The 121,896-nt window shown below is 45.3% G+C and overlaps 1 protein-coding gene and 1 pseudogene across 12 annotated transcripts; both read left to right on the forward strand.

Annotated features, from left to right (window-relative positions):
- The first annotated feature begins 4,413 nt into the window (after positions 1 to 4,413).
- LOC105490114 (small ribosomal subunit protein eS6-like) lies at positions 4,414 to 5,163 on the forward strand (annotated as a pseudogene).
- Positions 5,164 to 37,278: 32,115 nt separating this feature from the next.
- On the forward strand, positions 37,279 to 121,363 carry LOC105490113 (regulatory factor X8). 12 transcript variants are annotated; one of them, XM_071077250.1, is made up of 15 exons: positions 44,304 to 44,465; positions 51,206 to 51,329; positions 64,794 to 64,855; positions 66,559 to 66,645; positions 88,616 to 88,679; positions 95,619 to 95,733; positions 96,318 to 96,373; positions 99,083 to 99,196; positions 100,368 to 100,518; positions 103,213 to 103,271; positions 105,045 to 105,201; positions 107,700 to 107,794; positions 112,604 to 112,718; positions 115,938 to 116,254; positions 121,010 to 121,363. In XM_071077250.1, the coding sequence occupies exons 1-15, from the start codon at positions 44,392 to 44,394 to the stop codon at positions 121,184 to 121,186; spliced, it is 1,767 nt and encodes a 588-aa protein (XP_070933351.1). In that variant the 5' UTR covers positions 44,304 to 44,391; the 3' UTR covers positions 121,187 to 121,363. The 12 variants fall into 12 exon arrangements, with proteins under 12 accessions (XP_070933344.1, XP_070933349.1, XP_070933340.1 ...); XM_071077243.1 differs by lacking the exons at positions 44,304 to 44,465; positions 95,619 to 95,733; positions 96,318 to 96,373; positions 99,083 to 99,196 and adding an exon at positions 37,279 to 37,531; XM_071077239.1 differs by lacking the exons at positions 44,304 to 44,465; positions 95,619 to 95,733; positions 96,318 to 96,373; positions 99,083 to 99,196 and adding an exon at positions 43,613 to 44,046.
- Positions 121,364 to 121,896: the final 533 nt, after the last annotated feature.

Consider the following 121,896-nt stretch of genomic DNA (forward strand, 5'->3'; position numbering starts at 1 on the left):
TGAGACTTATTCACTACCATGAGAACAGTATGGGAGAAACCACCCCCATGATTCAATTATCTCCACCTGGTCCCTCACACAATACATGGGAGTTATGGGAGTACAATTCAAGATGAGATCTGGGTAGGGACACAGAGCCAAACCATATCAGAAATGCAATGACTAATAATAATGGCCAGACTAATGCAGTCAAAGTTCCCTTTCATTGAACTTTGTGTATATAATCATGAGAGTAAAACTTAAAATATAAAATAAATACCCACTACAACAAAGGAAAGATGCAATGGATTCATGCTTTTTAATTCCATTAATTTTTTAAATATAATGAGGAAAACTATGTACCTAAAAACTGGTCTTTCAGCCAGATATGGTGGCTCATGCCTGTAATCCCAGTACTTTGGGAAGCCAAGGCGGGTGGATCACCTGAGGTCAGGAGTTCTAGACCAGTCTGGCCAACCCAGTGAAAGTTCCATCTCTATTAAAAATACGAAAATTAGCTGGGTGTGGTAGTGCATGCCTGTAATCCCAGCTACTCAGGAGGCTGAGACAGGAAAATTGCTTGAACCAGGAGGCAGAGGTTGCAGTGAGCCGAGATCCCGCCATTGTACTCCAGCCTGGGAAAAAAGAGTAAAACTCTGTCTCAAACAAAACAAAACAAAAACAAAAACAAAAACAAAAACAAAAAACAAAACTGGTCTTTCATGGCCGTGAACAATATTAGAGTTGAACAGCAATAGAACAAAAAGCAAGATGAATAGAAAAAATGTACGTCAATTTTAAATATTCACATTTTCAAATATTTTTCAAATGTAATAATGTATTTCACATATGAAGAATTCACACATAACAGAGATAGTGTACTTTCAGGTTGCTTTTCTGTTTCACAGAAAGTACACTATCTCTATTACGTGCAAAGTTTAAATTTTAAATGTAAGTCAAAACTCCAAGTGATTCCACAGAAAGGCACAATTGCAGTAACTCAAATTCTGTTTCTTTATCTTTACAGTCACTCTATCATCAGTGTTCATTTCAAACCTACTACTTAAATGCAGGAATATGTAGTTCCACAGAAAACGAGACACGAACTCAAAGTGAACTTTCTCAAAAGGAACGCAAAGCAAACTTACTCTCCTAAGAAACAGATGTAGCGAGTCCATGCTAATCCAGGGCCAACTGTATAATTGCAAGTTGTCTAAATTAACTTACATGTAGTGTACAACATCGAAGAATTGCGGCAGGCAGAATTCTAAGATGGTCCCCAAGATTTCCAGCTCCTGGTCTACAAGCATCTTCTCCATCATCGAATCAAACATTAATATGGGGACTGCTCTGAAGGACTTTGCAAAGATAATTAAAGTCCGAAATCAGTTGACGTTTTAGGAAGATTATCCAGGTGGGCTTGGCCAAATCCCACAAGCCTTCCCGATCTGGTGCAGATATCAGATACGTGGGAAATCAGAGATCTGAAACATGAGAACTATTTGACACATGTGACTGGCTCGAGGATGGAGGGGTCATGAGGCAAGGAATGTGGGTGGTCTTAGGAGCCAACTGCAGCCCCAGCCAGGAGCCAGCTAGGAAGGAAAACTTCAGAACTAAGACGACAGCAAGGATCTGAATTCTGCTAGTAATGAGGATGAGCTGGGAAGTTAATTTTCCCCCACAACCTCAAGGTGAGGACTCAGCCTGGCAGACAACATAACCTCAGCACTGTGTCCCACAGCAGAAAGCCCACTGTGCCACACTGCACTAGACTTCTGACCCATAGACCTGTAAGCAACAGGTGGGTTTGTTTTAAGCCACTAAGTTTGTGGCAGTGTGTTATGCAGACACGGAAAACGAATACAATGGAGAAGTAATATGAATATGTTAAGGTTAATGCAAATAGATTAAAAATCTACATGAACTATAGCCATTGTATAGAACTTAAACCAAAAAAGATGTTTTCATAGGGAGGAAAATTGTATCACTGGCTTTGTTTAGAATTGCCAAAGCACAGTGATAATTAAAAGTGGACTTTTAGTCAGTTTTATTATTACTCTAAAATTCTTTATGGACAGTGGCCCCAACTCCCTACAGCTGAGGGCTGCTCCCTTTGCTCTGCCCTTGGTCAGCCCCTGGAACCCAAAGAGAGGAAGAACCTTCCAGCTCAGGCAGCTATTTAGTAGCAGAGCAGAAACCTAATCTGAGGCCTCTTGACTCCCAGCCCTTCCTTTATTAGGTGGACCTTCATTAAATTGAGGCTGCATGTGTGTGGGGCAGAGTTGTGCCAAGTCTTGTATAGGTTTTCTGATAAAATTCTTAGTAAGACAACCAGCTAGAATCCACTAGGAATCACTAGCAAGAGGCTGCAAAGTTTTGTCCAAAATGAACACCTAATTGATTGAATACTACCTCAACCAAAATGGGGCCAAGGAGATTGTCATCTGTCTTAGTCTGCTCAGGATGCTATAACAAATACTATATACTGTGTGGCTTAAACAATATAAATTTATTTCTCACAGTTCTGGAGGCTGGAAGTCCAAGATTAAAGTGGTGGCTGATTGGGTTGCTGGTGAAGCCTGTCCTCCTGGCTTGCAGATGGCTGCCTTCTCCCTATGTCCTACATGGCAGAGAAAGAGTGCACTCTGGTCTCTTCCTCTTCTTATAAGGACACCAGCCTCAAGATTATGAATTTGGAAGAGGCACAGGCATCCAGTCCATAGCACCAACATCTGCCTCTGGACTGGCATATGATTTCAGACCTTTTCAAGGAGGTGATATTTTTATTTTATTTTTTAGAGAAGCTTTTTAAAAAAAAATATTTCAACTTTTATTTTAGATGAAGGGGGTAGACATGCAGGATTGTTACATGGGTATATTGCATGATGCTGAGGTTTGAGGCATGATTGATCCCATCACCCAGGTGGTGAGCATAGTCCCCAGTAGCTAATTTTTCAGCCTTCACTCCTCTCCATCCCTCCTCCCTCTGTAGTCCCCAGTGACTTATAAATGAGAACATGTGCTATTTGGTTTTCTGTTCCTGTATTAGTTCACTTGGGGTAACAGCCTCCAGCTGCATCCATGTTGCTGTAAAGAACATGATTTCATTCTTTTTTTATGGCTGAGTAGTATTCCATGGTGTATACAACACATTTTCTTTATCCAATGCAGATGTACTAGTCTAGACTTGCATAGCTGGAAAGGACCTTGGAGATCTCACAGGTCTCCAAGACAGCTGGGTTCTCAGAGCTGCTTCTGTACTCCACCAGTGGCAATATCACACATCGGGTTTCCCATTCTGAGCACATCCTTCCTTGCTGTGTGATATGGTTAGGCTTTGTGTCCCCACCCAAATCTCACCTTGAATTGTAATCCCCAGGTGTTGAGGGAGAGACCTGGTGGGAGGTGATTGGATCATGGGGGCAGTTTCCCCCAGGTTGTTCTTGTGATAGTGAGGGAGTTCTCATGACATCTGATGGTTGTATAAATGGGGGTTTTTCCTGGGCTTTTCACTCTCTCTTTCTCCTGACAAAATGTGAAGACGGTCCTTGCTTTCCCTTCTGCCATGATTGTAAGTTTCCTGAGGCCTCCCCAGCCGTGTGGAACTGTGAGTCAATTAAACCTCTTTCGTTTGTAAATTACCCAGTCTCAGGAATTTCTTTATAGCAGTGTGAGGACGGACTAATACACTGTGTTTCTTCTAACTAATTAATCACACTGGACATGCAAGGGTCATTTTCTCACTTGCTTCAGGGACCACGGAGCAAGCTCCAGAGTGTCAGAGGGCCTGGGGCAAGCTGGCCACCCCTTACACAGCACAGGGCCACAGCACATTTGTATTCAGAGATACAGTGACCACATTTATGGGTATTTCTGTCACAATTCAGCTTCGAGGCAGAGTTGTGGTTTGTCAGTTATAGTTTGAAGGCATTTTCCATTTAGTTTATAGATGTGTCTCAAATCTGTGAAACTGGTGACCCCTGAAATATCCCTGGACTCCTAGTTTAAGAAACCCTTTGTTAAAAGTTAAGTGCTGTATCTCCCAGTGACAACTGTACCAACGTGTTCTCCAGTAACATACAAAGATGCAAACTGTCGATGGAATATTTGGGCAATGCTTGGTTTTCCAAATAATCTTGACTATGTTGCGTATTCAGTCTTTTTCTGATTACTGTCCATCTAATAATAATAATAATAATAATAATAATAATGGATAACATTTGTGCCTGTTTTTCCCCTTTTGGGTTCTTATGGCTGATCCCAAAGAATGAGCCCACATGGCCCAGCTTTTATGTGAATCCCTCAAAAAGCACAAAAAAAGGGGTCCAATTTTATAACCTACACCAGAAATTCTCAAACGTTTTGGTCTCACTCTTTAAAATTATTGAGGGCTCTTTTTCCAGGCACCTCAGAGGCAATCAGCACTTCAAGATGAGGCTGAATGTCTCCTTTCTAGCTGTCGGCTGCCAGAAGCTCCTTCAAGTGGACAAGGAATGCAAACTTTGTATTTTTTATGAGAAGCATACAGCCACAGAAGTTGCTGCTGATGCTCTGGGTGAAGAATGGAAAGGCTCTGTGATGGGAATCAGTGACAGGAATGACAAACAAGCTTTACCATGAAGCAGGGTGTCTTGACTCATGGCTGGGTCTGTGTGCTACTGAGCAAGGGGTATTCCTGTTACAGACCAAGGAGAAGTGGGGCAAGAAGCACGAAGTTGTTTGTGGCTGCACTGTGGATGCCAATCTGAGCTTTCTAAACTTTGTTATTGGGAAAAAAAAAAAAAAAAAGGACAGAAGGATATTCCTGGACTGACTGATACTGTTGAGCATCATCGCTTGGGACCCAAAAGAGTTAGCAGAATCCACAAACTTTTCAGTCTCTCTAAAGAAGATGATGTCCATCAATCCATTGTTAAGAAAGCCCTTAAAGAAGGCAAAAAATCTGGGACCAAAGCACCCAAGATTCAGCTGCTTGTTACTCTATATGTCTTGCAACACAAATGCTGGCATATTGCTCTGAAGAAACAGTGTACTAAGAAAAATGAGGAAGAGGCTGCAAAATACGCTGAACTTTTGGCCAAGAGAATGAAGGAGGCCAAAGAGAAACTCCAGGAACAGATTGTCAAGAGATGAACACTGTCTGCTCTGTGAGCTTCAACTTCTGAGTCCAGCCAAAAATAGGATTCTTTTGAGTAACCAATAAATAAGACCAGACTCCCAAAAATCAAATCAAATACAATTGAGGAACTCGAGAGTTTTTGTGTATGTGCCTTCCATCTAATGCTATTTACTTTATAATATGGTTTGGCTGTGTCCCCACCCAAATCTCATCTTGAATTGTAGCTCCCATAATTCCCGTGTTTTGGAATTATGGGAGGGATCTGCTGGGAGAGAATTGAATCATGGGGGCAGTTTCCCTCATACTGTTCTTGTGGTAGTGATAGGTCTCATGAGAGCTGATGGTTTTATAAGGGCTTTCCCCTTTCACTTGGCTCTCGTTCTCTCTTACCTGCTGCCGTGTGAGACATGCCTTCCTTCTGCCACGATTATGAGACCTCCTCCGCCACGTGGAACTGGGAGCCCATTAAACCTCCTTTTCTTTATAAATTACCTAGTCTCGGGTATGTCTTTATCAGCAGTGTGAAAACAGACTAACACACTCTGTTAGAAATTAGAGCTGAGAATTTAAAAATTATCTTCATTAATTCACTTTAAAAACAATAAATCCATTGGTTAAGTAACACATTTTTATTTTAAAAAGGTTGTATTTTTAAAAACTTTTAACAGGAAGAGTAGAATTGTTTTACATTTTTGCAAATCTTTTTAATGTCTGGCTTAATAGAAGACAGCTGGGTTCTCAGAGCTGCTTCTGTACTCCGCCAGTGGCAACATCACACATCGGATGGCTTCCAGTACACTCCACTGTATGGTCGTGAGGGAGGGAGTAGAAAAGGCAGATAATAGCTTCCTGTCATGGTGAAAATACCTGCAGGCATGCAGGTGCCCTGAAGGGTCCCAGGAACACAAAATCTTCAACACATCTTGAAAACCACTGACCCAGCCTCTCTTCAAATGCCTTTTCCTTTTCTTTCTGATTCTCTCTCCTCTGAAACTACTCTGGGGTTCTCACTGTGAAGCCATGCTTCCACCAATCCAACAGCCAGTGGGGCAATATTTTCCCGTGTCTCTACATCTCCCACACCCTCTGCACTGAGTAGCTCTACTTAGCCTTTTTCTGGTTTTTTTTTTTTTTTTTTTTTTTTTTTTGGTGCTTCTTCTGTCACTCAGATGGTCACCCAGTCCTTCATTTCCATTCACCTCTCCTGTCCTCTCATCTTTATCTTTCCTCCCATTCTGTGTCACGAAAAGTCCCCAAACTGGGTGGAAAAGGCAGTTCTTTATTTAAAGTAGAGGAGAGGTCAGACATGGTGGCTCAAATCCATAATCCCAACACTTTGAGAGCCTGTGATCAACTTGGGCAACATAGTGAGACCCTGTTTCTGCGAAAAATAGAAAAAAAAAATTAGCTGGGTGTGGTGGTGCATGTCTGTAGTTCCAGCTACTTGGGAGGCTGAGGTGGGAGGACTGATTGAGCCCAGGAGTTAGAGGCTGCAGTGAGCTGTGATCGCGCCACTGCATTCCAGCCTCGGTGACAGAGCGAGGCCCTGCATCTAATAAATAAGTAAAGGAGAGGAGAGCAGAGTAGAAGCTGAGCAGGCAAAGATTGAACTCCCTTAGGGCAGAAAAAGGGAGGTAACAATTTAATCAGTTTCCTTTCTGTCAAAAGGCTAAGCCCTAAGTGGTTTGAATCCTAATAAAACACTGGGTTGGGCATGGTGGCTCATGCCTATAATCCCAGCACTTTGGGAGGCTCACACCGGCGGATCACCTGAGGTCAGGAATTTGAGACCAGCCTGGTCAACATGGCAAAACCTTGTCTCTACTCAAAATACAAAAATTAGCCAGATGTGGTGGTGCACACCTGTAATCCCAGCTACTAGGGAGGCTGAGGCAGGAGAATTGCTTGAGCCCGGGAAGAGGAGGTTGCAATGAGTCAAGATGATGCCACTGGACTCCAGCCTGGGCGACAGAGCAAAACTCCATCTAAAAAAAAAAAAAAAAAAACTAATAAAATATTGCTCTATCAAATCCCCCCTCCCTAGCCCCTGGGGTACCCCGTGTGTACCCCTATCATGTTCCCCGCCTGTCACATCCCGTTGTTCTTGCCTATTGGTCTCCCCCACCCTGGCTGGACTGTCACACAGTGCCTGGGGCCATAAGTATTGAATAATGCATGGATGCACCCAAGAGCAAATATGAGACGGATGGGGGTTTCCCCTTTGTGGTTATTTCACTGCGTCTTCACCTATCTGGGCCCCTACTTCAGCCCCCGGAGTCTAGGACCCAAGTCTAATTTACCACTGCACCTCTGTGCACAGCGCCTGGCACATGGCAAGTGTTTAGTCAGTGTCCACCGAATGACGAGGAACACACCTGTTTGAAGGCTTCAGCCTTGGTGTCAGAATCACCTGAACAGAATATCAGTGGCTGCCTCATTTTCCCCTTGGTTGCCCACCACAAACTTAAAACTCATAACTTCCGTGCCCCAAATTGTGAATGTGCCATTGGTTTTGCTGCAAATGAAGCAAATGAAGAATTCTGCCTTGGCCCCATCTTCTTTGAGGCCAAAGTCATTAAAAGCATCTGTTCCTACACACGGAGGTTCCAGTCAAGATTTGAGCAGGGCCGGGCGCGGTGGCTCAAGCCTGTAATCCCAGCACTTTGGGAGGCCGAGATGGGCGGATCACGAGGTCAGGAGATCGAGACTATCCTGACTAACACGGTGAAACCCCGTCTCCACTAAAAAATACAAAAAACTAGCCGGGTGAGGTGGCGGGCGCCTGTAGTCCCAGCTACTCGGGAGGCTGAGGCAGGAGAATGGCGTGAACCCGGGAGGCGGAGCTTGCAGTGAGCTGAGATCCGGCCACTGCACTCCAGCCCGGGCGACAGAGCGAGACTCCGTCTCAAAAAAAAAAAAAAAAAAAAAAAAGATTTGAGCAGATAATCATGCAGAAAACATCTGTATCATAAGAATTTGAGAAAGATGAGGGGAAAGAGGTTGAATTTATAGCGCCTTAAATAAAAGACTATTTCCCCATCCCACTTCTTCCCCTCCTTGTTTATGATAAAAACCAGATGACTGAACCGAATGCCATTGAAAGCTGGGACCTCAGTCCGAGGGAACTGACACTTAGATGGGGAAATGGTGGCTCAGGTAGCCATCGGAGGGCCTGGGGGCCCCGTGCAGGTGTTGGGGGGCTGTCTGTGCTTTTGCACACATCTGCCTCCCTCAGGAGGAGGGAGGCTCCCACTTCTGTCTCTCTCCCCTGGCAGGGGCAGAGTGAAGCCGAGTGGGTGCTGGGAACGAAGCCCAGCTGAGCCCCAGGCCTTCCTCCCGCATCCTCCTCTTTCACCCTCCCAGTGATAAAAGACACCCCCAAATCAGATTAAAATGACATGTTTTGGTGGTTCCTGTAACTTGAAGGACGCTGCTCTATCTTCCTTCCTGAAAGTTGTCATCTCTGTGAAGCCCCAGATGAACTTGGACATTATGTCTGTCTTCGCTCTCCGAGGCGGGGCCCACTGTATTCTGGGGTGAGTTCCATTATCCCACCTTTGCCAAAGTACACAGCAAGGGTCAAACAGAGGCATCTGGCCTTAAGTAGCAGCTTCTGAGTCCCCTTTCCTGCAGGTCTAAATGGCCAAAAAGAACCTTGGTACTTATGTATTCAGCTCTCTATTGCTGGCTTTCATTGGGTTGCTGTTGAGAGAGCTTTGTCAAATGAGTTCAGAGGTAGGTTTATTTGCAAACTTATTTATTTATGCTTATTTTAACTTATATATTACCTACTTTAAACTCCCCCCACCATCTCTGTGCCTTTTTAAATTGCATTTTAAAAATGCTAGGCTGGGCCGGGCGCGGTGGCTCAAGCCTGTAATCCCAGCACTTTGGGAGGCCGAGACGGGCGGATCACGAGGTCAGGAGTTCAAGACCATCAGGGCTAACACGGTGAAACCCCATCTCTACTAGAAATACAAAAAATTAGCCGGGCGTGGTGGCGGGCACCTGTAGTCCCAGCTACTCGGGAGGCTGAGGCAGGAGAATGGCGTAAACCCGGGAGGCGGAGCTTGCAGTGAGCTGAGATCCGGCCACTGTACTCCAGCCTGGGTGACAGAGCGAGACTCCGTCTCAAAAAAAAAAAAAAAATGCTAGGCTGGGTGCGGTGGCTCATGCCCATAATTCCAGAACTTTGGGAGGTCAAGATGGGAGGATCACTTGAACCCAGGAGTCTAAGACCAGTCTGGGGAATATAGCAAGACCCCATCTCTAGAAAAATTAAACAATAATTAGCCGGGCATGGTGGCACACACCTGTGGTCCCAGCTACTCAGGAGGCTGAGGTGGAAGGATCGCTTGAGCCCACTGCGGGGAGAGGTGATTGCATGACTGCACTCCAGCCTGCGAGAGGGAGACTCTGTCTCAAAAATAAATAAATAAATAAATAAACAAATAAAGGATGCTAGATGAGACACTCATTAGTAAAAGGTCTGGAGATGAGGCGCGGTGGGTGTGCGACCCCCCAGGGCCAGTGTTATTATTATTTTTTTGGAGGAGGAAGTGTCGTACTCTAGGCTGTTCATCATTATCTCGAGGAGGATGGACCACAAATCTTTCTGCTTCCCTTCAGGCCACCAGTTTCGTGGTCTGAGGATAATGCAGAAGTAAGGAAATAAAGGGAAATGAGAAAAGGGAACAGGAACCCATTCCCTCGGATTAAAAGGAGGTGGGGAGGTGGGAGGAGAAACTGGGAGAAAACCAGAGCGCCACTGGCCACGCGGGAGAGGGGGAGAGGCTCTGCTGCCTGCTACTCAGGGGAGTGCCTGATGCTGGCAGTGGGCTGAGCAGGGCTCACTCCATGCGGGGAGTCAGTCGGTCCAGCAGGGCCTCCCCCAGGTGTACACAGCTACCTCAGACCCTGGAACATGGCTTCCAGCTCCAACCCCAGCTCACACCAGGAATTCTCCCACCCAGGACTTCTCCAGCCTCAGCATACATCAAAATCACTGCGAGGGTTTGTTGAAACACAGTGGGCTGGGCCCCACACCCCAGAATTTTTATTTTTTTATTTTGAGACGGAGTTTCACTCTTGATGCCAAGGCTGGAGTGCAATGGCGCTATCTTGGTTCACTGCAACCTCCACCTCCTGGAATCAAGTGATTCTCCTGCCTCAGTGTCCCAAGCAGCTGGGATTACAGGTGTGCACCACTATGCCCAGCTAATTTTTTTTGTATTTCCAGTAGAGATAGGGTTTCGCCATGTTGGCCAGGCTGGTTTTGAACTCCTGACCTCAGGTGATCTGCCCGCCACGGCCTCCCAAAGTTATGGGATTATAGGCATGAGCCACCACACCCAGACAACCCTCAGAATTTTGAACTCAGGAGTAGCTGTATCCCAGTCAAGCTGGAGTAGATAGAGCCTGAGAATGTGCATGTCTTTCTTTCTTTCTTTTTTATTTGAGACGGAGTTTTGTTCTCGTTGCCCAGGCTGGAGTGCAATGGCATGATCTCGGCTCACCCCAACTCTGCCTCCTGGGTTCAAGCGATTCTCCTGCCTCAGCCTCCCGAGTAGCTGGGATTACAGGCAGGCACCACCACACCCGGCTAATTCATTTTTTGTATTTTTAGTAGAGATGGGGTTTCTCCATGTTGGTCAGGCTGGTCTCAAACTCTCAGCCTTAGGTGATCCGCCTGCCTCAGCCTCCCAAAGTGCTGGGATTATAGGCAGGAGCCACCGCTCTGACCGAGAATGTGCATTTCAAAGGACTAAGAATGTGTATTTTTAAGTCCCTGGTAATATTCACGCTGCTGGTATGAAAAGCACACTTTGAAAACCATGTTGCCGCTTCCCAACCTCACAGTTGCCTGTGTACCTGTTTCGACCACCAGATTTTGCCTGGTCCCCATGGGATCACCTATGTGAACCTCCCCTCACATCTCCATGCGTCTTCTCCTGGGCATCTCGAGGAGTGTTGAGGACAGAACCCTCTTTCTCCACCTGCTCTTGGAGTGGAGCTGAAGCAGTTTGAGAACTTCCCCCTGGGCAACAAGTATTAGTTCAGCACTTATTTTATTTTATTTTTTTGGAGAAGGAAGCTGTTTCTGTTTATTCAAAATAAAACGTTTGCAGTTGCCCATCAAAGCTTTATATGGTTTGCATTAAATGCTGAAGATTCAATCCATATATACAAGCTTTGAGCACTTGTGTTATAGTAAAATAATAAAATGTGCCATTTTAACCACTTAAAATGTACACTTAAAATCATACACCTTAAAAGTGTACAATTCTTCTGGGCACAGTGGCTCACACCTGTAATCCCAGCACTTTGGGACGCTGAGGTGGGTGAATTACCTGAGGTCAGGAGTTCAAGACCAGCCTGGCGAAAATGGTGAAACCTTGTCTCTAGTAAAAATACAAAAATTAGCCAGGCCTGGTGGCACGTACCTGCAGTCCCAGCTACTCAGGAGACTAAGGCAGGAGAATCACTTGAACCCTGGAGGTGGAAGCTGCAGTGAGCCAGGATTGCACCACTGCACTCCGGCCTGGGCAACAGAGTGAGACTCCATCTCAAAAAAAAAAAAAAAGTGTACAATTTGGTGATATTCATTCAGTACATTCACAATTTTATGATATTCAGTACATTCACAGTGTTACACAACCACCATCTCTATCTAGTTCCAAAACATTTTCTAAAGTAAGACTTACTTAGCTTCTTCCCATTCCCCCTTTCCCCAGCCTCTGACAACCATTCGCCTACTTTCTGTCTCTATGGATTTCTCTCTTCTGAATATATCACATAAAGGAAGCATACAATATGTGGCTTTTTGTGTCTGGCTTATTTCATTTGGTTTAATGTTTCCAAGGTTAATCCGAGCATCAGCGTTCCACTTTGTATGGCTGAGTAGTATTCTATCACCTGGATAGACCCATTGCTTGTTATTTTGAAGCCTGCACTTGACCGTGCCTGCCTACTTGCTGGCCTTCCTGTCTCTCTTCTCTTCGGGGCAGAAACTCCCTGTGCTATTCCCAGCATCTAAAAGAATACTTAAGATCTAGCAGGTGCTCTTAAATATTTGCAACCTGGCCAGCCAGCTGACTTCCTTTCCCTCCTTCACTCTTCTGCTTCCATCCAATATTTCTTCAGCAGAAAGTAACTGATCACCTGAGGGTGGAGACCTGGGCTGGCTCCATTCAGGCCCTTCTTCCAGTGAGCTGACAGTACAGGGTGGCAGGAGGTGGGGGACTTTCATTTTCAAAGCCCCAGCTTCTTTCCCCTGTGCTTACAGGTATTTGGCGGCCTGTCTGGAGGGTTGGGGATAAGAGGGATGTACACATGGGGCAAGATGGTCCGGTACGCAGCTATGACTGAAGGTGTGCCGGGTAGCCTGTGGCCGCATGGCTGGCAGGCTGGGCTGGAGGGGTACTGGAAATACAGGTTGCAGTGAGCAGAGTCCTCCCTGGCTGCTCCTGGGTGTGGGCAGCATCTCAGTCCTTCAGCAGAGCCTCCCAACATCCTTTCTCCCGGCTGCCAGACCCCTGACCTCTCAACGCCTCTCGGAGCTGGAGCTTCTCGTAGCCTTGGGGCAATAAAAGCCTATTCTGCTTCTGGCTGTTTTACTCAAGTATTTTGTCTGTGCCCAAAACCAGGACACTCCTTTGTCTCCCGTTGCCTAATCAAGTCCATCCCCAGGGAAACAAACACAGAACAGCCTCTGTTTGAAAGGGGGTTTTTTGCATAATGTTCTAAAACATTAAACTGCTCCAAGGGCCCTTCGTGGGTAATATTCTGGAATAATATGGTGGCTAGGGTCAAGTCCCTGTCCCTCAGAAGCTGTGTGAACTGGACTGTGGATCTGTCATGACCACCTGTCTATTCATTTTTTCCGTAACCATGACTGTAAGATCAGCTTACCATCCACCTGACCACAAGCCTGACTATTTGGCTGTGATCACTGAGTTAGACACGTTTTCTTGAGAGCTAACGAACAGCTATAGCCTCCTAGCCCAAGCAGATTATTTTCAAACTTATCTCAAGTGACATGATTTCAGTCTGTGCAGCACAGAAGCATTTGAAATGCACTTTGTGAAATAATGTGAAAGCTACTTCTGCAAATAGACTAAGAAGAAGAAATCTCTCTTTAAAAAAGCAATATACGTTTTCGTTTTGCCACTTACGGATGCATGAGTGGCTTTCGGAAATATTTTTTCCAAAGGGTACAATATGCCTTGCATCCAAGGTGGCTCTTTGATTTTGGTAATAAACAGTGATTACAGTGGCGTATTAATTTACAGAGACTAATTCAAGTCTAGAATTCTGTAGGCAGTTACCAACAGCTGCAAAAAACCCCGTGAATCCTGGTCCCGAGTACAGTCATCATAAAAAATTATAGCAATGGAATCTGCAAGGATTAAGGAGTAGCGATGATAAAACAGCAGCCAGACTAATTTTGGCTACAGAAATGCATCATGTGAGTGACTGGCCTTCCTGGATTTAACTTCAACCCAAGAAATCATTGCGAGCACCCATTATGTGCCAGGCATGTACATGGACTGAGAAATACAAAACGGTCATGATAAGCTCAGTCACGCCCATTTAAAGCACCTCCCTTTTAGAAGCTCTGTTGAAGAAATGACTTTTACCAGGGGTTGAGAAAGTTCCTTGGAAGAAATGACGTAAGGCAAGGAGAAAAGGAGGGAGGAATCCCAGATATGGAGGCTTTCTAGCTTGGATATCGGGACAGGTGAAGCTGGAACAAAATAAGACCTTGGGGGAGGTTTGGGAGGGAGGCAGAGGCTGTGTTTGAACACCTGACATTTGAGATGCCTGCAGAATTTGCACTTGGCTTTGGAGAACATGACAACAACAGTGACAACGTATTTTATGTTTTCAGTTCTGCTGATTTTTTTTTTTTTTTAAGACTTCAAACTCATACTGCATGCCACACTCTTTCAAAGGCGGATTGCTAACCTTTTGTAGCAACTTGAGCTCCTCTTAAATTATCCTTGGCTATAGACTCGGATTTGTATCAACTCAGGATTGTCTTTGTCTTCTCATCCCGTGCTGGGAGAGCTCAGATCATTTCTGGTCACAGGGGCAGATCTGTGGTTGTAAGTGATCGCTTGGAAAATAGCCGTAAAGTTGCTGAAATTATCCTTTTAAATTTTTTATTTCATTTCGGACATAAAATACTTTAGCTTTGTTCTTGTGGCTAGGTCTCAAGTCCTGGCATTTCCCCAACCATTCTGTACTATCAAAGAGCTTCATGAATTTTTAAACAGAATGAGTCTACTTTCCAGAGCCTTTCTTTTTCCAGGGACTTCAACTGTTTAAACATCAGTTACACTCGCAGAAAAATCCAGAATGAATGAAAACTGTTGCTTCCACCATCCACTGTAGCACATAGATTTTTTTAACTTCTCTTCTAAATACTTTCTTGTTTTTTTTTTTTTTTTTTTTTTGAGACGGAGTCTCGCTGTGTCTCCCAGGCTGGAGTGCAGTGGCGTGATCTCAGCTCACTGCAAGCTCCGCCTCCCGGGTTCACGCCATTCTCCCGCATCAGCCTCCCAAGTAGCTGACACTACAGGCGCCCGCCACCACGCCCGGCTAGTTTTTTTTTTTTTTTTTTTTTTTGTATTTTTAGTAGAGACGGGGTTTCACCATGTTAGCCAGGATAGTCTCGATCTCCTGACCTCGTGATCCACCCGCCTCAGCCTCCCAAAGTGCTGGGATTACAGGCTTGAGCCACCGCGCCCGGCTCTGGTAGGATCACTCCTTTCTCTTAGCTCACCATTGTTTATTACAATGTAATTGATTTTTCTTTGCAAATCTAAATTTGTTGCTGTTTAATAATTATCCAACTTCCAGAATGTAGATAAGGATGTACTATCAGTCCCTATCTTTTAAGAAATTATTTTTAAAATATGTAATTATTTTAGCCTGTATTAGGATCATAAATTATATTTTAAAAGATTACTACATATAACATATAAGGCTTGTATATGGCAAAAATTCATCCAAATAATGAATGAATGAATAAATAAATAAATAAAACAGTCAATTGATCAAAGGAAAAGCAGGGGAAAATATTTGCAAAATATCCAGTTGAAATGGATCCAAATTACAATCCTTACTACAGAAAGAGCTGTTGCGGGCCGGGTGTGATGGCTCATGCTTGTAATCCCAGCACTTTGGGAGGCCAAGACCAGTGGATTGCTTGATCCTGGGTTCAAGACCAGCCTTGGCAACATGGAGAAACCATCTCTAAATTTTAAAAAAGAATGGGCTCTTGTGAATCAATAAGAAAAGACAGGTAAATAATACTATTAATGAATTCACGAAAGAAATTTAAAAGCTTATAAAACATACGGAAAAGATAAACAACTTTACTAATAATCAAAGAAATAGAAACAAAAATTCACTCATTAGATTAGCAACAATTTTTTAAAAATTGCTTTAAGAAACAAAGCACAAAACAACTATTGTTGCCTGGGATATGGGAAAACAAGCAGGCATTGGAAAACACTGTGTGTGACAGGAAAAACAGAAACAGCCTTTCTGTAGTGCAACCTGACAGTATCTATTAAAAATTTAAACACGCATGCTGCTTTACCCAATGATTTCATTTCTAGAAAAATTTGCTAAGAAGGCTGGGCGCAGTGGCTCATGCCTGTAATCCCAGCACTGTGGGAGGCCGAGGCAGGTGGATCACTTGAGGCCAGGAGTTCGAGACCAGCCTGGCCAACATGGTGAAACCCTGTCTCTACTAAAAATACAAAAATTAGCCGGGCATGGTGGCGCATGCCTGCACTCCCAGCTACTGGGAGGCTGAGGCAGGAGAATCGCTTGAACCCAGGAGGCGGATGTTGCAGTGAGCTGAGATCACACCATTGCACTCTAGCTTGGGTGACAGAGTGAGACCCTGTCTCAAAAAAAAAGAAAAGAAAAGAAAAGAAAAAATTGTTAAGAAAATCACCATCTACTTGTGCAGAGAACTGTGTAGAATTTTATTCATAGCTCTCTTGTTTACAGTGGGGAAAGGGATAAGATTTCCTGTTTGTTTAATAACAAAATATATTATCTTTATAATAATAATAAGAAAGCTATTATGATTAAGGGGAAACACGAAGGATATGATTGAAGTTTTCCAAAGATGGGTGATAGAATGTTTCCCCTATGTATACCACAGAGAAAAGCACTAGTACCTTATGAATCTGACATAATTTGGGGAATCTGGAAATGACTTTTAGCACTGGAGTGTGTCCAGCCAACATCAAGGTCAGACAAAGATCGCTTTCAGTCAGCACAGTGTTAATAGCTAAGAAAGCTGAGGCTCAGTTAGATCTGTTGTCATAAAAGACAGAATCTTTTTTTCTTTTTTTTGAATTGCAGTCTTGCGCCCTGTCACCCTGGCTGGAGGGCAGTGGTGTGATCTTGGCTCACTGCAACCTTTGCCTCCCGGGTTCAAGAGAGTCTCATGCCTCAGCCTCCTGAGTAGCTGGGATTACAGGTGCCCGCCACCATGCCTGGCTAATTATTTTATTTTTAGTAGAGACAGAGTTTCACCATATTAGTCAGGCTGGTCTGAAACTACCGACCTCAAGTGATTCACCTGCCTTGGCCTCCCAAAGTGCTGGGATTACAGGCGAGAGTCACCATGCCTGGCCTAGACTCTTAATTTTACATTTTTGGAGTGCTGTTGTGCGACTCAGCTCACTGCAAGAGTAGATTAGAAAACAATTTTTCTCTGGTAAGGAAAGTTACCCCAAAGTTTACAGTTTTCTTGCCCTGTTTAGGACATTAACCAATTTTGGACAGTAACTATCTCCTGCTAAAAACAATTCATATGTTGAAGTGCTAACCCTTACTTCCTCAGAATGCATTTGGAAATAGGGTCTTTGAAGAGGTGATTAAGTTAAAATGGGGTCATTAGGGTGGGCCCTAATCCAATATGACTGCTGTCCTCGTAAGAAGAGATCAGGACACAGACAGACACAGAGGGAAGACCAAAGGGAGACAAAAAGGGAGGCCAGGTGCTGTGGCTCATGCCTGTAATCCCAGCACTTTGGGAGGATTGCTTGAGCCCAGGAGTTCAAGACCAGTTGAGGCAGCATATTGAGACCCTGTCTTTACAAAAAAATTAAAATAAAAAATTACCCAGGCATGGTGGTATACACCTGTAGTCCCAGCTACCCCAGAGACTGAGGTGGCAGGATTGCTTGAGCCTGGGAGGTGGAGGCTGCAGTGAGCTATGACTGCACCACTGCGCTCCAGCCTGGGTGACAGGGCAAGACCCTGTCTCAAAATAAAAACAGAAACAATAAAAAAGGGAAAAGGTGGACATCAGTAAGCCAAGGAAAGAAATATCAGAAAGAACCAACTCTGCCAACACCATGATCTCAGACTCTCAGCCTGTAGAACTATGAGAAAATAAATGTATCTTGTTTAAATCACTCACTACAGTACTTTGTTATGGCAACCCAAGTAACTGATACTCTTAGCTAAGTCATTTCAGCATGCCTTTCCTGACTAAATACATTCTTGAATTCTACTTTGAAACAGCTTTAATGTCCTGTTGAATCTCTCAACTAGTGTTCATATGTAAGTCATGTTTTTAGCCTTTTGAACATTGAAATTTGACATGACAAAAATTTTAAGGCCAGGCATGGTGGCTCACGCCCGTAATCCCAGCACTTTGGGAGGTCAAGGTGTGAGTGGATCACTTGAGGCCCAGTAGGTTGAGACCAGCCTGGCCAACAAGGTGAAACCTCATCTCTACTAAAAATACAAAAATTAGCCAGGCATGCTAGCACATGCCTGTAGTCCCAGTTACTCAGAAGACTGAGGAAGGAGAATCACTTGAACCTGGAGGTGGAGGTTGCAGTGAGCCGAGATCGTGCCACCGCACGCTAGCCAGGGCAAGAGAGCGAGACTCCGTCTCAAAAAAAAAAAAAAAAAAAAAAAAATCTTGTTTTCCTCCTATTGGACTTTATTAAATATGAGTACACATTTCCAAATGTTCTTTTGTTAATTCTTTTGCTATCTGGGATATCAATCAATATGTTGTGAGCCAATATGCTCATCAGCTTTAATTGGATCTTCTTTTGTTTTTAGCATCCCACAGGAACTTCAGTTAGAGTACTCTACAGCTAGTTACCTTCTAACTTATTCAGATAATTCTCCTTCCTTCTTGATGTTATCTTGGTCAAAGGGAGCTCTCAGAGTTTCATCAGTGAAGGACCCAAGCCTCAAAAAGATTTCTGGATGAAAGGGGGCAGGCAGGCAGAAGAAAGGGAGGGGTTTCCGGGCTTAAGAGAAGTGCCTGGAGAGAAACTGCTTGGGTCTTTGCACGGTGAAGGGGTTTGTGGCATTACGTATCCTGTAGCAGCATCATTCCGTGATGTTAGCAGACATAAAATCTAAAATAACCCTTTTGCAATTCATCTGGGACCATATCTTTAATCTCACCAGTCAGAGTCTGACACTTTTCTCACAGCAAGGCCACCCCTATTTATACAACTAAAACAGCTATTCCCCATCACCAGAGTGGATTACATTTCTTTCATTTACCAAAGATAGAGAACAGGCCCCTTCTTTGCAATGAGATGGGAGGTAGTTGTTTTTATTAAGAAAAACGTGGCCCTGTTGGGCGCGATTTTTTACAGGCTCATCCCTGTAATCCCAGCACTTTGGGAGGCTGATGCGGGCAGATCATGAGGTCAAGAGATCGAGACCATCCTGGCCAACATGGTGAAACCTCATCACTACTAAAAATACAAAAATTAGCTGGGCGTGGTGGTGCCCACTTGTAGTCCCAGCTACTCTGGAGGCTGAGGCAGGAGAATTGCTTGAACCCGGGAGGCGGAGGTTGCAGTAAGCAGAGATCGCTCCACTGCACTCCAGCCTGGCAACAGAGGGAGACTCTGTCTCAAAAAAAGAAAAGAAAAGAAAAGAAAAACAGGGCGGAGCACAGTGACTCATGCCTGTAATCTTAGCACTTTGGGAGGCCAAGGCAGCCGGATCACAAGATCAAGAGATCAAGACCATCTTGGCCAACATGGTGAAACCCCATCGCTACTAAAAATACAAAAATTAGCTGGGTGTGGTGGCACACACCTGTAGTCCCAGCTACTCGGGAGGCTGAGGCAGGACAATCACTTGAACCCAAGAGGTGGAGGTTGCAGTGAGCTGAGATCGCGCCACTGGACACCAGCCTGGTGACAGATTGAAGACTCCGTCTCAGAAAAGAAAAAGAAAAAGAAAAAGAAAAACGTTAGGTGATTTTCTGTAAGACAAATTGTATTAGTTTATTAAAGGCATCAGGCACCAGTAAGGAAACACTTAGCCCAATGAGGAAAATAACATCAGGAGGTTTGGAATAATTAATTAATCAATAGTGAATGAAATAAATAACTTAAAATTTAATAAGTAATTAAGATAATGAATGAATAATGAGTGGGTACTCACGGAGAGGCAGAGTACAGGCTGGCAGGGAGGGAGTGCGTGAGGAAAGTGGGAGTCAGTTTGAAGACTACGGCCCTGGCCCCAAGTGCATAGGCCCTGGGAACGGAAGCAGAGAAATTATCACCTTTATTTTCTTTAATCCCCAAGAAGAAATAAATATTCAATAAATATGTTATTTTGTATTTTCATCCTTGCCAGCAGAAGGTCAATCAATAAATATGTTACATACCTTTGTCTGGAAGGCGTTGTGCTGTCTACTATCCAAGAATGTTGGCAGCCGGCTCAGCTCATTGCTGTGCTCATGGCTCGGGATCATGAGAATGGACACGGTGTATGTGCACTGAGCACCCGCTCATGCCAGGCACTGACTGGCAGTATCTCATCTTGTGCAACCTTCACCAACATCTCTGAAGAGAAGCTATGTCATCTCCCTTTGGAGGGGAGAAATGAAGCTCAGAGAGTTAAACACTCTGCTCACAATTATTTAGAGGCCAAGTCAGGGGCAAAATTTCAAGTTGACTCCCAAAGTTCATGCCATATAGGCACTAGTAAATCTAATATGCATCCTCAGACGAATGATGTGTGTCCTGGAAACAACAAGTGTTTTTCTTAACTGTCTAATTTATCTCATAGGTAACAATATTGTAACAATGATTACATAGCATTTTTAAAAATCATAAGCAACAAAAACCTGTCATTGAAATTTGAAGGTCAACCAATGTTATCCCTGCCTTACTATCTTACAGCCTATGCCTTCTTCCTATCTGTTTGCTTTCATTGGCAAACATTTCATTTCATTTGTTGTTTTCCTTTTTCCTATATGGGTATTTCTTGCAGTTATTTTGCTTCTTGACCCTGGCCATGCCCCTGAAACTCTACGTTTGCTGCACTAAACAAACTTGATTTTGACATTGTGTAATGTTGAGTGTTCTTCTATTACCTTTCCCCAGATCAGGAATGACTTCCTACTAAGAACGCATTCATCAACTAATATTTAGTGAGTTCCTAAAAAGCACATCAGGCACTAACAATAAGGCCTCAGTTCTAAGAATATAAAAAGGAATATAGGCTAAGCTCAGTGGCTCACCCCTGTAATCCTAACACTTTGGGAGGCTGAGGTGGGAGGACCACTTGAGCCCAGGAGTTTGAGACCAACTTGGGCAACATGATGAGATACCCATCTCTACAAAAAATACAAAAATAGCCAGGTATGGTGGTGCGCACCTGTAGTCCCAGCTACTTGGGAGACTGAGGTGGGAGGATCACTTGAGCACAGAAGGTTGAGGCTGCAGTGAGCCATGATCATGCCACTGCACTCCAGCCTGGGCAACAGAGTGAGACCTTGTCTAAAAAAAAAAAAAAAAAAATCCCACAGTCCTTGACCTTAATAAGCTTCAGATCTGGTAAGGAAAGAGAAGTAAACAAATTGAAATGCAGCTGATAGCAACTAGGTAATTCAGACCAACCTGACTGATGAAAACAACTTAAAAAGATGCATAAAATATTTTGTTTTGTTTTTTTATAGAAAACTTACGAACATCCAGGAGTTAACATCACACTGAGATGTTACCAGGCCAAGATCCAGAGAACTGAGTATCTTAGACGATTTTGTGGTGCTATAACAAAATACCCAAGACCGTGCAATTTATTTAAAAAAATAGACATTTATTTCTCACAGTGCTGGAGGCTGAGAAGCCCAAGATGAAGGTGCTGGCAGATTTCGTGGTCTGGTGAAGGCTGCTCTCTGCTTCCAAGATGGCACCTTGGTGTTGCCTCCTCATGAGGGCAGGAGCTCTGTGTCTTCACAGAGTGTAGGCTGACAGGCAAGCAGCTGAATGCTGTGCGAAGCCTCTTTATAAGAGCACTAATCTCATCAGCAAGATCACTCATGGTCTGTCACCTCTTAAAGGCCCCACCTCTTAATACTGTAGCATTGGCAACTCCTGAATTTTGGAGGGAACACATTCAAACCATGGTGTTCCACCCTTGGCCCCCCAAAATGTGTGTCCTTCTCACATACAAAACGCAACCACATGTCATGTAATGATGGGGATATGTTCTGAGAAACACACCGTTAGGCCATTTTCTCATTGAGCGGACGTCATAGAGTGTGCTTACGCAAACCTAGACAGTACAGCCTACTATACACCTAGGCAATGTGGTATGGCCGACTGCTCCTAGGCTATAAGCCTGCACAGCGTGCTACTGTACTGAGTACTGTAGGCGACTGTAATACCATGGCAAATATCTGTGTATCTAAACAACTAAACATAGAAAAGTTACGGTAAAAGTATGAGATAAAAGATGAAAACATAGTACATTGCATAGTGCACTTACCATGAATGGAGCTTGCAGGACTGGAAGTTAGTCTGGGTGAGTCAGTGAGTGAGTGGTGAGTGAATGTGAAGGCCTAGGACATTGCTATTTACTACTGTAGACTTTACAAACGCTGTGCACTTAGGCTACACTAAATGTATTCTAAAAGTTTTTCTCTTCAATAGTAAATTAACCTTAGCTTACTGTAACTGTTTACCTTATAAATTTTTGAATTTTTTACAAAAAAATTTTGACTTGGCTGGGTGTGGTGGTTCACACCTGTAATTCCAGCACTCTGGGAGGCTGAGGCGGGCGGATCACCCAAGGTCAGGAGTTCAAGACCAACTTGGCCAACATGGTGAAACCCCGTCTCTACTAAAAATACAAAAATTAGCCAGGCGTGGTAGTACACACCCATAGAACCAGTTACTTGGGAGGCTGAGACAGGAGAATCGCTTGAACCTGGGAGGCAGATGTTGCAGTGAGCCGAGATCACACCACTGCACTCCAGCCTTGGCGACAGAGTAAGACTCTGTGTCAAATAAAAAATAAATAAATAAAAGTTGAATCTTACAGTAACACTTAGCTTAAAACACAAATACATCGTACAGCTGTATAAAAATATCTTTATTTTTTATACAGGGCGGAGCACAGTGTAAATATAAAAAATATATATATAAAAAATATAGATATTTTTATATCTATATTCCTATTCTATAAACTTCTTTCTGTTTTCAATTTTTAAATTTTCTCTAACTTTTTAAACTGTTTTATAAAAAACTAAGACCCAATCGTACACATTAGCCCATGCCTACACAAAGTCAGGATCCTCAGTATCACTCACTGTCTTCCACCCCTTCATCGTGTCCCACTGGAAGGTCTTCAGGGGCAGTAACATGCATGGAGCTGTCATCTCTTGTGATCACAAAGCCTTCTTCTGGATACCTCCTGAAGGACTTGCCTAAGGTTGCTTTAAAATTAAGTTTTTAAAAAAATAAGTAGGAGTAGTACACTCTAAAATAATGATAAAAATTATAGTATAATAAAAAACATAAACCAGTAACATAGTCATTTATTATCATAAAGTATTATGTGCTATACATAATTGTATGTGCTAGACAGTAGGTTTGCTGACACCAGCATCACCTGGGACAGGTAAGTGATGTGTTGTGCTGTGATGTTACTAGGCAATAGGAATTTTTCCTAGTAAAATCCTAGTAAAATCCTACAGGGTTACCGTCATATAGGTAGTCCATCATTGCCTAAAGCATCATTATGTGTCGCATCATTGTACATTCATTCTCTCCCAAGAGCCTCAAGCACCTTAACTTGTCCCACGATTAACTCAAAAGTCTAAAGCCCAGAGTCTCATCTAAGTTAAATATGGGTGAGACTCAAGGCAGGATTCATCCTGAGGCAAATTTCCCTCCAGCCTGAGCCTAAGAAGCCAAACAAGATTACGTGTCTCCAAATTATAATGGATGGGACAGGCACAATACACTTTCATTCCAGAAGAGCAAAATAGGAAAGAAGAAAGTCATAACAGGTCCCAAGTAAGTCCAAAACCCAATAACGCAAACAACATTAAATTTTTTTTTTTTTTTAGACGGAGTCTTGCTCTTGTCTCCCAGGCTGGAGTGCAGTGGTGCAATCTCAGCTCACTGCAACCTCCACCTCCCGGGTTCAAGTAATTCTCCTGCCTCAGCATCCCAAGAAACTGGTGTTTTGTTTAATTTAATTTAATTTAGGAGAGCTAACTAATTAAACATGAGGCCAAAGTACATAAGAAAGTGGCAGTCTTTTATTGCAAATATGCGCACACTCTGGGGCAAGGTTCTCTGGTCCTCAGGTGTTGGGGGGCCAGGGAAGTCGGCTGGCGCTCTCGGGTGAGGTTCCCCGGTCCACGAATGCGGGGGTCGAAGAAGTCACACCGGCTCCTGCCGCAGCGGACTTTTATGCATTGGTACTGGAAGGCGGAGGGCAGTGGGCGGGATAAGGGCGTGATAGGGGCGTCTCCGTAGGCGTGGCCGGGTAAGTTTCGATCTCTTCGGATTGACATCACCTGGCGCATGCTCAGTTGATCTGCATCTTCCCGGGGCGGGCTGCATTTTCCCGTGCACGGGAAAGTTGGTGAGGAAGAACCCGGAAGCAACATGGATTATGCCTTCTTGTTCACCTTCCTCCATCTTGTCCTTTCTCCCTCACCCAAACAACTGGGATTACAGGCACCCACCACCACACTTGGCTAGTTTTTATATTTTTAGTAGAGACAGCATTTTACCATGTTGGCCAGGCTGCTCTCAAACTCCTGACCTCAGGTGATCCACCTGCCTGTCTCCCAATGTGATGGGATTATAGGCGTGAGCCACCACACCCAGCCACAACATTAAATCTTGAGGCCTGAGAATAATCCTCCCTGACTCGATGTCATGCATTCTAGATACAGTGGGATGGGTGTTGGGCTTCCAATGCTCCACAGGACCCTACCCCAAGGTATTGCTGGGAGCAGCCCATAATGCAGCTCTCAGCAGTTGGAGTTGGGTACTTGTGACTCCCAGGCTGGCATTGCACACTGGAAGCTCTACAAGTCTGGGGTCTTGGGGACAGCCCTGCCTCTGTTGGGTCCACTAAGCATTGCTCTAGTGGAGATTCTCTGCAGTGAGCCCACCCTGCAGCAACTTTCTGCTTGGTCCTCAAGGCTGTCCATGACATCCTTTGAAATCTGGTGGGAGAAACCATGCCTCCACAGCTCTTGCATCTGTGCACTTATGGAGTTAGCGCCACGCGGACGTTGCAAAGGGTTATGGCCTCAGCCTTCAAGAGCGGTGGCTCAAGCCACACCTGGGCCCACGTGAACACAACTGGCTCAGTTGAGGAATGCTGCACAGAAACATGGAACATGGAGTCCCAAGGTGCCCCTGGGTTGTGAGCCCTGAGGTCCCACAGGTGCCCTGGGTCCCTCCCTTGAAATCTTTCTGCCCTTAAGGGCCTGGCATTCTAGGCCTATGTTGGGCAGGTGACCTTTTAGATCTCCACAATGCCTTCAAGGTTGTTCTCCTATTATCTTGATGAATAGCGTCTGGCTTCCTTCTATCCCTACTAATCTCCTTAGCAAAGGTCGCCAGGCCACGCTTTTTTATTCTTTACATGGCCAGGCTGAAAGCTTTCTAGATCTTTACATCTGCTTCCCTTTTTGTTACCAATTCCATCTTTAAATCCTTTTTCTCTCTTTGCACTCTACTGTAAGCAGTTAAGACATACAGCCCCTTCAATATTTTGCTGCTTGGAGATTTCTTCCACTAACTACCCTAGTTCATTGTTCTAGTTCTGCCTTCCACAGACTCCTGCAACATCAACATAATTCTACTAAGTTATTGTCACTTTGTAACAAGGATGGCCTTTTCTCTAGTGTCCAATATCTTGTTTCTTATTTTCATCAGAAACCTCCTCAGGATGGTCTTTCCTGTTCATATTTCTTTTCTTTTTTTATTTTATTTTATTTATTTATTTATTTATTTATTTATTTATTTATTTATTGAGATGGAGTCTTGCTCTGTCACCCAGGCTGGAGTGCGATGGCACGATCTCGGCTCACTGCAACCTCCGCCTCCTGGGCTCAAGTGATTCTCCCACCTCAGCCACCTGAGTAGCTGGGACTACAGAGGCCCGCCACCATGCCCGGCTAATTTTTTGTATTTTTAGTGAGATGGGGGTTTCACCATGTTGGCCAGGCTGGTCTCGAACTCCTGACCCCAAATGATCTGCTTGCCTTGGCCTCCCAAAGTGCCGGGATTACAGGCGTGAGCAACCATGCCCGGCCCCCGTTCTTATTTCTACCAACATTCTGCATATGGCCCCTTGAGTAATCTCCCAGAAGTTCCTTGCAGCTCTCCTCTTCTGAGCCTTCCCCAGTCGCCCTAGATGCTCCATTCATAGCACTCTAGGCTTTTTACAGCATTCACTTCAAAACTGTTCCAGCTCTACCCATTACCCAGTTCCAAAGCTACTTCCATAGTTTTAAGCATTTGTTGCCAGTGAGTTGGTGCCCCACTTCTCTGGTACTAATTTTCTTTGTCTGTTTTTTGCTACTATAACAGAATACCACAGAATGGGTACTTTATAAAAAACAGAAATTTATATTCTCACAGTTCTGGAAGCTGGGAAATCCAAGATAAAGAAACAAGTAGTTTGGGTTGTCTAGTGAGGGGTGCTCTCAGCTTCCAAGATGATGTCTAATTTTATATCCTCTAATTGTATATCCTCCAGAGGGAAGGTGCACTGCGTCTTCACATGTAGAAGGTAGAAGAAGCAGCCATCAAAAGCTGTATGAAGGCTGTTTTATAAGGGCTGTAATCCAAAACCCTCATGAATTTTGAAAAGAGAGCTTTTTTTGTTTTGTTTTGTTTTGTTTTTGTTTTTGTTTTGCTTTGAGACAGGGGTATCCCTCTGTCATCCAGGCTAGAATGCAGTGGCTCAATCATGGCTCACTGCAACCTCTGCCTCTAGGTCTCAACTGATTCTGTTGCCTCAGCATCCCAGGTAGTTTGGGCTACAGGCATGCGCCACCATGCCTGGTTAATTTTTGTATTTTTTTGTAGAGACGGAGTTTTGCTATGTTGCCCAGGCTGGTCTTGAACTCCTGGGCTCAAGTGATTCACCCACCTCAGTCTCCCAAAGTGCTGGAATTACAAGTGTGAGCCACACACCTGGCCAAGGGAAAGCATTTACATCCTAGCAATGAACCATGCATTTGGAGTCACTTTTGTATGAGAGTATCTGAGATGGGACTAGTGGTTCAGAGGCTAAGCTGCACTTTTGAGAGCCTTACGAAAATGGGGATAAAATGTCAGAGTCCAGGGATGACTAAGTTTGGGTCCCCTGCTAATTAATTCCCTGCTTAGGCACAAACCACAAAGGTCTGATCCTGAGAAGTAAGAGTAAATAAAAAGGAAATCAGTGTTAGCATGGACTACAACCAAATTTTGAGTCCTTTTGGTTACTTAGAACATCTCTAGCCCTGAAGATAGATTAAGGTGACATTCTGTTGGTAGAGCACCAAAGTACCTGATGAAACAAATGAAAGTTTTTTACAGAGGAAAATAACACTATCCTAATCTTCAAATTATTCCCACAAACAACTTCTCAAACATGATGTCAAGCACATAATAAGAAATACTCAGGCACTACCTCCTACTCATTAGGATGGCTACTATTAAAACAAACAGAAAATAACAAATGTTGATGAGGCTGTGGAGAAATTTGGACCCTTATGCACTATTATTGAAAATATAAAACGGTGCGGACAGGTGCAGTAACTCACGCCTGTAATCCCAGCAGTTTGGGAGGTTGAGACGGACCAATCATGAGGTCAGGAGATCGAGACCATCCTGGCTAACACGGTGAAACCCCGTCTCTACTAAAAATACAAAAAATTAGCCAGGCGTGGTGGTGGGTGCCTGTAGTCTCAGCTACTCCCAAGGCTGAGGCAGGAGAATGGCGTGAACCCGGGAGGCGGAGGTTGCAGTGAGCCGAGATTGCACCACTGCACTCCAGCCTGGGCAACAGAGCGAGACTGTCTCAAAAAAAGAAAATATAAAATGGTGCAACCACTGTGGAAAACAGGATGGTGGTTCCACTCAAAATTAAAAATAGAATTAGTATATGATCCAGCAATTCTACTTCTGGGTATATGCCCAAAAGAATTGAAAGCAAGGTCTCCAAGAGATATAGCTATGCCTATCTTTAGAGCATGCTCACAGCAGTATTATTCACAGAAGCTAAAACAAGGAAGCAACCCAAGTCTCCATTGACCGTAAAATGCACATGCAAAATGTGACATATACATAAAATAGAACATTGAGGACATGATGATAAGTGATGGACAAAAGTCACACAGTAACAAAGAGACAAATACTGTATGATTTCACTTATGTGAAGTACCGAGAGTAGTAAAATTCATAGAGACAGAAAGTAGAATGGTGGTTGCCAGGGGCCGGGGGAAGGCTGCAATGATGAGTTACTATTTAACAGGTACTGAGTGTGAGTTTTGCAAGATGAAAAGAGTTCTAAAGATGGATGATGGTGATGTTGCACAATAACATGAATATATTTAATACCACTGAATGGTATACTTAAAATGATTAAGATGGTTAATTTATGTTAGGTGTATTTTACCAGAATAAAAAAAATTTGAAAACATATTTGAAAGAATTACCAGACATACAAGAGAGATGATGTTAATGAGAAGTACCAGGAAAAAAAAATCATAGCAGCAAGGACTCCAGATATTGAAAACGTAGGACACAGGCTGTCAAACCACCATGCTGAATATGCTCAAAGAAATAAAAGCTCACAAATTTTGGCAGGAAATTGGAAACTTTTAAAAAGAAATCATAATCTTCTAATCACTTATTAAAGGCATCCTCACTTAATATTATCACCTTGGCAACATCTGAATTGCAAAAAAGCAAAATCAAGTGGTTGTCCACGGTTCAGGGGGAGTGGGTGAAGGGATGAATAGGTGAAGCATAGGGGCATTTTAGGACAGTGAAACTATTCTTTGTAATTCTGTAAAGGTGGCTACATGACATTATGCAAGTGTCAAAACACACAGAACTGTACAACACAAAGAGTGAACCTCACTGTAAACTGTGGGACTTTAGTTAGTGATCATGTATTAATATTGATTCATTAACTGCAACAAACATGCACACTGATGCAAAGTGTTAGTAATAGGAGAAACTGTGTGTGGGAGGAGCACATATGGAACATTCTGTATTATTGGCTTAATTTTTTGATAAATCTAAAATCATGAGCTTCATGTCAGGGTAAGAAAAAATAAAACAAAATACAATAATTACAAGAAATAAAGTCTACCGATTTTTAAAAAGTAAAATCATCAGTATGAAAAAGGACCAAATAGAAAGTTTAGAAATGAAAAAATACAATATAACAAAATAGTCCCACAGATGGGATTAACAGCTAATTAAAAATGGATGAAATGAAAATTAACCTATTGCAAGATGGGCCAGGGGAAAAAATACTACCCAGAAAGAAGCATAGAATGTGAAAGGGATGAAAAATACAAAAGGAGAGAATTACTGGCATAAACAATAAAATAAGAAGGTCTTACAAACATTCAACTGGCATCCCTGAAAGGAGAATAATAATGGGGCAAAATTTAATCTAAAGAAAGTAAAATCACTCACTCCTGTAATCCCAGTACTTTGGGAGGCCAAGGCAGGTGGATCACTTGAGGTCAGGAGTTCGAGACCGGCCTGGCCAACATGGTGAAACTCCATCTCTACTAAAAATACAAAAATTAGCTGGGTGTGCTGGCACACACCTGTAGTCCCAGCTACTCGGGAGGCTGAGGCAGGAGAATTGCTTGAACCTGGGAGGTGGAGTTTCCAGTGAGCTGAGATCGCACCACTGCACCCCAGCCTGGGCAACAGAGTGAGACTCTGTCTCAATAAGTAAATAAATAAGTAAATAAAAATAAAGAAAGTAAAATAATAATAGAATCTTCTAAAATTGATGAAAGACATCAATCCCCAAACTCAAAAGTCCTACACATTTGACAAAAGGTAAATAAAAAGAAATCTAGGTCCAGACATCTCACAGTAAAAAGTAACACTAAAAGCAATAAGAAGATCTTAAAAGCAGCCACAGAGAATGAAAAACAGCTTATTTTCAAAAAAAAGCAAAAACAAAAATCCAGCTGACTTCTCAACAGGAACAACAAAAGTTAGGAACCAAAGATGAGAAGTTTTCAATGTATTTGCCAACTTAGCATACTTAAACCATGTTCAAGAATGAGGAGTCAAAATATTACAAAAATTAGCCTAGCATCATGGCAGGCACCTGTAGTTCCAGCCACTCGGGAGGCTGAGGCAGGAGAATTGTTTGAACCCAGGAGGCAGAGGTTACAGTGAATTGCGAGCCGAGATCTCATCATTGCACTCTAGCCTGGGCGACAGAATGAGACCCTGTCTCAAAAAACAAACAAACAAACAAACCAACAAACAAACAAAACAAAGTTCATCATAAAATCAAAGGGTGCTCAACAGATAGTGAAACTAGTAACACAGACCTCATGATAGGAGGTCAGTATTAGAAGAAGTTAAAGCAGATGCTTCTGGCAGCAATGATCAGAGGAAGATGCAAGATGAGAACTGAGGTAGGCTCTGTTTCCCCATAGGAATAGCCATGTGCCACTCAATGGGCTCCCAGCTTCCTCCAAAACATTTGATGTTTCTTTTTTTTTTTTTTTTTTTTTTTTTTGAGACGGAGTCTCGCTCTGTCACCCAGGCTGGAGTGCAGTGGCCAGATCTCAGCTCACTGCAAGCTCCGCCTCCCGGGTTCCCGCCATTCTCCTGCCTCAGCCTCCCGAGTAGCTGGGACCACAGGCGCCGCCACCTCGCCCGGCTAATTTTTTGTGTTTTTAGTAGAGACGGGGTTTCGCCGTGTTAGCCAGGATGGTCTCGATCTCCTGACCTAGTGATCCGCCCGTCTCGGCCTCCCAAAGTGCTGGGATTACAGGCTTGAGCCACCGCACCCGGCCAACATTTGATGTTTCATCATGTGCTTTTAACATGGATATTGTCCAAAGAGGTTGTAATTCATAGCTGTTGCCCATCTTATGCTCAAAACTAACTGGACCCACTCCCCAGTGACACCCTGAGAGTCCCTTCTCCCTTGACTAGCTTGTGGGTTCACAAAAGTCACTTGACCACCAACCTGTATTGTGAATGTTGCCCTCGTGACTGGCAAAGCTACTGTCTTCAGGAAGAAGAGTTGCCTTTGTGGGATTTGAGGAATTCTCTTCCTCCTAAAAGACAAATAATTTTTAGCAACATGAGAGCTGAGTTTGGGAGCCATTGTTTAAGCTTTCCTGTGCTGAGTTTTGTGATAAATCAAGACTTTTGTTTTGTTTTGTTTTTCTTCCTTGCAGAGGAAATCAAATGCAGCTGGCCTCTTTGCAGTGGGCTGAATCTGGTGTGGCAGGAAGTTCAAGTGATGGCTCCTAGGATGGTCCAGACAAAAACACCACCACCGCCTCAAGAAATGGAAACTATTATGCCAGAGCAAAAGGTGCAAGAAATTACCTTTGAGAAACACAGAACTCAATTCCTATCACCTCATCTTAGATGACAATTCTCATTTTTCCGGTCATTCAGCAAACATTGACTCAGCAGCTCCCAGTATTTGCTGAGCACTCTGCTAGTCAGTGTCCCCTTTAAGGAGCTCCCTTTACAGAGGAAGGACAGCTGAACACACTGACTATTGGAGCCCAGCAGGACCAACACTGTGACACAGGTGAGCCCAGTGTGTATGGGAGGGCACAGGGGAGCCTGCACTTAGGCTGTCTGAAGAAGATGGAGAGTCTCCGGGAAGACTTCAGGACAAAGGGAGCATGATTAAGCTGAAGTGTGCTGGGCAGCACTCAGCCAGGGAAGATAAGAAGAAGTCTAGAGATTCCAGACAGAAAGAGCAGCTTGTGCAAAGGCACTGAGGCATGTCAACACGCAGTCCCTCAAGGAACTGCGGGTTCTGGGCTTCAGGGAGCCTAGAGGGGAGATGAATGAGATGAGGTTAGAGAAACAAATGTGCAAATCTAAGTCATTTCTTTTCGTTTCTTTTTTTTTTTTTTTTTTTTTGAGACAATGTTTCACTCCCGTCACACAGGCTGGAGTACAGTGGTGTGATCTCGGCTCACTACAACCTCTGCCTCCTGGGACCAAATGATCCCCCTGCCTCAGCCTCCTGAGCAGCTGGGACTACAATCGTGTGCCACCACACCCGGCTAATTTTTGTATTTTTAGTAGAGATAGGGTTTCACCATGTTGGCCATGCTGGTCTCAAACTCCTGACCTCAAGTGATCCACCCCCTTCGACTTCCCAAAGTGCTGGGATTACAGGCATAAGCCACCGCATCTGGCCTAAATATTTTTTTGTACAAATATTTGAAACTATAGCCCTATACCTTTGGGAAGTAAAATAATTCCTCAGGTGTGTGGCCATGTCACTATATTCATTTTTGGTAGATGGAGGATCCAGAGTGTGACAGAAATATGAATGATAGTGAAAATTCAGGCAGGTCACAAATTTTGTTGCAATACAAATTGCAGCTGTATGATCTTGAGCAAATTGCTTAACTTCTCGAGGGCTCCATTTCTTTATCTATAAAACAATATAAAATATCAACTCCATAGGTTTATGACCATAGCAGTGTTTTATGAGTTTTGTGAGCATATGTGATGGAATGCTAATAACACTTGTATTAGTGTTTAGTATTAGCACCATTATCATCCTAATCTGCATCATCACTATAAGGTTAGTAACTCTTCCCAACCTCTACATGAGGAGAGGAGGGGAAATGGAAAGGAAAGAATAGAGAAATAGATAGGAATGGAAGGGAGGGAGCAGAGGGCTCCTGAATCCCAGAGCTTCTGGGGACCATTGACAGGGGAAAGCCTGCTTGGAGAATGAGGAGGAAGATGGGGGGCATTTGGCTGAGCTGCCAACGGGGAGGGAAGGGGATGTGGCCAGTTGTGAGGTGGGCAGATAAATAAAAAGTCTTTGAGAATCAATATTCTATGACTCTCGGTTATGATCACACTCTTCTGATTTTTTGAAATAAAACTTCTGGAACAAGGAAATCCTAAATTGCTAAGTGTATTCAGGTTTCATACTGCTTTTCAATGCACCAAAGCCTGAGTTCCAGCGCTAGCTAAAAGGAAAACCAGAGGCAATGTATTTGCATCATTTCAAAATGCTGAGTGCGCAAAACATGGCCAAATATATAGTTTTTTTGTTGGGTTTGGTTTTTTTGTTTCTGTTTTTGAGAAGGAGTTTTGCTCTTGTCACCCAGGCTGGAGTGCAGTGGCTCGATCTCGGCTCACTGCTACCTCCGCCTCTAAGCGATTCTCCTGCCTCAGCCTCCTGAGTAGCTGGGATTACAGGTGCTTGCCACCACATCCAGCTAGATTTTTTTTTCTTTTTTTTTTTTGTATTTTTAGTAGAAACAGTGTTTCACCATTTTGGCCAGGCTGCTCTTGAACTCCTGACTTCAGATGATCTTCCTGCCTCGGCCTCCCAAAGTGCTGGGATTACAGGCATGAACCACCATGCCCAGCCAATACATAGTTTTAACAGTATATATCACCCCCAATTAAATAGAGCCAAGTCCTAATTTAGGAATACCTGTCTTAAGTCACATCTGACAATTGTGGAGATGAAAGGGCGGGGCTGAGCCTTCACCCTGAGCCCCTGCAGCCAGAAATGTTTCTACACCCCTAGCCAGAGACGCTGCTCCTGTGGGGAGGTGAGCAAGTCATACTCACGAGGCTCCCTGCCCTTTTCTCTCCTCAAGGTGTGTGGCAGGTGTGGGTGGGAGTCGCTAGGGAAGGAGAAGGGGGAAGGAGAGTGGACAAAGGGAGCATGAGACAAAGGCACTGTCTTGACCTGTTTCCGTTGCTATAACAAACTACCTGAGACTGGGTAATTAATCAGTAATAGAAATTGATTTCTCACAGTTCTGGAGGCTGGGATGTCCAAAATCAAGCTGCTGGCAGGTTTTGTGTCTGATGAGGGCCCCAGTCTCTGCTTTCGAGACGGTCCCTTGAATGTTGCGTCCTCACATGGCATAAGGGACAGAAGGTGGAAGGGAAAAAGGGCCTCAGCTAGTTCACTCCAGCACCTTTACAGGGCACCATTCATGAGGGCACGGCCCTCGTGACTTATTCACTTTCCAGAAGGCAACGCCTCTTAATACTACCACAATGGCGATTAAGTTCCAACATGAATTTTGGAGGGAACACATTCAGGTACATAGCACTAAATTTTCCTTTTGTCAAACCTCTAGAAACCCTGTTTAACAACAGCCTAAACTCCCAGACAGCCCACAAAGTCTGATTCGGTGATGTAGCTCATACCAGTGTTTCTTAAACTGGGAACTACGGGCCCTTAGTATCCTTTAAGATGTTTATAAGCAATAAACAATGTTAAAAAAAAAAAAAAAACCCACACACACACGGTGGGGGATGGGCTTCTACAGACAATTAAACTTGGAAACACTAAGTTAAATAAAGTTAAACAACCTTATTTCCTACAGGACCTCTCTCAGGTTCTTCAGTATAATAACTTGTCTGTGAATCACCAAGACAGAGGTATAATATTTGGGAATTTTTTTCTGTGTTTTTTGTTGTTGTTGTTGTTTTTGAGACAGAGTCTCGCTCTGTTGCCCAGGCTGGAGTGTAGTGGCATAATCTGAGCTCACTGCAACCTCTGCCTCCCAGGCACAAGTGATCCCCCAAACCTCAGTCTCCCGAGTAGCTGCGACTACAGCATGCGCCACCATGCCCAGCTAATTTTTATATCTTTAGTGGAGACAGGGTTTTGCCATGTTAGCCAGGCTGGTCTCAAATGCCTGGGCTCAAGCGATCTGCCCACCTTGGCCTCCCAAAGTGCTGGGATTGCAGGCATGAGCCACCTCGCCTGGCCCTGGGAGTTTTTAAGAAAGAAACTTTTTTTTTCTTTTTTTTTTGAGACAAGGTCTGGCTCTATTGCCCAGGCTAGAGTTCAGTGGCGCAATCTTGGCACACTGCAACCTCTGCCTCCCTGCAATCTCTGCCTCCCAGGCTCAAGCCATCCTCCCACCTCAGCCTCCAGAGTGGCTGGGGCTACAGGCACGTGCCACCATGCCCAGCTAAAGTTGCAGGAGTATTGTGCAGAACACTAAACCACAGTGATGATAATGCCGTACTGATTTAAAAAAACAAAGCAAAACCTAGTGCTAATTATACTGTTAATCACATACTGTGTTTGAGTGTTCTGCACGTTGAAGAAGGTGTTTAGGCAAGTCTGAAACTATGACGTGTGAGTATAAATGTCTTGTGTGCATTCTCCCCCAGGACACAGCTTCAAATGTACATATAAAAAGTTTTTCTTATGGACTATTTCAAACACACACAGAAGTGGAGAGCACAGTGCAATGAGCTCCCCACTTTGGCAGGCGTGGGACCCGCCAACCTTGGCTCACCTGCTCTCCCCACCCCCTACTCCTGCCAACTGGGTTATTTTGAAGCAAATCTCAGACATCATTTTATTTCATCTATAAATATTTGAAGGTGTATCTCTAAAAGGGATACAAATTCTCTTTAAATATATAACCATAACACTACACCAACAATTTTGAAATAACTGAAATCATTTTAAATATTTATCTGCAAGGGAAACTGTCAAATAGTCAACAGTCAAAAGTTTATTGAGCACTTATGATGTGCCAGGATGAAAGCTTTATCAGCTTGCTTTCTTTTATTATTTATTTATTTGAGATGGAGTTTCGCTCTTGTTGCCCAGACTGGAGTGCAATGGCGCGATCTCGGCTCACTGCAACCTCCACCTCCCGGGTTCAAGCGATTCTCCTGCCTTAGCCTCCTTAGTAGCTGGGATTACAGGTGCCCGCCACCATGCCCAGCTAATTTTTTGTATTTTTAGTAGAGATGGGGTTTCACTACGTTGGCCAGGCTGGTCTCGAACTCCTGACCTCGGGCGATCCACCCGCCTCAGCCTCCCAAAGTGCTGGAATTACAGGCGTGAGCCACCACAACCAGCTCAGCTTGCTTTCTTTTAGTTCTCATAGCTACACTCTGCAGGACGCACTTTACGATCCAGGAAACGGCCCCTCAGAGGTCCCCCAGGCAGAGCAGTTAAATCCGTGGCTCTATGTGCTCTGTCATAGGCTACACAACCTTGTGCAAACTCACTTCAAGTCTCTTCAATTCCCTGCAAGTCTCCTTTTCCTCCCTGTGAAATGAGTCCACTCTACTGGATTCACGAACTCATGCATAAGATGTTAAGAAGATACTGATTGGTTCTTCTGCATGTTCTGGGTACTAGGAGTGGGGGATCTAAATTTTGGTCTGATCTTAGAGTTAGCCCATTGTCAAGACTCAGTCAGTCCACTGAGATCATGCCAGTCTCCTTAGGTAAACATGATTTATCTCTCAGTTTATTTCCCTCCCCGGCTTTCTCCAAGATGGCCCCAGAGCCTGTGGGGAAGAGGTGTGCCTCACCTGGTGGGAGGACACTGTAAGTCACAGCCAAGCCAAGGCATTCTTCACAGTGGGAAAGAGAGCTACCAGCAGCAGCCCAAAGTGGCAAGCAGGCCCCACCCATGCGGGTCCCTCCTCGTCCGGGTGAGAGGTGACAACCTGCTGGCGGCTCTCTCACTCTCAACGCCTCCTTGGCCTCGGCATCAGCCCTGGCCACGCTTGAGGAGCCCTTCAGCGCACCCCTGCACTGTGGGAGCCACTCTCTGGGCTGGCCGAGGCTGGAGCCGGCTCCCTTGCTTGCCGGGAGGTGTGGAGGGAGAGGCGTGGGCGGGAACCGGGGCTGGGCCCTGCACTCGCCGGCCAGCGCCAGTTCCGGGTGGGCGTGGGCTCAGCGGGCGCCTCACTCAGAGCAGCCGGCCGGCGCCACCGGCCCGGGCAGTAAGGGGCTTAGCACCTAGGCCAGCAGCTGCAGCGGATGCGCCTGGTCAGCCAGCAGTGCCGGCCCGCTGGCACTGCACTCGAATTCTCGCCGGGCCTCAGCTGCCTCCCCTCAGGGTGGGCAGGACTCGGGACCTGCAGCCCGCCATGCCCGAGCCTCCGCCCCCCCACCCCCAGGCTCCAGCACGGCTCGAGGCTCCCTGACGAGCCCCGCCTCCTGTGCACCGCTGTGCCCTGTTCCATCCACCGCCCAAGGGCTGAGGAGTGAGGGGGCATGGCGTGGGGCTGGCGGCGGGCAGCTCCGCCTGCAGCCCCAGTGCGGGCAGGATCTAGTAGGTAAAGCCAGTTGGGCTCCTGTGTCTAGTAGGGACTTGGAGAATCTTTATGTCTAGCTAAGGGATTGTAAATATACCAATCAGCACCCTGTGTCTGGCTCAAAGTTTGTAAATATACCAATCGGTGTTCTGTACGTAGTTAACCTAGTGGGGACTTGGAGAACTTTTCTGTGTAAGTACTCTGTGTCTAGCTAACGGATTGTAAACGCACCAATCAGCACTCTGTCTAGCTCAGGATTTGTAAATACATCAATCAGTACTCTGTGTCTAGCTCAAGGTTTGTAAACGCCCACACCAATTAGTGCTCTGTGTCTAGCTAAAGTAGTGGTGACTTGGAGAACTTTTACATCTAGCTAGAGGATTGTAAATGCACCAGTGAGCACTCTGTGTCTAGTTCAGGGATTGTAAATGCACCAATCAGCACCCTGTCAAAACGGACCAATCAGCTCTCTGTAAAATGGACCAATCAGCTCTCTGTAAAATGGACCAATCAGCTCTCTGTAAAATTGACCAATCACCAGGATGTGGGTGGGGCCAGATAAGGCAATAAAAGCAGGCTGCGAGGCCCAGTCAGAGGCAACGTGCTGGGATTACTTTACAGGCTGTGACGGGTTTGTTATTTAGTTTGTTATTTACCTGCTTACAGTAACTTGCAGCTGCTCGCTTTTTGGGTTCACGTGGTGTTTGTGAGCTGTAATACTCACAGTGAAGGTCTGCGGCTTCACTCTTGAAGCCAGCGAGACCACGAACCCGTCAGAAGGAAGAAACTAGGCACATCTGAACATGCGAAGGAAAGCACTCAGGACTACCATCTTTAAGTAAAGGTAACATTCACTGCAAGGGTCCATGGTTTCATTCTTGAAGTCAGTGAGACCAAGAACCCACCATATTTGGTACATACTTGGACCACAGACTCTAAGGCAGTGCCCTTGTCAGCTGGGTGCTGGTCATGCTGATGGCAGCCACAGTCAATATGTGGCTGCACCTGAGTCACTCTCCTTGAGGGGCTTGTTTCTATTTCCTTCCATGGGCTCTGTAGGCCCTGTGGTCTGGCTGTGACTTCTGTGATCCCTGCCAGGGGGCCTATGCGGTGGTCCTCAGCTGCATAACCATGTTGACAAGCTCCCCAGCCAGACCTGCAACTACTGTGTAATGGGGTTCTGCTATGCAGAAGTTTTGGGGGTAGCCGTATTTTCACTCCTGTGTCTTTGACAGAGATGGTGATTACCGTGGATATTCTGAGAGCAGGGAGCACTGCAGCTTATCCTTTCTGAGATCACCCCACCCCCTCCCACGCAAGAGGCTCATGTGGGTGCTCCCTAGATATCTGTCCAGTGAATGACTCAACTCCAGCTTACCACTTAGCTTAACCATGGGGCATCAAATGTCCTTCAAAATGGTCACCTCCGGAAGGGTGTGGGAACCACCTCCTCCCAGATCCTTACCGAGAAGACTAATCACAGGTATTAGAAACTCATGAACTTAGCTGGGTGCGGTGGCTCACACCTGTAACGCCAGCATTTTGAGAGGCTGAGGCAAGTGGGTCATCTGAGGTCGGGAGTTCAAGAGCAGCCTGGCCAACATGGCGAAACCTTGCCTCTACTAAAAATGCAAAATTAGCCAGGCAGGGTGTCAGGCGCCTGTTAATCCCAGCTACGTGGGAGGCTGAGGCAGGAAAATCACTCGAACCGAGGGGGCAGAGGTTGCAGTGAGCCAGATTGTGCCACTGCACTGCAGCTTGAGTGACAAAATGAGACTGTCCCCCAGAAAAAAAAAAACGAAAAAACTCACGAAGTTGTGATAAGAAAAAACCTGCTCTAAATGGCTCAAGGGAAAAGTTCAGTTGTCGGAGGCCACAGATGAGCTCCAGGAGAGATTCCTGGACCACACGAGAGGCAGGAAATTCTCAGGGGTCTGCCTCCTCCAGCTCTTTGGACTCGGGTGCCAGTGGCCTCTCCCTTCAGCTTCTCTCGCCTTGCCTGCTTCCTGTGCAAGGTTCTAAGACATTGTCAATTGGAGTGGCCTGGTTGAGGAACGAGCAGAGGCAGGTGGGAGAGGTCCCTGCCTGTCAGCTCACCTCCACACAGATGCGCTGAGAGGCACTGGGTGTTTACGATCACAGCACAGCGATAACGTGAAAATAATATTTGAAAAAGACCATCTTGACAACTATTTTGCATCTTAGCCTGGCTTTGCGGGGTCTTAAGATTAGTGGTTTTTAAAGCCAGGCTTTGTTTCATAAAGCGAGCTTTAACAATCTTTACACATCTATTGGGATGTGTTTACCTTTGTTCTCCAGCAAAGCTCACAGGCAGATGCTCTTTGTAAAGCATCTTTCCTGCTTCTCTCTGCTGGGGAATTCCAATGGGTAATTAGCAGAAGGAGGTCACGTGACCAATTGAAAGGCAGTCTGCTGTCCTTCAGAAAGATATGTCAAATATGTACTTTGTCTGGAGATGCTGTAGTGAAATTCATTTCACGGTGGGGATACTACCAGGAAATAATTCCATGCAGAACAGCAGGGAATGGGCAGCTGTTCTAGACCGTTTCTACCAAAGAATAATATGAACCATGAGAACAAATGAAGGTTTATCTTACCCAAAATTAACTAATGCTATCGTTTTAAACTGCTTTTCAAAAATAATAATTTCATGCTTGTAAAAAGCTTTAAAATAGTATTTACACAAATCCAAAGTAATTGACTTAGTGTGCCTTTTGTCATTCAAAATTTTGGAAAATTAATTGGGGTAAGATTTATAATTTTGCTCATAGGATTTGGAAAAGTGTCTGCCTTGCTTACCTGATGGCTTTAATAAGATGACTTATTAAATTCTTACTAATCATCTGCAGAAAAGGAAACCACTTTTCATTTTGTTTTTGCTTGGTTTTCCATGAGACTTCCAGAAAAGTCCCACTTTTAATGCAACAGAAGAATTCAAATGCATTACTTTGCAAATTACAATTTACAAGCATTCTGTGAGGAGTGAAGGCTGTTTCATTTCATTCCACACATTCTTAGAGTTCCTCTGCAGATAATGCTATTTGTTATACCTTATGTGGCCAGCACCTCTCTGCAAAAAGGGAAACAGGAAAACTGCATTGGGGAAAAAACACAGCAATGGGATATCGTCATGGTCCTCTGAATCATGGATTTTAGATAAACGACAGAGAAGTGTTTTATATTTGGAGTTAGGTTTTCTCATTAGATACATTCTCCTGAATGCAATGTTCCCATTGATTTCAACTGGGGTAAAAGCCAGATACTCAAAAGGTGAGCATAGAACAAGGAAAATTGCAACATATGATAGTGATTTGGAATCTCTCCAATGAGACTGTTTTGCTCTAGTATAGTTTGAAAGTCTCCATAGCTTACTGGTTTAGAGCCCAGGGATCTTAAGGAGTTTCTTCCAGGCTAAATGGAACATGCAGTTTGTCTGTTCTCTGTAATGCTGTGTCTGTGCAGATGCAGCTACATTGTGCATTCTGGACCAAATCCACTATGCTCATTAGCTTTACTTAAAAGTACATCTATTGCCTGAAGACACCTGGGTACATCCACAGAAAGTGAGTAATTGCAAGAATTGAATGAAATTAAGCACCCTAGATCAGAGATGGTTTTGTGCAAGGAGAAGGCACAGCTGGTGCCCTTTTAGAAGGTGAAATGAGACTAATTAGATAAGCTAGAAACCAATTAGATGGAAGTAGGTAAAAGAAGTTACTGTTTAGATAAGAGATGTGGTTCTCTAGCTTTGTGTACATAACATGTGACATAAGAAACTGGAATTCTACTTGATACAAACTTTAAAATTTATTTTCCTTTTCCTGGTTTAGATATTAGAGCAAAGATGCTCAACCTGGAGTTAGAGACTAGATTTTCAGGTACAAGACAGCACATACATGGATCTAGCAGTCTCCTCAGTGAACACCACAGAATGAAGTTTTTTGTGATGTCACTTCCAGTTAAACATTCTTTGAAAAGAAAATGGATTTTATACCTAATTTCTACTGAGCGAATTATGTGGCTATGTGGTCAACTCAACTGAAAGCCTTAATTATGCTGCTAGTAATGGAGTTGTGTGCAGAGGTAAATGTCCTTTGCATATTTAGCACATTAGGAAGACATACACTGGGAATAAATCTTCTGAGAGTCACTGTATTAGCATGAAACTACTGAGTCTGATCTATAAGATGGCTGGTCAAACTAGGGACACCAGCTGTCACCTGTAATAGATGAAATTAATAGGCTCTTTGGGTGGAGGGTGTAAAATTGACCACATGGCCTCATTTCTACAGTCTTCTAATCAACAAGCCTCAAGAGCTCTGAGCCGAGATAAGATGATGTTTGCTTTTCATAGCATCTAACATTCAATGCAATAGCTAGCAAAGAGACCACTGGTCAGCCAGATGGTCATGGTGTCCCCGTTGTATTTCCAAGGTCTGTTCCAGTGCCTGGTACTGGTTAATGCTCAGTAAATGTGCAAATATTATGGTACCAGCAGTGACGTGATAAGGCCCTAAATAACAGCAGGCTCTTCCCTTGGTTATTTCCAGTCTCTGTGGACATGAGCAGGCATTTTGGGAAGTTTCCTGGGTGGAAGGAGCTGCTGCAGGACCAGTATGAGAAGGGGAAGGAACCATATTTCCCCCAGCCACTGAGAAGGACCTGCCTGTCCCACTGCAGGAGGACAGGACTTAGCACTCAGGGCAAAGCAAATCAGATGAAGGAACCTCACGGGGCTCCTCCTCCCAGTCCAAAGAGATGTGTTACCTCTTCTAGAGACGGGCTGACCTGCAGAGTGAGGCCTTGGAGAGCCCTGTCATTATCTCCTCACCTCATTGCTTCATCTTTTTTCCTGTGGGTTCTTCGTCGTGGTTGCCATTCAGCAGTCTCCCAACTCTGTTACTCATGTAGTTGGCCTCCCATCCTCGTATGGATGCTCTTAAGGCAGCAGATGAGGTTCCCCCCAGCTCCTGGCTTGAGAGAGGATGATGTGGGGTCAACTGTCCTCTACTGGGTGGCATTTTAAAGCAGCCGACCCTGAACAAGGAAACTCAGCTGAGAAGATAAATAAGGCTAACAGTGGCCCCATTCACTTGTTTATGTCATTCCCACTCACTCACCTATCCCACCCCTACACTCCAAATGCCCCAGGCTTCAGGACCAGGCTGATTCATGAGGCAGTGCCCCAAAGGAGAGTCAGATGCCATCCCGGGTCAGCTCCAGTGACCTGGTTGAACTTCAGGGTCCAGGTTCTGAATGTCCTGCTATCTCTCTGGAACTGACCTTGGAGCTTCACCCTGGTGATGGTGTTCCTGTGGAAGGGAGGATGCTGGCCCAGGAGATGTCTGGTGGGCCCCAGCAGCTACCTTCCAGGGCTGGCACGTGGGAGGCAGTCGACAGTTGTTTCCTTTGTTGAATCGATCTCTTTCCTGCTTCCAGAAGTGCTTCTCAAACGTGTGTTGTGTGTGCGTGTATGTTTTAGGGACAGACTTTTTAAAAAACTGCGGTAAAATATATATAACAAAATTTACCATTTTAACAATTTGTAAGTACATAATTCAGTGGTGTGGTATTAAGTACATTCGCATTGTTTTGCAACCATCAGCATCTATTTCCAGAACTTTTCATCTTCCCAAACTGAAACACTCTCCCCATTAAAACACTAACCCCCCAGCCCCTGGCAACCCCCATTCCACTTTCTGTCTCTGAGTTTGTCTTCTCTAGGGACCTCATGTAAGTGGAATCATGCTTTTCTGTTCTGTCTCTGAGTTTGTCTTCTCTAGGGACCTCATGTAAGTGGAATCATGCTTTTCTGTGTGCTTTATTTCAGTTAGTATAATGTTTTCAGTGTATCTGTGTTGTAGCATGTACCCGAATTTCATTCCTAAGGGTAAATAATGTTCCAGTGTATGTATACGTACCACGTTTTGTTTATCCATTCGTCTGTCCATAGACACTTGGGTTACTTCTACCTTTTGGCTATTGTGAATAATGCTGCTATGAGTATTGCTGTACATATTTGTTTACGTTCCTGCTTTCAATTCTTTTCGGGTATACACTTAGAAGTGGGACTGGCTGATCATAAGGTAATTCTGTTTAATTTTTGAGGAACGGCCATACTGTTTTCCATAGCAGCTACACCACTTTAATATTATATATATATATTTGAGACAGAGTCTCACCCTGTCGCGCAGGCTGGAGGGCAGTGGCGCGATCTTGGCTCACTGCAACCTCCGCCTCCCAGGTTCAAGCGATTCTTGTGCCTCATTCTCCCAAGCAGCTGGGATTACAGGCACCTGCCACCATGTCCGGCCCCCTTTTTTTTTTTTTTTTTTTTTTTGTACTTTTAGTACAGAAGGGGTTTCACCATGTTGGCCAGGCTGGTCTCGAACTCCAGACCTCAGGTTATCTGACCGCCCTGACCTCCCAAAGTGCAGGGATTACAGGTGTGGGCCACTGCCCCAGGCCAGCTGCACCACTTTAAATTCCCACCCGCAGTGAACAAGGGCTCCAATTTCTCTACATGCTCACCAACACTCATTAGTTTCTATGTTTTAAATAATAGCCATCCTCTTGGGTATGGTTTTTGTTTGCGTTTCCTAATGATTAATGATGTTGAGCATCTTTTCATGTGCTTAGTAGGCATTTATGTATCTTCTTTGGAGAAATATCTATCCAAGTCCTTTGCCCATTTGTAAACTGGGCGGTTTGGTTTTTGTTGTTGCTAAGTCGGCAAATGTGTTTTTGATCTAGATTGAGAAATCCTTACCCGGAGACTCTGAAGCAGTTAGCAGCCACAGTAAAGGCTGTGTGACTGAGCTCTGACTACGCCACAGCCTTGCAAGTGAATGCCACTTAATACTCACAATAACCACACAGTTCCCCAGAAAGGAAATGAGTTTGGAGAGGGCCAGCAGCTCCATGTCACACAGCAATGACACTGACATAAATAGCTCTGGAGGGCAAGGACTTGCAGGGCCTGGCTGCAGATATGGGGACTCACGTTGAGGTGGCACTGCTCACCTGGAGCGGCACACTGGAGTCACCTGGGACCAGCCTCCTAGAAGTCCCCATGCACCCGCCTGTCAGAAATTCTGAGCTCGGAGATTTTTCAAAACTCCTAGGTCCAGTGGTTTCTGGCAACAGCGGGCACATTAGCATTACCAGGGGAGCCTGCCCTCACCCAGACCAGTTCATCAGAACCTCTTGGGGTGGGGGGCGGGGCTGGGGTAGGGAGCAGCAGCCAGGTATGAGTATTTTTGAAAACTGCCTGAAGAACTCCAATACACAAGTCAAGGACCCCCACGAACTCAACACCGCGACCAGACTGGAAAAGGTGTAAGTTGGTGCTTGTTCGCGTGCCTGTTTGATTGGTTGGTACGGAGGTGGGACGGGCTCTGGGTGCGAGCGGGAGACCGCTCCAGCCCACACCGCAGGATGCAGGGTGGGGTCCGCTCATCCTCGGCGGGGCGAGGGGGTTGGGGGGCTGTGGCCTGCCGAGCTCACCGCGCGCCCTCGCGCACCCGGGCTCGGGCCTGGCGGACTGGGTTTCCACCCCGCGCCCCGCGCGCCCCTTTCTAAAGTAAACACCGAGGAGCGGCGGTGGCAGGACCGGTGCAACCCAGCGCCGCCCACGGCCGCTGCTCGCTGCCTGCCTCGGTGCTGCAGGCCCGGGACCGAGCCATGGCCGAGGGGGTGCTGGCCTCGCCGTCAAGCCTCGGGGGCAGCCGGGGCCCGCACAGCGGCGTCATCCAGTGGTGAGCCGCCCGGCCCCCGGGACGCTCGGATGGAGGAGGTGGGGCCGGGGAGGGGAAGCGTGGTTCCCGCTACGGCTGCCCTCGGGACGCCGAGTGAAAGCCGAGTGTGAGGAGCGGCCCCAGGCCCAGCGCTTTCTGATGCCCGCACGCCCGCCCCAGCGCGGAGGGACCTCCCATGCACGGACACGCGTAAAAGCCCCGGGTCCGAAACGGCAATGGGGCCGGGCTTCCCATCTGTGGGTTCCCCGTTGTCACCCTTCCCGGGTAAAGCCGTCTGGTCTGCCCCGCGGCGGCCCGTTGGTTGGACTCTACTTCCATGTACATCCAAAAGCGCCTGGGCATTGGCCAGGGGAGGAAAAGCTTCTCTCCCTAGATCCAGGATGAGATGTTTCCTCAGTTAAAGCTAAGGAGTTTTTAGCTTTCCACATTGCATTCCACATTGTGAAATTCACTTCTAGCTATTTAAGTCGAAGCAGGAAAAAAGGGAAAGAAAAATATTCTTAGCCCTTGGGACTGAGAAACTCAGGGGGTTGCAGATCTTCTTAAATAGGAAAATAATTGAAACCAGTTCTAGGACCTTTAGTTTTACAAGGTGAATAGCTGTTATATAACAGAGTGCATTTTTCTGTTTTTAAGTTTCAAAGCATATTTCTCAGGGAAGACACTTGAAAAAGTCATGTGAGTGAAAAAAAAGGAAGGGCGTGTTTGTGATTATAACCCTGGCAGGCCTAAACAGTTACCATTTTCCTCCAAAAGAACATTTTTGATATGTCTTATCTTCAATGAGATTAAAAAAAAAACGAATGAACACTGAAGCACACAGCGTTTTTCAGGGTTACACAGCTGGGCTGGGTTTCTGCTACACTCACTGACCCCAGGCCCTCATGCAGCGTTCTTAGAAGAAAGGACTCAGATGCCTTTCAATGACTTCAGGTAGCCATTTAGTAAATTAGAGTTTCCAGGGTTTAAATTATGCTCCAGAGACTTGAAAGAATGATGAGACTGATTTAAAAATACCTGAACATCCTCTTAAGACCGTTTGTGAACTCACTTCAAATGGTAACCAGGAAGCCTATGATGGTCTAGACCAAGCTTGTCCAACCCTCGGCCTAAGGGCCACATGAGGCCCAACGCAAATTTGTAAACTTTCTTTTCTATTCGTGTGTGTGTGTGTGTGTGAGATGGAGTCTTGCTCTGTTGGCCAGTCTGGAGTGCAGTGGCATGATCTTGGTTCACTGTGACCTCCGCCTCCTGAGTTCAAGTGATTCTCCTGCCTTATCCTTCCGTAGTAGCTGGGATTACAGGCCTGCGCCATCATGCCCTGCTAATTTTTGTATTTTTGTTAGAGACAAGGTTTCACCATGTTAGCCAGGCTGGTCTGGAAGTCCTGACCTCAAGTGATCTGCCTGCTTCGGCCTCCCAAAGTGCTGAGATTACAGGTATGAGCCACCGTGCTGGGCCTTCATAAACTTGCTTAAAACACAGATTTGTTTTGGCTTATCAGCTATCATTAGTGTTAGTGTATTTTATATGTGACCCAAGATAGTTCTTCCAGTGTAGCCCAGGGTAGAAAAGATTGGACACCCCTGGTGTGTAGACCATTTTAGCAGAGAGTGTGACTTATTCAAGTCCCATATTACAAGTTCTTATCCCTATAGGCCCCTCTTCAAGGTTGGGGAGGTGGAGGCAATGGAAATAAGGGAGGGATCACTGTTTCATTGGGGAGGGCTGTTCTTTAGACATCCAGCTGATGAGGTAGTATGTTTAACAGATCGTTGAGGCCAGCTGTGGTGGCTCAGGGCAGTAATCCCAGCACTTTGGGAGGCTGAGGCAGGTGGGTCACTTGAGCTCAGGAGTTTTGAGACCAGCCTGGCTAACATGGCAGAAACCCGTCTCTACTAAAAATAGAAAAATTAGCTGGGTGTGATGGCGGGCACCTGTAAATCCCAGCTACTCTAAGGCTGAGGCAGGAGAATCACTTGAACCTGGGAGCTGGAGGTTGTAGTGAACCAGGATTACGCCATTCGGCTCTAGCGTGGGCAACAAGAGTGAAACTCCATCTCCAGCAACAACAAAAACACCCAAAACAGATGGTTGGCACTAGTGGTTTTAACATCAAGAACAGCCTCTGGTATTCCAAAGCCTGGAAGGTGTTACCAGTGCTGGAGGAGCAGTAGTGGGTAGTGCAGGGCGAGGGGCCTGAGTGCCTGGAGACAACTCTGTTAGCCAGCATCTGAGTGAAAGACCAGGGAGGGGCCCAGCTGTTGTCCTGTGGAGGAAACCTGCCATTTTCCACATTACTTCGTTTTGTCTTCTAATCAGTCACTTGTTAGGTCCTCAGCATGTCTTAGAGACATCAGTGCCGTTGTCATCCACACTGGATAAATTCTCCCAGGAGAAAGGTCCCAGGAGAGCTTGGTTAAGTCTCCGGGGCCAGAGGTAATAGAAGGTTTCTGTTTCATGGACAGGAAAGACTGCAGAAACAGGGAGAGCTGGGGTTAAAGCTCTGGGGAGCACAAAGAAATGAACAGTGATCTGACTTCCTTGCTGGGGTGCAGACCTAGCAGGTCTGACCCCTGGCTTCAGACCAGGCAAAACCTAAGCATTATCTAATCCCAATGCATGCTGAGCCCTGGCTGTAGACTACATAACTATTTCCCACATAGACTTTTACAAATTTCTGCAGACTCTGTTGAAATTTTAGAAATACAAACGTATTTGGAAAGGTGCAGAATTCATGGTAGCTTTTGATCAGCTGGAACCAAAAGGGACTCTAGTTCCTAGTTTGGGGGGGCTCACGACATTTTTCTTTTTTTTGTTTGTCTTTGTTTTTGTTGTTGTTCTTTTTTTCTTTTTGAGATAGAGTCTCACTGTGTCTCCCAGGCTGGAGTACAGTGGCACTATCTCTGCTCACTGCAACCTCCACCTCCTGGGTTCAAGCAGTTCTCCTACCTCAGTCTCCCAAGTAGCTGGGATTACAGGCACACACCACTGCACTCAGCTAATTTTTGTGTTTTTAGTGAAAATGGGGTTTCGCCATGTTGGCCAGACTGGCCTTGAACTCCTGACCTCAGGTGATCTGCCCATCTCAGCCTCCCAAGGTGCTGGGATTACAGGCGTGAGCCACCACATCCAGTTGCTCATGACATTTTTCTTTAAAGAGTACTCAGAAAATGTGTGAACCACTGGCTAAGTATTTGTGCTGTGAAGTCAGTAATCATCAGATTGTTCATCACTCAAAGTGAGGAGAACTTCGTGAATGGTCTCAAGGTCTTAATCCACCCTGTCTGATGGCAAGGCCAGGAAAATAGTGTTATTATGCAGGTAAGCAAGGAATCTAGTGATCTTTATCAAGCAGGCTTTATTCCCAGGTGTATCACCAAAGAACATTTTGGTAGTAGAGTTTAAAACCCTTAATGTCACCTGCCAGCAGTTCTGCCAGTCCCCTTTCAGGCTCTCCTTGGAGCCCCAGGTGGTTGGAAGTCAGGCTCACCTACAGCAGGTACTCTGTGCAGCCACTCTGCCAACATCAGCATCTTTCTTGCTTCCATTCCAGATTTTGATGGTAGACATAAAAATGATAAGAGCTGCTGTATGCAAGCCAGGTAGTAGGCCCATCATGTATTTGTTTTCTAATCACAAAAACTCTCAGGTGTCTCAGATTCTCCTGAGAATGGAAACCCGGGTCTTTGAGGTTCTAAAGCCCGGGGTAAGAGTCATGATTGTAATTTCCCATGTGTGTGGACGCCGAAGGCTGAGGCAACTACTGGGTGACAAAGTCCACTTTCAAACTTTCTGCTTGTCCAGTTACTGTATGCTGACTGGCTGCCATTGATCGGTGTCTGTGATTTGGCTTAGAATGTTGGGCAAATGACCACAGACACATGGTCAGAGACAAGATGAATCTCTTGGAACTGCCAGGACCAAGGCAGCCACACAGAGCTCACATCCAAAGGTGGCCCTTTCTTTACATGTGTGGCATAGAAAGGACTCTTGGCCACAGACCTTTACTGTTATTAAGAGTATTATTTGGCCTTCCTACTCCACGTAGGTAACAGGCAGGCTCGGTAGTATCATTTTGAAATTGGAGGACAGCAATTCATAGAGACTTAGAGCAAATGAGTGTCTGTCACAGGAAAGAACAATCAGCAAACATGGAAAACTGGAGTTCATTTTAAGGAGTTTGTGTTTTTTACACTTCTTTTTTAAGGAGAGCGTTCCCTAACTAAATCTGGAGTAACTATGAATAAACAAGTGAGTTTGAATTCAATGCACATCACATTTTGCTGCAGTTTCCCGGATCTAGCCAACACTTTTCTGGGATACTTCCAATATTGAGTTTTTCATATATCAACAAGTAGTGTCTTAACAAAAGAAATACAAGCCAGGTGCAGTGGCTTGTGCCCGTAATCCCAGCACTTTGGAAGGCCAAGGTGGGAGGATTGCTCAACAACAGGAGGTCAACACTGGCTTGGGCAACATAGTGAGACCCTGTCTCTACGCTTTTTTTTTTTTTTTTTTTTTTTTTAAAAAGTATCTGGACATGGTCACGCGCCTGTAGTCCCAGCTACTCAGGAGGCTAAGGCAGGAGGATCCCTTGAGCCCAGGAGTTTGAGGATGCAATGAGCTATGATTGCACCACTGTATTCCAGAGGGAGCCTCTCTCTGTGTGTATATATATGTATAATATATATTTATATATGTATATATGTGTGTATATATGTGTGTGTATATATATCTGTATGCTGACTATATATGAATCTGCCACTCCCCCACCCCACCCCACCATCCCACCAATAGATATCACCCTGTACTCAACCTTGAGCCAAATAATTGATGCAGTAACAGCTGGATTTAAACCATCGTGAAGTATCTGAAGTGTCATATTCCCACATTGATTTAGGGAAGCATCCCAGAAAAATCTACTTCCTTGGTGCCTGTACTGGGTTGAATAACATCCCCCAAAAAAAAACTCATGTCCACTCGGAACCTCAGAATGTAACCTTATTTGGAAACAGGATCTTTGTAGATGTAATTAGTTAAATGGAAGTCATCCTGAATTAGGATGGGCTCTAAATCCAATCACTGGTATCTTGATAAGAAAATTCACAGAGATACTAGCCATGCACGGCGACTGACGCCTGTAATCCTGACACTTTGGGAGGCTAAGGTGGGCGGATCGCTTGAGCCCAGTTCAAGACCAGCCTGGCCAACGCGGCAAAACCTGTCTCGACTAAAAAAATACAAAAAAGAAAAAATTCACAGAGATAACGGTCACACGGGGAGAAGGCCACGTAAGACACAGGCAGGAACTGGAGTGAAGTCGAGGAACACCAAGGACTTCTGGCAATTACCAGAAACAAGGAGAAAAATATCCAGCAGGGTCTCCCTCAGAGCCTCTGGAAGGAACCGACCTTGCTGGCACTTGGATTTTTAGGCTTCCAACTTCCAGAACTGTGAGAATGCATTTCTGTTGTTTGAGGCCCTTGGGCCTGTGGTAATTGATCATCCCGAGGAAACGGTGCAGGATCAGAGATTCCCCCATTCGTTATGTTCTTGTGTCTTTTTTTCTGGAAAGCCAGTGGGGTTAACAATTGTGACTATATCCTTTAGTTCCCAAGGAAAGTACATTTGGCCTTAGTGTGCCTCATTCCAGAAGACAAGCTATATATTACCCATATACCCATCTAAAGCAAAATACCCATATTTTGCTCTAGAAAAATGCCAAGGGCATGTATTGTCTGTAAAGTCTCTGCTAAATAAATATTCCTCTTTAAGAGTTATACTGGCTTGCTTTGTGGATTTTTTTTAAAGAACAACCGTCCATCCCACCGGGAAAGGAAGGTTGTAGCTGGATGTCACTACGGACACTTTCTGACCCAGGCCACCTTCACCACTCGCCTGCACACTGACATACTGTTGCTGGAACAGGCACCTGGCTGTCCCCACGGGCCGGGGGTGGTCTGTGAACCTCACCCAGAGCCCCTTATTGGTAAGGAATACACTCTGCCCCCAGACTGGGAGCACTGGTGTAGTTGAAGGTATCACTTTGAGCAGAGGTCACAGGCACTGCTGCATTCGCTCTGTGCTGCTTTGGCTCTGTAGGGAAGAAAGCAGAGCAAAAGCACTCTGCCTCTCAGTGTCTCTCGGTGTCTTGCATTTTACACCTCACTGCAATTCAAAGAATCCAAACATGATGGCCTGCCCTAAACCACAGGGGTTTAAGAACCATGCAAGCAACTTCTTCAGAGGAACAGGAATCGGAGAGGGAAGGATGTGAAAATGGGGCCTGGGAAGCCAGGCTGGCTCCTGCGGTCACCTGCAGGGTGATAGGCTTTCCCTGGGTATTGTTTTGTGTCTTATTCATAAAGTAGAATCAATAATTCTCCACTTTGTAGTTATGTAGCTCTTGGCCATAACCTTTATAAAGGTCTATGAAACAGTGTCTGCTGAAGTCTTCATTTGAACTTCTTTTAGCATGCCAACCTGCCAGGAGACAAAAACAGAAACACTATGGGCTTCTGATCTTCTAAAAGCCACAGTCAATATACTTAACACTGGGCTAAGGACAAACGGGTACATTCGTGATGCTGGTTGTGAGCCTTCGCAGGGGTTCATCCAATGAATTAGACGTTTCATTTATTGGAACCTCACACACATCTTGACCATTGATTTTGACAAAATATTTTGCCTCTAGAAAAACATGCCAATTTCCTCTTCCTTGTCCTCCTCTCCTCCAGGTTGGTCGACAACTTCTGCATTTGCGAAGGGTGCAGTGTCCCTCGCTGTCTCATGTATGAGATTTACGTGGAGACCTGTGGGCAAAACACTGAGAACCAAGTCAACCCGGCCACCTTTGGGAAGGTAAGTTGTTGAAGATAAAGAACGCTCTATTCACTGAGTGCAAAAAAGGGAAGCAAGTTAATGGAGGAAGTGTTGCAATGTATTTGGGTCTAATGGATTTTCAGTGGGTATCTTTGGCTTCCTTCCCACTAGCTGGTCAACATCCTTCAGCTAATTGAAGAGTCGTCCTGTTAGCCACTTCCCTTTGTCCACACTTCATAGTGAGGGGCCAGGAAGGATGAGGAATGGGTAGCACCTAAGGGAATGTAATTATGGCAGCTCCAAGCACTCCTCAGGGAGCCAGGTTTGCTGGGATGGTATTCCCTGCAGAGAAATGCCAAGTTCTGAGAGATGCTTTGGCACCACACAAGCTAAGAGCCACTTTGTGGTATCGGACAACTGATGTTGCTCACAATTGGGTTGTGCTGAGAGAATTCATTGGCTCTTAAAAGATCTCCTCTGGGGGTTAGGATCTCTTGGTTTTTTTTTTTCTAAGACAGAATTTCCCTCTTGTTGCCCAGGCTGGAGCAGTGGCGCGATCTCGGCTCACTGCAACCTCCACCTCCCAGGTTCAAGTGAGCCTCCTGCCTCTTGCATCTGTATGTCCAGGAGTGAACTTGCAGCATTAGGGGGCGCATGGCTGACTGACATCAAGGGATGTGGCCAAACCATTACCCTTCCCCCAGCAATCCTGTGGATTTCTATTTTACTTGCAAAACATCAAAATGATTAGATCCATTCTCCCAAACACAGTCTTCATCTTTGAAACTTCTGGTCATTTGTGGAAGTTCTACACTTCTGATAATCACAGAATCTTCTAATATGGAGGCTGCTTACATATTTGAAACAACTGTTCACCTCTCCCTGTCTTCCCTTCACCTCTCTGCCCACCTGTTTCATTATGACTTCAATTATTGATGTTTCTCTTAAAGGTGGCCCCAAGGGTGTAACCCACTGCCTCAGATGTGCTCAAAGGACAAAAGCGCTTACCTTTTTTTGGCTACTATTGGCTTTTATTTTTCTGTATATGTTCACTTTAAACTTGTAGTCAACAGGATCAACCCTTAAGTATTTTTTTCTAAAGAGTTGAAATTAAGGTAAGCCTCTCCAAACAGTCTTGTAAACTGTAAAATATTAATAGTCTATATAAATACAAAATGTTATCAGTTATCATCATATAATTATTTGAACCCAAGAGTAGCTATTCTCTTATTCCTATTGTATTTTACCTCTTCAATTTTTTGTTTTGTTTGTTTGTTTGTTTGTTTGAGACAGAGTCTTGCTCTGTCGCCAGGCTGGAGTGCAGTGGCATGATCTTGGCTCACTGCAACCTCTGCCTCCCAGGTTCAAGCGATTCCCCTGCCTCAGCCTCCCAAGTAGCTGGGACAACAGGCATGCACCACCACGCCCAGCTAATTTTTTTGTATTTTTTTTAGTAGAGACTGGGTTTCACTGTGTTGGCCAGGATGGTCTCGATCTCCTGACCTCGTGATCTGCCCGCCTCAGCCTCCCTAAGTGCTGGGATTACAGGTGTGAGCCACTGTGCCCAGCCACCTATTCAGTTTTGACCTGCAGTTCTATTTGTCACCATGTTCTTGAATCACAGGTGGTTCATCCAGTCTTCCCAATCTGCTGAAGCGGCTGTGTTTGAAAAGTGTGTCTTTTATCAAGTCATCTCGCTAGGTAACTCTAAGGTTTTCCCGGTAGCTGGGAAATCCCCCAGCTGCTATCATCCAGCTCATATTTTGCCATTTCATCACTTTGAATACTGGGAAATGTCATCCAAGGCTGAGCTGAGTGCCGGGTATCCTGGCCCTGCAGCCTTTTCCCATCCGGCCATCTACCACCCTTATCAGAGGGAAGTGGGTGACTTTGACTTGATGTATTTTGGCTCCATGGGATTCCTACCTCCTTTTCTAACATAGCAAAAACTCTTTTTCACAATCTTTTAAAGATCTTTTTATAAGGCTGTTTCACCTTCATGGTAATTCCACTGCAAAGCATTAGAAAAAAAGAGAGACTCCAGTGTGTGACTACATGCAGCTAGGCGGCATTTTTTATCTCAATACTCTAGGATTCCTTTAAAATTCCCCCAAGATGCCAAGGTACTGACTTTGAACCCTTGTTGGAAATTTGCCTGAAAAATGGGCCACATCAGTTGAGCTGGTATTGGGAAGGGTCTCCGTGCTGCTGAATTTGTGACGGAATGGAGAAGGGAGGGGAAAGGAAAAGGATATGATCCCAAAGCGTGTTTACAAGAGAAACAACAAAATCCGCAATTCTCACTTCCTCCCTCCTCCCCTGGGAATGGAGTCAGTTTCTCGCCAAGTTCCTGTGCAGATGTTGGAATGTTTCTTGCTCTTTGTGGCTGTACTGGGCATATGATGGGTAAGACTCATTCCTGGTACAAGTGATATTTTACATGGATTAGGGAATTTCCAGAAGGCTGACTTCCTCTTTTGAAATAACATTTACTGATGTTTTTCTGATTATAAAAGGACTACATCCCCTTTGCAGGAAATGTGGAAAATAGAGGAAAACATGTAAAAAGAAGAAAATGAGTGCCGGCTATCACTTCCCTGTCCAGAGATACAGGCACGTGTGTGTAGTTCATTTGCAGACATGCACGCTCACTCATGCACACATATGGGACCGGCAGGAGCTGGAGAAGTAACCACATGGCGACTTCATCTTCCTGTTCTGTGTCTGAAGGTGTCCAGTGGCTGGTTCTTCTCCAGCTCCTGAGTGAGCATTTGAGCAATCAGCATGACCTTGCTGGAAACTCTTGGATGACACCAAGTCTTGTTGTCACTGTAACTACCCAGCAATGTCATCAGTCTGATGCTTAGAGTATCCAGTCCCAGATAATATCAAAACTCTGAACTTGGTTTAAAGTAAAGCTGTTTCCCCTCCAGCTTGGTATCTTGCTACAGAGAACTAGGCCTGGGGCTTCTTCCCTCCCTCTGCCTCCTCCCACAGCTCACCAGGTATGGCCTGACCCCTCTGGGAGGGAGAGAAGGAGAAGGAGGTAAGTGGCTGGACAGTTATTTTATGGCTGCAGGCTCTGGGGGCAGGCGGACCCTGTCTCCCCGTGGTGGTGTTCAGGGCCTCCTTGCGACTGTCCCAGGGCATCCCCAGGCTTGGTGAAAGACCCTTTTCAGTGGTCACGTGCTGCTCGCCCAGCAGGCTACCTCCCAGGGCTGCTGTGACTGACCGCCTTTCCAGGGAGCCTCGCAGGGCAGAGTCTGGGCTCTCCCACATGCCAGCTCTTTCATGGAGAGGACACAGCCATTCTCAGCCTGCACAGATGGTGGGTGAGCCAGCTGAACCCACAGCTGCACCCATCTCTTCCACTCTCCTGCCAGAGCCGCTGGCCAGCCCTGCCCTCACTGCCCACCAGGAATCTGATGCCGCTCTTTGAGTGACTCAGGCCTGAGGGGGCCCACAGCCCTCCCACACCAGGGAAGAGGGTGGTCTCGAAGTCGGAAAGCCCCTTATGCGTGCTCTTCTCTCTACCTCATTGTGGGGGATTAGTGTTAAGGGCTTCTGTAGCTTTCCATAACCACATTTCAGCTAACTACCTGAGGACACAAGTCCCCTAGGGTATGCATCTCACAATTCACTTTATGGCGTGTTATCTGCTATCTTTTTGCCTCATCCTGTCATATAGAGGCTGCAAGGCTTAGATGAATTGAAAGACCGATGTGTAGATGGATGATGGACGGACAGATAATAATTAGACAAGAGGACCCCTCAGAAGACTTTCTCCTTCCTAATTTGATTTTTGTCTCCTCTTTGGGCCTTGAGTACTGCACGGCCTCTTATTGCTTTCTTACCTCCTGACCATACCTATTATAAGGACTCCTTTTGACAAACTCTTCTTCAATTATTTTCACTTGAATGTGAAAATAACTGATAAATAGGTAGATAGACAGACACACAGGCAGAGATAGACAGATAGCCATCAGGTAACATGGTGAAATTTTTAACAGCACCAAGCCTGGAATGGAACTTCTTAGACTGTAACCCTGGGTAAGATAACCATCTTGTTTCCACTTCATATGTAAAGTGAGGATATTAATAATAGTAATATTAATAATAGTACCTACTTCATGAGGTTCTTTTAAGAGATGAATGAGAAACACATGTAAAGAGAATAGAACAGTCCTGGGACGTGGAAAGCACCCAAGAAATACTTTTATCATTCTTTTTGCCTCAAATATCATAAACATTTTCACATTAAGATATTTTCAAGTGCATCTTGTATAATAGCTGTGAAATATTTTGGGGGGTGTACCATAATTTAAGCATATCCTCCCTTTTTTTTGAGGTAGAGTGTTGCTGTATCACTTAGGCTGGAATATAGTGGCATGATCTCAGCTCACTGCAACCTCTGCCTCCTGGGCTCAAGCAAGCCTCCCATTTTAGCCTCCCAAGTAGCTGGGACTACACCTGTGCCACCACACCTGGCTACCTTTGTTTTGTTTGTAGAGTAGGGTTTTGCCAAGTTGCCCAGGCTGGTCTTGGACCCCTGGGCTTAAGCAATGCATCCGCGTTGGCCTCCCAAAGTGCTGGTGTGAGCCACCGCGCCCAGCCTAACCATATCCCTTATTGGAAATACAGGTTGTTTGTAATTTTCCTTTGTTTTAAACACTATAAGTCCCCATCCATATCTGGTCATTTTTTTAGGATAGATCCCCACGTATGGCCTGCCAAATTGCTTTTTGCAACCAACTGTAAACAATTGCAGTCAGTGCTCATCCCTGATGATAATTCATGGTATTGTTAACACAAATTCATAACATTCCTACCCCAGAAAACTTGTTGGGTAAAAACTAGAATTAGCTGTTTCTACTTGCATTTATTGGATTGTAAGGTGAGCACTTTTGCATGCGCTTTGGTCATGTGTATGTTGTGTGTACGTATTACCACCAGACCATTTTCTATTGGGGTGTATTTCCTATTGATTTGTTTGAGTTCTGTCTATTTTCAGGATATAATTTTTAACTTATATTTTCTGCAAGTTATCCCAGTTGATTTTTTCATTTTAACCGTGTTGTATTTGCTCTCTATATTAACATGAAATCACAGGATAGTCAGGGGTTGGGGTGACTCAGTATTATCAAATGTACAGAGTATTACGTTGCCTGACAATCAGGCACTTTACTTCTGCTTTTCTCTCCCAAACACCAGATTATTTCTCAGGGCTAGAATCTGAGCCTGCTGCATACTTTATCATAATTTCTTTAGGTACTTAAAATGTGCGTCTTGATTTTGCTTTGCAACTAAACATATAGGAAGGCTTTTCAATGATTTTCTTAAGTTAGAGGAGATGAAATTGCCAGAATCTCTTGTTGACAACAGGAATTTCTAGCCTCTAATTCTGCATTTAGATTTGGCTGACTTCCCCTTTTGTCTCCTGTCATTTTCCTCCTGTACATTTTGGTTCTTCTTCCCTGAAAGACCCACCACATTTGGAGGCATGACCAAGGTGTTAATTGTGTCAAATTTGCCTACTCTGCTCTTTTGTCTTGCCTCCTCATCCCGGCTTATGTGGGCTTCTTGCAGGAAGAGAGTAGGACCTGGAGCCAGAAAAGAGGAAAAATGGTTCACATTTCCATCGAATCCCACTGCTTGGGAGCTAATTTAAAAAAAAAAAAAAAGGGGGGGATGCAACATGCAACCAAGCAGAGGCGAGGGCTGAATGATTATGGACAGGGTGTAGAAAAAGAACAGAAATAATTACTTGACAGCTCCAAACGTCGTGGCTTCCCTGCTCTGTGTTTTGTAATTTCATGATGATCCAGGATTTCCACTCTCAACATGCATGTCATGGATGCCGTTCTTGTCATGAACCGCTTTGATTCAGAAACTAGACCAGACTTCTATTGATCATAAGTGTAATTTCATGGCTCTCTAACAAAGTGCTGATAAACAAGATAGCATTCACTAGCCAAACCCAGAAAGTGAAAACAAATTAGGCAAACAAATGGATAATAAAAAGTGAAAATGGGATCTGGCTTCCAAGATGGCTAAATAGGAACAGCTCCGGTCTGCAGCTCCCAGCGAGACTGATGCAGAAGACGGGTAATTTTTGCATTTCCAACTGAGGTTCCTGCTTCATCTCAATGGGACTGGTTGGACAGTGGGTGCAGCCCATGGAGGGTGAGCTGAAGCAGGGTGGGTGTTGCCTCACCTGGGAAGTGTAAGATGTCAGGGGATATCCCTTTCCTAGCCAAGGGAAGCCGTGACAGACTGTACCTGGAAAAACGGTTCACTCCTGCCCAAACACTGCACTTTTCCCAAGGTCTTAGGACTGGCAGACTAGGAGATTCCCTCCCATGCTGGGCCCAGCAGGTCCCATATCCACAGAGCCTTGCTCCCTGCTAACACAGCAGCAGTCTGAGATCGACCTGCAAGGCGAGGCTGCAGCCAGGTGTCGGGGGAGAAGGGGCATCTGCCATTACTGAGGCTTGAGTAGGTAAACAAAGCAGCCGGGAAAGCTCGAACTGGGTGGAGCCTGCTGCAGCTCAACAGGACCTACTGCCTCTGTAGACTCCACCTCTGTGGGCAGGCCATAGCTGAACAAAAGGCAGCAGACAACTTCTGCATACTTAAATGTCCCTGTCTGACAGCTCTGAAGAGAGCAGTGGTTCTCCCAGCACAGCATTCAAGCTCTAAGAATGGACAGACTGCCTCCTCAAGTGGGTCCCTGACCCCCGTGTAGCCTGACTGGGAGACACCTCCCAGTTGGGGCCAACAGACACCTCATATGTCAGGTGCCCCTCTGGGACAAAGCTTCCAAAGGAAGGATCAGGCAGCAATATTTGCTGTTCTGCAGCCTCTGCTGGTGATACCCAGGCAAACAGGGTCTGGGTGGACCTCCAGCAAACTCCAACACACCTGCAGCTGAGGGGCCTGACTGTTAGAAGGAAAACTAACAAACAGAAAGGAATAACATCAACATCAACAAAAAGGACATCCACACCAAAACCCCATCTGTAGATCACCACCATCAAAGACCAAAGATGGATAAAACCACAAAGATGGGGAAAAACTAGAGCAGAAACACTGAAAATTCCAAAAACCAGAGTGCCTCTTCTCCTCCAAAGGATCACAGCTCCTCGCCAGCAACGGAACAAAACTGGACAGAGAATAACTGACAAGTTGACAGAAGTAGGCTTCAGAAGGTCAATAATAACAAACTCCTCCGAGCTAAAGGAGGATGTTTGAACCCATCACAAGGAAGCTAAAAACCTTGAAAAGGGTTAGACGAATGGCTAGCTAGAATAAACAGTGTAGAGAAAACCTTAAATGACCTGATGGAGCTGAAAACCATGGCACAAGAAATTTGTGACGCATGTACAAGCTTCAATAGCCGATTTGATCAAGTGGAAGAAAGGATATCAATGATTGAAGATCAAATTAATGAAATAAAGAGAAAAGACAAGATTAGAGAAAAAAGAGTAACAAGAAATTAACAAAGCCTTCAAGAAATATGGGACTATGTTAAAAGACCAAACCTACGTTTGATTGGTGTACCTGAAAGTGATGGGGAGAATGGAACCAAGTTAGAAATCACTCCTCAGGATATTATCCAGGAGACCTTCCCCAACCTAGCAAGGCAGGCCAACATTCAAATTCAGGAAATACAGAGTACACCACAAAGATATTCCTGGAGAAGAGCAACCCGAAGACACATAATTGTCAAATTCACGAAAGTTGAAGAAAAAAGTGTTAAGGGCAGCCAGAGAGAAAGGTCGAATTACCCACAAAGGGAAGCCCTTCAAACTAACAGTGGATATCTTGGCAGAAACCCTACAAGCCAGAAGAGAGTGGGGGCCAATATTTAACATTCTTAAAGAATTTTCAACCCAGAATTTCATATCCAGCCAAACTCAGCTTCATAAGTGAAGGAGAAATAAAATCCTTTACAGACAAGCAAATGCTGAGAGATTTTGTCACCACCAGGCCTGCCTTACAAGAGCTCCTGAAGGAAGCGCTAATATGGAAAGAAAACCAGTCACTGCAAAAACATGCCAAATTGTAAAGACCATCAATGCTAGGAAGAAACTGCATCAATTAATGGCAGAATAACCAGCGAACATCATAATGACAGGATGAAATTCACACATAACAATATTAACCTTAAATGTAAATGGGCTAAATGCCCCAATTAAAAGACACAGACTGGCAAATTGGATAAAGAGTCAAGGCCCATCAGCATGCTGTATTCAGGAGACCCATCTCACGTGCAGAGAGACACATAGGCTCAAAATAAGGGGGTGGAGGAAGATCTACCAAGCAAATGGAAAGCAAAAAAAAGCAGGGGGTTGCAATCCTAGTCTCTCAGAAAACAGACTTTAAACCAACAAAGATCAAAAGAGACAAGGCCATTACATAATGGTAAAGGGGTCAATTCAACAAGAAGAGCTGACTATCCTAAATATATATGCACCCAATACAGGAGCACCCAGATTCATAAAGCAAGTCCTTAGAGACCTACAAAGAGACTTAGATTCCCACACAATAATAATGGGAGACTTTAACACCCCACTGTCAATATTAGATCAACAAGACAGAAGATTAACAAGGATATCCAGGACCCGAACTCAGCCCTGCACCAAGCAGACCTAATAGACACCTACAGAACTCTCCTGCCCAAATCAACAGAATATACATTCTTCTCAGCACCACATCACACTTACTCTAAAATTGCCACATAATTGGAAGTAAAGCACTCCTCAGCAAATGTAAAAGAACAGAAATCACAATAAACTGTCTCTCAAATCACAGTGCAATCAAATTACAACTCAGGATTAAGAAACTCACTCAAAACCACATAACTACATGGAAACTGAACAACTTGCTCCTGAATGACTACCGGTTAAGTAACGAAATGGAGGCAGAAATAAAGACGTTCTTTGAAACCAATGAGAACAAAGACACAACGTACCAGAATCTCTGGGACACATTTATAGCAGTGTGTAGAGGGAAATTTATAGCACTAAATACCCACAAGGGAAAGCAGGAAAGATCTAAAATCGACACCCTAACATCACAATTAAAAGAACTAGAGAAACAAGAGCAAACAAATTCAAAAGCTAGCAGAAGGCAAGAAATATCTAAGACGAGAGCAGAACTGAAGGAGATAGAGGCACAAAAAAAAAAAAACCCTCAAAAAATCAATGAATCCAGGAGCTGGTGTTTTTGAAAAGATCAACAAAATTGGTAGACCACTAGGAAGACTAATAAAGAAGAAAAGAGAGAAGAATCAAATAGATGCCATAAACAATGATAAAGGGGATATCACCACTGATCCCACAGAAATACAAACTACCATCAGAGAATAGTATAAACACCTCTACTCAAACTAAAAAATCTGGAAGAAATGGATAAATTCCTGGAAGCATACACTCTCCCGAGACTAAACCAGGAAGAAGTTGAATCTCTGAATAGACCAATAACAGGTTCTGAAATTGAGGCAATAATTAATAGCCTACTGACCAATAAAAGTCCAGGACCATACGGATTCACAGCCTAATTCTACCAGAGGTACAAAGAGGAGCTGGTACCATTCCTTCTGAAACTATTCCAATCAATAGAAAAAGAGGGAATCCTCCCTAACTCATTTTATGAGGCCAACATCATCCTGATACCAAAGCTTGGCAGAGACACAACAAAAGAAGATAATTTTAGACCAAGATCCCTGATGAATATTGATGTGAAAATCCTCAACAAAATACTGTCAAACCGAATCTAGCAGCACATCAAAAAGCTTATCCACCACGATCAAGTCGGCTTCATCCCTGGGATGTAAGACTGGTTCAGCATGTTCAAATCAATAAATGTAATCCATCACATAAACAGAACCAATGACAGAAGCCACATGATTATCTCAATAGATGCAGAAAAGGCCTTCAACAAAATTCAGCCCTTCATGCTAAAAATTCTCAATAAACTAGGTATTGATGGAACATATCTCAAAATAATAAGAGCTATTTATGACAAACCCACAGCCAATATCATACTGAATGGGCAAAAACTGGAAGCATTCCCTTTGAAAAGCAGCACAAGACAAGGATGCCCTCTCTTACCAGTCCTATTCAACATAGTGTTGGAAGTTCTGGCCAGGGTAATCAGGCAAGAGAAAGAAATAAAGGGTATTCAATTAGAAAAAGAGAAAGTCAAATTATACCTGTTTGCAGACGACATGATTGTATATTTAGAAAAGCCCATCTTCTCAGCCGAAAATCTCCTTAAGCTGGTAAGCAACTTCAGCAAAGTCTCAGGATACAAAATCAATGTACAAAAATTACAAGCATTCCTATACACCAGTAACAGAGAGCCAAATCATGAGTGAACTTCCATTCACAATTGCTACAAAGAGAATAAAATACCTAGGAATCCAACTTACAAGGGATGTGAAGGACCTCTTCAAGGAGAACTACAAACCACTGCTCAACAAAATAAAAGGGGACACAAACAAATGGAAGAATATTCCATGCTCAGAGATAGGAAGGACCAATATTGTGAAAATGGCCGTACTGCCCAAGGTAATTTATAGATTCAATGCCATCCTCATCAAGTTACCAATGACTTTCTTCACAGAATTGGAAAAAACTAAAGTTCATATGGAACCAAAAAGGAACCCGCATAGCCAAGACAATCCTAAGCAAAAAGAACAAAGCTGGAGACATCATGCTACCTGACTTCAAATTATACTACAAGGCTACAGTAACCAAAAGAGCATGGTACTTGTACCAAAATAGGTATATAGACCAATAGAACAGAACAGAGCCCTCAGAAATAACACCACACATCTACAACCATCTGATCTTTGACAAACCTGACAAAAACCAGCAATGGGGAAAGGATTCCCTATTTAATAAATGGTGCTGGGAAAACTGGCTAACCATATATAGAAAGCTGAAACTGGATCCCTTCCTTACACCTTATACAAAAATTAACTCAAGATGGATTAAAGACTTATATGTAAGACCTAAAACGATTAAAAACTCTTGAAGAAAACCTAGGCAGTACCATTCAGGACATAGTCATGGGCAAAGACTTCATGACTAAAACACCAAAAGCAATGGCAACAAAAGCCGAAATAGACAAATGGGATCTAATTAAACTAAAGAGCTTCTGCACAGCAAAAGAAACCATCATCAGAGTGAACAGGCAACCTACAGAATGGGAGAAAATTTTTACAATCTACCCATCTGAAAAAGGGCTAATATCCAGAATCTACAAAGAACTTAAACAAATTTACAAGAAAAAAAAAAAACCATCAAAAAGTGGGCAAACGATATGAACAGACACTTCTCAAAAGAAGACATTTATGTAGCCAACAGACATGAAAAAATGCTCATCATCACTGGTCATCAGAGAAATACAAATCAAAACCACAATGAGGTACCATCTCACACCTGTTACAATGGCGATCATTAAAAAGTCAGGAAACAACAGATGCTGGAGAGGATGTGGAGAAATAGGAACATTTTTACACTGTTGTTGGGAGTGTAAATTAGTTCAACCATTGTGGAAGACAGTGTTGTGCTTCCTCAAGGACCTAGAACTAGAAATACCATTTGACCCAGAGATCCCATTACTGAGTGTATACCCAAAGGATTATAAATCCATCAATGATAGACTGGATTAAGAAAATGTGGCACATATACGCCATGGAATACTATACAGCCATAAAAAAGGATGAGTTCATGTCCTTTACAGGGACATGGATGACGCTGGAAACCATCATTCTCAGCAAACTATCACAAGGACAGAAAACCAAACACTGCATGTTCTCACTCATAGGTGGGAATTGAACAATGAGAACACATGGACACAGGGAGGGGCACATCACACAGTGGGGCCTGTCACAGGGTTGGGGGTTGTAGAGTGATAGCATTAGGAGAAATACCTAATGTAAATGACGAGTTGATGGGTGCAGCAAACCAACATGGCACACGTATACCTGTGTAACCTGCACGTTCTGCACATGTACCCTAGAACTTAAAGTATAATAATAATTTAAAAAGTGAAAATGACTATCACATTAGAAAAAGAGAAAAATGGGAAAATTATAGCATTCTCACAGGTTGGACTATGATGCCAACCTGTGAGACCAATTATAACTGTGGTTCATAATTCCCTGTTTCCAGAAAATTTTTAATGACAAGGGGAAATGTCCATGGCATAATGTTGAGGGAAGAAAATAGAATGCAAAGCTGCAGACATGCTAATTGCGTGATGCCAGGTTTTAAATTTGAAACACAGAGAACACTTACACATATTGGGGCTTTGAAAAAAAGACTGGAAGAAATTACACTGAAGTTTTTTGTTTTGTTTTGTTTTTGAGACCGAGTTTCACTCTTGTTGCCTAGGCTAGAGTGTGATGCACTCGGCTCACTGCAACCTCTGCCTCCTGGGTTCACGCCCGGCTAATTTTTGTATTTTTGGTAGAGACAGAGTTTCACCATGTTGGCCAGGCTTATCTCAAACTCCTGACCTCAGGTGATCTGTCTACCGTGGCCTCCCAAAGTGCTGGGATTACAGCCACCACGCCTGGCCAACATCGACATTTAAATGGCATTTTCTCCAAGTGATACGTTTTCTTTTTTTCTCTTTTTCTTTTGTTCTTTTTCTTTTTTTTTTTTTTTTTTTTTTTTGAGACAGAGTCTCACTCTGTCACCCAGGCTGGAGTGCAGTGGCATGATCTTGGCTCACTGCAACCTCTGCCACCTTGGTTCCAGTGATTCTCCTGCCTCAGCCTCCAGAGTAGCTGGGACTACAGGTGTGTGCCACCACACTCGGCTAAGTTTGTTTGTTTTGAGACGGAGTCTCGCTCTGTCACCAGGTTGGAGTGCAGTGGCGCGATCTTGGCTCACTGCAACCTCCACCTCCCAGGTTCAAGCAATTCCCCTGCCTCAGCCTCCTGAGCAGCTGGGACTACAGGCACACATCACCACACCCAGCTAAGTTTTGTATTTTTAGTAGAGACGGGGTTTCACCATGTTGGCCAGAATGGTCTCAATCTCTTGACTTCATGATCCACCTGCCTCAGCCTCCCAAAGTGCTGGAATTACAGGCGTGAGCCACGATGCCCAGCCTTTATTTTTAGTAGAGACCAGGTTGGAGAAACAGGGTTTCACCATTTTGGCCAGGCTGATCTTGAACTCCTGACCTCAAGTGATTTGTCTGCCTCAGCCTCCCAAAGTTGGGATTACAGGCAGGAGCCACCGTGCCTGACCTCCAAGGGGTATGTTTTCTTTTTCACACTTGTCTTTTTTTTCCTCAAAAATTTCATTTCCATTTATTTTCTTTATTGTTACTGTATTACTTTATTGTTATACTTATTTTCTTTATTGTTTATTAGAAAGGAGGAAATAGAAATATAATTTAAATATTATAGGATAAAAAAATTGGAAGTTTGTTTCTAAGTTTTCAAGTTGCAACTTTAAATCTGGCTTATTCTTTTAGCTTGTGAGATTGGTTTTTCCTGACCTTGGCACCCGGAGGCTGGGCACTAGAGGAAGTGCCAGGTAGGTTTAGAATTTTTGTTTTATTTCAAGTGTTAAAAACAAGGATTTGGAAAATCACAAAATGAATGACAAAAAATGCAAACCAAAACAAACTATAAATAACAACTCTTACCAAAGAGTGTCCACAATTCACATTAATTCCCAGTGCCTGAAATCATTCAGTTGGTGCTAGAACCAAACGCTGGCCTCTATTTTCTTCGGAATTTTGTTAAAATATGAAGGTTACAATATATTTTTATTGTTCTACAGTTATGTAAATGTCTCATTCTTGAAATATTTAAATAATTAACACACATCAAATAATGGAACTGTCACCTAGGCTGGAGTGCAATGGTGTGATCATTGCTCACTGCAGCCTCAAGCCCCTGGGCTCAAGCAGTCCTCCCACCTCAGCCTCCTGAGCAGCTAGGACTGCAGGTGTGTTCCACCAGGCCTGGCTAATTTTTACGTTTTTAGAGATGAGGTTTTGCTAAATTGCCCAGGTGGGTCTCAAACTCCTGGGCTCAAGTGATCCTCCCACTTTGGCCTCCCGAAGCACTGAGATTATAGGCATGAGCCACTATGTCCAGCCTTGGAACTGTTTTAATTACCCTTTGAACTAAAATTTCAGTGTTCACCCAATTAGCATACTTGAGTTATGTGCGGGAGGTGCGGTCCTGAGGCTATATTACCTTTCTTTTTTTTTTTTTTTTTTTGAGACGGAGTTTCACCCTTGTCGCCTAGTCTGGAGTGCAATGGCATGATCATGGCTCACTGCAACCTCCGCCTCCCAGGTTCAAGCGATTCTCCTGCCTCAGCCTCCTGAGTAGCTGGGATTACAGGCACCTGTCACCACGCCCAGCTAATTTTTTGTATTTTTAGTAAAGACAGGGTTTTCCCATGTTGGCCAGGCTGGTCTCAAACTCCTGACCTCAGGTGATCCACCCACCTCAGACTCCCAAAGAGCTGAGGTTACAGGTGTGAGCCACTGCACCCAGCCCAAAGGTTGTATTTCTAACGTGAAAAGAAATTCCAGCATTATTGGGTGCCTTGTGTCATAATTGTCACTCAGTTATTATTGCTATTTGTTGCTTGTTTTAAATTGCGAGGGGAAATCAGTGAGAAGACATTGAAGCCAAATTAGGAAACGGGGCTGCCACTCACCAAGGAATTGAAGACAGTGGAAGTGTTTGCCAAACCTAATATTGGGCAATAATGAACTTGAAAACATTTTGTCTTAAGCCTCCGGGACAAGCTGCTGTAGTCCCCTGGGCTTAGCGGAGGAAAGTCTGGGCTGCAGAGAAGGCTCTTGACTTCTCTACTGGGTTTCTGACAACTTCAGTGGAAGGAACCTTGGTGTCATTTTCCCTTCACCTGAAAAAGGTTAATGGGTGCCGGGGGGTAGGGGAGACAGTGGTTGAGGGGGCAGGGCAGGGCACAGGAGACTTTCCCTATCACATCTCTCTAAGATGAGCATGTCCTGCATCAGGCAAGCAGAGGAGAGCCTCCACAAGCCCATTTCAAGGCTGATATGTGTGAAAGTGTATGAAGTTGCTTGTCTACATAGCTTGGTCAGACTGAAGGATTAGCTTTTCCAGAGAAATGCAGCCAATGATAAAACCTGGAGAAGAACTCCAAGTCTTCATTAGCTCGCCTGTTTTCTGCTTTCCCTAAAGCATGTCAGTAGTTAGACATAAATTTAAAGACAGCCTTTATTTTCCCAGGTATCATTATGATGGGATCTGTATCAAGAAAAGCTCTTTCTTCTATGCCCAGTATTCCTACCTTATAGGTGAAAAAAGGTATCACAGGTTAGTAACTATCATTTTGGTACTTTGGTCTTGGGTCACAAACCTGGTTAATGTTAGAGCCATTCAGGCCAAGTGTGGTGGCTCATGCCTATAATCCCAGCGCTTTGGGAGGCTGGAGTGGAAGAATCGCTTGAGTTCAGTAGTTCAAGACCAGCCTGGGCAACATGAGAAAACTCCATCTCTACTAAAAAATACAAAAGTTAGCCAGGTATGGTGCTGTGCACTGACAGTCTCAGCTACTCGAGAGGCTGAGGTGCGAGGATCACCTGAGCCTGACGAGGTCCAGGCTACAGTAAGCCGTGATTGCGCCTCTGCATTCTAGCCTGGGTGACAGACTGAGACCCTGTCTCAAAATAGTAGTAATAATAAATTAATAAATAAAAGAAGCATTCATATTTTAGTTGTATCTAACTGACTTTTAGGTTGTTCTGTCTTTAAGTCCTTCTTAAGGAAACACACATATCACATCAACATTTAACCAATGCCCCTTTGTCAGCCTCCGGCAATGTCATTAGCCAGAGAAATCCATTTCTGGTTCATTTCCTTAGACATTTCTCATTTTGACTGTCATTCAGTTGCCAAAGTCATTTTTCACCGAGTCTATCCTTCTCAACCTTTCTGCAAAATTTGACACAATTGGGCACCTCTCTCAAAGCTTCCTTTAGTCCTCAGGACTGTGTCATTCAACTCCCCCACCCCCAAATCCTCAGTCTCTTCCTCTTTCCCTTCTCCATTAAGCGCAGGCTTTCTCCGAGATCTCATCTTGATAATTGCCATCACTCTTCCTACTGTTTGGCCCCAGACATCTCATCCTTTCTTTCACCTATGGCCTCCTGCAGGTGGATGACTCCTGAATCGTTCTCACTGGTCCTGACCTTGCCCACCTCCTAGGTGTTCCTCCCTGACTCTCTACTGGACATTTCCATTTACATGAGCCACTGGTACCTCACACTCAACATATGGAAATCTAAATTTAGCCTCTTCCTCCAAATTATCTCTGCCCCTTGACTTTCTTAGTTCAATCTCGATACCAACAGATAGAACCTATACAAAGTATAACCCAAAGCCACCCCTGACCCCCGTGGATCACAGAGCCTTGTTAACTTTTCGCTTTAAGTTCTCCTGACTCTTTTTGGTAACCAATATTTCCTTTAATATCTTATCATCTTACACTGAAATTATTTCCAGTGATCCCATATGGCCTCCCCTTCCTCAGCCTCTCCCTGCTCTAAACACAGCTACCAGATGAACCCTCCTAAAATTCTACATTTGCTTTGTCTCTTTCCTGCTCAGAAACATGTGGGTGCTTGTTCTTACCTCCTGGATAAAGACCAGACCTAGGCTGGTGTTAGCCAAGTTCCTTCCAACTCCACTTTCCAACCGTGTTGCCTATTTCTCCCCAACATCAACCATAATTTAAACCACACTCACTTTTCCCTGAACATATCAAATGCAGTCCACCTTTGCTCCCACCATCCAACCTTCCATAGTGCCGTTTCTTCTTGTCTCTGTCTAATGGGATCTTCCTGAATCCCATCTGTACCTTCTGGACATACCTCAGAGACCACCTGCCCCGTAGGACCATCCCCAACAATGCCAGCTACAGGAAACTCTCCCACTTCTTCATGCTGATCACTGTCCATCCATACAACCAGCATTCTTGCTCTTTGAGCCTTCATTTGGCATAAAAAGATAACTGCATGTCCAAGTAGCCAAGGACAATATCAATTTCACTTGGAGCCCTGCATAATTATTGTGCTCCTTTCACTTTAGTGTTCTAGTTTGAACAATAAATTAAAGTGAATTGTATGGTCACCCTTGGTATAAAGCATCCTGTGTATGAGGCAGCTGCTGTGGTGGAGAGATGAGGAGCCTCCAGTATGGGTAAGACAGGGACCCTTTTCTCTGATAGCTGAAGAGGGAGGCTAAGATGTCCATTTACTTTGATCCTCAAGTATAACACGACGAATGTCAGAAATGTACAAAAGGGTACCATGAGAACTCAAAGATGGGGAGCACACATTTTGGATAGGGGATCATGAACGGCCTACAAGGGCATTGGGCTTTGAGTGGAGCATTGAAGGACAGATTAGAATTTTGACAGGTGGTGTTGGAGAAGGAGGCAGGAGTGCAGAGGACATCCAGGCTTAGGGGAGCAAAGATAAAGGTACATGAAGGCATGGGCTTCCTCCTGTACAGGCGTGCATGGAGCTCTAGTAGAAGATGAATCTGGAGGGAAAGTTCAGGGGGCCTAGATTGCCAGGCTGGGCAGTGGGGGGTGTCCACAAGTCCTTTGGAGCCTGCCTTTGAGAAGTAGGGTGGAATATGCACAAGGGCAGAAACCATGAAGCTTTGCTTGTTTCTGTCCTACTGTGGTTTGAATGTTTGTGTCCTTCCAAAATTCACATTGAACGTGATCCCCAATGCAACAATATTAAGAGGTGGGTCCTTTGCAAGATGATTAGGCCATGAAGCCTCCACCGTCATGAATGGGATTAATAACCTTGTAAAAGAGGCTTCAGAGAGCTAGCTGGCCCTTTCATTTCTTCTGCCATGTGAGGACACAGTGTTCATCTCTGTCATCCTTCTGCTTTCTGCCACATGAGGATGTAGCAACAAGGTACTGTCTTAGAAGCAGAGAGTAAGAACTGGAGGTCGTTATGTTAAATAAGCCAGACACAAAAAGACAAATATTGCATGTTCTTACTCATAGGAGAGAGCTAAAATAAGTTCATCTTGTGGAGGCGAAGAGTAGAATGGTGGTTACCAGAGGCTGGAGAGAATAGGGAGGAATGAAAGGTGGGTTAATGATTAATGGGTATCAACATGCAGTTAGATAGAAGGAATAAGTTCTAGTATTTGATAGCTCAGTAAGGTGACTATAGTTAATGATATATTATGTATTTCAAAATATCTAAAAGATTTGGAATGTTCCCAACAAAGAAATAATAAGTGTTCAAGGTAATGGATATGCTAAACACCCTGATGCATGTGTCACAATATCACATGTACCCCATAAATGTGTACAATTAGTATGTTAAAAAAGAAGCAGCAAAGAGCAAAGTTTTACCAGACACCAAATCTGTCTGCACCATGATCTTGGACTTCCCAGCCTCTAGAACTGTGAGAAATACATTTCTTTTGTTTATAAAGTACCCAGTCTAAGGTATTTTGTTATAGCTGCAGGAACAAGGACATATTCCCAGAGTGGGCACTGAAATAGCTGTTGGAGAACCGAAAGTTCAGCATTGGGGTTTAAGAAGAATAGTTGGGAAAGGAGAGGGTGATGAGCCTGGAGATGGCCCCAGGGCTGCTGCTGCTGTTCAGATTTGCGCTGGAATCAGGATGCAGGTGTGAGAGACCTCTCAGAGGCAGGGTCTTCAGGATCTGGCAGTTGGTTGAGTCAGTGTAGGAGAAGGGAGCAGAGATGATTCAGTCAAGCCTGTCGCACCTAAACCTCAAACTCAACCTCAAATAAAGTTACTGTGTTCTGTGCCAAACCAGCTCTTCCTCTTACATCTCTTACTCATCTCTTAGTCACAGGGATGGAAAAGTTACATTGGCAAAAATAGAGAAGCTAGGAAAAGGAGTAGCTGTGATGAGAGATTTATTTTAGTGATGGTTAGAACGTCCCTGGTGTGATTGTGTTCTCTCACTTGCTGATCTGTAGGCTCCTGAAAGGCTGGATGTAGTCCTGCATTCCATTGTATGCCCCCCTACCCCCCACCCCCTGGCACCTAGCAGTCAGTTAACTAACAGACAGTTGGGAGAGCCCTGCACGCTCCAGGAAAACAAGTAACTAGGCAGGCCCTCGGCACTCAGAGGGGAGAGACCATTAGTGTTCCAGGGACTCTGTTTGTTTTCAATGTCACAGAGAGAGGGGCTAGGAGTGGCCTTTGTGGGGGAAGAAAAATAGGCTTTATCGTCAGTGAGGAAGAGGAGGACTCCCAGAGGACAAAGATAAAGGCAAGAGTGACATCGGCTGGTCATGAGATAAGCCCAGCAGCAGGTGCTTTTCATGTACTCTATGCTCAGCATATATTTAATAACTGATCAACTTGGCCAGGCGCAGTGGCTCACGCCTGTAATCCCAGCACTTTGGGAGGCCAAGGCGAGTGGATCAGGAGGTCAGGAGATCGAGACCAGCCTGGCCAACATGCTGAAGCCCTGTCTCTACTACAAATACAAAAATTAGCCGGGTGTGGTGGCGCGTGCCTGTAGTCCCAGCTACTTGGGAGGCTGAGGCAGGAGAATCGCTTGAACCCGAGAGGTGGAGGCTGCAATGAGCCAAGATCGTGCCACTGCACTCCAGCCTGGGCAACAGAGACGCCGTCTCAAAAAGAATAACAGAAACCAAAAACAAACAAAAATAATAGATCAACTTTAAAGTCTTGGCCAGCTAAGAGATTTTTTTTAAAGCATTAAGATTTAAGGATAACTTCACTACCAATGCCACATTCAGGACATACTAAAAGTGTATTTTACAAAGCAGAAATGTAAGAAAGGTACACTGTTGTTAATGAGCTGTACGGATGAAAATGTCTATTTTATTATATAAGGATCCGTGTGACAAATTCCTCTTAAAAATTAGGTCTCAAAATAAGTTTATCTCTCTGGTTTTCAGGTAATGAAAACTATAACTCATCTGCCATTTACTTATTTGTTCATTCAACAAATATTTGTGTTCCTACAATAAGTCAGGCCTGTTCTAGCTACTTGTGATATAGCAGTGAACAAGATAAACAAGGCCTCTCCTTTTATTAAGCTTAGTTAGGAAAAAAGAATAAAAAAGCGCAATAGGCCAGGCATGGTGGCTCCTACCTGTAATCCCAGCACTTTGGGAGGCCAACATGGGCGGATTGTTTGAGTTTAGGGGTTCGAGACCAGCCTGGGCAATATAGCAAGACCCCTAGCTCTTCAAAAAGTACAAAATTAAATATTTTATATTTAATATGTTTGTCTATATAAATATTAGCTGGGTATGGTGGTGCACTTGTGGCCCCACCTATTCAGGAGGCTGAGATGGGAGAGTAACCTGAGCCCGGGAGGTCAAGGCTGCAGTGAGCTATGATCACACCACTGCACTCCAGCCTGGGCTACAGAGCATGACCCTGTCTCAAAAAAATAAACAAAAGGACAATCGCGAGATGTTACCTGAATACAATACAATGGAGTCATGGCAAGTCCTCCCCAAGACAACACCATTTGAACAGAGTGCCAGTCAAGGAGCCATGTGGAGATCTGGAACAAGCGTTCCAGGCAGAGGAAAGAGCTGTGCAAGAGGCCTGAGGCAGAGATGAGTTCAAGGAGCAAGAAAGTCTGAGGGTGGACTTCAGTGGGTGAGCAGGAGGGTGGGAGGAGAGGAACCTGAACACAGAGGTGAGGGTAGAGGTTAGAGACACTAGGGAGAGGCTTTTGTGGCAGCCCTGGAAGAAACAGCCCATTGAGATGAATGACTTAAATAATTTTAATTCTCCCAAGAGGCAGCAGAACACTATGCAATAATACTACATGTGGATAAGAGCAGAGACTGGAACAGACTGCCTGTCTCTACCACTAGCAAGCTGTGTGATCTGAGGCAGGTCACTCAATCTCTCTGTGTCTCAGTTTCCTCATCCATTAATTAAGGATAACAGTATCTACTTCATGGGATTGTTGTGAGATCACATTAATTAATACAGGGAAAATGCTTAGTGCAGCATCTGGCACACGGTAAACATTCAGTAGGGCTCCTGAGCATATTGGTCTATACCTTGATATATTTATTTTATCATGACTGCATGATTTTTTCATGGTATTTATATATATATTTTTTTACTCTAATTATTGTATTTTTCAGTTGTATAATTTCCACTTGATTCTTTTGTATGACTTTCCTGAGGTTTTCAGTTTTTTTCATTTGTTTCAAGAGAATAATTATTTGTTGGAGCTTTTTTTTTTCTTTTTTTTTCTTTTTTTTTTTTTTTGAGACGGAGTCTTGCTCTGTCGCCCAGGCTAGAGTGCAGTGGCGTGATCTCGGCTCACTGCAAGCTCTGCCTCCTGGGTTCACACTATTCTCCTGCCTCAGCCTCCCGAGTAGCTGGGATTACAGGCACCCACCACCATGCTGGCTTTTTTTTTTTTTTTTTTTTAATTTTTTAGTAGAGATGGGGTTTCACCATGTTAGCCAGGATAGTCTTCATCTCCTGAACCCGTGATCTGCCTGCCTCGGCCTCCCAAAGTGCTGGGATTACAGGCGTGAGCCACCGCGCCTGGCCTGTTGGAATACTTTTATAATGACTGCTTGAAAATCCTTGTCAGATAATTCAATATCTGATTCGCCTCAGTCTTGGCATCAGTTGATTGTCTTTTCTCATTCAAACAGTAGCTTACCTGGTCTTTGGGATTATGGGTGAGTTTCCGTTGTATCCTGGGAATCTTGGTTATGTTAGGAGACTCTTGATCCTATTTAAATCTTCTGTTTTAGACAGAAGGCAGTCACCCTGTTTAGGTTTAGTGTGTAGGTTCTGGCCTACTTTCATGGGCTGTGGGTCCAATGCCAGCTCAGTTTCCTGAGCCTTTGCATGCTATTCTTGTCTGCTTCGTTCTTCTGCCACTGCGGAGACTTCTGATTAATCCCTACTGGTGCCACCTGCAGAGGCTCAACCCACTTCCATGGACCACTTTCCGTGGAGTGGGGAGAGCCAGAGTGGCTGCCTGGGTCTCCTTATGCCCCTTGGTGTAAGGAAGGAGGCATCAGGCTCTGCCAGTGTTGTCATGTGGGTAGCATGGCCTGCCATTTCAGTGCTCCACACGTGGAATGGGCATTGAATTGACCCACGGCTTCACTACTGTGCATGCAGGTGGACAATAGTGACCCCACATATTCATACCCAGAGCCCTGGCAGGCAGCCTGATCCTGATCCTGATCCCGCCTGCCAGTGCTCTGGGTGTGGGTGCATGGAGCATGGAGGTCAGTCTACCAGTATTCTGAAGCTGCTACTGTGGGCAGATGGGTCACCAGCCCATGCCCTGATTGTGGAAAGAGGGTTGCAGCCCCCTACTAGGCCTCCACTGGACTTCCCTTCCCTTTCCTAGCCCTTTGGCCAGAATGCAGGCTTTTCTTGAGATTTTATGCCTACGCCTATTGACATAACAGACTGTGTTGCACATTTCTCCAATGCTCAGTCCAGGGGTGTGTGTGGAAGACAAAAAGGAAACCCAGGGAACCCACCACATTGTCATTTCTCTACTCCTGTCGTCTCTACCCAGCCTATTTTCTTCTTTCCAGTTTTCGGAGCTCTTCTATCCTTGTCTGTAGAATAATTTCCAAGTATTTAGCTGTATTAGAGGCAGGAGCAAGGAAAAGTGAATCTACACCACCTTGTTCCCTGTACATGATTTGTAATACAAGCTACCACAGATGCTTTTTGAAAACAAACCATATACACGTTAGGAGCCAATATTACTAGTGAGTGGAATGTTTAATTATGTGACTGTGCCTAATACTTCAAAATATGATCAGTTAAAATACGATAGTGGAGACTTCTGGTTGAGACAAGATGAGCCTATTTCCCCATGCCCCTCCACACTAAGCACAACGGTAAACCCTGGAAACAACGCAAGAAGCAATCAAAGGAAAGCTCCGAAAGGTGGTGATAAGAGAGTGAGCTGGTTTGGGGCCCCAGGACTGTACAATCAGCACCGTAGCAGAGCATCTTGCATCCCCCGCCCTGCACGCTGAAAGCCAGACTCAATGTTTCCAAGCCTGACCTAGGGACAGAAGGCAACCCAGGTAGATTCATTCTTCCTTCTTTGAGTTCCTCTAATAATATCAGGCAAAATAATTTTGGGGGTTGTTAATAGAGAAAATACTCTCCTTCCTTCCTGGGTCTGAGGTACCCCTTTTCCACCAAGAGACACTGCGGGCGTGAGTCGATCTGCCTAGAGAGACCCAGCTTCAACAAGCCTTTTGGTCCGGGAAGCCTCTTTGCTCTGCAGCCTGACGCTCCTCTGCTCTTCCGCTCCCCAGAGGCAGCCAGGAGCATCCTCAGGAGGAGGGGTCTTCATGGAGAGAAGTCCCAAGGTCTAGCCTGGGGAAAACCCTTCTCCCTCCTCAGGTGTAGCCCCAGAGGCACCAGATAAACCAAGCAGGCTGAAACAACACAGAGGCTCTGAAAATTAAGCTTTTGGAAACAAAAAACAAAAAACAAAACAAAAAAAACCTGGGAACAGGCAGAAAAATAACATATTACCTATAACAGTGATTTGAATGGCAACACATTTATCATTGAAACCACCAAGAAAGCCAGAAGGAAGTGGCACAAAAGGTTTCAAGGGCTGAGATAAGAACTGTCAACCACAATTTCTACATCCAGCAAATTTATTTTCAAGAATGAAAGGGAAATAAAAATATTCCCAGGCAAAGGAAAACCAAAAGAATTTGTCACTAGCTGACTCACCCTTGGAGATCAGCTAAAGAAAATTTTTCGATGAGAAAGGAAATGATAACAGAATGTTGGAGTATCAGAAAAAAACAATGGGAAGAGCAGAAATATGGGAGACATACAGTACGCTGTCCTTTTTGTCACAAGTTCTGTGAATCACATTTGATGAAACAAAAATTATGCCTCCATCTGGTACTTGAGACAATGATATTTAAAAGTGGGGAAGGTAAAGAGGCCTAAATGGAAAAAAGATTTCCACACCTCAAAGTGGTGAAACATCGGCAACAACAGACTGTGCTAAGTCACACGTGTCTATTGTAATACTCATGTGACCCCATGAGAACTATGTCAAGAGATGTACTCAAAATCACGACAATTACATCAAGATAGAGTCCTCAATGCTGTTTAAAGGAATCCTCAGAAAGGCAAGAAAAGAGAAATCGAAGAATAAGAACCAAAGGAAACAAATAGAAAACAAGTAATAAAATGGCAGACTTAGGTGCTAACGTTACCAATTACCTTAAATGTAAATTATCTTACATAATCAGTCAAAAGACAAGACAGAGTGAAGTTAAAAACAAAAATGACTCAAGTATATACTGTTGCCAAGAAACTCACTTCAAATTCAACAACATAGGCAGGTTGAAAGTAAATGGATGGAAAAGATGTAACATGCAAACATTAATCCACAGATAGCAGGAGTGGCTATGTTCATATCTAAGAAAGCACACTTCAGAGCAAAGAAAATTACTAGGGACAAAAAGGGACTGACGTAGTCCATTTTCTGTTGCTTATAACAGAATACCTGAAACTAGGTAATTTATAAGGAAAATGAGTTTATTTCTTACAGTTATGAAGGCTGAGAAGTCTACGTTCAAGGGGCCATATCCGGTGAGGGCCTTCTTGCTGACAGGGACCCTCTGCAGAGTCCCGAGTTGGCCCACGACATCACATGGCAAGGGTGTGCTGGCTCAGGTCTCTCCCTCTTCTACAAAGCCACCAGTCTCATTCCCGTGATAACCCATTAATCCATGAATTCATGAATTCTTAAGGGCAGGGCCCTCATGACCGAATCACCTACCTCTTAAAGGCCTCACCTCTCAATACTGCCACATTGAGGATTAAATTTCAACATGAGGGCCAGGCGCAGTGGCTCACGCCTGTAATCCCAGTACTTTGGGAGGCAGGGGTGGGCAGATCACGAGGTCAGGAGATCGAGACCATCGTGTTTAACACAGTGAAACCCCATCTCTACTAAAAATACAAAAACAAAATTAGCCAGGCATGGTGGCGGGCACCTGTAGTCCCAGCTACTCGGGAGGCTGAGGCAGGAGAATGGTGTGAATCTGGGAGACGGAGCTTGCAGTGAGCTGAGATCATGCCATTGCACTCCAGCCTGGGCGACAGAGCGAGACTGTCTCAAAAAAAAAAAAAAAAAAATTCAACATGAGTTTCAGAGGGACAAATATTCAAACCATAACAGGGACCTTATATAAAAGGATCAATCCACCAGGAAGACATAACCATCCTAAATGTGTGCACACTGAACAAACTGCCCTTTTTCTCGAGTAATGCTGTAACCGTACTTCAGTGAATTCGGGTTATTCTAGCAAGTCTCACCACTGCGCTAGGGATTCCCAAGACCACCGCCACTTGCAGAGATCCAGTAGAATGACTCACAGGACTTAGCATATAATTGTCCACATGGCTAAGATTTATGACAGTGACACTGTAAAGATACCCAGGGTCATGATGGAAAAAGAGGCGGAGTCTGGTGGAACCCTTGTGAGACTTCCTGTGTGCTATTCCCTCCCCCATGAGGGATCATACAAAGTGCACTCCTCCCCCAGCAATGAAATGCAGCAGCATGTGTTTGAGGTTTCTGCCCAGGGAAGCCCATTAGAGACTCGGCACCCAAAGCTTTTATTGAAAGCTGGTCCCATAAGCACCCTCTGTCTAGCACATGCCAACATTATAGACTCCTAAAAGGAAAGCAGGTGTTCGGCATAAACCATATTGTTTGTACAGTCTAGGCACAGGGAGCCACTCTTATCAGTTAACAGTTGACTGGGAACACTCCAAGAGCCAAGTTCCCAGACCCTAGCCAAGGGCCAAACTTGGCAGCAGAGCTTTCTACGGAGCGCAGTCTCAGGCCTGCAGTGTTATCTCTTTTCTGCACAGCTGCATAACCCTGTGGATATGCTTTAAAAAAGAAACATGACTTGGACTCTTTAAATGGGTGAATTGTGTAGTATATGAATTATCTCTCAATGAGTTTTTTTTTTTTTAATCCCAGCAAGATTTTCTTGTAGACATAGACAAGTTTCTTCTAAAAAGTTATGTGGAAAAGCAAATTGCTCAAACGAACTTGACAAAAAGGAATAAAATGGGAGGAGAACATTCTCCCTTATATTAAGGCTCACGGTAGAGCCACAGCAATCAGGATGGTGTGGTATTGGTGGCAGCATGGACACACAGATCACTGCAACCAAGTGGAAGATACAGAAATAGATCCACTTGGCTGCACGCGGTGGCTCACACCTGTAACCCTAGCATTTTGGGAAGCCAACAGGAGAATCGCTTGAACCTGGGAGGTGGAGGTTGCAGTAAGCCGAGATTGTGCCATTGCACTCCAGCCTGGGCGACGCAAGTGAAACTCCATCTCAAAAAAAAAAAAAAAAAAAAAAAACTACTCAAATATGTTGCACTGATTTTTGATAAAGGTACAAAATTAATTTGATGAAAGGTGCTGCTTTTCAATAAATGGTGCTGGAACAATTAGAAAACCACAGGCAAAAAAAAAAAAAAAAAAAAAGAGCCTCAATCTAATCTTCATAATGTATATGAAAATTAACTCAAAATGGATCATAGACTTAAATTTAAAACATAATACTAAACTTTAAAAACCTTGAAGGAAATCATTGAGACTTGCACACAAAAAGTTCTCAGACCAGACACCAGAAGTATGATCCATAAGAAGAAAATGTAAAGTTGGACCACATCAAAATCAAAACTTTTACTCTCAGAAAGCCCATGTGAAGAGGAGGGAAAGACAAGCTACAAATAGGAAGAAAACATTTGCTTGCAAACCACCATAACTGACCAAGGACTAGTATCTACAATATAGAAAGAAGGCTCAAAACTCAACAGTAAAAGAAACAATCCAATTAGAAAATGGGCAAAAGACATAAATATACGATATAATTAGAAAATGGGCAAAAGACATAAACATACGATACAGCAATTGTAAATAAGCACATGAGGGACACTCAGTCCATTAGTCACTGTGGAAATACAAATTAAAACCACAATGAGGCCAGGCATGGTGGCTCACACCTTAACCCCAGCACTTTGGGAGACTGAGGCAGGCGGATCACCTGAGGTCAGGAGTTCGAGACCAGCCTGACCAACATGGTGAAACCCCGTCTCTACTAAAATTACAAAAAATTAGCCAGGCATGGTGGTGGGTGCCTGTAACCCCAGGTACTCGGGAGGCTGAGCCAGGAGAATTGCTTGAACCCGGGAGGCGGAGGTTGCAGTGAGCCAAGATTGTGCCATTGCACTCCAGCCTGGGCAACGAGAGCAAAACTCCATCTCAAAAAGAAAGAAAGAAAACATAAAACCACAATGATGTATCACTACGCACCTACCAGATTGACTAAAATAAAATATAGTGATAGTACCCAATGCCAGCAAGGATGTAGAGAAGCTAGGTCACTCACACAATGGGAAGGTAAAATGTTCTAGCCACTCTGAAATACAGTTTAGCAGTTTTTTATTAAACCAGACATACAATTTACCATCCAAACCAGCAACTACACCTTGGGCATTTATTCTAAAGGCATGAGAACTTATATCCACGCAGAAACTTGAATGCAAACATTCATAGCAAGTTTATGTGTTAATAGCCCAAAACTAGAATCAGCCTAGATGTCCTTCAGTAGGTGACTGTAAATAAACTGATCTATCCATACTGTGGAACACTACTCAATAAAGAGGAATAAACTATTATTTGGAAGCAACCTAAGTGTCTATCAACTGATGAATGGATAAAGCAAATGTGGTACATACACACAGTGGAGTACTATTCAGCTATAAAATAGAATGAGATCCTGTCATTTGGAATAACATAAGAATGAATAAGATCTAATATTCACCAGCACAACAGGTGGTGATAGTCAATAATGATTTAATTGTATATTAAAAAAATAAAAGTACAATGGTATTGTTTGTAACACAAAGGATAAATGCTTGAAGTGATGGATACGCCATTTCTCCTGATGTGATTATTATACAGTGCCCATATCAAAATATCTCATGAACCCCATAGATATATACACCTACTATGTACCCACAAATATTAAAAATTAAAGAGGAACAAACTATTGACACACAACAACTTGAATAAATCTCCAGGGAATTTTGCTGAGTGAAAAAAACTCCAATCCCGAAAGGTTATATAGCATATGAGCCCATTTGTAAAATATTCTGAAATGACAACAGTTTTGAAATGGAGGACAGGTTAGTGGTTGCCAGAGGTTAGGGACGTAGGGGTGGGAGAAACAAGAGATGAATGTGGTTGTTTGTGGTGGTGGATACATGAACCTGCACAGGTGATACAATTGTATAGAAATAAATATACACACAAATGAGTTTAAGTAAAACTTGGGAAATTTAAGATCAGTGGAGTGTATCAGTGGCAGTATCTGGGTTGTGATATCACACCACAGTTTTTGCAAAATGTAACCTTTGGGAGAAACTAAGCAGAGTGTAAAAGAGATCTCTCTGAATTTTTCCTTTTCCTTTTCCTTTTCCTCTCCCTCCCCTTTCCCCTTCCCTCCCCTTTCCCTCCCCTCCCCTTCCCTCCCTTCCCTCCCTTCCCCTTTCCTCCCTTCCCCTTTCCCTCCCCTTTCCCTCCCCTCCCCCTACCCTCCCCTCCCCTTTCCCTCCCCTCCCCCTACCCTCCCCTCCCCTTTCCCTCCCCTTTCCCTCCCCTTTCCCTCCCCTCCCCTCCCCCTCCCCTCCCCCCTCCCCTTTCCCTCCCCTCCTCCTCCCCTCCCCCTCCCCTCCCCTCCCCTTCCCTCCCCTTCCCTCCTCCTTTTTTTTTTCTTTTCTTATCTCTTCTTTTCTCTTTCTCTTTTTTTCCTTTTTTTTTTTGAAACATCTGCCACCCAGGCTGGAGTGTGGTGACGTGGCATGATCATGGCTCACTGCAGCCTTGACTGCCTAGGCTGAAGCGATCCTCCTGCCTCAGCCTCCTGGGTAGCTGAGATCACAGGCATGCACCATCATACCTGGCAATTTTTTATTTTGTTTTTTTTGTAGAGAGAGGATCTTGTTGTGTTGTCCACACTGGTCTTGAACTCCTTGCCTCAAAGGATCCTCCTGCCTTAGTCTCCCAAGTAGCTGGCAACAGTTGGGAGCCAATGTACTTGGCTAATTTTTTTTATTTTTTGTTTTGTAAGAGACAGGTCTTACTATGTTGCCTAGGCTGGGCAACTCCTGGGCTTAAGTGATGCTCCTGCCTCAGCCTCCCAAAGTGCTGACATTACAGGTGTGAGCCACTGCACCCAGCCTGAATTATTTCTTACAAGTGCATGTAAATCTACAATTACCTTCATAAGAATTTCAATTAAAAATAATCAAGCAGAATCCTATAATTCAGGAAAAGACATCATGGCAAGCCGCATGAAGTATCCTCACAGCCCTTCCCTGCCCATTTCTCAGGGGGTTCGAGGTCTCGGGGTTTCTTCCGCTGACACCCACCCTCTCTTCTCACAGTTGGAGAGCACTCTCCTGGCATTTTCATCCGTGCGCACAGTTGCTTCTCCTCTGGACGCACAGGCATCGTGTCTTTAACAGAACTGGAGCAGGGCTACTTAGCAGAGGGAGGCCAGCAGCCAACAGAAGACCAGAGTGCTGCCCACCCGGAGGTGGTCAGTCCCCACGGTGTGCAGCTGTGTGTGCTCAGGGTGTGTTCTCACACACAGCTTTGCAGAGTGCGATCTCTGTTGTGTTTAAAATCCAGAAGCGAGTCCTCCAGCAAACCTACGATGAGTGTGTTGGTCTTTCCCCAATGTTTTATGCCTGGGTGAAGCAGCCACTTCTCTATGTGTGCAGCAATTGAGCAAAATTGATTTACAAAAACTCTCCTACTAATATTTGCCTAAGGAGGGAACTGGAATTTCATTTTGGTTGGGGGTGGGGGTGGTTAAAAAGAGCATGCCTTGCTAGGACCCTCTTAGAGTAGAACATGCAAGCTCTCCCAGATCAGTTCTCAGAGTCACTGAGCTGTGCACAGGCTGTTCAAGGGCATCTCATTTGTCTTTATCTCTTCTTTCTGGACCTTGTTTAAGGAAAGACATGGAAACACCAATAAGAGCATCGTCGTAGAGAGATTTGGCCATAAACCAGGATTGTAGCAAAGGGGTGACTTCTCTCACTACCACCAAGTACTCCAAAGAAGCATAGAATCTAATGAAAATAGATGTAGTATCAGGATAAGCTCCTATCTCCCTCCTATTGCTCCCATATTGCCCCGTAAGCCCCATAAGTTCAGAAATTCTGATTCCCAGGTCCCTGAACCTGCACATCCTGCTCCTCCCTCCACACCCCTGTGCTGGGGAGGGGAGAAGAGGTGCCCACAGATGCAGCAGGGGTGCTGTGACAGAGCCGGGAACCAGGGTGCTGGTGGTCCACTGAACTGGACACCTGGAGAGGTGGCTGAGCAGCAGGTGGGGGGCGTGCGTCTTCACTGGGGTGGGATGGGGGTTGTGGTGAATCATGCTGAAAAATGCAGAGGCAGCAACCGTCCTCACCAAGGAGAGAGCAAGATTTGATTTTTAAAACAAATGAACAGCCTGAGGCTATTTTTTTTTAATGAAAATGACCATAAATGTGCAATGTGTGCCATATGAACAAGACCACCTCACAAAGTCCAGCACATTCCGCTCCCTTCCTCCTCCCTAGTCAGGGCAGGATGGCCTCCCCAGACTCCAATCCCGTTTAGTTGTCAACCAGATTGAGGCTTGGACCTCGGTATAATTGCTGACCTAGAAATTCATGGAAAAATCCAGGCCAAAGTATAAAATACTTTATTATTGTCTAGGGGAACAGGGAAGTGGAGATTGTGTGTGTATATGTGTGGATGCACGTGTGTGTGCGTACGTGTGTATACATGCGTGCGTTATATCACATCTGGAGAAACAGCTCTGTGTAATTAACCTTTATTCTCTACCTCTTCGGCAAAATCCCTGGGTTTTGTTTCAAGGATAAACTTGTTGTCATTTTCCAAACATGAATCCCCATTCTATGTCATGTAAAGTCTGCAATCAGCCATTGGGAGTCTCAGGTTTCCCTTGGGGATATGTGGAAACTAAGCCTCGCCCTCACCCCTCCCGAAACACACACACACTTCTCTCTCACCATGTCAGCTTTCTCAACTCAGCTTATTAAAGGCCTTTAAAAAGCTTCTAAAACTGTTCCTTCAACTTTGTTCTTTGTTCTTCCACGCCTTTGTTCTTTTGCCAGCCATGAGCTCAGGGGGCTGCCTGGCGGGCCTGAGCCTGGGGAATGCAGGGCCGCGGGTCCACAGCTGGCCGTGCCTGCGATGGAGCAGAAGAGGGAGAGGTTCGTTTTCCAGGCTGCACCACGCTGGGGGTGAGCGGGTTCACAGGGAGCCAGCAGTGGTGGGCACCACAGCCTGGTGATGTCAGACACCAGCGGTTCTTTCAGAGGAGTCTCTCCAGCCCCAAGCAGGAGCCTGTTTTCCTTCTGTGTGTGCAGCTAAGGCCCCTGGAGGGGCTGAGAGTGGGGGCTGAGTCTTCCTGGGGCCAGGGCCCCCCACAAGGCCTCCGATGAGCCCCAGAGGGCCTCCCTCTCGGGTGTCCAAGTTGCAACCCGCTTTTTGGCCTTGTCCACCCTATGGTTTTCAAGGCTGGTTAGAACTTGCTAATGTTAAAAAATACGTATTACCTGGTTGTCGTCTGGCAGTTTAAAATACGTGTGTGGAGAATAACAGCCTAGACTGCACCCTTGCTTGCTTGGGAAAGGTTCAAAAAGGAGGTGCCGCTCTGAATCCCTCTCACATCAGGAACTGTATCATTTGTTCACAGCGTCGCTCACTTGCCCGTGTCCAACAGACAGATGCCCGTGCAATGCAACGTGTTATTTGCTGTCTGCCAGTGAAGCTTGACCCCCCAGGGGCTGAGTTTTGCCTCAAGAAGGTGAACGTGGATGTCTTACGCTTCCCACCCTTCCACAGGTCTCCCCCCCGGTCATCATTTTGCAATGAAGCTGTTCGTAAAATCGAATCTGTCAGGATACAGTTAAGTAATATAACAGTAATGGCCCCAATGCAGCAAACGACTAAACCACAGCACACAGGAGAACAGATTTTAGAGCAAGATTGTTCTTGCTAATTTGCAGTTTCAACAAATTGATATCCTCCTTTTTGCTTCTTGTGTACATTTTTTTTTTTTTTTTTTTTTTTTTGGTCACACATGTGGTTCTATCTTAAAAGACAGAATTGTAGGATAGGTAATATTCTACTCAGAAGTCAGAGCTAGGTCTCCAGCTCTGTGAATTCTGTTTGTCCTTCATCTGCAAATTGGGGATAATTCTTACCTACCTTCCTAATAGGTGTTCATGAGAACTAAGGTAAAACAAGTAAAACATTTAGGATGAGTAAGTGCTGAGTGTATTTTAATGATTAATGTTATTAGTATAATCAAAATTATATTAGTTTTTCAAAATCATAATGATATGTCTCAATGTGAATATACATATTTACTATTTTAACGTATGTAAAAATATTCATCAAGTCAAAGATATCTTCTCTTCATCAAAACCACAATAATTACTTCATGCGCTTTGAGGAAGAATTAACGATGAGAGCCTTTAATGATTGGAAGATGAAGCGCCTTTGCTCTGAAATCTGACACAGAACAAGTATGGCACATGAATTAGGTTTTGTTACATTTTTATCCTCTTACCTTTGTAATTGCTTCAAGTTGTTTCACCACTGGTTAGAGTGATTTGCGAGGGCAAGTTATGATGCCAAAATGATGTCAATGAAAGTCTGGACTAATGACAAATGATGTCAAAACCTGAGAATGTGAATGCAAATTGTAGTTAGACTAAAAACAATTAATGTCAAAAAGCATATTAAGCTAACTCTACATTTGAAAGACTTTATGGGAAAAATGAGACAAGATGAGTTATGTGCCATATAACAGTGTCTCAGTCCTCTCTATGCCTGCCTTTTTTAGACAAATTGATCATAAAAATTAAATGCGGTTTAATCTGTGTCTTCACTGTACTGAGTGAAGTGGACAATTTGCGAGTGCCCAGAAGAAACCAGGCCCTCCTCCATTGTCCCTGCATGAAGCCCAGAAGGAAACTTCAGACCATTGTGTAAGACCTGGGGGACCTCTGAGTCCCTGTGTGAGAGCTGGAAAAGGTCTTGGTGGGGGGCGATCACCAAATCCCAGTCCCTCCCTTTATAGCATGCAAAATTGAGGCCCTGGTGCTTCATGTGACTTGCTTAAAGCAATATAGCCAGCTAGCTGCAGAGCTGAACAAGGAGGCCTGTTCCATTGTGCTGTGGGAATTCTCAGCCCTCCTCCCTCCCTGGTCTTCCCCATCTGGGCTCTTCTCCCTCCATTCCCAGCTGACCCCGCCCTTCCCTCCAGTGGTTATTAAATCCTAACATCCTAGGCAGGGGTTGGCTTGGGCCCTGAGGAGCAGTCACTAACGGGGGCAGCTCCTGAGGAATGCGAATGACCCAAGGACTGGCCTGGGAGTCACTCCTGTGTCACGATCTGCCTTGTGCTCTGTTGTTTCCTCTGGCTCGGTGATTTGGCACTGCTAGAACATCACAGGCCTCAGAGAGCAGGTGGAGAAGACGCCTTTTGGACTGGAAGCCCGCCCTTCACAAAGAGGCCAGCCCCAGATGTTGTGTGTGGTTTCCTTCACGCTGTATTTTAGCAATGACTATGCTTTTGATCACAGCCTGATAAATGTCGCAAAGGCCTGACTCAGAGCCCCACTCTGGAAATGACGCAGGGGGCAGTGAGGCCAAAGACACAAAGCTGTGCCGGTGGGCACTCAGGGCTTCTGTCTGAAACGGCCACCTCCAGGCCTGCTCTGGCCGCCTCCTCTTGGGTGGTGGCCGTATGTGGAGAACTGCACCCTGGTGGAGTGCTGGTCTACCCCAGCCTCCCTTTCTAGCCTAGCACAGCCATGCCTGCAGTGTTCCCTCCTCTGAATCTGCCAGATCCTCAGTGACTTGAACTTGGACCCTCATGAATCCCCACCTTGCTGGTCTCAGTGACTCTCTGCTTACCTGCCTTGTAGCCCAACTATGTTACTGCCTCCGAATCCCCCGTCACTTGAATATTTTTGTGGTTCTTTGTTTGCAGAGGCCTCAGAAACTAGGTGATTTTAGAAAATAAATATGATCTCATTAAACCTACATGTTGACCCGTCTTGTGAGCCAGTCTCTTAAATTAGGGCATTCCAGAGGTGGAAAGAGACAGCCTTGCCTTTCGTTTGAACAGACGAATGTCTGTCCGGTCAGGTAGAGATGGGGACTTTTTCATAGATGACCCCATCTCTCCACGAGGTTGAAATATTTTCTCTTTCTCACCGTTAGGTTAATGCATAAAGTCTCCCAATTAAATGCTAAAAAGTAACATACTTCTCCCAGTGAGGATTCCTGCTATACACGGGCCCCTGCATGGCAGGCAGATCCCTTCAGGCTTCCCTGTAAAGATGAGGAGGGTGATGCCTCCTTCCTTTCGATTGCTGTTGAATTAAGCCCATATTCTACATTGAACGGAGGCAGAAACTTGGGAGTATCCTTTCGGAACTCAGAATAATTGAGAACATTCTCAGTCGTAATGAGCGTTACTCATTAGTCCAAAGCTCCCAGAGTCAGAGTGGAGGGAGAGGGTTGAGTGATGAAAAGTTGAGAGTTTTCCTTGTCATTCCTTTAAGTCTGAAACCAGACATTCTAGCTTTGAAATACCTGTTTCTGAGTAGCTATAGGAATGCTCTATGAGGATCAATGTCACTGTTCAAAATTGTTTAATATGGTGATGTGATGAACACCAACCAGATCAGGCTAACTGATCACATATGCAGGTCTCCTGAGCTCATCAAGCTGACAGTTGACAGAGATGTGCATTGTTGGACTAGCAAGAGAATTGGATGGCTCCCTGATGTATGTTTTCCTAGCACCCAACACTTCAGCTATCATAATCTTCACTCAACATCTTTGTGATTATTTGTGTAACATTTTTCCTCCCCCATAGGCTGTAATCTCTGTGAAAACAGACCTTGTCTCCCTGGATCACAGCTATATCCACCAAGGCCTGGCACAATGCCTGGCATTCAGTAGGCACTGATGAATGAATGAGAAATGGATTGATGATGGATGGATGGATGGTTGGATGGATGGATGAATGAATGGATGGAGCTCAGTGTATTCATTTTGTGGTCTTGCATTCATTTTCCAAAGAAAACGTATCAGGAGTAGCATGCTGACACAATGTGGAATTGGGGAGAAATTGCCTTCCTCCAGTTTAGTTGAAGAAAGTCTCACAAGTAATTTTTAGACATCTCTAAAGAGTGATGACCATATTTTCCTGATTAAATTTCTTTTCTATGAGCGCTTTATTTAGTGAAATTTCACTTCTGATATTTTCTTCTGTCTTATTTCATTCTAGTCTGTATTCTAAGTTTGATTATTTGTTGTTTTTCTTGCTATAATGTCCCAGTATCTGTGGCAATGGGCTGTTTATAAATTTTACCTGAAGAAACTGCATAATTGTCACACCTACCCAAGATATCATTGAGATGTGATGCATTCTTTTGGGCTGTCATAACAAAATACCACCGACTGGGTGGTTTAAGCAACAGAAATTTATTTTCTCGCAGTTCTAGAGGCTGGAAGTCCAAGATCAAGGTACCCCAAAGTTTGATTTCTGGTGAGGGCTCTCTTCCTGGCTTGCAGTCAGCTGCCTTCTTGCTGTGTCTTCACATGTTCCTTTTTTTTGTTCACATGGAGAGAGAAAGAGCAAGTTCTCTGGTGTCTTCTTATAAGGACACCAGTCCTGGATTGGATTAAGGCCCTATTCTTAGGACCTCATTTAACCTTAATTATCTCCTTAATAATCTTATTTACAAATACAGTCCCATTGAGGGCGAGGGCTTCAAAACAGGAATCTGGGGAGAAGGCAACTCAGTCCATAATACACGACAAATGGAATTCCTAAGACACTCCAAATTCTTTGCCTTTGGCTCCTCTAACGTTGCCCATCACCCTGTGTACATGTGCAGGGCTTATCCATATACCCTTTCAGGTTGAACAGATGCTGTGTCCTGCAGCCACTGGAAAGTCCAAGGTAAAATTTCTATTTTGATAACAACTGTTACTAAAAAATGAAGAGTGCCTTTCTGGTGGGTTTGTGTCTAGACCCTGAATCTGTGTGCCCTGTTTTGAAATAGAACATTATGTGGAAACATTTATCAGATGGGTATCAAGCATTCTGCCCAGTTTTCTATGACTTGGTTTGGAGAATGGACTGACCCAAACCTTCAGAAGAGAACCCCAGGGGCTTTCAAGAGGCTGCGGAGGACGTGTAACCATCCTATGTGGAAAGAAAGCCATTTTCCTCTACCTCCCCTCTGACTTCCACCGCCTCCCAGGTTCTCCTCACCTGGACGACCGTTGCCTAGCTTCCAGAAGCACAGCAAGAGGCTGCTGGCTTCCTCTTCTCTTTTTTATGTTCAGGTAGAGCTGAAACCATCAGGCAGGAGGATGTATGTTGACTTGGAGTAGACAGACCCACCAAAGTCATGTCTGCCCTTGGCTCGGCCACAACTCTGGGACTGAGTGGCGGGGAAGTGGGAGGAGACACCACCACCTCTGGCATCTTGAGAATGGACATTCCCTGGTGCAAGTGAACTGGGCTCACAGTTTCTTGAATGCCCATGATTAAAGAAAAAATGCGCCGTACTGCATAGATAGGACTGAGTCTGTTCTCCATTACGTATAAACTTCTCCATTATCATATATGAATCCAAGAGGCATGGTGAAATGAAATTTACATCTCTATTGTTAATTACCAGTTTCTTTGTTCTGTAAAGGTGTTCTTCTACACCCATCAACTCAGAGGATATTATGATTTCCGTATCAATCATTTAAAATGCACCAAAATCAAAAAGTAACAAGATTTCATGTTCATGATGGTTTTTCTTTTCCCACAGGAGTGAATTCTACCCATGACGATACCATATTCTTGCTTCTGAAAGGAATAAACCTTCAAAAAGAAATGAGTGGTTGTCCCAGTTACAGAAACGGACTTTTTAAAGCCCCAAGCTTGCGATCATTACCATTTGTGGATAGAAACATGGCAGAGGGGTTTTCAATAAAAGTTATACCCCTAAACAGATAACCTTGCTGCAAAAGAAACTTCATGCTTCTGCTCAGAGACAGGTGTCTTGCTAAAATTACTTCTCTGTTTTCTGTTCCTTCACAGTGGAGATGCCATCGCCTTTGAAAAATCTACTAATTATAACAGCATTATCCAACAGGAAGCAACAGTGAGTGTTGAATCAAATAGATTTACTATAATAGACCTAGACCCAGCAATACCAGTGATTGCTTAATTTGATCCAGCTATTTTTCTGTGTGTAATGTTCTTACTCCGGGTAACCCCTAACTGTTCACCCATCTGACCATGAATGTTCAGTGCCCACCACTTTCCATACACTGTGCCAAGACAGACGTAGTCTCTGTCCTTAAGGAACCTACTGTTTGGCTGCACATTCCCTGCTTAACTGTGTTTCTTCAGCTAAAATTAAAAAGGATATATAGGCTGTTGGCAATAAATGTATCTGAAGTGTCTCCCTATTACAGTTACAGCTCTTTGAATTAGGACACCAGAACTATGAATAACTAATGTATGACATCATGAGTTGATTTTATTTTAGTGGGCCAAAACGGTATGATAGTACTTGGATACTGCCTTAGTGCGGGCTGCAAATTACCATTGACAGGATGGCTTCCACAACAAACATTTATTTCTCACAGTTCCAGAGGTCGGAAGTCCCAGGTGCCAGCGTGGCCAGGTTACGGGAGGGCCCTCTTTCAGGTTGCAGACAACTTCTCATTGTGTGTCACGTGGTGGAAAGAGAGGGAACAAGCACTAATCTCATTCATGAGACCTCCACTTTTGTGACCTAATTACGCCCAAAGGCCCCACCTCCAAATACCATCACTTTGGGATTAGGGTTTTTTTGTTGTCGTCGTCGTGGTTTTGAGATGAAATCTCATTCTGTTGCCCCAGCTGATTCAAGCGATTATCCTGCCTCAGCTTCCCAAGTAGTTGGGATTACAGGTGCCCACCACCACACCGGCTAATTTTTGTATTTTTCGTAGAGACAGGGTTTCACAAGTTGGCCAGGCTGGTCTCGAACTCCTGGTCTCAAGCGATCTGCCCCCCTCGGCCTCCCAAAGTGCTGGGATTACAGGAGTAAGCCACCACGCCCAGCCGGGATTAGGACCTGGGCGGGATACCAACATTCTGTCCATAACAGATACTGTCTTGTTGACAAGTGTCATTGAACAGGTAACCTTTTATAAACGTGTTTTGTGACCAGCCTTCATGAGGGCTGAATAGGTTGTGAAAGAACAGCTAAAAACAAACAAAGCCCCTCTACTTAAGTAGAACACAGTTGTGTAGTTGGGAAGCTAAGCTAGACGTGGAACAATGGGTATCATGTCGAATGGGCAGTTCAGGCCATGGGTGGTTTGGGAACTCCAAATTGGGGTGGGGAAGAGGGGTTATGGGAGGCAAGAGTGAGTAGGGAGCACTGCACTAAAGAGTGTGGTTCCTACTGTTGCTGTGACAAATTAGCACAAACTCAGTGACTTAAAACAACACAAATTTATTACCATACAGCCCTGGAAGTCATAATGCCAACACCATTCTCACCAGACTAAGATCAATGTGTTGGCAGAGCTGTGTTCCTTCTGGGCATTCTGGAGAAGAATCTATTTCTTCCCTTTTCCAGCCTCTGGACGTCACTCCCATTCCTTGGAGTTCGAGACCAGCCCGGCCAACATGGCAAGCCCCATCTTCAAAGCCAGCAAAGGCAGGCTGAATCCTTCTCACGCTGCAGTCTCTCTGGCTCCCTGCAGCTGGGAAAGGTGGCTCTCCCTAAAGTACCTTCATGATGACATGAGGCCACTTGGATAAGGCAGGAAAATCTCCTGTCTCAAGGTCCTTAACCTGAATCACATCTGTAAGGTCCGTTTTGCCATGCAAGGGAACATAGTCATAGGTTCCAGGGATTAGGACGTGGACATTTCTGGGGTGGAGAGGCCTGATTCTGCCTGTCACACCGCCCTTGAGCTGGTCCTGAAGGGGGTCGCTGGCTCCTCTCTTAGGAGGGTGTTCATTTTGAGGGTGTAGCCTGCATTGGAGCCAGGAGGTGATGACAAACGTGTGTGGAACCCAGCGTGCATATGCTGGGGAGAAGTGCACTGGGCGAGATAGGTGGAGAGGACCAGAGGGCACAGAGCTTGTTGATGCTAGGCAGAGAACTTGGATTTGACCCGGGAGACCGTGGGGCACCATCAAGGCATCTTCAGAAGGAGAGTAACAGGATACATTTGCTTTGGGGGCAATAATTCTGGGAACAGTGTCTTCAAGGATGCAGGAAGGATCAAAGGCATTCAGGAGAATTGATGGAGTAACCCAGGGGAGGTAGATGGTGCCTGGTGGAGCAGGTGATGGTGGGAAGGCATCACACATCAGACTCCCAGGAGCTGACACCTAGTGCGTGCTCACTAAAGAATGAGTACGTGAATGGTAGCATGTACCTCTAATGACATTTCTTGGGTCTATCGAAAATCTCAAACTGCATTTAATATACCTAAAGAATCTACGTAGAATTTCTCATTTTTTTCTTTTTTTTCTTTTGGAGATGGAGTCTCACTCTGTCACCCAGGCTGGAGTGCAGTGGCCGAATCTCAGCTCACTGCAAGCTCTGCCTCCCGGGTTCACGCCATTCTCCTGCCTCAGCCTCCCGAGTAGCTGGGACTACAGGTGCCCGCCACCTCGCCCGGCTAGTTTTTTGTATTTTTTAGTAGAGACGGGGTTTCACCGTGTTAGCCAGGATGGTCTCGATCTCCTGACCTCGTGATCTGCCCGTCTCGGCCTCCCAAAGTGCTGGGATTACAGGATTGAGCCACTGTGCCTGGTCTCATTTTTTTCTTTGTCATTTTTCAGATACAGCTTTTTTTTGGATACATATTTGTCATTATGCAGTATTTATTTATTTTGCTTTTTAGAGACAAGGTCTTGCTCTTTTGCCCAGGCTGGAGTGCAGTGGCACGATCCCAGCTCACTGGAGCCTCCAACTTCTAGGCTTAAGCCATCCTCTCACCTCAGCCTCCTGAGTAGCTAGGACTACAGGTGTATGTCACCATGCCCAGAAATGGGTTGTTTTTGTTTTTGTTTTTTTGTTTTAATTTTTTTGTAGGTTCTTACTATGTTGCCCATGCAGGTCATGAACTCCTGGCCCCAGGCAATCCTCCTGCCTCAGCCTCCAAAAGTTCTGGGATTGCAAGCATGAGCCACCACACTCAGCACATTATTTAAAAGTTGGTGGATTTTTAAAGACTGATATACAATAGATGTATATATTTTCTGGATACACGTGGTATTTTGATACATTTGTATACTGTGTAAAGATCAAATCAGTATAATTGGGATACCTATTGCCTTAAACAGGTACCTTTTCTTTATCTGGAGGCAGCCAAATGATTCTCGTCTGGGTATTTGAAAATATCAAATAGATTTTTGTGAACTATAGTAACCCTACTGATTGCTCAAAGCCTAGGTCTCATTTCTTCTGTCTGTCTGTCTGTACCCACGGATCAACTTCTGTGCATCCCCTTCTTTGCTTTGTTAAGTTGTTTCCACACTGGAATTCTTCAGCATGCTTCCTGAACGCCTTCTGCTGCAGAGAATCTTCTGCAGGGATCCACACTTTAGTGGCTCTGTACTCTACTTTTACTTTAGGTTTCTGGTTGTTTATGTTGTAAAGAAATATTTCAATTTATGATTTTAAAAATATCGTTTGTGAAAGACCAATTCTTTTCACAGTTTTTAATGAAAGGATTATGCCTATAAGTAATGTAGGGACCTCAGGGAATTGACTTCAGGAAATCATGAATTTGCTCTTTATTATGTTGTGTAATAAAACACTTTTATATTCTCCCTGTAATCGTTTCTTGAATATCTTAACAGCACATTGTCAGATGTTTTCTTCTGAACAGGTGAAACTGTGTTATATGTGCCATGGTGAAATGTAGAGATTTCTGTAGCATTCGACAAAGAACTGTCTGCCTAAGGCTGCAGTTCTCAGCATGGGCATGCAGAAGGCTCAGTAGGGAGGCTGGTTATACATCTGGAGTTCTCGTCTCATCAGACTCACCACAGGCCTAGGAACATGGATCTCAAGTGCCCCAAGGGATTCTGATGTGTTTGAGAATGCTGCTTTGGGAATACCAGCAGTAACACTCAAGAGAACATTGGCATAACCGGGAGGTCAGAGTGTGCGTGCACTGGAAAATATGGATGTAGTCGGGGTCTTGCAGCATGAGAGGTTAACCCAGAGTTGAAATCGAGGATTCCTCAGTTCTCTAACAGAAGCACCTATGATCAGGCCAATGAGCTTCACGGAATAGCTCCATCCTTCTGTATGATCAACTTGAGCATCACCCATACCCATATACGAGAAGACCCATCTTTTTTTTTTTCTGTTTCAAATTATTATTTTTTTTATTATACTTTAAGTTCTAGGGTACATGTGCACAACGTGCAAGTTTGTTACGTATGTATACATGTGCCATGTTGGTTTGCTGCACCCATCAACTCGTCATTTACATTAGGTATTTCTCCTAATGCTATCACTCCCCCAGCCCCCTACCCCCTGACACGCCCCGGTGTGTGATGTTCCCTGCTCTGTGTCCAGGTGTTCTCATTGTTCAGTTGTGTTCTCATTGTTCTCACCCACCTATGAGTGAGAACATGCAGTGTTTGGTTTTCTGTCCTTGCGATAATTTGCTCAGAATGATGCTTTCCAGCTTCATCCATATCGCTACAAAGGACACGAACTCATCCTTTTTCATGGCTGCATAGTGTTCCATAGTGTATATGTGCCACATTTTCTTAATCCAGTCTATCATTGATGGTCATATGGGTTGGTTCCAAGTCTTTGCTATTGTGAATAGTGCCTCAATAAACATACGTGTGCATGTGTCTTTATAGCAGCATGATTTATAATCCTTTGGGTTTATACCCAGTAATGGGATGGCTGGGTCAGATGGTATTTCTAGTTCTAGATCCTTGAGGAATCGCCACACTGTCTTCCACAATGGTTGAACTAGTTGACAATATCAACCACAGTGTAAAAGTGTTCCTATTTCTCCATATCCTCTCCAGCACCTGTTGTTTCCTGACTTTTTAATGATCACCATTCTAACTGGCGTGAGATGGTATCTCATTGTGGTTTTGATTTGCATTTCTCTGATGGCCAGTGATGATGAGCATTTTTTCATGTGTCTGTTGGCTGCATAAATGTCAAGAAGACCCATCTTCTGATGACTCCGAATAAAGCCAATATTCTAAAATGTGGTGTGAATGAGGCTTAGACAGCATCCAATGGAGAGACCCCTTTGAGCTCTCCCCTCTGTGTTCCTGCTTTATGTATTTATTTAGACATCTATACCCCTACGTCATTCCAACAGTATTAACGGGAGAAGTTTTAACACGGCATCTCCATAATATTGTGTGCATAGTATGCATTTTCTCCAGGGAGAGAGTTAGTTGCTTTCATCAGATTCTCAAAGAGGTTCAGAATCACAACAGAGTTATGAAGGACAGACTTGAGGGCACCGAGAGGACAGTTGAGCATGCTGTCTAAACTTCCGTGATCCTCAGTGAAGTACTGGTATATACTGGTGCATCGGAGAGGAGGAAGACACAGTGGTGCCTGTTTTCCGGTGTATGCAGCACTGCGTTTCCGGTGTGTGCAGCACTGCATTTCCAGTGTGTGCAGCACTGCGTTTCCGGTGTGTGCAGCACTGCGTTTCCGGTGTGTGCAGCACTGCGTTTCCGGTGTGTGCAGCACTGCGTGTGATGGTGGCTGAGCTCACTCCTCCTCTTAAGGGTGGGAACAGGTGATCAGAGAAGCTGCCCTGCCCTCAGATGTCTTATAGACAGAAACGTACCGCAACCCACAAAAGCAATTTTATAAGTGGGTAGCTTAGTGAGGCTTAGGGTGCGTAAGGACTGGGCAGGCTAAGGATGGAATGCTGACCTTGGAACTATAGGGTCAGAGAGTGGGTCATAAGTTGGAGAGAAAATGAAAATTCACAGTCTGGTGTAGCAGGGTTGGCAGCTCAATTTTCGACTTGGAGGAATTCTTTCATCCTACTTTATTGTAAAGGAAATTATCCAAAAGCAGTCTATGACAACGCTGATGAAATCATTTCAAATCAAATGGATTCCCTTTATTCAGACCAGGAGGAGCCCTCATGCCTCCCCATGCCCAGAGGGGACAGCAGCATGAGTGACACAGGGAGGCAGGAAGGAATGTCGCACTTGCTTTCTGCCATGCCGCCTTTCTTCCTCCTTCCCATCCTATAATTGATTCTTTTCTTTTCTTTTCTTTTCTTTTTTTTGGAGATAGAGTTTTGCTCTTTGTCGCCCAGGCTGGAGTGCAGTGGCACGATCTTGGCTCACTGCAGCCTCCACCTCCCGGGCTCAAGCAATTCTCCCGCTTCAGCCTCCTGAATAGCTGGGAATTACAGGTGCCCGCCACCATGCCCGGCTAATTTTTGTATTTTTAGTAGAGACGGGGTTTCACCGTGTTGGCTAGGCTGGTCTGGAACTACTGACCTCAAGCGATCCACCCGCCTCTGCCTCCCAAAGTGCTGGGATTGTAGGGCATGAGCCACCATGCCGGGGCCTGTAATTGGTTCTTCTAAAGGAAAGTCCATGCTCCTCATTTTCCTTGTTGGCAATGGCCCTGAGAGTTCTCATACAACCAACCATTATGATATAGGCAGGATGACCCAAACAGGGTATGATTTTATTTCAAGGAGGAACAATTACATGGACAAGGGTTGTAGAAGTGTATTTGTGATATTACATAATTCATAGGTAATAGTCTTATTGTACATTGCTACAGAGGACTTATAAATAGATGATCCCAAGAGAGATACATTTGGTAATATATTAAATCCTGTCCCTTCCCTGATGGCCATCGTTCATAGAATTATAGACAAAAATTAGCAGCATTTGGAATAAAATGAGAGGAAAGCTGCTGGAATCAGTAATGTGTGCAGAGGTGTGGCTAAAAGGTTACATACCATATTAACTTAGAGTAGTGTGATCATAAGATGATTTATATGCCAAAAAAGTATTTTATTTTAAAGACATAATCCATTGCACAAATGATTTTTAGTGTGAAGATCATTCACCGATGAAGAGAGACCCGGTTGGATCCCCTTTGTCTGAATTCAGGAGATGTCCATTTTTGGAGCAAGAGCTAGCAAAGAAATACTCTTGTAATGTGGTAGGTTTGCACTCATGGGACGATTAACCTTTCATGCTGTGTGATGCTTAGGGCAGTAAATAGCTTCCTTTTGTGCCTGTGGTCATAGTTGTATCACATGGAATAATGTTTGCCTTTGCCGGACATATGAGGACCAGCAACCTTCCCTGGCTTGATGGTGCTCATGAAGTTTAGGGTTCCTATCACATCCTACGGCAAGGCTTCCCCTGGGACTGCCTCTTCCCCAAGACAAAGAAAGGAACAGATACATGGATTTTCTAGAAATTAGGGCTGGGGAATTATGGAGGGGGAAAATTGAAGTTTAGAAAAAAACATGTCAACATTTGTTGGCCTTTGTAGTGGTAGAATAAATCTGCAAGTATGAGTTATGACATTGAAATGAAAGCTACATGAACTGTCAGCCTCTAAGGTCTGCATTCATTTATAGAAACAAACAAAAAATATGCTATGGCCCAAGTGAAGAGCCCAGCTATTGTCATTTGAGAACTGCAACAAGAGCGGCCTCTGAGAGCTTCAGAAAAGTCTGTGAGGATCAGTTCATTTCTGAAATGGCCCACAAGCTGAAATAATTTTCCATATTCTTCCTAGATATGGCCTTCCTTGCTGATGAATACTGCAACTATTGTCGAGACATTTTACGAAACGTGAGGAACCAAGAACTTGAGAGGGTAGGGTTTTATCTATAAAATACAAGCCTTTATGACTCATTATTCATCATTTTTATTTGAAGAGACCCCATCAACAGATGTCCAGTGGTAGCCCACTGCACTGAAGTGCTTACATTCTATGCACCTATGTTGTAGTCATTGAGTTCTTGAAGGTGACATTGATATTCAGTGTAATCAGTTGGAAATTCTCCAAGGTGCTAATACAGGTAACTTTAGGCTCTAATACAAATTCAGCTATTTTTTAGATCCTAATTCCACTCATTTTGAATAAAGTATTGGTAATAAAATTCACCCTGGAATTTTCAGTGGTGCTGAAGAGCCATTTTATTGATAAGCGCTAACTGAAGATGGAGTAGGACTTCGCAGCTGAGTGATCTGGCATGGGTATTGTCACGATTGGATTTTATCCTAGAATTGACTGTGGAAAACATGAATAAATCTTTTAGCTATTCTGAGTTTCATCATCTTCAGTGTGAGATGAAAATCCAGGGAAACAAGTGCACATTCAAATGAGAATTTTTTCCTGATGCTTTAGTATATTCTAAGCACTTCAACTTTGGGTGATAACGTTCATTCAGCACGATTGCGTTTACTACCTACTCGGCGTAAAGCATTCTAGTGAGGGAAAGACCAGGATGCCTTCAGGATGGCCCCTGTCCTGTTGATGCAGTGTTACAAATATCCATCCACACTGGATATCTGACATATTCCTTTCCTTCTTCACTTACTCATCAAATACGTATTTAATTCCCACCCCGTGACCATTACCAGGACTAGGAAAGTATTCTCCATAAGGTTTGAGAAGTTAGTAGTCTGGTAATGAAAGGAGCAATGTTACCCAATAAATATGATGCAATGTGGAAAGTTCTAGAATAGCTGCATGATTAGACTATTCTGGGTGCCCAGAGAAGGCCAGGGAATGCTTCCACAGCAGGCCACATTGCTGCTGACTCTAGTAGGAAAGGCAGAGGTGCAATAGACAGAAAATGGGGTAGGAGAGGGATTCCAGGTGGAACCCACAGTGCAGGTAAAGACAGCATGATGTTCACAGGCATGATGTGACAAAAAGGTCACTATGACTATATTATTTCTTTTCTTTTCTTTTTTTTGAGACACAATCTTGCTCTGTTGCCCAGGCTGGAGTTCAGTGGTGCCATCTCGGCTCACTGTACCTCCACCTCCTGAGTTCAAGCGATTCTCCTGCCTCAGCCTCCCGAGTAGCTGGGACCTACAAGCGCCCACCACCATGCGGTGCGGCTAATTTTTTGTATTTTTAGTAGAGACGGGGTTTTACCATGCTGACCAGGCTGGTCTCAAACTCCTGACCTCAGGTGATCTGCCCACCTCGGCCTCCCAAAGTGCTGGGATTACAGCCGTGAGCCACCGCACCCAGCCTAGATTTTATTATTTCTAAAGAAGAGAAGCCAGAGGGGAGGTGGGAAAGTAGGCTCATGCCAGAGAGGGCCTCGGATGCCCCAGGAAGAACTCTGACTTATTGAGAAGACAGTGGGGGAGCAGTGACAATAGGGCTTGGCTGTCGTGGAACAGAGAGGCAGCGAGGAGGTTTTATCACAGTTGAGGTGAGAAGCGACAAGGGTCGGTTCTGAGGCAGTGACAGTGATATCAGAGAGAAACGGGGGCAGGTTAGAGAAATATTTCAGAGGATGGCACAACAGGTTTGGTGACTTGGACGCGGGTAGTAAGGGGTGAGCAGAGGTAGGTCTGTGGTGGTGGCTCCACCCAGGCCCCCCTTCCCCAAAGCACCATGCTCCAAGGTTCCCAACCTGAGAGAAAAGGGATTGCTACGCCCTGTGTTGTATTTTTTGGAGTCTCTTTGGAGAAGTCTTCTCTAGAATTCATGCCCTGATAACAGGATTTTAAATCGGGGCCTGTGGCCAAGTAATTCAGGAGTTGACCCTAACTTCCTTGACAACCTACGTATGGGGCCAGCGCCTTGTCTAGTGTCACTGGCAGGTCCTAGTACCAGGACCAGGGGAGATAAAAGGTTGTGATGGCTTGCAGTATCTGAGCCTGTGGAAATCCCAAACAGGCAAGAGTCTCTATTGGCTGCAAAGCTAATCAGTCACCTGGTTCAAGAACGGAAACTGAAAAGTCAAGATAGGAAAAAACAGAAAAGAGGAGCCGCCATTTTGATGCTCCACGAAGTTGTCCACATAAGTCTTCAGAGAAGGCTCCTGTGTAAAACCACACCAGTCCCCTTTTCCTTCCACAGTCGTTAGGCGACTTCTAACTTGATGGCAAGGAGGAGGTCTCGTAGATTAAGTACTATCACACCTCTCTCTGAGCTGAAAAATGATTGAGACAGTCAGTCAGTCAGTCAATGAACATTTGTTCTCTCTCGGCTGTGCCCTGTGGCTCAGTCCTCATCCTAGTATAATCAGCTGGGGCCCCCTTGTGGTCAGAAACAGCTTCCCTTCTAGAAACTGCCTCAAGAAAATATTAATAATGTTCTACAGTATCCCATCCAACTGGCAGATGCTTTCAGATGGGTTGTTGGAAAGAATTCTATCAAAATACAGCTTGGAAAAGCTGAGAGGCAAAGCTTTACATGCACTGGAACAAAATTCATCCCATCGTCATCCGGGGCTAAGGAAGCATCTATGGGAGGGTTAGTCTTGCGAGGTGGAAAAAGAGTTTTGGCGATATGCTCTGTTACTTACCCAGGTGGAGGACTTGCTTACTTCCTTCTGGAAGTCTCTGCAGCAAGACACAGTCGTGCTGATGTCATTGCCTGACGTGTGCCAGCTCTTTAAATGTTACGACGTCCAGCTGTACAAGGTAGGAGGACACGTGAGTCTCTAGGGTATATCCACTGCAGAAATTGCCGGCAAATGCTGGGTTTGGACCCACAGCTCCACCTCTCTGCGGTCCCCATGGTCCTCTCAGGAGTGAATAGTGGGGTGTGTGGACCAGGAGCCCTTTGATCTCTGCCTGACACTCAGTTTTCGTTTGTGAATTACCTCATGGAAACCAAAAGCCAATGCACATAGTGACCTCTGGTTCCATACCAGTGAAGTCCGAATTGAGTCGAAGTTCTTTCTCTGGGAATTTCTGGAAAATAAGATATTCTAAAATGAATAATTGGAATAATTTTGTAATATGCATAACTGCCAGGGTTTTTGTTTTGTTTTGTTTTGCTTTGCTTTGGTTGAAGCTCTGTCTCTAAAGTGATTGTATTTGGAGGGTTGTATTTGCAGGGCCAGGTCTGTATCTTTTCTGGGTTAAAAATGTGTTCTCCTTCGGCGAGTCACAAGCCTTACCTTTTATTTTAGTATTTTTAAGGAAATCATCTAGTACTTCTAAGTTTTCAACACAAAGGTTGAAAACTGGAAGCTGGGTTCAGCCCTTAAATATGTTTGGTTTGACCCACCTAGTACTGGCCGGCATTGTGTGGTTTTTTAAAGGTATTTGAATCACTTAACAATCTTTGAAAAATACTTGAGGCCGGGAGCAGTGGCTCACGCCTGTAATCCCAGCACTTTGGGAGGCTGAGGCAGGTGGATCACGAGGTCAGGAGTTCGAGACCAGCCTGGCCAAGATGGTGAAACCCTGTCTCTACTGAAAGTACAAAAAAAATTAGCCAGGTGTGGTGGTGTGCACCTGTAATTACAGCTACTTGGGAGGCTGAGGGAGGGGAATCGCTTGAACCCGGGAGGTGGAGGTTGCAGTGAGCCGAGATCGCACCACTGCACTCCAGCCTTGGTGACAGAACAAGACTCCATCTCAAATAAATAAATAAAAATATAGGAAAAGAATTCCAACTGTGGCTGCACCAGTCTGACATCCTGCATGGGAAGCAGTGGCCAGGCTGCGTGATGCTGCCCCCTCAGACGGGGTGGGGACCCACTCTCAGACTTGTTGAGACCCGCCCTGTCCCTGTGGCATGTGTGAGCTTCAGTCACACCTGCACCATCAGCAGAATCATAGTGTCTTGATACTTTTGTTGTAGGGAATTGAGGATGTTCTCCTTCATGACTTCTTGGAAGATGTTTCTATTCAGTACCTGAAATCTGTGCGGTTATTTAGTAAGAAACTTAAGCTGTGGCTTCTTAATGCTCTGGAAGGTTTTCCAGCCCTCTTGCAGATCTCCAAACTCAAAGGTAGGTTTCAATGAAAAAAAATAAATTCTGGGCCGGTGCAGTGGCTCATGCCTGTAATCCCAGCACTTTGGAAGGCTGAGGCAGGAGGATCACTTGAGCTCAGGAGTTTGAGACCAGCCTGGGCAACATAGTGAGATCCTGTCTCTACAAAAAAAGTTTTAAAAATTAGCTGGGTGTGGTGGCACGCACCTGCGGTCCTAGCTACTCAGAAGGCTGAGGCAGGAGGATCACTTGAGCCCAGGAGGTTAAAGCTGCAGTGAGCCATGATCATGTCACTGCACTCCAGCCTGGGTGACAGAGCAGGACCCTGTCTTTAAAATAAATAAATAAATAAATAAATAAATAAATAAATAAATAAATAAATAAAATAAAATAAATTCTGTAAGCATAGAGAAAGCATCTGACTTTCACCCTGGGCGGTAGCTTTTAGCTGCTACCCCGTGCACTCAGCTACAGTCTGGAAGACCCAGCCTGCTAAGGGTTTCTGACTTTTAGTGCTGGTGATGGATTTTTGTGCTGATCCAGCCACACCCTTTTAAGCTATTTCTCTTGTGATTACTAACATGGACTCAAAAGTCCAGGTCAAGGTGTTCTACGTGTGGATATTCACCAGGGCATTCACGTCTCACACCCGAATTGCACCATCTCTCTGCTGAGTTAATTCTAGAATGCTTTCCCCTTCGGTCTGACTGCCAGGCTGCAGTCTCTGAATGCTGCTTCCACCAGGCTATTTATCTGTTCAAGGCCTACAGTGGCTTCCGAGCGTGAGCCTGAACTGCTCTGTCACCTGGTCCAGTTCTCTATCAATCTGCCCTCTTTGTGCCCCTGCAACTCCGTGTTCCTTCAAAGGCCAGCCCACACCTGCCATGCCCTGTCAGATCGTCCTGGAAATACTCATTTTCTCCCTCTCACCTTTGTGAAGTTTTTCTATCATTGCCTGAAGCTCTCCAACTCCCCACGGGGTCCCGCCCTCCTTGGCCAGCTCAGGGCCATTTTCTCACCAAGCCGGCACCAGTTATTTCCCCACGTTTTTATGAGTCTTGCTTCCTTTGCAGTTGTTTCCTAGGTAGTGCAGATAGGGGACTTCTCAAAGTGCCTGTATCATAGGACCGTGTCTAATCACCACCACCCCTCGCCCCCGCCCCACACCCCCAGTGTGTTCACTACTCACGCTGAGTACCCTGATCCAGTTTGCCCCACTTGGAAATTTTAGGGACGTTGCAGAAGGTGACACTGGGACTTGCTGCAAAGGGGTCCAAGGAGTGGGGAGCAGAGCCTCACTCCAGTTTGCCTGTGCTCCTTTAATACCTGCCTGAATTCAACTCTCTAGGCTACTTCAGCAGTTTCCTAGTTGGTCATCCTGCTTCCATCCCACTCCCCAGCCACACTCTCCTGCACCCCCAGTGATCATTCTAAAACAGCAATTAATCAATGACCAACCTTCCCTGGCCTCCGCTGCCCAGATGGCCCACTCTCCTCCACTGCTGTGCAGTCATTCACAGTTTGGCCTCTGGCCCCATCCCTGTCTCCATCTCCCCAGGGACTACCATGACCCAACAGTACTCTTCAGCAACACTAGACTGGCTGTCCCCAGAAAAGGCCCTTATTCCTGCCATTTTCTATGCTTGGACTGCCTCCTGCCCCATTTCTCCTGGCTAACTCCTACCTACGCGTCAAAACCCAGATTAAATGTCACCTTCTCAGTGAAGCTTTCCTGGATACCTTCTTCCAAACAGCCTCCCTTTCTTCCTTGTGCTCTCACATCACATGGGAGCACCTAGGCTGCTTTTGGGATGTGTTTTCTTATCTGGTGACCACTCTCCGGAGCACGAGCCCCTTGAAGAGAAGGGCTGTCCTCTTGCATCCATCAGCTCAGCAGCCATCCAACAAATAGCTACTGAGCAAGCACTGCACGAATGTTCTCCCAAATATTTGTCAAATGAATGAATGTGTTCAAGAGGAGAACACCTGTTTCTGTGTGTTCCCTTTTCATCCTTTCCTTTCCTTTCCTTTGATTATTTTCCAAGGAAAGCACTGTAGGATGAGAAAGTTGGGGGTGCTCAGGATTCCTGGGTGAAAACCCTAAACTCCTGTGAGTACCTGTCTTAGTCCAATCTGGCTGCTGTAGTAAAATATCACTAACTAGGTAGCAGTAAATAAACAACAGAAATGTATTGCTTGTAGTTCTGGAGGCTGGGAAGTCCAAAATCAAGGCACCCACAGATGGGTGTCTGGGGAAAGTCTGCTTACTGGTTCAGAGACGGCGGTTTTTTTGCGTTGTCTTCACATAGTGAAAGAGGCAAGGGGTGTCTCTGGGGCGCCTGATCCTCTTCATGGGAACTCCACACTCAGGACCTCATCGCCTCCCCAAGGCCCCACTTCCTAACACCGTCACAATGGGGGTGAGGTTCAACATATGAAATTGGGGGTGTGGGACACAGACATTCAGATCATAGTAGCACTCATGTCAGATGCTGGGGCTACTTAATGTTTCTGGCACATGAGGACATTTCAGCCAAGTGTCCCCTGCCAGGATCTCGTAGCCACTCAGAGAGGGCCAGCAGACAGGGCGTGGGGAAGTTGCAGTTTAGCCAGCTGTGCCTTCCTACCCCAAACATGCGCCTTCTCTTCCCCACTGCCCACGTGAGAACTTGAAGTTACCGTATTAATGGCCATGTGTGTTGTTCTTAACAGAAGTTACTCTATTTGTCAAAAGACTAAGAAGAAAGACGTACCTTTCCAACATGGCTAAGGTAGGTTTCAGCCAAGCAGATAGGAGGGAACAAGGCGGTTTCCTGAAAAGGGGTGAAAGCTCTGAGTCCCTGTTAAGAGCGGGTGGTTGCTCTGTCCACCTGGAGGGCAGAGGGCAGGCAGGGTGGCCTTGCCTGGCCACTGGCAGAGGAGTCCAGGTGGGCCCCCGTGACTGAAAGCTAATAGCCTGCCCCCTTTCCGCCCATCCTCAGGAAAGCTCCAATCTCCTGGCTCTCTCTGGGCAGGAGGGAAAGCAGGTCAACATTTAAAAGATGCCCAATGTCCTGGTGTGGAGGGCTCATACCTGTAATTCCAGCACTTTGGGAGGCCGAAGCAGGCAGATTACTTGAGGTCAGGAGTTCGAGACCAGCTTGGCCAACATGGCAAAACCCTGTCTCTATCAAAAAAAAAAAAAAAATACAAAAACTAGCTGGGCATGGTGGCACGTGCCTGGAGTCCCAGCTACTCGGGAGGCTGAAGCAGGAGAATCTCTTGAACCTGGGAAGTGGAGGTTGTGGTGAGCTAAGATTGTGCCACTGTACTCCAGCCTGAACAACAGAACTAGACTCCATCTCAAAAAAATTTAAAAAAAAAACGTCTGAGGGAGGCCCCACAGAGGTGCCAGTGTCAGAGGTAACAGGGCGTCGTAGCAGAGCCTGTGACAGACAGACAGACATACCCTCCACCCGTGTGTGTGGCCCTGTGAACTCAGTGTGGCCAGGCCGCCAGTTACTTCAGCTCTGACCTTTTCAGTCCTGGGTTGATGCAGAGAAAGGTTGAGAAGGGCTGAAGAGAAGATTCTGTGATGCTGGCAGCTGGCTCGTGGGCCGTCAGGAGTCTTCTCCCAAGTCCTGCGAGTGCCCTATCGGGACACAGCCTGGGGACCATCATTCTGCTCCAAATCAGTCTCCACTGGGAGGATCCCAGCTGTGGCTTCTGTGACCCCGAGCCGGGCCCCACCCTGCCAGTGCAGAGCCCTCCCCAGACTCTGAGCTCAGTGGGGTTGTGTCTCACTGCCAGTCACAGCCAGTCCTGTTCTGCAAGGCTCTCACAGTCCTGACTCGGTTGGTCTGGAAATGACCCGGCAGCGTGCTCTTCCTCTCAACCCACCCAGAGCAGCAAGCGTGGGTTCTGAAGCCCGTCCCTGCTCTGAGCCTTATCTTCCCACTTACTGCCCCTCAGGAAAGTTACTTCGCGCTCCAAGAACCCTCAGTGTCCTTCTCTGTAAAAGGGAGAGGTAACTCGTGCCTTCTCCCAGGACTGCTGTGGGGACCACCAGCTGCATCCCAGGCAGTCAGTGTTGGGGACTAGATTGTCCCCATTTGACAGATGAGGATATCACCTCCCAGAGGCCAAATTCCTCGTGGCCAATGCTCCCACAAGGAAGGGACAGCCAGCTTCTGAATCCCACAGCCGTTCCCTCAGGATCACTGCAGCCTCTATCTACACCTTCCTTGTAGAGGCTAAATCCCCGGGCTCCCTCGCTAGAGTCATTCGGGCGTGGGGTGAGTGTGGTGCAGAGAAGCAGCAGCAGCAGCGCCAGACAGCCTCGAATGCGTCTTCCTAGAGATGCGTTCTTTCTTCTTCCAGAATGGCAGTTCTAGAATGTGTGCAATTTTAACCTTTTCATTGTTTAAGATTCATTTTTAATGGGTAATACCCACATCAATGTTTCTTTCTCCCCCACAACAAAAATGTTGGCAATCTGGGGAAGAGTTAGGCAAAAGTAAAATGACAAGATTGAATTAAGTATTATGCCTCCCCATTATCTTTAGACTATGAGAACGGTATTGAAAAGTAAGAGGCGTGTTGGCGTTTTGAAGTCAGATGTGCAGGCCATCATCAATCAAGCCACTTTGGCTACTTCTAAGAAAGCCCTGGCAAGTGACCGGAGTGACGCAGATGAACTGGAGAACAACCCAGAGATGAAATGTAATCTTCCTTCTACAACTTGCTTTATTGGCGTGTCGGGCATAGATTTGGGGCTAGCATGGCCATCGTTAACTCATGAATTTCTTTTTTTTTTTTTTTTTGAGACGGAGTCTCACTCTGTGGCCCAGGCTGGAGTGCAGTGGCCGGATCTCAGCTCACTGCAAACTCCGCCTCCCGGGTTCACGCCATTCTCCTCCCTCAGCCTCCCGAGTAGCTGGGACTACAGGCGCCCGCCACCTCGCCCGGCTAGTTTTTTTGTATTTTTTTAGTAGAGACGGGGTTTCACCGTGTTAGCCAGGATGGTCTTGATCTCCTGACCTCGTGATCCGCCCGTCTCAGCCTCCCGAAGTGCTGGGATTACAGGCTTGAGTCACCGCGTCTGGCCATGAATTTCTTAATAGGGGTAGAACTTTATAACTCTGATGTTCTAAGTTGGCTGCTCACACTTCTCTTCCTGTAGTGGGGTGATGAACACCCCGGGGAATGCCCTGTCCCTGTGCTCCCAGGACCTACTCCAGGGCCAGACAGGGCAGCAGTGCTGATACCTGTTAGTTGAGTTAATAAACGACCAGATGAGTGTGCTTGCTGCTTGACAGTGTTTATCTCCAGAATATCTCCTGTGGGGGAAGAGTTTAGTTCCTGCATCTGTGTCGTACACGCACAGACTCCTGTGTCTCCTCAATCACGCCTAAATTGCCTTGAGCTAGATGTCTGCCTTGCCACATTCTCCCATCACTCTTGTTACTTGCAATGTGAAGTTTAACAATGGTGCTTTTACCGTATTTCATTCCTTTCCAAACAAGCGATAGGAAGCAGGTGGATATTTTTGCCATTTGCTATTGATCATTGTCGTTTTTCAAGAAAACAATCCCCCTGCCGTAAAGAGCTCACATTGCTGGCTGGTGTGTGTTGTTGCGTCCCTGGGGAGTGAACCTAGTGGCAGGAGGAGCTCTCCAGACTCAGGGAGGACCTGGGAGGCAGGGAGCTGCAGGATGGTTACCGATTATGAATTAGGGGTGTCTCTAGGCCCTCCTATCATGGCTACGGGGAGGGTGCCAGGCTCCCCTGTGTGTGCCCTCTCCAAACACTCCTGCCGGGATGCCCCAGGTAAGTCGGATGGCCTTTCCCTCTGTGGGCATAACTCCTTGCTAGTACTCTCAGCTGTGTCTACAGCTGCCCGCTCAGTTCCCATGAACCCCTTCAGGCTGGCGCTGTGTCTTACTCACCCGGGGCCACCCAGCATTGCACTGGCCCGCAGGAGCACTTCAGTGTTTCGTGACTTGAGGCATACAGAATTCAGGAGTGCACAAAAGCACCACCTGTAAATTAGCCCATCCTCTTTCTTTCACCTTGAAGTAGGGCTGGCCATGGTAGGGTTGTGCCAGTTATTAAAATACTAAAATATATCATCCCTAGTTGTTGGTAAATGACCTCTGCCTGCTCCCCTCCACTGTCCTGTCCCTTAATAGTGTCCCCTGGCTGACGCCAATCCCAGATCCTCCCATAGGGCACTTTTTTTCCCCCCACCAATCCAGCAACTAAAAGGTTAACACGGAATCCAGCAGGCTTCAGAGCCATTAGGATTACTAATTCTGATTAGTAATTCTGCAGTTCTGATTAGTAGGAACCCAAAAGGTCCCCCTCCCAATGCACTGGCTAACCAAACCCTGCTCTTGCCCCCAGCTGGATCCCAGAGAGTCCCAGGAGGGCATGAGAGCCCCTCTCCAGGTGCCTTCCAGACTGCCCGCTGGTCTGGCCAGGGCTCCTGTGCTCCCACTGGCATCTTCGTGAGTCCCACCAGGAAGATGCAGAGTTCTGCAGGGAGATAGCAGACTGCCAGCCACTGCTGATACCTGCAGGCAAATGCTTCCAGTTCCAAGTCCAAGTGTACCTCCACCGAGCCTCGGGGGACCGCTGCAACCAACTCAGTTTCCCAAACTCTGCTTGGTATGCACAAGCACTCAAAAAGCTGGGAAGGCCAAAGGCTGTTCTTTCCCTATCAGTGCTCCCTGTGCAGGTGGAGGACCCAGAACCTGACGTCACACCAGGCTCCACCTGACTGAGTGCATAACCGCAGGCAAGGCACTCACCGTCTCTCAGCAGCTTTGATGTCTGCCATCACTTCAATGACATTAATAACCAGCCCTTTTATGAAGATGGCAAGGATAGGTGAGGTCATGTCTGTATCGTGCAGTGAGCTCATCTGAAGACAAGGTCTGGATAATTGCAAGGTGTACTTATGGTTTCAAAATATTTCTGTTTCAACAAGTGGCAGAGGTGGCTCACGACAGTTATGTCCATGTAATTCTGAATAGATGACCGCAGAGGTGACAAAGCCAGCCTCAGGACATCCTCTGTGTTCACAATGAGCGTGAGGCCCTGGGGAGTCCCTCCGAGCTATTGTTCAGTGATGCTCCCAGGTTACCCAGTACACAAATACCTACAGAGAAATTCCGCTCTGCTGCATGCAATCTTTTGTTTATTTTGTGTCTTTGTAGGTTTAAGAAACTTAGTTTCTTTGCTGGGAACATCAACAGATCTCAGTGTATTCCTCAGCTGTCTGTCTTCACATCTCCAAGCATTTGTGTTCCAGGTAGGAAGCTGTGACTTAAAAAAAAAAAAAAAAAGAAAGGAAGTGTGTTGACCATTCTAGATAAATGAGTGCCCATTGCCCAGGGGATGGGAAAGAGGTTTCTTAGGCTCTGGCTGGAAATGTGTCAAGGCTGGCCTGGGTGTGAGGGCAGGGGATGGTCTCCGACTCTAGCAGGCGAAGAATGGGGGCCGGGGGGAGCACATCACACAATGTGTGTGTGTGTGTGTGTGTGCGCGCGCGCGTGGGAGTGTGTGGTGAGCATATGTGTATGTGGGTGTGAGCGTGTGTATCAGTGTGTGAGCATGTGTGTATGTGGGTGTGAGCGTGTGTATCAGTGTGTGAGCATGTGTGTATGTGGGTGTGGTGAGCGTGTGTATCAGTGTGTGAGCGTGTGTGTGTGTGGGTGTGGTGAGCGTGTGTATCAGTGTGTGAGCATGTGTGTATGTGGGTGTGGTGAGCGTGTATGTGGGTGTGGTGAGCGTGTGTGTATGTGGGTGTGGTGAGCGTGTGTATCAGTGTGTGAGCGTGTGTGTATGTGGGTGTGAGCGTGTGTATCAGTGTGTGAGCGTGTGTATGTGGGTGTGAGCGTGTGTATCAGTGTGTGAGCGTGTATGGGTGTGGTGAGCGTGTGTATCAGTGTGTGAGCGTGTGTGTGTGGGTGTGGTGAGCGTGTGTATCAGTGTGTGAGCATGTGTGTATGTGGGTGTGAGCGTGTGTATCTGTGTGAGCATGTGTGTATGTGGGTGTAGTGAGCGTGTGTGTATGTGGGTGTGGTGCGCATGTGTGTATGTGGGTGTGGTGAGCGTATCAGTGTGTGAGCATGTGTGTGTGTGGGTGTGGTGAGCGTATCAGTGTGTGAGCATGTGTGTGTGTGGGTGTGGTGAGCGTGGTGTACCGGTGAGTGGGTGTGCATGAGCGTGTGCAGTATGTGTGTGGGTGTTTGAGCATGCATGGATGAGTGTGTGTACAGGTGAGCATGTGTGTGACTGTGTGAGCATGTGTGTAAGTGGGTGTGGGTGACTGTGTGTACAGGTGTGTATTGCACCAATGGGATTGTGGAACAAGAGGAGGGGTTTTGTCTGTTTTAGGGGGAGAATAGCGCTTGCCTGCATGTTTTGCAGACACGTTCCAGTAAAGTGTCCGGCTTGATTTCAAAAGCCCAAAGATGGTTTGGTTGTCAATATGGGCGGGTTTGGTCCTTCCGGCCAGCAGCTCTTGGGAGTTGCTTCAGTGGGATCCTGGGCTTGATTTTCATCATCCTCCGTGGGGTCCGTCACCTGTGGAGAGCTGAAAATGCCTTGAGAGAGGACACGGCCCCTCACTCCATGGGCCCAGGGCAGGTGGGGAGAGCTAGGGGCTGTGGGTTAAAACCTAGAGGGAGGCCGGGCGGTGGCTCACGCCTGTAATCCCAGCACTTCGGGAGGCCAAGGTGGGATGATCACATGAGGTCAGGAGTTCAAGACTAGCCTGGCCAACATGGTGAAACCCTGTCTCTACTAAAAATACAAAAATTAGCTGGGCGTGGTGGTGCACACCTGTAATCCCAGCTACTCAGGAGGCTGAGGAGGAGAATTAATTGAAGCCCAGAGGCAGAGGTTGCAGTGAGCTGAGAGCCACTGGACTCCAGCCTGGGCAACAAAAGACTCCGAGCGTCCGGTCACGCATGGTGGCTCACACCTGTAATCCCAGCACTTTGGGAGGCCAAGGCAGGCAGATCATGAGGTCAGGAGATTCAAGACCATCCTGGCTAACCTGGTGAAACCCCATCTCTACTAAAAAAAAAAAAAAAAAATACAAAAAATTAGCTGAGCGTGGTGGCACGCACCTGTAGTCCCAGCTACTCGGGAGGCTGAGGCATGAGAATCACTTGAACCTGGGAGCCAGAGGTTGCAGTGAGGCAAGATCGCACCACTGCACTCAAGCCTGGGTGGCAGAGCAAGACTCTGTCGCAAAACAAACAAACAAAAAACCCTAGAGGGAAACGAGGCAGCCCAGGCCCCACCTGTCGAGTCTTTGTACTTGCCAAGGCTGAAGTGGTTGGGAAAGGCCTTGAAGAGAAGGTGGGACTTAAAACTGGGATACAAAGCATGTGTAGGATTAAAATAAGCTGAGAGAGGGGGACTGGGCATTCAAGAGCAGGAGTGAGCTTACCTAGGAAGGAAGGAGCGGTCCACACTGGTGGAGAGAACAAAGACTCCGAGGGCCTGGGGCTGGGAGCGTGGCTCTGGGCTTTCTCTTTAAGCTTCTGGCCATGTTGTGGCCACTCCCTTGTGCCACCTGCCTGACCTTGTCTGTGTCCCTGAACTCTCAGTTCAGAAGAAAGAGGAGAAATAATAACTGAGACCAAGAAGACTGCTGGGGACTTTGGGGTCTTAAACCTAGATATGAATCAGAAAAATCCTCAGGAAGGAACTAGAAAGCCAGTTCCAACCCCTGGCAGGTGTCTGGGCTCATTTGCTTCTTGAAAATAATTATCCCAGATTCTGTATGGTTTTTATTCCTCCTGTTGACCTTAGGCAAAGCTTATTTGTAACATCAGTGCCCATGTCCAGAGCTGGATGGCTACTGAGACATTTATTCATTTGCTAGCTGAAGGCTTATATTATACATTGTCCTAGACAGGAGTTGTCCATTGTCTGTTCCTTAAGTGGAAACTAGAACTCAGCCTCCAGCTTTAATCAGATGGACCCACTGAGATCATCACCACCAACCCTGCCATCCTACATCATAAACCGCAGAGACCTGTGTGTTTCCCAGGTCTCCATCATTGTGCCTTCCGCCTTCACAAAAGAGGCACGTTAGAAAAATGGTGTTTTTGTTACTGCGTGCCTTTGAAGGTCTTGTTTTTGTAAAAGAGCTTAGCTGATTTTTACAAACCAGATTATTGTCAATCAAATGCTCAGACTGTTAAGACGCACACCCTTGGGCTTGTCAGAGATGCCCCATGGCTTCAGTTAGCATCTGGCAGTCAGCGAGCAGAGGGCAGTTCGGGCCCTGGAGGAGCTTCCATGTTGGGGAACAGAAAGTGCCATACTGTGGAGGTGACGGGAAGAACGCTCAATGGTGTTTATGGCTGACTTTCAAACATTTGTGCAGAGAGAACCCTGGTCACTCAGAGCTGCATCCCTCAGTGCTTTTAGGAAGTATCCCTGTGGGTTTTTGTTTTTGTTTTTTTAATTGAGACGGAGTCTCGCTCTGTCACCCAGGCTGGAGTGCAGCGGCGCGATCTCGGCTCACTGCAACCTCCGCCTTCCAGGTCCAAGCGATTCTCCTGCCTCAGCCTCCAGAGTAGCTGGGATTACAGGTGTGTGCCACCTCGCTCAGCTAATTTTTGTATTTTTAGTAGAGATGGGGTTTTGCCATGTTGGCCAGGCTGGTCTCGAATGCCTGACCTCAATTGATCCACCTGCCTCTACCTCTCAAAGTGCCGGGATTACCGGCGTGAGCCACAGCACCCAGCAGGATCCCTGTGCTTTTGTACTCTCATTGTCCCTTCAACATAAAACCCTCTGCTGAACACTGATGGGAGGGGCTCCTCCCAAGAGTCCGTCTCAGATGGTGAGGAGCACTGAGGAGGAGGCTGCTACCGAAAGGACCTCACGTTCCCCGAAACTCAGGGCCACCTTCTGGTGTGCCAAGGGTTTCGCTGGGGCAGAGGGAAAAGAAGCGATGACAAGAAAGGGCATTTCTAGCCAGGCTCTCCATTTCTTCCTCAAGGACATGTGGTGGAGCTGTGGTGGGTCCACAGGCATGTGACTGAGGATGAAAAGAGGCTTGGAGCATGCCTATCAACAGATGCATTTGAAGTCCATGACTCAGGGCTTACAGATGGCTTCAAGTGTGGTCCAAGGCCACTCTCCGTCTGGGTAGAGGGAATCTCTTAGTCTGCATGCAGCGGCATCTTACTGGTACACAGTTTAGTGCCAGTGAGGCTGTCAGATGACCTTGGTTCCACTGGGTGCAGGGGCTGAGACTTTCCAGTTGGGAGCTTGCTTACACCGCAAGCGTGACGACCAGCTTTTCCAAATGAGCACCACTGCTTTTCATTATTATGGGATTATGTGCCTCTTTTCCATAGCCAGATTTGACATGCAGAAGTGCAAAGATAAAACAGCTCCTGCCCCTCTTGATGGCCATTCCCAAGTGGACTTCAGTGAGGCTGTCCCTACGGTGTTTGTTTCTGTGTCACATATCACAAGTGACCTCTTTTTAAAAACTGTGTGGTGCTGGGCATGATGGCTTATGCTTCTAATCCCGGTGCCTTTGGGAGGCTGAGGCAGGAAGATCACTTAAGCCCAGAAGTTAAGACCAGCTTGAGCAACACAGTGAGACCCTTATCTCTACCCTCCTCCCCCCAAAAATTAAATTAGTCATGTGCAGTGATGCATGCCTGTAGTCCCAGCTACTCAGGAGGCTGAGGGGGGAGGATCGCTTAAACCCAGGAGTTCGAGGCTTCAGTGGGCCAAGATTGTGCCACTGCACTTCAGCCTGGGGAACAGAAAGACCATGTCTTAAAAAAAAAAAATTTTTTTTGCATGGTGATTTTAAGAGAAAAAGTAAGCCAATTTCCTACCTCCCTCCTTCTCTCCACCAACTTCAAAGGGCTGTGCCCTGGAACCATGTCCATGGAAGACAGAGAAAGACCAGACATGGGCCGTGCTGCCTCAGTTCCCACTCTTGTTATTTCATCTTCCTCTTCTTTGGCTCTTTAAAACTGCATGTGCATGACAAATGTGTGCCTTTGAAAACATACTATGCTTCTTGATTTTATCACAAACTGCAGCCTTTTTTCTCACAAAAACTTAATAGCCCAGCAGAAGCAAAGAAGAGTTTATCAAATTGGCCGCCGGCTTCCAGCTGAGATGGAACCTTCTTCTCACTGCCGTGAGCAAAGCCATGACCCTCTGCCACAGAGAGAGTTTTGGTAAGTCAGAGAATAAGAAAATACTTTGTGTTCTACCTTTTAAAAATGTCGTTATGGTGTAAGTATTTTGCATATTGCTATGTAGAATCCAGCCATCTTCTTTTAACCTTTTTATGTAAAATATAACATAGACACAGCAAACCATACAACACGATAGTAATTTTTCTTTTTAGTGTCAGTGTGAGCCTGTCAAACAGATGGATCATGCTTTTCCTTCCTGTTTCATCATCATTAGACACACAGGAAGCTTCTCCTGGTTCTTGAATTATGAGCTGTGTGACATTTTGAGGAAAGCACTGAGAGAGACAACTGAGATGAAGGACAAAATGGGTTCTTTGAAGCCCTCATACTTAACTCTCAGGAATAATGATTAAGTTGCCATTGTATGCAGATGGTAGAAAGAGTGAAGTAATGTGCATTTTGCAAACTTCCTGATCAAATTACTGGTCGTCTTCTGTTGGGGAAGGTTGCATCTTTGATGCAGTTGCCTTATAAAAAGGGTTGTAGGGGCTGGGTGCTGTGGCTCACACCTGTAATCCCAGCAATTTGGGAGGTTGAGGCAGGTGGATCACCTGAGGTCAGGAGTTCGAGACCAGGCTGACCAACATGGTAAAACCCTGTCTCTACCAAAAATACAAAAATTAGCCGGGTGTGGTGGCGAATGCCTGTAATCCCAGCAACTCGGGAGCTTGAGGCAGGAGAATCACTTGAACCTGGGAGGCAGAAGTTGTGGTGAGCTGAAATCACACCATTGCACCCCAGCCTGGGCAACAACAGCAAAACTCCACCTCAAAAAAAAAAAAAAGAAAAAAGGAAAAAAAAAAAAAAGGTTGTAGGAAGGGAAGTTCACTACTTAGCTCACCAGCTTCATGGAATGGATCATTCCTTCAAAAGGTATTTCTTGCTTCCCAAGCACCTTCCTGGGCACTGGGCATACGGTGGAAAGATAAAGTCTCCACTCCTGTGAGTTTGCACAGTAGTTATGGCAAGTGATCCCTTCACAGAGAGCTGCCAGATGCTCTCGCAGCAAGAAGGAAGAGAAAGCAAGCCCTATTCTAGACCAGCTTTGCAGACACCTTGGAGCTCCTGAGGGCTGCTGCTGTCAGCTGCCATATAGGTGACACTCACTTATAGTGGGACTCTGCCTTTCAATGAAGTCCAAACTGACTCTGCTATATGCTCATGCTCTTCCAGAGCAGAGAGAGAGCAGAGCTCACGTGCATCACGGAAAGAAAGCTAGCCCCGAGCCGGGTGTGGTAGCTCACATCTGTAATCCCAGCACTTTGGGAGACTGAGGCACGCAGATCTCTTGAGCCTGGGAGTTTAAGTCCAGCCTGGGCAATATGGTGAAACGCTGTTACTACAGAAAAAAAAAAAAATACAAAAATTAGCCAGATGTGGTGGCCCAATAGTCCCAGCTACTTGGGAGACTGGGGTGGGAGAATTGATTGAGCCGGGGCGGCAGAGGTTGCAGTGAGCTGAGATTGTGCCACTGCACTCCAGCCTGGGCAACAGAGCCAGACTCTGTCTCAAAAAAAGAAAAGAAATCTAGTCTGTAGTTGTTACTTTTCCCAGTCTACCTTCTCTGTACCTCCATATGAAATCAATGTATTCACACCAGTAGTTTGAACAATGGTTTCCAGACTCGGACTATGATTTTCCAAGGTTAAATAGGCCAGACGATGTCCAGCTCACTTCAGGCAAGGTCATGCCTTCCACGGGGGCAGTTACCCCTCGCCCAGATCCGTGGAGGAATAGAACACTACTCAGGGAAAAACTTGTGAAGGGCTTTTGAAATGGATGAAAAGATTACTTGAAATGGACAAAAGGCTTTGAAATGGACAAAAGGTTGGCACAGCCTCCTGGGTTATCTCTACCTTCCATTGTCTTTGAGTTATTTTTATAGCTCTGTAAAGTTGCAGCAAACTGATAATGCAGATGACCCTCATCCACAGAAATACAAGTTGGTTGTATCAGGTGGTTGCCATTGACACTGCCCTGAGGACAGATCCCTTTTGCATCTATTTGTCACTGTCAGCATTCTTTTCTGTCTGTAGTATATAGTTAGTACTTTGAATTCTCTTTTGAACTAGTGGCAACATCTTAACTGATGTGGCAATAAGATGTAATATATCATTTAATTAATGAGTTAAATAAAACCTCTGATATGTCCTTTTTTTCTTCTTCTTGAGATGGAGTCTCACTCTGTCACCCAGGCTGGAATGCAATGGCGCGATCTCAGCTCATTACAATCTCCGCCTCCTGGGTTCAAGCTATTCTCCTGCCTCAGCCTCCCAAGTTGCTGGGACTATAGGCACGTGCCACCATGCCCGGCTAATTTTTTTGTACTTTTTAGTGGAAAGGAGGTTTCGCCGTGTTAGCCAGGATGGTCTCGATCTCCTGACCTCGTGATCTGCCCACCTCGGCCTCCAAAAGTGCTGGGATTGCAGGTGTGAGCCACTGTGCCCAGCCTGATGTGTCCATTTTATATTTGTAAGAGTCATGGTTTTACCTTTATTTAAAACTTACCTTGTAACAATAGCAGTAGGCCAGATTTCCCCCCGTTTCTCAAGCAAACATTAATGATTGTTTTCCTTTCTGGGAGTGCAAAGGCCTTGGGATTTGGAGCATTCAGCTAAGTCGCATACCCTCCTGTCTCTCTGACGACAGCACTTGCAGGCCCACCTGAGAAGATGCCTCACAGGTGGAACGCCAGCCGGCCTCCTTACTCACTCCCACACAAAGAACTGCAACCACAGGGTCTGCGAGAGGGGCAGGGCACTACGTCTCAAGCACCACAAAACAGCAGCAGCCTTCCTTCTGCTCGCTGCCCCCATTTCCTCCCGCCTCTTCTGGACGTTCCTGTGGGTCATACGTGGGGCGCAGTGAGGTTGAGGGGCACCCTCTCCAGCTCTGGGAGCAGCACCCAGTTCCCTGTAGGGTTTGCTTTCCTCCCATCTCACACTGGATGGATTTTAAGTTCCTTTTCATGGCTTAGGCTATTTAGCTTTCAGTCCTTTCTGTCCAATAGCTGCCCTGCCAGGGGTTTTCTACTGATGGATGCTACGTAAGAGGCCCACCCAGGCGCCTTCAGGGTCAGCTATTGGAACGAGGCTCACGTACACAGGTGTTAGCCACAGAAAAGTTCTTAGTTTCACAGTGATTTTTTTATTGTCTGTCTATCAAATGTATTCATTTTTGGTTGCTATCTAAATGTAGGCTCCTGGCATCTGTTTCACTTACTGCTTTTGGAATATGTGATTCATACACTTCAGTCATGCCTAGAGGAGGAAGAGGAGGAGGAGGACATGGGGAATGTCAAGGAGATGCTACCAGATGACCCGACTCTTGGCCAGCCAGACCAGGCACTTTTCCACCCTCTGAATTCCTCATGGCCCCAGACGTGTGCCTGCCCCAGTGTGGAGTCACTGGGGGTGACGCCGACACACGTGGACCAGGGCCGATATCCTGTGGGTGTGAGCAACATGGTCCTCAGGATCCTGGGCTTCCTGGTGGACACTGCCACGGGCAATAAGGTAGGGACACCAGGACCCCAGGACCCGCTTCCACACAGCTGTTTCAAGGGGAATAAGAGCCACAAGTGGTTAGGAAAACCCTCAAGATCACTTTGTCCAAACAATGATAAAGGATTCTACAGTCATCTTTACCCTAGGTGGGGGGGGGAGTTTAATTCACTATCTGTTGGTTACTGGTCGGCTCGGGTTTGTGGAACATTAATAGGTGCCTGGCATGATTAGAAGTGTGGACCCTCTGGATGGCCTGGGTCTGTCTTGCCTTCCCAGAGTGTACTTGGCCTGGTTAGACTAACTCAGCAATAGCACACCTAGCGGTGGTGTGTCACCTCTGAGGGGCATGCACTGGAAATGCCCCTAGTGTTGAAAGAAAGGAAATGTCGGGTGGTCTGAACAGAGAGGATTTTGAAAAGATTACATTGGGATACCTGCTGAAAGACATAAAGATTAGAGTTGCTATTTACCCAACACCTACTATCTAGCCCCTGTGTATGTTATCTGAAAGCCATGCCATCCTGTAGAGTATTTGTTCTTGTCATTGTCATTTGATGGATGAGGAAACTGAGCCTCACAGAAGCTGAGTGACTTGCACAAAGTCACGCAGTAAGGAAATGCAAGGAAATAGTGGAACAGAGATTGGAGCCCCAGCCTGCCTGATCTCAAGTCCATTCTTCACCTACAACCCTCGACAGGAGGTTGTTTTATGCCCTGAGGAGTGCAGGACGCAGGCTGGAGAGGTCGGACATGGACCTCAGTGCCGTGAAGCAGAGCTGGGCTGACGGAGGAACAACAGAAATGCCTGCATTGAGGAGCGGGGAGTGAGCTGGTTAAAAAAACACTGACAGCAATTGTCTTAGGACTAATTTCTGTGCACATGTTTGATGTTTAGCCGCTATCCATCTTCTTCTTTTTGTGCCCACAAGTTCCCCTCTGCACAGATGAGTTGTGCTTAATAGGAAACTGAAGCAGGTGCAATCATTCAACCTGAAGCAGGTTAATAGTGGTCTCGGCCATGGCAATGAGTCACAGCCTAAAACTCTTCACGTGTTAGAGTCCGCAGAATACTAGGAACCTTCCAGGGCCCTTCCCTTCTTGAGCAAACTCTCATTCCGAATTCTCCAGTTGCAGAGATCTTGCACACACTGTTATTGAGCAACGCTTAGACAAGACACCTCCCTAGATCAAAAAAAAAAAAAAAAAAGAAACACCACCACAACAAAAAAACCAGGAGCCAGGGAAATGCGTCTTCCAGGTTTCCCTGTTCCCTATCTGCATTTGGTCTTTGTTTCTCACTTTGAGATAGTCAGTCACACATCCAGGTGCATTCAGTGCTCTCTGTGAGGTGGATTCAGATGTTGTCTGTAAATGAGAAACTCACCTCCTCCATGAGTGTCCATGTGAAAAAAGCAGACATGGTCAATGAAGCATGCCGTAGTGCAACACTGACCCCAACTTGGGGGTGCTGATGAGAGCTGGGCCACCTTAGCTGGTGGCAGCTAAGGCGCTTTCAGGAAGCAGGTGTTTCCAGGCAGTTGGCAGAAACAAGGCCCAGTTAGATCCGAAGAGGCGATGGCTTGGCCAGGCTATGCCTAGGAGAATGGCTCTCCCTGCTGCTGTACCTGGCGGCAGAGCCCTCCAGGGGCCGCCAGTGGGAAGTACCTGAGTGTACTCTGCAGCATTCCCTAGAGCCCTAGCCCGGCCAGCATTCATGCTGGGCTGCAGTGTTCATCTCCAAGTAAAGCAATTTCTTTGCGCTCACCGGCTGGGGCAAGAGGTCGGAGTGTAGCATGACAATTTGTTAAAGGAAAAACAAAAACATCTTTCAGTGACACTTGTTAAAGCACCATAAGGAAGGCTTTATCTGTAAGGAAGGCTTTATTCAGGACCATCTCCCCTGGGCTTTTGCAGTCGGGGAGGGAGATTGGCTTTAACTCTGAGTATAGCAGGGACAGGGTGGCGGGTGCAGAATTTGTAGCCCAGGAGCCGGGTGGGGGTCAGTGGATGGGAACTTACTAAGAAGAAATGTCAGAGGTAAGGGGGATTCTGGCTAAACCCACCTAACAGGATTCTTGTAGAAGTCCAGCCGGCTGGGGTGACCGGACATCACTTGGAGGCCGGCAGAGGATGAGGAAACTGATCAGATGTGGAGATGGGGCATTCTTGCTAAAGTGACTCAGCAGGGTTCTTGCTACAACTGGATTTTACAAGGAAGTGGGCGAAGGAGAAGGTTCAAGAGCCGGACTAAAGTTCAGCCAAGTGGAGAATGTTAGTCAAATTACATACACATGCTTAGTCAGCAAGGTAACCAGGAGTAAGCTTTTACCTCTTCAGCCACAGTTAGAAGGCATGAAGAACAGACGCTGACAGTCTCCCGGAGCTGAGCATTTAAATGCATATTTTCATCTCAATGAAATAGGTGTTACCATCAACCCCACTTTACAACTCGCATAACTGAGGATCTTAAAGGGTTGGGTAATTTTCCCAAGGTCACCTCACTAATCATTGGGAGAACAGGAATTTACACCTCCACAGATCCTTCGAAGACTGTCCTTCTCAGCATTCTCTCCCTGAGAGCGTTTTCTACCATCTGCTTTAATTCCAAAATTGGTTACTTGAGACTAATTATTAAAAATACCTTGAAGTCTGATAAGGGCAATCCTGGTTCATACATTTCTGGGTTCAAATTCTACTTCTTCCCCTTATTAGCTAGAACCTTGAACACATTGCTTAACTTATGGGGATACTCATGTCTAATTCCATAGGACCCTTTAGGAGGTTTAAATGAGTTAATTGTTGTAAAATGCTTAGACCATTTCCTAGAATATAGTAAGTACCCAGTAACCACTGGTCATCATCGTTAGTTCCCCACCACGGGGGAAGCTGAACACTTTCTGTTGACACTCTTGTCCCAATCCCTTAGCTTCTCTGAAGTTTCTTGCGATGAGGTTTGACCTGTATTTAATGGGTGGAAACAATAGAGAAGATATTAAATACTTAATTGAACTACATAATAAAGCAATACAAGCAGATGAATGTCAGGTAATCCAAGGTAATACACATTAGAGATTAATTAAACCTGCTTCTGTTCGTTCCTGCCTGCTGAATTAGCTATAATGACTTAAGCACACCAAAAAGTTACGCTCATCTGATTTTCATTGCATCCATTATTCAGTACTTGCACTCATCATGAACAAAAAAGCACACCCTGCGTGTCCCATCTGCATTCATCTGCCGCGAGTTAACACCCCATTCAGCTGCACAGCTGTGGCAGCCTCATTCCCTGAACAGTTTAGCTCTGGCCTGCACCTACAGTAACAACTGAAGTCAGCATTCCGGATTGCCATATCCATCTGTCCCTCTTCTACATTCTAGCGGCGTTCAAAATAGATGCCAAGGCATGTTTAAGAACAAAGTGAAAAACTAGAATGATATCAAATAACAAATTTAGGTCATGTACTCCAGGATTACAGCAGGGCAAAACAAATTTTTTAAAGTGTCTCTTCACCTCTAAGATAAAGGTGAAAACAATTTTTTGAAAAAGGAAACATCTTTTCATGGGGTGGTGATGGTTTTTATCGAATTGAGAGAAAGAATGAGACAACTTTCATGAACCTTGCATTTGAAGTTACAGTGCACACATCTCTGTCAAAATACACTAGCTTATAGGAGGTTTATTGATGAAATCAGACCAAGTGAATACATTTCTATTGGTTTTAAAGTAGTCATGGCCAAGTTTCCTGGAGCTAAGGGAGTGATGGTACCTTCGCCATTCTCCGACAGGAAGACTTGCTCGTCAGGTGAAGTGGCTGAAGAGAGCTTCTACTAACTTGGAACCTCCACACCTCTCGAATCTGTTACTTCCCAATTGAGTCACCAATACCAGATTGCTGTTTTCATAGGTTCCCGCCCTCCACAAATTAATGGTTTATTTGACGGATGGGAGAAGGAGAGCCAGTGTGGGAATTTGAGCCGAGTATGTCAGCTCCAGAGACTTGTTGAGAATGCGGGGATTAGTAGCCGTCTGGAGACCCCCAAATTGGTGGGTGCTACAACCACATGGAGACCGTGGGTGCCTTTCACAGGCTCCCTCCCGACTTTCACGACTCAGCTGCTTTCTCCGGTGTCTGTTAAAGAAGAGTGTTGGTTTGCTCTCACGAGGACATTTCTCACAAATTGCAGAGCCCTCTTCGTTTCCCTAAAGAGAGCCCATCAGCTCCCCGCCCCTGCACCATCCCTGCCTTGCAAAGCCTCCCACTGAGTCCTCACTGGACCCTGAGTGTTTTCCTGAGAAATCAGGCGTTCTCTTAGTAAGAATAAATGCATGGGCTGAGCACGGTGGCTCACACCTGTAATCGCAGCACTTCGGGAGGCTGAGGCAGGTGGATCACCTGAGGTCAGGAGTTCAAAACCGGCCTGGCCAACATGGTGAAACCCTGTCGCTACGAAAAATACAAAATTAGCTGGACATGGTGGCACATGCCTGTAATCCCAGCTACTTGGGAGGCTGAGGCAGGAGAATCGCTTGAACCGGAGAGGCGGAGTTTGCAGTGAGCTGAGATGGCGCCATTACACTCCAGCCTGGGCAACGAGAGTGAAACTCCATCTCAAAAAAAAAAAGAATAAATGCATGAGCTTCTCCTTTACATCCCAGGGTGGGACCACAGGCTTGGTAGAAGAATTCCAATAGTAGTTCCTGCAACAAGGAATAGTATAACTGTCTCTTTTTACCTTTTCCCTTTAAACATTTCCCTCTTGCAGCTCATCCAAGTGCTGTTGGAAGATGAAACCACCGAAAGCGCAGTTAAACTCAGCCTTCCTATGGGACAAGAAGCCCTCATAACCCTAAAAGATGGACAACAATTTGTGATTCAGATATCAGATGTACCCCAAAGCTCTGAAGACATTTATTTCAGAGAAAGCGATGCTAATGTGTGAGATTATTTATTTGTATAGAGAATAAGAAAACTGATAGACTTGCATTCTTAAAAATATTAAATACTAGAGTTTTTCTATTGACGGAAGACGATGTTATGTATATAATAGATGTAGCATTGTCTATTTTATGTTTATGTATTCCTAAGGAGGTGGTTTTGATACAATATATAAACTGATTTGGAGAATAATTTTTGCCTGTGTTGCTTTTCTTTTGGGGCTTTCCGGGTATTTCTATTTTGAGACACAGCAGAAAAGAAATTTGAGAATGCTTCTTGGGAGTAAAGAAATGGTTAAGGCTCCAGAGAAAGAAAAAGTTCGAAGAATACCAACTGGTACAAGCAGTAAAATGCCAGTGGTAATATTTTCCTCCCCTTGGTGGTGCCTCGATCGAAATACAATTTGTAGATAGATCCCCTCAGGCAGTGAGGAACAGAAAAAAAAAAATCAATGTGATATCACTGTTAAACTCACTCACTGGTCCATTAAACACCTTTGGTTCACTATCCCAATTTTCTTAAAGTGAGAGAATTTTGAATGCAACAATGTCTGTAGCAGAGGCTAATGTCCTGCTTTGAATCACTCTTTAGTTCTCTTTTTGTAGCAAAATCCTAAAAACTGCTGAAAGTAGGAATAGATCATTGTTACACAAAATCCATTTTTATGTAACTGATTATAATATTTAAAAGGAATTGTAAAATTCATGCTTAACA

Source organism: Macaca nemestrina, chromosome 13 (genome assembly GCF_043159975.1).
Source record: "Macaca nemestrina isolate mMacNem1 chromosome 13, mMacNem.hap1, whole genome shotgun sequence".
Taxonomy (NCBI): Eukaryota; Metazoa; Chordata; class Mammalia; order Primates; family Cercopithecidae; genus Macaca; species Macaca nemestrina.

Bases quoted from the DNA above. Each gene is read 5' to 3' on its own strand.
- LOC105490113 (XM_071077250.1), top strand. From the start codon at position 44,392: ATGGCCGAGGGGGTGCTGGCCTCGCCGTCAAGCCTCGGGGGCAGCCGG. The intron at 51,330-64,793 runs GTAAGTTGTTGA...TTATTCTTTTAG, and splicing joins ACCCGGCCACCTTTGGGAAG to CTTGTGAGATTGGTTTTTCC. The intron at 95,734-96,317 runs GTTTGCACTCAT...TATTCTTCCTAG, and splicing joins ATACTCTTGTAATGTGGTAG to ATATGGCCTTCCTTGCTGAT.